A 109,966-nucleotide genomic window follows, 5' to 3' on the forward strand; every position below is an offset into this window, starting at 1 on the left:
GACCCTTTTACAGGTCTGCTCCTCCCCTAAAAGGTGCTTTCAGGAGGAATCTCCCCGGAGACATTTTTGGTCTCTGACCCAGACAGGTACTTTCCAACCCTTTCGCGTCAATTCCTGACCCTTTTGGGTCTATTCCCGCCCCTTTTACAGGTCTATTCATGACCCTTTTGGACCTAGACCACCAGGGAAATACTTAAAAGCCCAGTTTTCTTACCTTGGTCTGTGCATGGAGTAACCCGGTCAGTGTTGTACCTGCCTCTTTGTTTACCATACTCAGTGCAGTCTTAGTCAGTTCATCCAAGGTGCCAAGCTCACAAAGTACCAAGACAGTTCAAAACTGGAACAGGACGCGTCTTCTTGATACCCTATTAGCCATGACCCTTGGGAGATGACAGGATCCCGCATGAACCCCCAAATTGTGAGAAAAACACCTCACTGATTAAATAATTTCTCAGAGTCAATCGGTGAAGTAATATAACTTTTTATTCAACGTTCTTGCAAGACCGGGTCTCCTTCAGAGAAGGCACACTCACTGATATTCAACAACCTTTTTTAATACATTTCTTTGTTAATTTAATTGGTTAGTTAACTGAATAATTGATATGTTAGTTTAACCTATCAAAAACTGTTCCTCTCCTCGTCTTAAAGCCCGCCCTTGTTTACTTCTCCCATTCCCCTGATATTTGCGACCCCAACTCTTATTTATTCTTATCCTTATTTGGTATGATGCTTTGTCACATGTTACCGTTCTTTCGCAGTTTCTTAAAAATATATCAAGTTGGCCTTGCCTGCAATCTCTTGCAGGAAGTGTCCTTCCTTTGTATTCTAGCAGATCCCCCTCCCCCTTCTCTCACGTCTTGTCTTCTACAGCCATTGTTAACACTGGTTATTACATTTTGCTGAAACAGCTCTTTGGATAATTCTCACAATAGACACATTACATACATGTGCACTTCGAATTAGAAGGGGGTTAATTTATTAGTAATAAGTTAAAGTTTGATCTTGTTTTATGTTGAAAGAAAATTAAAAACAACTTCACTTGTTTTAATCAGGCCCACCCAGTCTTGCCGATGACGTGATTGCAAAGTCACCCGGCAACAGGGAGAGCATCTGTGTGATGGTATCGTCTGGTAGGGATGGCTGCTATGTGCACATGTGTTCATACAAATATATCAAAATAATTCATGACATTGACTACCATGAGAACGGATAATCATGTTCGACCGATTCCATTACTGCGCCCATAATAGTGGAAAAATATGAAAGATTTTCTGATTATGCTGATCTCCCCACCCCCTCAACAAATCTCCATATATGGACGAGCTGCTGCCGTGATGTCACAATAGGCAGGGTGCCCCTGAGGGTCAGCTGAGGGCCAGCTTGTCAATGCCGTGACATCACAATAGGCTGGGTACCCCTGAGGGCCAGCTGAGGGATGCTTGTCAGTGTCATTAGTTTTCCTGTGGATAACTAGTCGGCTATTTTTTTGTCAACTGTTGGCAGATTTTCGGCCTATTTTTAGTCAGTAACCACCTTTTCTTTAGGATTTTTCAAAATCTATAGTTCGGCCACACGCATCTGGACTCCTCGTGTGTGCCGTAACGGCGCAGGATTGGGCCATCGGTCCCGCCTGCCGCCATGTTCGCGCACATGGTCCAGACCTTGGGCCTACAGCAGTCTGAGCCCAACCATCGCTCCGCCTGGTGGCCCTTTCATCCGCCGCCCAAAACAGAGTACGAGATTCTCCGTGATGTTTGCCATGATCTCATGTCATTCCTCTGGACGATAAATCTGTCGATTGCTTCGGTGAGCACGGTGGCTGCTGCTTGCCTCTTCTCAGTCATCGCCCTGTATGCGATCCGGGTGAGGAGGAAGCGGCCGATGGCGCCACCAAGCCCAGACCTATCGATTGGGAAGTCAGTGTGTCACAAGGTGCGTGCCTGTAGATGAGCGTAGTCATGCACTTGGTGTTAATGAGAGCGATGAGTGGAGAAAGCAAGACACTGTGTTTCCGATTCTTTCCGGGAGTTAAGAGTGCATATGTTAGCAAATATCATCACGTTGAGTAGAGTTAGAGGTGTTATCAATGAAGGTCGAAATTAATGTGGAATCATACATTATGAAATTGTGAGAATCTGGAATAGTGTGTGACAATGAAATGGTTGACACAGTGGAACCAAATGACTGAGTTGGAGCCTCAGTTGTGCGTATAGCAAGTCTCCAAAACAAATTACAAAACAAAAACTGATGGATATAGAGGGGCAATTAGCTGCTGACAGAAATAATGGTAATGATTAAGTAATGACCATGTTCTTTTCCAGATTGGGGGAGAATGTTCAGTTAAAATGTATTGGGTTTGATGTCTGAACAGGACACAGTTTCACAATTCATAATTAATACAAATGAAAAATGCCGAGGATGAGACAAATGAGAAATGCAAAAGAGGATAATAACTGCCCTCAAAAGGGCATAGATTGTACCAGGTGGATCAGAAAATACTTTTCAATTCAAGAGTTACCATTGCATTTACCGTTTTCTAATCCATTGAGGTAAACCTAAAAAAAAATTAGACATTTCTGCCCACGAGTTGGTGCTGCACAATGTATACCCCATTAACACATACCTGGCATATTTTTAATGGTGGGATGAAACCAGAGCCCCCAGAGAAAACCCACACAGACATGAGAACATACAAACTCCTTAAAGTGTGGGATTTGAATCCTGATCCAGTCCCGATTGCTGGCACTGTAAAGGTGTTGTGCTAACTGCTATGCCAACTGTGCCTGGTTGTAAGGAAACTGGTGAAACCTTATTGAGGAAGAGACGTATTTTCCAATCTGGTTGATCTTATTGAAGGCCTGATAATCCTTAGCGGACTGGATCTGATACAAACGAAGAGAAAGAAAAAGAAGAGAGCAAAAGGGATGAAGGAAACTGTCGATGTTTTCCTACAAAGATTTAAGTAGTAGGAAGATGTGTGGGCAATTGGGCAGGAGAAGTCAGGGAAAGGATCAGATCATGTCCAAATCCTTCTCTCAACAACCAGCTTTGTTCTTATTTCAGACCCTTGTCCATACTAAACAATTATACACAGTCTGTTTCACTTTACATTACTGCTTCAAAAGTTAAAATCATGAAATTACCGCTTATTGCTCCTGGATTATCACTACTGTTTGTATATTTATATTTTTTAGTTGGATCGGTATATCCAACATAGCCTGATGTCACTTTTCATATACTTGATAGAATGCTATTGTGTTCATATTTTCAGTCCACTTTTAGGAAATGGGTGAAAAGCATGTTGTAAACATTCTTCTCATTGGTAACCTAATGTTATGCAATAGAACCAGTGATCTACAAAAGGGGATATTTTTTAGCTCCTTCTATCACCATAGAAAGTCTTGCTTCTGTCAAAACTGCTATTTTAAAAAACTGTCGTATGTTGCTCACATAATTAATCCCATTAGTTTTTCTGGACTCAGCTGAAGAATCTGAATTCGTGACCCATTCTGGTTCCTTGCCAGCTGTGGTGCATACAAGCCAATAGCACTCATCAAATTAAAATTAGTTTAAGGTTAATGGTTTAAAATTAATCTCATTAAGTTTCAAAATGGTTCCATTTGATGCTGTTCAATGTCATACCCACTATCTACGCTTATTTCTTTGGAAATTGTCCGTGTCATTGGTGTAATTGTGGAATCTTTCAGACAGGAACTTGTATTTGTGGACTTGAAAAGTAATTCAAGCTTGTTTTTGATACTTCACTTATTTGAGTCCTTGTAAATAAGGAATCATGAATTTACAATATTTGCATAAAGCTAGTTTGGATAAAGGGCAAATGATGGGACCTGAAAAGAAAAGGAGAGGAAGTTTGAGAAAGAACTGATGGAAGAAAGAGACAGAAAAGAGAAAGGGGGAAAAAAAGAAGAGAAATTGGCCTTGGGAACAAAGGGAGTGATGATGTTGGAATGGAAAAATGTAAAGTGTGGCAGCCCTTTGCTTCAGCGATTGAGACAGCACTCCAGGCGGCGAGCGCAACCAAAGCCCAGCAGCCCACGCAGCGGCACTGGCCCCAACAAGCAATCTGGCAGTGAACGACAAGGGCAGCTTAAAGGACAGCGACCCCAAAATGGCACTGGCCTTGCTGAAAGAGATTGGTCCACGCTAAGACTTTTCAAACCTTCCCCCTCAAAGATGCCAGGCTCCCAGGACTCCACCTGGACTCCATACAGAGACTGGAAAATGAGTACACTAGGGTCCTCGCTGAGTTCCCTGCAGTACTCACACCCCAATTCACCATGGTAATACCCTGACATGGAGTACAGCACCACATCCTGATACAGGGCCCGTTGCTCCATGCAAGGGCAAAACGCCTTTCTCCGTAGAAGCTTCAGCTGCCGAAAGAAGAATTCAGGAAGCTGGAGGAGTTTGGCATTGTATGGCAGTTGGACAGCCCATGGGCTTCTCCCCTGCACATGGTACCCAAAGCAAGTGGGGGCTGGAGACCATGCAGTGACTACTGCCGCCTCAATGAGGCCACAGCACCTGATCGGTACCCTATGCTGCACATCCAGGCCCATGGCTAATCTGCACGGGGCAAGGATCTTCTCCAAGGTGGACCTCCTGCAGGGATATCATCATATCTCAGTACACCCGATGGTATCCCCAAGTGCCATCATCACCTCGTTTGGCCACTTCAAATTCCTCCGAATGCCATTGGAGCTAAAGAATGCCGCCCAGATCTTCCAGCGACTTATGGATGCAGTGTGCCAAGACCTGGACGGCACCTTCATGTACCTGGATGACATCCTGGTGGCGAGCAGAAGCCAACAGGTGCATATGGTGCACTTCTGCAACCTCTACACCCCGACTGACTGAGTTTTGCCTGACAATCAACCCAGCCAAATGCCATTTCAGATTGGAGGCCATCAACTTGCTGGGCCACAGGATAACCAGAGAAGGAGCCAAATCACTACCCAGCAAAGTGGAGGGATCTGGAAGTTTGCTAGGCCCAGCAGGACCAAAGGACTACAGGTGTTTGTGGGGATGATCAATTTTTATCAGGTTCATCCGCTCAGCTACCCGGATCATGCGGCCCATGTTCGCCCAGATGGCAGGCAAGGCAAAGGACATCACCTGGAACGAGGAGTCAGCGGAAGCCTTCATGAAGGCCAAAGAAGCTCTGGCACATCCAGGTCAGACACTCCAACAGCCCTGATGGTGGATGCCTCAGGAATGGTGATCGGCAGAATTCTGGAGCAGCAAATTGAAGGAAATTGGTGGCCGCTGACTTTTTTCAGCAACATCTGCAGCCTCCAGAACTGAATTACAGTGCTTTCTACAGAGAGCTACTAGCGCTGTACTTAGCCATCCACCACTTCAGGTTCTTCCGAAATGGCAGATCCTTCATGGCTTTCACAGATCACAAGCCCCTGACTTTCGCCTTGGCTAAGATCTCAGACCTCTGGTTGGCCCACCAGCAACCACACCTTTCTTGCATCTCGGAGTACACCACAGATGTAAGGCTCATCTCTGGCAAGTACAACATGGTGGCTGGCACACTGTCCAGGCAAAGTATCCATATGCAATCAAGGGGAGTGGACTTTGTGGAACTAGCGGAGTTGCAGCAGAAAGAGGAGGAAATACCCCAATACAGGACAGCCATATCGGGACTGCACAGTCAACACAGGTAAAACCACGCTCCTGTGCAACGGTTAGGTCAAACCCATTGTCCCGATAGCTTGGAGTCTGCAGGTTTTCGACTCCATCCATGGACTAGCTCACCCATCCATCAGGACCATGGTCCAGCTGGTGGACAGCGAATACATATGGCATGGAAACAAGTCAGTGGGTGGGTGAAGGCATGTACGTGGAGCCAAACAACCAGGGTACAGTAGCAAACCAAGACCCCACCTCAGCACTTTGAGCCTGCAGAACAAATGTTCAACTGCATCCACGTGGACATAGTAGGACCCTTGCAGGTATCCCAGGGTTTCCTTTATCTGTTCACGATGGTCAACTGCTTCACTGGGTGGCCAGAAGCAATCTCGTTGGCAGACAAGTCCACAACTTCATGTGCCAGGGCCCTCATCTCATTTTGGGTGGCACAGTTCGGGTTACCGTCCCACCTCACATCCGATAGAGGGGCTCAGTTCACCTCCAGTCTGTGGTCTGACCTCATCAGCCTGTGAGGTGTCCAGCTGCATCTCACAACACCTTACCACCCACAATCCAATGGGTTGGAGGAGCACTTGCACAGGCAACTCATGACCAAACTCCAAGGACCTAAATGGATAGACAAGCTATCATGGGCGTTGTTGGGCATCTGCATGGCATCCAAGGAGGACCTTAAAACCAGCTGAACTCATCAACGGTACTCCACTGGTGATCCTGGGAGAATTTGTAGAATCCCCAGGCGGACAGCAGGATGACTCAGCAGCTTTCTTCAGCAGGCTAAGGGAAGGAGTTGGCAACCTGGCACTGATTCCACCTTCCAGGTATGGACACGTGAGAACCAACATACTCAAAAACCTGCAAGACTGTGCGTATGTTTTCATTCGCAGGGGAGCAGGTCATCCACCGCTTCAGAGGCCATATGGAGGTCAGAATCTTCACCACAGACAGGCTGAAGCTGGCACACCTGGATGGGATGCACCCAGTCAAGACACCAGCCAGCACCACACCGAAGAGGCAGGCCTCCGGGCACCAAAGAGAATAACGACAATATCTGCAGTTTATTTTTGGGGGGGTCATGTGGCGGCCCGCTGCGGCAGCCAGTGCAAAGAAGCCCAGCAGTCCACAGAGCAACACTGGCCCCAACAAATGAACCACTGGTTGAATGGCAAGTGCAGCTTAAAGGCCAGTGACCCCAAAATGGCACTGGCCTTGCTGCACAGCCAACAAAGATCAGCGCAAAGGGAAGAAGGGCATTGTTATGCAGGAAACTACCCGCAGACGGGAAACCCACGTTGGTTGTGCATGTTGTGACGACAGCCAAGGGGGGCCACGGTGGGAGCAGTGCAACTATAAAAGTCAAGCCTGGGCCCTAATAAAACTCAGAGATTAATCTGACGACACTAAGTGTGTGTGTCTTCTTTCGAGTAACACGTAGCTTCAAAAGGATCACTTTAGGGTTCTTCTTCCCTTCCAAACCATTGATTATTATTTGTTAAGGGGAGATGCATCGCTTGACCATAGCTTCCATTTCCTTTTGAGGGAGTCTTGTTTCCTCAGTTAGCACAGATGGATTGTTAGCAGAGATGGATTGGTACTTCTTTTCACAGGTTGAGAAAAAACATTTTTCTCACAAAAGTGAAAAATTTGAAGCCTTTCTTAACTACAAAATAAAATCTGACAGAGCAATGCAGACAAAATCCAATTTCAGAGGAATGAGCTATTTAAAAAATCGGGTGAATTTATTGCATATGAGATTTCATTTGGAGCTTAATTGTCATGTGGAATAAGTACATTTTTTTAAGAAAGGCATGAATTCAGATTCTGATCAGATACTACTTCATACATCTTGTACCTGGTCTAGAATGTCAAGTTCTTCAATGGGTCACCAAGAGACAATTTTGTATTTATTACACAGTAGCTCAGGGTAAAACTAAAGATGAATAGCTACAGAATGAAAACATCAAAGTGCATCCACAACTAATTTCTTGGATAATGTCACAGGGTATTTTTGGACAATATTGCTCAAGTTCAGATGTTACTAGCATTAAAAGATTTTTGACATTTACAGAATTGTCTTTTGTCAATAGACCCGCCTACTGTAGAAATATTCAGTGCATCTTGAAATAGAATATTGTGATTTGGTGATTTTGTTCTTTAAAATGGGGTGAGAGACAACAAAGTGTGTGATTTGTATGTACACATCACATTATCATTTAAAGAGTATGACGATGCTTTCCCTTGAAAGCACACACAGTTGCTGAATTACGGATTGTTTAAAACCAAATATTTGTTTATTCTTAGTGCGGTTTGTGTCAAGGAAAGAAGTCAAAGAAGACTCAAAGTCATTGGAAACTGAATGGTAATCTTGGAATTAATAAAACATCTGACCAACATGATGTTCAACAAAATTTAATGTATAGAAATATATCTAATACATTTCTAACTGATATTTCTCTCTGTACTTTGCTTAAGAATTAACAAATACAAATGAAGAAGGGGAAGAAATGGAAAATCGTTGTGCGCCTCTACACAAAAGTCAAGAGGCTTTTTATTGCACAAAGTGAGTGTTCATTTTTTTTAATTGGAAAAATATCAGTAACAAATTGTCCTACATATGGTAAAATTAGGCATCGTACTCAAATTATATTCGTTATAAATTTTGGTAGCTTCACCAAATATTATGGCCGAGTTAAAACTGGACTTAATTGGTCAGCCATGTCTGAGTAGTACTTTTGTTGTACGCTGAGTAATCCAAGAAATGTTAGATTGTAAAAGTGCTACAAATAACCATCCTGGCATGGTTGCCATTTATTTGTCATTTTTAACGTGCTTAAGAAGGTCAAGCAGAATCTGTTGAGGGAAATGGAGAGCTGGCATTTTGAGTTGAGACTGTCCTTCATTATGATTGAATGTTGAGAATGAACTTATTTAAAAAAAAAAGAGAACAGATGAGACATGGGCCAATAAGTTTTTGATGAATGGGGAAAATGGAGCCAGGAAAGTGAGCAGTTTGGAGTAAGTTAACAGAGGCAAGTGAGTAATTGGTGGCAGAGAAACAGAGAACGAAAAAGGGAATCAGAAAAAAAAGAGATAGGTGGAGAGAGGAGCAGGTTCTCCAACTTCACATCTCACTTCCAATCACCTGGTCACACCTGCCATTTTTATCCCATCTGTTTCTACCTATCTGCTTGCTTCTATTGCCAAGACCCCCTGTCGTATCCTCATCACTCTTTAAACTAGCTATCATCTACTAGCCCTTGATTCATCTTTCTTCTCTCCTCTTAATACTAGCTATTATCACTTCACTGTCAGACTTGATGCAGGTTCACAACTTGATCTGTTTCTTTCTTCTCACAAATGCTGCTCAAACATTGAGTTCCTCCAGCATTTTGTTTTCTATTGTGAAAAAGCAAAACCCACCTGATCATCTTATTGGAGTTCTTCCAAGTAACAGAAATTGCAGAGAAAGGAGCCAATAAATGTACTCCATTTTGATTTCCACATCCAAAGTATATTGACAAGAATAGAAGTGTGTCTAACTAACAGGAACAGACACGGGGCATAAATACATCCTTTCATGGTTGTTAAAATGCATAAAGTGCTGTACCATGGGATCACTACTAGTCTCTCAACCCTCCACATGCAAATAAGTCGACTGAAGGGGCTAAAACGTATGGATGCTAAATTTGGTGATATAATTTTGATGGTAGGAAAGTAAGTAATGAAGCCACAAAAGGATAAGACACAGGTTAAGTAGATGGGCAAAGATCTGGCTCTTCCATTCCACATTATCTGATGTGTCCTCTTTCTTCAAAATATGTGGCTTTCCCTCTACCACTATCAATTCAGCACTTATCTGCATATCCTCGATTTCACGAACGTCTGCCCTGGCCCTCTCCACCCCTAGGTGCACCAAGGGCAGAATTCCCCTTTCTTTGTCTGTCACCCCACCTGTCTCCATATTCAACATATTATCCTCCCCAATTACTGCCATCAACAACGTGATCCTACCACCTAGACATATCTTCCCCTTCCTGCATTCGTCAGCGACTGCTCCATCCATGACTCCCTTGTCCACTCATCTGTTCCTACTGATTTCCCTTTGGTATCTACCCGTGTAACTGCAGAAAATGATACACATGCCCACACCTCCATCGAGACAATTCAGGGCAAAAAATAGTCCTTGCGAGTGAAGCAACCCTTCACATGTGAATCTGCAGGTGCTATCTATGATCAACGCTCCTGCTGTGGCCTCCTCTTCTGGACTGGATGCAAACTGAAAGACCATTCTGTTGTTCTCATTCGCTCTGTCAGCTGCAATATCTGCGACCTCCCAGTGGCCAGCAATTTCAATTCCATGCCCCACCCCCACGCTGACATCAAATTAAGAATAATTTACCGGTAGGTCGCTGTCATACCTTGTTGGATTCCTGTGATGGTGCTTGAAATAATTGTCCCTCCTCACTATTCTTTCCATTAGTGTAGCAGCTTGCCCATACACATGTCTTGTATGTTTTCAAGTGTTCAGTTTTCACAGTGCAGGTCTGATGTCTGAGAATTAGCATGTCGTGCATCAGGCACTAACCTGTCCAGTTTCATATTGCAGCAACTGGGCACTCTTTTCAAAATTAATTTTATGAAATCAAAATTAAATTTGAATATCAGACTCCTGATCAGTGAAAAGATAAGCTAGCAGTATGCTTGTATATGCTGGAGCCACATGATTTCTGAGCCGCTAAATATGCAGTTGTATACCAACAATGGAAATGCCCAGGTAGATTGCTAATTTAAATGAAGTGCAGCATCAGTCTGGTTTGACTCATGCTCGTGATATTGAGCAGACACTGATTAGTAGTTCACCCACCAGAAGACTGCCAGTTACTAAATGACGATCTGAACATTTATGGTATGGAAGTAAGTATGTTGTTTTAATGTGTATTGAAAGGAGCAGAATTAATTCTTGTGTATTGATTTCTCTGTGTGGCAAATAGAAAACTCCATGATGCAACCCAAACTTCTAACGAATTAATATTAGAAGCAGCAAAAGATGATCTGAACGAAAAGAAAGCAATCACTGAAACGTCCTTTGAAGTAACTTTTGAGGATTATCTAGGTTGCGATTGCTGCGAAAAAAAAGTCACATATGAAAAATTAAGTGATGAAAAGTTCAGATCAACTTCTTCTCACACTTCCCAAGATAATACTTTTGAAAGAAGTTGGAGACTCAGTATTGCCTCTGAACAATCATTCTCAAGGCAGTATTCGCTCAGTAAGTACACTTTAGTTGGAACAAATACATCTCAACAATTTTCTTCTGATGAAATATGGGGATCTTCTAGTGTTTCACAGACAGCTCCCGATGAAATGTGTTTTGTTATTAAGTCCTTGGACAAAAATACAGCTTCATCAGGAAGAGGTTCCACACGGAAACCAACTAGATATGTTAGCCATAATTCTGAGAAATATTCAGTGCCAACTTCATATTTCAAGACAAATGAAACCATTCAGTTATCGGATTCAGAAATAGCATTTTCTACTGAACTTCCTCCAGGTGATATCTACAACTTGGAGGAAGAATGTGCAAAGGTGAAAAATATCAATTCTTCCTCAGATCAACTTGTTCAGAAATGTGCCTTATTGACACAAGAAAATCTTAAAACATTTGACGAACTGCAATGCAGAAAAATGTTTCAAAATTTTATGCCAATGGTTGCAAAGAAGTTTAAAACTGCCAAAAAATATCTGTTTAAAACTGACAAAGATGTGGTTTATCAACCTACCCCATGTTTTCCAATGTTACATGAAAGCCAGATGATGAAACTTGGGCTGAATGTTGCTAAGAAGGCATCAAATATTCAGTGGATAATGTCACCTCCTCTACCGTCAGAAATGTTGGAAAGAAATGAGGTAGCTCTTCCTATCAATACACCTTTACAATCAAAACTGCCATCAAAACCAAAAATACAAAGTATTGGACTCCCAAAACCTGAATATGTGGGAAAGGGGGATCTTCCTGCTGAACACCAGCAGGCAGAATGGAAGGATTTAATAAAACAGATGGCCTATTCTTCAAATTCAGAAATATCACTTCAAAAAATACCATTTCTGAAGCCAATTGTACCAGGCAAAGGATTTAAAAGACTAAGATCATCATACATACCTTTTATTGATCAGGTGGTTGCTACTAGCCTGGAGCTGAACTTGAAGCACAAATACATCACTCACCTTTGGGGAACAACAACGCCTTTCCAAGAATCAGTTGCATTAATGATTCCTATACCACCACCTGTCTCTCCATCAATCAAAACAAATGGAGTTAAAATAGAAAATATACCTATGGAAATAAGTTTTATTGACAGTGAAATTAAAAAGAGACCGGATTTTCACATTTTACAGAAAAAATTTGAGCATATCTGCAGACATGTACGATCAAGAAAATTAATTGCATCCCAGCTAAAACCTTGTTTTGGCGTACATGTTCCCCACGAAAAGCTGTCCTTCATTACTATAGAACAACAATTACTGAATCAGAATGTGAAGGAAAGGGGTATAAATTGCAAAGAATGTCTTCTTCCAAAGGCAGTACAGTATTCAATACAGCATTTTATACCTGATGCTCTTCAAATGAAAGACGACTCACAAAGCAACCCAACACCTATGTACACCATGCCTCGTTCTGTGGGCAAAAGTATCAACGCAAAAGAGGACCATGAGGTGTATACCCCTTGCTCCATCAATAGTTTTGCATCCCCTGCTCCATCAAGGAAAAAAAACATGCAACTCCCAAGGATTGGTGAAAGACCTACATTATGCAATATTGACATAATTGAAGCTGCTGACCACAAATCAAGGACCAACGTAAGTTGCAGAGATTTTGGTGAAAGCAGCAATGTTAATTGCATGCAACAACCTTCTGCCTGTCCTAAAGAAGGAGCTAAAGGCAAGAAGGATTTAAACGTGGAAAAACATGTCCAGGCTGCAGGAATTCATCACGTCTTTCACCATCCAGGGCAGGTAAAGATACGTGACCAACATTGTGGGCCTGAGCCCTCTTCGAGGTTTGAAAAATAAGCAGGTAAGGCAAGGGAGAAGGAAAGAAGGAGCAGGGGGAGGTTCACAGCCCAATCGACAAACGACGATAACTGGATATAGATAAAACATGAAAGGTGGGAATTGATTTGGGGAAGAGGTGGCTCTGTGAATGGACAACTAAAGGAAAGGAAAACTACGGATAAAAGTAAGGAGGAGGGGTTAACGGAAACTAGAGAAGTCAGTGTAAATGCCATCCAGTTGGAGGGTGCGCAGGTGGAATAGGAAGTATTCCTCCATTTTTGCGGGTGGTTTCAGTCTGGCATGCAGGAGACCGCAGACATGTTGGCATGCGAATGGGGTGGGGTGTTGAAATGAGTTGTATCTGGGAAATCCTTGCTATTGTGGCAGACAGAGCCAAGGTGCTCCATGAAGCAAGTTCCCAACTTGGAAGGATTGTTTGGGACCCCAAATGGTGAAGAGGGAGGAGGTATATACTCTGCAGTCACAGAGGTGTTTGGTGGGAAGGGAGCAGTGATGGGGTGGTCATGGAAGGAGTGGTCCCAGTGGAAAGCGGAGAGGGAAGAAGATGTGTCTAGTAGTGAGATCGCATTATATGTTACAGAATAGCTGAGGACGATACATTGGATGCAGTGACAGGTAGGGTAGAAGGTTAGGAGAAGGGGAATTCCGGCCTTTGTTGCGTGTGAGGATGGAGGGAGCCAGTGCAGATGTGCGGGTAAAAGAGGATAGGCAGGAGAAGGCTGAGTTGATGTCAGTAGAGAGGGAGCCATATTTTTGAAGGAGGAGGACATCACGGATAATGTGGCTGAATAGCTATAGATTTAAGACATCAAACTGCATCCACAACTAAATTCTTGGATAATGTCACAGGGCATTTCTAGACAATATTGCTGAAGTTCAGATGTTACTAGCATTACAAAGATTTTTGACATTTACAGAATTGTCTTTTGTCAATACACCCGCCTACTGTAGAAATATCCAGTGCATCTTGAAATAGAATATTGTGATTTGGTGATTTTTGTTATTTAAAATGGGGTGAGTAGCAACAAAGTGTGTGATTTGAATGTACACAACACTTTATCATTTAAAGAGTATGACGATGCTTTCCCTTGAAAGCACACACAGTTGCTGAATTACGGTTTGTTTAAAACCAAATATTTGTTTATTCCTAGTGCGGTTTGTGTCAAGGAAAGAAGTCAAAGAAGACTCAAAGTCATTGGAAACTGAATGGTAATCTTGGAATTAATAAAACATCTGACCAACATGATGTTCAACAAAATTTAATGTATAGAAATATATCTAATACATTTCTAACTGATATTTCTCTGTGTACTTTGCTTAAGAATTAACAGATACGAATGAAGAAGGGAAAGAAATGGAAAATGGTTGTGTGCCTCTACACAAAGGTCAAGAAGGTTTTTATTGCACAAAGTGAGTGTTCATTTTTTTTATTTGGAACAATATCAGTAACAAATTGTCATACATATGGTAAAATTAGGCATCGTAATGAAATTATGATTGTTATAAGTTTTGGTAGCTTTCATCAAATATTATGGCCGAGTTAAAACTGGACTTAATTGGTCAGCCGTGTCTGAGTAGTACTTTTGTTGTACGCTGTGTAGTCCAAGAAATGTTTGATTGTAAAAGTGCTACAAATAACCTTCCTGGTATGGTTGCCATTTATTTGTCATATTTAACGTGCTTAAGATGGTCAAGCAGAATCTGTTGAGGGAAATGGAGAGCTGGCATTTTGAGTTGAGACTGTCCTTCATTATGATTGAATGTTGAGAGGGAACTTATTAAATAAAAAAGAGAACGGATGAGACATGGGCCAATAAGTTTTTGATGAATGGGGAAAAATGGAGCAGGGAAAGTGAGCAGTTTGGAGTAAGTTAACAGAGGCAGCTGAGTAATTGGTGGCAGAGAAACAGAGAATGAAAAAGGGAAACAGAAAAAAAGAGATAGGTGGAGAGAGGAGTAAGTTCTACAACTTCACACCTCACTTCCAATCATCTGGTCACACCTGCCCTTTTTACCCCATCTGTTTCTACCTATCTGCTTGCTTCTAATGCCAAGACCCCCTATCCTGTCCTCATCACTCTTTAGGCTACCTATCACCTACTTGCCCTTGATTCGTCTTTCTTCTCTCCTCTTAATACTAGCTATTATCACTTCACTGTCAGTCTTGATGCAGGTTCACAACCTGATCTGTTTCTCTCTTCTCACAAATGCTGCTCAAACATTGAGTTCCTCCAGCATTTTGTTTTCTATTGTGAAAAAGCAAAACCCATCTGATCATCTTATTGGAGTTCTTCCAAGTAACAGAAATTGCAGAGAAAGGAGCCAATAAATGTACTCCATTTTGATTTCCAAATCTAAAGTATATTGACAAGAATAGAAGTGTGTCTAACTAACAGGAACAGACACAGGGCATAAATACATCCTTTCATGGTTGTTAAAATGCATAAAATGCTGTACCATGGGATCAGTACTAGTCTCTCAACCCTCCACATGCAAATAAGTCGACTGAGGGGCTAAAAGGTATGCTTGCTATATTTGGTGATATCATTCTGATGGTAGGGAAGTAAGTGAAAAAGCCACAAAAGGATAAGAGACAGGTTATCTGGCTCTTCCATTCCACATTACCTGATGTGTCCTCCTTCTACAAAATATGTGGCTTTCCCTCTACCACTATCAATTCAGCACTTATCCGTATATCCTCGATTTCACGAACGTCTGCCTGGCCCCCTCCACCCCTAGGTGCACCAAGGGCAGAATTCCCATTTCCTTGCCTGTCACCCCACTTGTCTCCATATTCAACATATTATCCTCCCCAATTTCTACCATCAAGAACGTGATCCACCTAGACACATCTTCCCCTTCCTGCCTTCCCCAGGGACTGCTCCATCTATGACTCCCTTATCCACTCGTCTGTTCGTACTGATTGCTTCTTGGCATCTACCCGTATGACTGCACAAAATGCTACACTCGCCCACACCACCGTCAAGACAATTCAGGGCCACAAATAGTCCTTGCGAGTGAAGCAACCCTTCAATTGTGAATCTGCAGGGGCTTTCTATGACCAACGCTCTTGCTGTGGCCTCCTCTTCTGGACTGGACGCAAACTGAAACACCATTCTGTTGTGCTCATTCACTCTGTCAGCTGCAATATCTGCGACCTCCCAGTGTCCAACAATTTCCATTCCATGCCCCACCCCCACGCTGACATCAAATTAAGAATAATTTACCGGTAGGTTGCTGTCATACCTTGTTGGTTTCCTGTGATGGTGCTAGAAATAATTGTCCCTTCTCACTATTCTTTCCATTAGTGTAGCAGCTTGCGCATACACATGTCTTGTATGTTTTCAAGTGTTCAGTTTTCACAGTGCAGGTCTGATGTCTGAGAATTAGCATTTCGTGCAACAGGCACTAACCTGTCCAGTTTCATATTGCAGCAACTGGGCACTCTTTTCAAAATTAATTTTATGAAATCAAAATTAAACTTGAATATCAGATTCCTGATCAGTGAAAAGATAAGCTAGCAGTATGCTTGTATATGCTGGAGCCACATGATTTCTGAGCCGCTAAATATGCAGTTTTATACCAACAATGGAAATGCCCAGGAAGATTGCTAATTTAAATGAAGTGCAGCATCAGTCTGGTTTGACTCATGCTCGTGATATTGAGCAGACACTGATTAGTAGTTCACCCACCAGAAGACTGCCAGTTACTAAATGACGATCTGAACATTTATGGTATGGAAGTAAGTATGTTGTTTTAATGTGTATTGAAAGGAGCAGAATTAATTCTTGTGTATTTGTTTCTCAGTGTTGCAAATAGAAAACTCCTTGATTCAACCCAAACATCTAATGAATTAACATTAGAAGCAGGGAAAGATGATCTGAATGAAAACAAAGCAATCAAAGAAACTTCCTTTCAAGTAACATTTGAGGATTATCTAGGTTGCGATTGCTGTGAGAAAACAGTCACATCTGAAAAATTAAGTGATGAAAAGTCCAGATCAACTTCTTCTCACACTTCCCAAGATAATACTTTTGAAAGTAGTTGGTCACTCAGTATTGCTTTTGAACATTCATTCTCAAGGCAGTATTCGCTCAGTAAGTACACTTTAGTTGGAACAAATACATCTCAACAATTTTCTTCTGATGAAATTTGGGGATCTTCTAGTGTTTCACAGACAGGTCCCGATGAAATGTGTTTTGTTAATAATAAGTCCTTGGACAAAAATACAGATTCATCAGGAAGAGGTTCCACATGGAAACCAACTAGATATGGTAGCCATAATTCTGAGAAATATTCAGTACCATCTTCATATTTCAAGAGAAATGAAACCATTCAGTTATCAGATTCAGAAATAGCATTTTCTACTGAACTTCCTCCAGGTGATATCTACAACTTGGAGGAAGAATGTGCAAAGGTGAAAAATACCAATTCTTGCTCAGATCCACTTATTCAGAAATGTGCCTTATTGACACAAGAAAATCTTAAAACATTTGACGAACTGCAATGCATAAAAATGTTACAAAATGTTATGCCAATGGCTGCTAAGAAGTTTAAAACTGGCAAAAAATATCAGGTTAAAACTGACAAAGATGTGGTTTATCAACCTACTCCATGTTGTCCAATGTTACATGAAAGCCAGATGATGAAACTTGGGCTGAATGTTGCTAAGAAGGCATCAATTATTCAGTGGATAATGTCACTTCCTCTACCGTCAGAAATGTTGGAAAGAAATGAGGTAGCTCTTCCTATCAATACACCTTTACAATCAAAACTGCCATCAAAACCAAAAAAACAATGTATTGGACTCCCAAAACCTGAATATGTGGGAAAGGGGGATCTTCCTGCTGAACACCAGCAGGCAGAATGGAAGGATAGGCTTGAATTCGGTTTAATAAAACAGATGGCCTATTCTTCAAATTCAGAAATATCACTTCAAAAAATACCATTTCGGAAGCCAATTGCACCAGGCAAAGGATTTAAAAGACCAAGAACATCATACATACATTTTATTGATCAGGAGGTTGTTGCTAGCCTGGAGCTGAACTTAAAGCACAAATACATTACTCACCTTTGGGGAACAACAACGCCTTTCCAAGAATCAGTTGCATTAATGATTCCTATAGCACCACCTGTCTCTCCAGCAATCAAAACAAATGGAGTTAAAATAGAAAATATACCTATGGAAATAAGTTTTAGTGACAGTGAAATTAAAAAGAGACCGGAATTTCACATTTTACAGAAAAAATTTGAGCATATCTGCAGAGATGTACGATCAAGAAAATTAATTGCATCCCAGCTAAAACCTTATTTTGGCGTACATGTTCCCCACGAAAAGCTGTCCTTCATTACTATCGAACAACAATTACTGAATCAGAATGTGAAGGAAAGGGGTATAAATTGCAAAGAATGTCTTCTTCCAAAGGCAGTACAGTATTCAATACAGCATTTTATACCTGATGCTCCTCAAATGAAAGACGACTCACAAAGCAACCCAACACCTATGTACACCATGCCTCGTTCTGTGGGCAAAAGTATCAACGCAAAAGAGGACCATGAGGTGTATACCCCTTGCTCCATCAATAGTTTTGCATCCCCTGCTCCATCAAGGAAAAAAAACATGCAACTCCCAAGGATTGGTGAAAGACCTACATTATGCAATATTGACATAATTGAAGCTGCTGACCACAAATCAAGGACCAACGTAAGTTGCAGAAATTTTGGTGAAAGCAGCAATGTTAATTGCATGCAACAACCTACTGCCTGTCCTAAAGAAGGAGCTAAAGGCAAGAAGGATTTAAACGTGGAAAAACATGTCCATGCTGCAGGAATTCATCACGTCTCTCACCATCCAGGGCAGGTAAAGATACGTGACCAATATTGTGGGCCTGAGCCCTCTTCGAGGTTTGAATAATAAGTAGGTAAGGCAAGGGAGAAGGAAAGAAGGAGCAGGGGGAGCTGCACAGCCCAATCGACAAACGACGATAACTGGATATAGATAGAACATGAAAGGTGGGAATTGATTTGGGGAAGAGGTGGCTCTGTGAATGGACAACTAAAGGAAAGGAAAAATACGGATAAAAGTAAGGAGGAGGGGTTAACGGAAACTAGAGAAGTCAGTGTAAATGCCATCCAGTTGGAGGGTGCACAGGTGGAATAGGAAGTATTCCTCCATTTTTGCGGGTGGTTTCAGTCTGGCATGCAGGAGACCGCAGACATGTTGGCATGCGAATGGGGTGGGGTGTTGAAATGAGTTGTATCTGGGAAATACTTGCTATTGTGGCAGACAGAGCCAAGGTGCTCCATGAAGCAAGCTCCCAATGTTACTTCACTTGGAAGGATTGCTTTAGGGCCCCAAATGGTGTTGAAGGAGGTGTGTATTCTGCAGTCACAGAGGTGATTGGTGGGAAGGGAAGGAGTGGTCCCAGTGGAAAGGGGAGAGGGAAGAAGATGTGTCTGGTAGTGAGATCGCATTGTATGTTACAGAATGGCTGAGCACGATACATGGGATGCAGTGACAGGTAGGGTAGTAGGTTAGGAGAAGGGGAATTCCTCCCCTTGTTGCACGTGAGGATGGAGGGAGCCAGTGCAGACGTGTGGGTAAAAGAGAATAGGCAGGAGAGGGCTGAGTTGATGGTAGTAGAGAAGGAGCCACATTTTTGAAGGAGGAGGACATCACGGACAATGTGGCTGAATAGCTATAGAATTAAGCCATCAAACTGCATCCACAACTAAATTCTTGGATAATGTCACAGGGCATTTCTAGACAATATTGCTTAAGTTCAGATGTTACTAGCATTTCAAAGATTTTTGACATTTATAGAATAGTCTCTTGTCAATAGACCCGCCTACTGTAGAAATATTCAGTGCATCTTGAAATAGAATATTGTGATTGGGTGATTTTGTTATTTAAAATTGGGTGAGTAGCAACAAAGTGTGAGATTTGTATATACACAACACATTATCATTTAAAGAGTATGACGATGCTTTCCCTTGAAAGCACACACAGTTGCTGAATTACGGATTGTTTAAAACCAAATATTTGTTTGTTCCAAGTGCGGTTTGTGTCAAGTAAAGAAGTCAAAGAAGATTCAAAGTCATTGGAAACTGAATGGTAATCTTGGAATTAATAAAATATCTGACCAACATGATGTTCAGCCAAATTTAGTGTATAAAAATATATCTGACACATTTCTAACTGATATTTCTCTCTGTACTTTGCTTAAGAATTAACAAATACAAATGAAGAAGGGGAAGAAATGGAAAATCGTTGTGCGCCTCTACACAAAAGTCAAGAAGGTTTTTATTGCACAAAGTGAGTGTTCATTTTTTTTATTTGGAACAATATCAGTAACAAATTGTCATACATATGGTAAAATTAGGCATCGTACTGAAATTATATTTGTTATAAGTTTTGATAGCTTTCATCAAATATTATGGCCGAGTTAAAACTGGACTTAGTTGGTCAGCCGTGTCTGAGTAGTACTTTTGTTGTACGCTGAGAAGTCCAAGAAATGTTTGATTGTAAAAGTGCTACAAATAAACTTCCTGGCATGGTTGCCATTTATTTGTCATTTTTAAGGTGCTTACGAAAGTCAAGCAGAATCTGTTGAGGGAAATGGAGAGCTGGCATTTTGAGTTGAGACTGTCCTCCATTATGATTGAATGTTGAGAGGGAACTTATTAAAAAAAAAGAGAATGGATGAGACAGGGGCAGTAAGTTTTTGATGAATGGGGAAAAATGGAGCCAGGAAAGTGAGCAGTTTGGAGTAAGTTAACAGAGGCAGGTGAGTAATTGGTGGCAGAGAAACAGAAAACGAAAAAGGGAAACAGAAAAAAAGAGATAGGTGGAGAGAGGAGCAGGTTCTCCAACTTCACACCTCACTTCCAAACATCTGGTCACACCTGCCCTTTTTATCCCATCTGTTTCTACCTATCTGCTTGCTTCTAATGCTAAGACCCCCTGTCCTATCCTCATCACTCTTTAGGCTACCTATCATCTACTTGCCCTTGATTCATCTTTCTTCTCTCCTCTTAATACTAGCTATTATCAATTCACTGTCAGTCTTGATGCAGGTTCACAACCTGATCTGTTTCTCTTTTCTCAAAAATGATGCTCAAACATTGAGTTCCTCCAGCATTTTGTTTTCTATTGTGAAAAAGCAAAACCCATCTGATCATCTTATTGGAGTTCTTCCAAGTAACATATATTGCAGAGAAAGGAGCCAATAAATGTACTCCATTTTGATTTCCACATCCAAAGTATATTGACAAGAATAGAAGTGTGTCTAACTAACAGGAACAGACACAGGGCATAAATATATCCTTTCATGGTTGTTAAAATGCATAAAGTGCTGTACCATGGGATCAGTACAAGTCTCACAACCCTCCACATGCAAATAAGTCGATTGATGGGGCTAAAAGGTATCGATGCTAAATTTGGTGATATAATTTTGATGGTAAGAAAGTAAGCGATGAAGCCACAAAAGGATAAGAGACAGGATAAGTCGCTGGACAATGATATGGCTCTTCCATTCAACATCATCTGATGTGTCCGCCTTCTTCAAAATATGTGGCTTTCCCTCTACCACTATCAATTCAGCACTTATCAGCATATCCTCGATTTCACGAATGTCTGCCCTGGCCCTCTCCACCCCTAGGTGCACCAAGGGCAGAATTCCCCTTTTATTGTCTATCACCCCACCAGCCTCCATATTTCAACATATTATCCTCCACAATTTCTGCCATCAACAACGTGATCCTACCACCAAGACACATCTTCCCCTTCCAGCCTTCCACAGGGACTGCTCCATCCATGACTCCCTTGTCCACTCTTCTGTTCCAACTGATTGCCCCTTGGTATCTACCCGTATGACCGCAGAAAATGCTACACTCGCCCACACCTCCGTCACGACAATTCAGGGCCACAAATAGTCCTTGCAAGTGAAGCAACCCTTCACTTGTTAATCTGCAGGGGCTATCTATGATCAACACTCCTGCTGTGGCCTCCTCTTCTGGACTGTACGCAAACTGAAAGACCATTGTGTTGTGCTCATTCACTCTGTCAGCTGCAATATCTGCGACCTCCCAGTGGCTAACAATTTCAATTCCATGCCCCACACCCATGCTGACATCAAATTAAGAATAATTTACCGGTAGGTTACTGTCATACCTTGTTGGTTTCCTGTGATGGTGCTTGAAATAATTGTCCCTTCTCATAGTCTTTCCATTAGTTTAGCAGCTTGCCCATACACATGTCTTGTATGTTTTCAAGTGTTCAGTTTTCACAGTGCAGGTCTGATGTCTGAGAATTAGCATGTCGTGCATCAGGCACTAACCTGTCCAGTTTCATATTGCAGCAACTGGGCACTCTTTTCAAAATTAATTTTACGAAATCAAAATTAAACTTGAATATCAGATTCCTGATTAGTGAAAAGATAAGCTAGCATTAAGCTAGCATCAAGCTTGTGTATGCTGGAGCCACATGATTTCTGAGCCGCTAAATATGCAGTTGTATACCAACAGTGGAAATGCCTAGCTACATTGTCAATTTAAATGAAGTGCAGCATCAGTCTGGTTTGACTCATGCTCGTGATATTGAGCAGGCACTGATTGGTTCACCCACCAGAAGATTGCCAGTTACTAAATGACGATCTGAACATTTATGGTATGGAAGTAAGTATGTTGTTTTAATGTGTATTGAAAGGAGCAGAATTAATTCTTGTGTATTGATTTCTCTGTGTTGCAAATAGAAAACACCTTAATGCAACCCAGACACCTAATGAATTAAAGTTTGAAGAAGCCAAAGATGATCTGAATGAAAACAAAGCAATCAAAGAAACTTCCTTTCAAGTAACTTTTGAGGATTATCTAGGTTGCGATTGCTGTGAGAAAACTGTCACATCAGAAAAAATAAGTGATGAAAAGTCCAGATCAACTTCTTTTCACACTTCCCAAGATAATACTTTTGAAAGTAGTTGGACACTCAGTATTGCATCAGAACAATCATTCTCAAGGCAGGATTCGCTCAGTAGGTACACGTCAGTTGGAACAAATACATCTCAACAATTTTCTTCTGACGAAATATGGGGAACTTCTAGTGTTTCACAGACAGCTCCTGATGAAATGTGCTTTGTTAATAATAAGTCCTTGGACAGAAATACAGATTCATCAGGAAGAGGTTCCACACGGAAACCAACTAGATATGGTAGGCATAATTCTGAGAAATATTCATTGCCATCTTCATAATTCAATACAAATGAAACCATTCAGTTATCGGATTCAGAAATAGCATTTTCTACTGAACTTCCTCCAGGTGATATCTACAGCTTGGAGGAAGAATGTGCAAAGGTTAAAAATACCAATTCTTCCTCAGATCCACTTGTTCAGAAATGTGCCTTATTGACACAAGAAAATCTTAAAACATTTGACGAACTGCAATGCAGAAAAATGTTTCAAAATGTTATGCCAATGGCTGCTTAGTTTAAAACTGCCTAAAAAAATCAAGGTAAAACTGACAAAGATGTGGTTTATCAACCTACCCCATGTTTTCCAATGTTACATGAAACCAGGTGATGAAACCTGCACTAAGAAAGCAATAATTATTCAATGGATAATGTCACTTTCCCTACCGTCAAAATGATGAAAAGAAATGAGATAGCTATTCCTATCAATACACCTTTACAATCAAAACCAAAAAAACAATGTATTGGTCTCCCAAAACCTGAATATGTATGAGAGGGGAATAACACCTCTGGGGAATAACAACGCCTTTCCAAGAATCAGTTGCATTAACGATTCCTATAGCACCACCTGTCTCTCCAGCAATCAAAACAAATGGAGTTAAAATAGAAAATATAGCTGTGGAAATATGTTGAGCACAGCCCAACCGACGAAGAACGATCGGAGGAGGTATTGTGAATGGTACCAACAGGAGGAGGTATTGTGAATGATATTCACTCCGGATAACTGAAGATATAGTCACCCGACAAGACTCTGATGAAGCAGTTTCTTTAATTCCTGCTGATGTGAGATGGTTACATTTCTTTAACTATTTAAATTCTTAAAATAAACATAATTATAGCAAAGTTAATAATCTTTGATGACTGTGTAATTAAATGCATACTCATTTGGAAAGAGGTCAGTGGGCAATTTTTAAGTTCAGCAATAGAACATTTGCTAATTTAAATAGATAACTAATTTCAGATTCAGATTTACTGTCAGTATTTTTAAAAAAATTAAATTGAGATATCCAGCATGGTAACAGGCCATTTCAGCCCCACAAGTCTGAGCAGCCCAACTTACACATAATTAACCTACACCCAGTACGTTTCAAATGGAGGGAGGATACCGGAGCCCCAGGGAAAACACAGAAACATGGGGAGAACATACAAGCTCCTTACAGACAGTGCAGGACTCCAACCCTGGTCCGTGCTGATCAATGGTGCTGTAAAGGTGTTGCACTAACCGCTACGCCATTGTGCCACCTCAATAGTTTGCTACACTAACTGTGTTGCCTCATAAGGTATTGACCTTTATCATGATCTGAAGTACAAAAGGTAGAAATTAAAATTACCATACATTTCAGTGTATAAGTCAAGTCGTTAAATCCTGAAAAATCACTAAAACAATGGGGGACAATTTATATGCCAGATATACTTTTGAGACCTTAAATTCAGGTCAAAATCTGTTGACATTGGGGGGGGGGGGGTGGGGTGGCATGAACATGCGAAGGACTTAGACATGTTAAAATATTAAAATTAAGAATTTTTTTACTAAAAAATGGACCAAATAAGTACTAAGAGACCAAGGCAGGATTGACAAATTTTTACTCAACCAGAAAAATCGAGCGAAAGCCCAAAAAGGGCTTAAGAGTGGCCTCGGGACCAGTGGACTCCTGCAGAGCTGGGGAGTCGGGACAAAAACTAAACATATATATATCCTGGAAAAACTGAAAAACTTGAGCAATTGATTTGCAGGCATCGAAAATGACGACTGAAAGGATGACTGAAATTGAAGAAAATGTTGAAGACTTAATGGAAAGAATCAACCAAGCAGAAGTAGACTTGGTAAAGACACAAGATAAGCTGAAAGCTTTTGAAAAAGATGTGAAGAAATGGGAGTCAGACAGAAAAAGTCTGCTGGACAAGATCAAACACATGGAGAATTTTAGCAGACAAAATAATGTTCAAATTATTGGATTGAAAGAAGGAATCGAGAAAGAGAGCCAGTGAACTTCTTTGAAACATAGATCCCATGAGTGGTGGGAGATCACAAATTCAGAGAAAAATTACATATTTAAAGGGCTCACCGGATGCTCAGACTTAGAAAAACTGGAAATCAGTGACCATGACCAGTCCTGGTAAGACTTTTGAGTTACCGGGAATGGGAGACAATTCTGGGAACAGAATATGAATACTCTCAGCAAAATAATGGCCCGCCCAAGTCTGACCATGAAAAAGTGTTATTTTTTTCAAGATTTTAATGCTACTTTGATTAAGCAAAGGAAGGAGTTTGCTGATGTAAAAAGATAATTACATTCCAAAATTTTGATGATATACCCCGCCACTCTAAGGGTTGAAATAGCAGAAGGTAATCAGCAATTTTTCAAGACTAAGAACGAGGTGGAAGACTTCCTGTGGGTTTATAAAAATACTAAGGTTGCCAAAGGTGAAGTGTTTAAAATGGGACTAAGTAAACATTTTATTTTTTAAAACTGTCTTTTATTTATTGTTGAAAAGGAAATTTTATTGAAATGTTCATGGAGAGCTCAGAAAAGAGTGAAAAGGGTGGAGACTCCGGCCTGGAGAGGAGTATCTATAAAAGATGGTTCTAAAGGGAGCATTTTTTCTTTCTTGAATGATTCCAGGGCTTTTATTGCAGGCTTTCGGGATTTCCTCTTCACGTCACCGTGCGCAGGGTCACTGTATAATAGAAATATACCAGTAATAATAGAAGAGAAACTGACAAAGCTGGAAAATTTGTAATGGCACATTGTAAAATTTATGCAGATTCATGGACTTTAATATATATGCACCAAATTATGTCGATGAAGCCTTTATGAAAGATATCTTCATAAAAACAGCAGAAGGAAGACAAAATATACTGGTCAGAGGAGATTGCAATTTATTTCTAGATCCAATATTGGATAACTCAATCAGAACAGTAACAAAGGCAAAAGCTGCAAAATCGACATTATCATTTATGAAGTTTGATCATCATTTGAATGAAGTTTGCAGGCAGCTTAACCCTGTAGAAAGTGACTCAAGGGTACATGATTCACATCAAGGACTGATATGTTTTTAATGTCTTCCCAGTTAAAAAGTAGAGTGTAAAAATTGAATATTTGGCAAGACTTTTATCAGATCATTCACCATTAACTTTAGGAGAATGGGTGCATAAAATTTTATCTTGGCAAGTAAAGGAAGAAGAGTCATCTAGAATGATAAATGCAATAAAAACAGGCTGACATTATAACATATAATCTAAAAGAAATAAATAATATTTTAAACAATACTTTAAAAAAACTATAAATCAGAATTATTAAGAGATAAAAATGAAATGGAAGAATTTTTAACATATGTTTAACTCCAAAATTAGAAGATAAACAACGTTGATTTAGAAGCCCCTTTCACAAGAGAAGAAATCGAGAAAGCTTTGGGTACATTGCAAGCTATCAAATCTCCAGGGGAAGGATGGGCTTATGGGTTTCCTCCTGAACTCTATAGACAATTTAAAGATTTATTGATGTCTCTTATGATGGATATATTGGACTGACTGGTGGAGACCCAGACCGTCTGGAATCTGTCACAACTGCTATAATTACAGTGCTACTGAAGAAAGGTAGAGACCCATTAAAAACTTCATCATGTAGATGTAGTAGATCAAGTAGACAGGGGTGACCTCTGTCTCTGGCATTTTTTTAAAATCCTAGCTATCGAGCCACTGGCAGAGATTATAAGGAGAGAGCCAGATATTAAGGGCTTTAAAGTTGGACCGGAAGGACATGAAATTAGCTTATTTGCCGATGATGCGCTATTACATAATGTTATGGGCCCAGAGGACCCCAAAACACAGCAGCAATAGAAATTCACCAAGACAAATGGTTACCTCAACAAAAGTTGCTTTTAGTTATCTTTAAAATCAAAACAGGATCAAACTTCAACTTATTGCTATTAACTTACTTAACCCCCTTCTAATTCTAAGTGCACATGTATGTAAGGTGTATGTATATAAGTTCAGCAAAGTTCTTTGATTCACAGTCCAATCTCACTTCTCACTCCTCCAAGTTCACTGGTATCAGGCAATTTTTATACTGTGCACAGAATTTAACATGAACTTCACCAGGCTTTGGTGCTTGAAAGATAAATGGTTACCATTCAGTAAAGTTTTTGTCAGTTTTCAGAGAGAGACTTGTTGCTCATTGGACACCCACAACTGATTCCTCCTGTTCAGTCATTTAAGTGTCTTGCCGAAGAAACTTGCCCCATCAGGGTTTTCCAGATGATAACCTCTTTCTTTCAGGTCACCAGAGTTCCTTTCCTGTTTCCCTTATTTCAAGTGAAACATTATATAGCCAGCCATCTCCTCTTGTATGGACCACAAGGGCTTTGACCAGACTGAAAAAACTCAAAATCCGACTTCAAAATGGCATTTTTCCTCAAGTTTGCCAGCTTGTCATGTTCCAGTCCCAGTTGTTACTGCTGAGGGTAAAACTGCAGAACTGTTCTCTCTCTCTCTCTCGCCCTCTAAGAACAGCAAACTGCACTCAAATTGCGGAATAGGACCCAATCTTCTGAGTCCGTTAATCTGTTGCTTTCCTTTTGAGAATTTTATATACAATAATAAATCATTCATTCAAAATACAATCAAATGCATAGTTTTTTTATCCCATTAAACTCCCCACCACAACCCTATCCCTCCCACCCCACCCAAAACCCCTCTAAACTACCCCAAAAGACAAAAAGAAAGAAAGAAATGAGATCTACTAAAACAATACATTCAATTATATGCCATGAATTGGGACCATACCACCAATGTTTTAATAATTTAATCACATCCATTCTACGTACGGGCTCCAAGTTTTAATAAAGAAAGAATAATTATATTGTAGATTATATGTTATTTTCTCTAAAGGAATACATGATCTCATCTCCACATGCCATCGTTGAATATTCAATTTAGTCTCATTTTTCCATGTAACTGCAAGACATTTCCTAGCCACTACTAAAGCTAGCCTTAAAAAAGCAATTTGAAATTTATCTAATTTTAACTCCAAACTCAATGTTTTAATATGACCCAATAAAAATATCATAGGATCAAGTGGAATTTTAAATTTAAACATAACCTCCAAAAATTCCTTGATTTTATTCCAAAAAGGTTTAACCGTCTCACATCACCAAACCGAAAGTTAAAAAAAAGTACCCACTTCCTTATGACATCTAAAACATAAATCTGAAGAAACATATTTAAATTACTTTAATTTCTCCAGAGTCAAATATAATTGATGAATAAAATTATAATCAACCAAACTATACCTTACTTTTTCAATTTTAGTCACCACGTCCCTCACATATCGACATCCAATCATCTGGAGAAATAGATATTTCCAAATCTTTTTCCCATTTCACTCTCGTTTTATCAGCAACTGGTTTAGGCATTTTAGTCTGCAATAAGGTGTACATATCAGTATAAAACCTTTCTTACCACCATTGGTAAGTAAAATTTCAAATTTAGACCTTCTCAGAAGCCTCAAAGTGTGTCCAAAATTATCTAACAATGAAGCTTTAACTTGGTAATGAGAATAAAGGGTACTCAAAGAAATTTCCTATTTCTCTTTCATTCTTTGAAATGAAATAAAATAACCCACTTCATAATAATCTTATACCAATTTAATTCCTTTTTGTTCCCATAACTTTAGAAGTTGATTATTAACTGTAAAGGGAAAAAGCTTATTTTGAAACAAGGGTGTTTTAGCTGAGATTTCCTCTTGAGCACTAACCTATAGCTTCATTCTTATTTTTTTTAAGTAATAAGAAAAAAGCAATAACCACAGTTATTGAAATATAACAATTTCTCAAAATTTTAACATGGTTCCAGAAATACAACTAAAAAATAACTACAGAAAATCTGACAAAAAATGCCCTAGCCCCCCCAACCCTAACACTATCCCCTCCCACTAAAGCCCCTACCCCCTTAACAAAGAAAAGAATAGTGAAAGAGAAGGAAAAAATAGATGAGAACGCCCAGCATCTTTCATTTACTATATGATAAGGAGTCGCAGCGGCACTCAAGACCAGTCTTAAATTTTCAAATTAAAATAATCCAGATATGGGCTCCAAATCCTTTTAAATACATAACATTTATCCCTTAAATCATGTTATCTTCTCCAATGGAATACACAATCTTATTTCCAAATGCCATCTTTGTAAATTAAGCTCCATTTGATCTTTCCATGAAATGGCTATGCATTTCTTTGCCACTGCTAAAGCTAAATGCCATTTGAAATTTATCGAATTTATGTATCAAGCCCACTTCACTAACATCTCCAAGTAAAAAGATCTTTGGGTCTAAAGGGAATTTTATTTTTAACATGTTTTGTAAACAATCTCTTAATCTATACCAAAAACCCCCAACTCCTAATAAGACCATATTGATCATTGCACCAAAAACACCGATCTGAAGCACTCAGCTTATATTTTATCAAACGTTTTGGGGTCAAATATATGTGTATAAAATTATGCCACCAGTCTGTACCTAACATTTACTAACTTTGTCATAGTATCTCTACAAATGTTCCTCCAACGATCATTTTCAAACTGAACTCCCAAGTCCTTCTCCCATTTAAGTCGTGATTTATGCAGCTCAATCTTAGACATTTTCTGCTGCAGTAATTTATACATTTCTGAAATAAAACCCTTCTTCCCTCCATCTTGGTCCAACATTTCAAGTTTAGATTCTTTAGGTAAATGCAATTGTCTCCCAAAATAATCATACAACATTGATTTAAGTTGATAATAACAGAAAAGTGTGTGATTAGGGATTTGATATTTTTCCTTCACCTTTTAAATGATAAAAAAAAGGTTCAATTCAAAGCAGTCATAGGGGAGAGACGTGTTTGAACATCTCATCCAGCAGATTTGAATAAATGCCTGTTTTGTAGCACCCTTTAAATATATGAAGTTCTCTAACTTTGTTTTTACAAATAATTAAATACAAGCATGAAGAAAACCAGAGCACAAACAATGAAGATACCAATTTTAAAGCAATCCGTAAGTTTAGAAGTTTGGACTACCATGGAGTCGGAACAAGCGATGTCGAAATTTGCTACATTTAATATGAGTGGGCCCAATAATCCGAATAAATGTAAGAAAGTGTTAAATTATATTAAGAAGTTTAAGGTTGATATTGCGTTTTTTCAAGAAACACATTTAACAAACAGTGAACTTCAAAAATTAATAAGAGATTGGGTAGGACAGGTTAATTTGAAAACTACAGGGGTAGTGATTTTAATTCATAAGAGCTTATCTTTCACTTTGGAGTCAGTATATGAGGCAATTGGAAGGGTTTTAAAAGTTAATTGTAAGATTTCTTCAGAATCTTGGACATTGGTTAATATTTATGGACCAAATGTAGATGATGAGATTATTTTTCAAGATGTTTTGCTTAATCTGATAGATGCTAAGGATCAAATTAAGATGGGAGGTGATTTTAATTGTTGTTTGGACCCATTGATGGAAAAGTCAGACAATGTAAAGCTTCATAAAAATATGGCTAAGTAGTTATTGTTTTTGATGAACGAGTTTAATTTAATTGACATATGGAGGAAGATTATTCATATTATTCAGCTCAATATGATACTTACTCCAGAATTGTCTTTTTTCTGATGTTGAATCAATTACTGCATAATAGAGTGTCGATTGAATACAATTCTAGGATTTTGTCTAACCAGAGGACTTGGGGAAGTGAGAATTGAATGATTGGACTGTGAAGCAAAGACTTTCCTGAACATAGACATATTACATACATGTGCACTTAGAATTAGAAGGAGGTTAAGTTAATAGTAATAAGTTAAAGTTTGATCTTGTTTTATGTTGAAAGAAAATTAAAAACAACTTCACTTGTTTTAATCAGGCCCACTCAGTCTTGCCGATGACGTGATTGCAAAGTCACCCGGCAACAGGGCGAGCATCTGTGTGATGGTATCGTCTGGTAGGGATGGCTGCTATGTGCACATGTGTTCATACAAATATATCAAAATAATTCATGACATTGACTACCATGAGAACGGATAATCATGTTCGACCGATTCCATTACTGCACCCATAATAGTGGAAAAATATGAAAGATTTTCTGATTATGCTGATCTCCCCACCCCCTCAACAAATCTCCATATATGGACGAGCTGCTGCCGTGATGTCACAATAGGCAGGGTGCCCCTGAGGGTCAGCTGAGGGCCAGCTTGTCAATGCCGTGACATCACAATAGGCTGGGTACCCCTAAGGGCCAGCTGAGGGATGCTTGTCAGTGTCATTAGTTTTCCTGTGGATAACTAGTCGGCTATTTTTTTGTCAACTGTTGGCAGATTTTCAGCCAATTTTTAGTCATTAACCACCTTTTCTTTAGGATTTTTCAAAATCTATAGTTCGGCCACACGCATCGGGGATCCTCGTGTGTGCCGTGACGGCACAGGGTTGGGCCGTCGGTCCTGCCTGCCTCCATGTTCGGGCACATGGTCCAGACCTTGGGCCTACAGCAGTCTGAGCCCAACCATCGCTCTGCCTGGTGGCCCTTTCATCCGCCGCCCAAAACAGAGTACGAGATTCTCCGTGATGTTTGCCATGATCTCATGTCATTCCTCTGGACGATAAATCTGTCGATTGCTTCGGTGAGCACGGTGGCTGCTGCTTGCCTCTTCTCAGTCATCGCCCTGTATGCGATCCGGGTGAGGAGGAAGCGGCCGATGGCGCCACCAAGCCCAGACCTATCGATTGGGAAGTCAGTGTGTCACAAGGTGCGTGCCTGTAGATGAGCGTAGTCATGCACTTGGTGTTAATGAGAGCGATGAGTGGAGAAAGCAAGACACTGTGTTTCCGATTCTTTCCGGGAGTTAAGAGTGCATATGTTAGCAAATATCATCACGTTGAGTAGAGTTAGAGGTGTTATCAATGAAGGTCGAAATTAATGTGGAATCATACATTATGAAATTGTGAGAATCTGGAATAGTGTGTGACAATGAAATGGTTGACACAGTGGAACCAAATGACTGAGTTGGAGCCTCAGTTGTGCGTATAGCAAGTCTCCAAAACAAATTACAAAACAAAAACTGATGGATATAGAGGGGCAATTAGCTGCTGACAGAAATAATGGTAATGATTAAGTAATGACCATGTTCTTTTCCAGATTGGGGGAGAATGTTCAGTTAAAATGTATTGGGTTTGATGTCTGAACAGGACACAGTTTCACAATTCATAATTAATACAAATGATAAATGCCGAGGATGAGACAAATGAGAAATGCAAACGAGGATAATAACTGCCTTCAAAAGGGCAAAGATTGTACCATGTGGATCAGAAATTACTTTTCAATTCGAGAGTTACCAATGCATTGCCATTTTCTAATTCATTGAGGTCAACATTAAAAAATTTAAATTGAGATATTAAATACAGCATGGTAACAGGCCATTTCTGCCCAGGAGTCCGTGCTGCACAGTTTACACCCCATTAACATACACACCCGGTATTTTTTAATGGTGGGACGAAACTAGAGCCCCCAGAGAAAACCCACGCAGACATGAGGAGAATGTCCTTAAAGACAGCGTGGGCTTTGAATCCTGATCCAGTCCCGATTGCTGGCACTGTAAAGGTGTTGTGCTAACTGCTATGCCAACTGTGCCTGGTTGTAAGGAAACTGGTGAAACTTTATTGAGGAAGAGACGTATTTTCCAATCTGGTTGATCTCATTGAAGGCCTGATAATCCTTAGCGGACTGGATCTGATACAAACGAAGAGAAAGAAAAAGAAGAGAGCAAAAGGGATGAAGGAAACTGTCGATGTTTTCCTACAAAGATTTAAGTAGTAGGAAGATGTGTGGGCAATTGGGCAGGAGAGGTCAGGGAAAGGATCAGATCATGTCCAAATCCTTCTCTCAACAACCAGCTTTGTCCTTATTTCAGACCCTTGTCCATACTAAACAATTATACACAGTCTGTTTCACTTTACATTACTGCTTCAAAAGTTAAAATCATGAAATTACCGCTTATTGCTCCTGGATTATCACTACTGTTTGTATATTTATATTTTTTAGTTGGATCGGTATATCCAACATAGCCTGATGTCACTTTTCATATACTTGATAGAATGCTATTGTGTTCATATTTTCAGTCCACTTTTAGGAAATGGGTGAAAAGCATGTTGTAAACATTCTTCTCATTGGTAAGCTAATGTTATGCAATAGAACCAGTGATCTACAAAAGGGGATATTTTTTAGCTCCTTCTATCACCATAGAAAGTCTTGCTTCTGTCAAAACTGCTATTTTAAAAAACTGTCGTATGTTGCTCACATAATTAATCCCATTAGCTTTTCTGGACTCAGCTGAAGAATCTGAATTCGTGACCCATTCTGGTTCCTTGCCAGCTGTGGTGCATACAAGCCAATAGCACTCATCAAATTAAAATTAGATTAAGGTTAATGGTTTAAAATTAATCTCATTAAGTTTCAAAATGGTTCCATTAGATGCTGTTCAATGTCATACCCACTATCTACGCTTATTTCTTTGGAAATTGTCCATGTCATTGGTGTAATTGTGGAATCTTTCAGACAGGAACTTGTATTTGTGGACTTGAAAAGTAATTCAAGCTTGTTTTTGATACTTCACTTATTTGAGTCCTTGTAAATAAGGAATCATGAATTTACAATATTTGCATAAAGCTAGTTTGGATAAAGGGCAAATGATGGGACCTGAAAAGAAAAGGAGAGGAAGTTTGAGAAAGAACTGATGGAAGAAAGAGATAGAAAAGAGAAAGGGGGAAAAAAAGAAGAGAAATTGGTCTTGGGAACAAAGGGAGTGATGATGTTGGAATGGAAAAATGTAAAGTGTGGCAGCCCTTTGCTTCAGCGATTGAGCAAGCACTCCAGGCGGCGAGCGCAACCAAAGCCCAGCAGCCCACGCAGCGGCACTGGCCCCAACAAGCAAACTGGCAGTGAACGACAAGGGCAGCTTAAAGGCCAGCGACCCCAAAATGGCACTGGCCTTGCTGAAAGAGATTGGTCCACGCTAAGACTTTTCAAACCTTCCCCCTCAAAGATGCCAGGCTCCCAGGACTCCATACAGAGACTGGAAAATGAGTACGCTAGGGTCCTGGCTGAGTTCCCTGCAGTACTCACACCCCAATTCACCATGGTAATACCCTGACATGGTGTACAGCACCACATTCTGATACAGGGTCCGTTGCTCCATGCAAGGGCAAAACACCTTTCTCCGTAGAAGCTCCAGCTGCCGAAAGAAGAATTCAGGAAGCTGGTGGAGTTTGGCATTGTATGGCAGTCGGACAGCCCATGGGCTTCTCCCCTGCACATGGTACCCAAAGCAATTGGGGGCTGGAGACCATGCAGTGACTAAGGCCGGCTCAATGAGGCCACAGCATCTGATCGGTACCCTATGCTGCACATCCAGGACCGTGGCTAATCTGCACGGGGCAAGGATCTTCTCCAAGGTGGACTCCTGCAGGGATATCATCAGATCTCAGTAAACCCGATGGTATCCCCAAGTGCCATCATCACCTCGTTTGGCCACTTCTAATTCCTCCGAATGCCATTGGAGCTAAAGAATGCCGCGCAGATGTTCCAGTGACTTATGGATACAGTGTGCCGAGACCTGGACGGCACCTTCATGTACCTGGATGACATCCTGGTGGCGAACAGAAGCCAGCAGGTACATATGGTGCACTTCTGCAACCTCTACACCCGAATGACTGAGTTCTGCCTGACAATCAACCCAGCCAAATGCCATTTCAGATTGGAGGCCATCAACTTCCTGGGCCACAGCATAACCAGAGAAGGAGCCACACCACTACCCAGCAAGGTGGAGGCCATCTGAAAGTTTGCTAGGCCCAGCAGGACCAAGGGGGGATGATCAATTTTTATCAGGTTCATCCGCTCAGCTACCCGGATCATGCGGCCCATGTTCGCCCAGATGGCAGGCAAGGCAAAGGACATCACCTGGAACGAGGAGTCAGCGGAAGCCTTCATGAAGGCCAAAGAAGCTCTGGCGGACGCGCTCTCCTGGCACATCCAGGTCAGACACTCCAACGGCCCTGATGGTGGATGCCTCAGGAATGGTGATCGGCTGAGTTCGGGAGCAACAAATTGAAGGAAATTGGTGGCCGCTGACTTTTTTCAGCAACATCTGCAGCCTCCAGAACTGAAATACAGTGCTTTCTACAGAGAGCTATTAGCGCTGTACTTAGACATCCACCACTTCAGGTTCTTCCTAAATGGCAGATCCTTTATAGCTTTCACAGATCCCAAGCCCCTGACTTTCGCCTTGGCTAAGATCTCAGACCTCTGGTTGGCCCACCAGCAACCACACCTTTCTTGCATCTCGGAGTACACCACAGATGTAAGGCTCATCTCTGGCAAGTAGAACATGGTGGCTGGCACACTGTCCAGGCAAAGTATCCATATGCTATCAAGGGGAGTGGACTTTGTGGAAATAGCGGAGATGCAGCAGAAAGATGAGGAAATGCCCCAATACAGGCCTGCCATATCGGGACTGCAGCTCCAAGACATCCCAGTCAACACAGGTAAAACCACGCTCCTGTGCAATGGTTAGGTCAAACCCATTGTCCCGGTAGCTTGGAGTCTGCAGGTTTTCGACTCCATGCATGGACTAGCTCACCCATCCATCAGGATCATGGTCCAGCTGGTGGACAGCGAATACATATGGCATGGATTGAGGAAACAAGTCAGCGGGTGGGTGAAGGCATGTACGTGGAGCCAAACAACCAGGGTACAATAGCACACCAAGACCACACCTCTGCACTTTGAGCCTGCAGAACAAATGTTCAACCACATCCACGTGGACATAGGACCCTTGGTGGTATCCCAGGGTTTCCTTTATCTGTTCACGATGGTCAACTGCTTCACTGGGTGGCCAGAAGCAATCTCATTGGCAGACATGTCCACAACTTCATGTGCCGGGCCCTCATCTTATTTTGGGTGGCACAGTTCGGGTTACCGTCCCACCTCACATCCGATAGAGGGGCTCAGTTCACCTCCAGTCTGTGGTCTGACCTCATCAGCCTGTGAGGTGCCCAGCTGCATCTCGCTATACCTTACCACCCACAATCCAATGGGTTGGAGGAGTGCTTGCACAGGCAACTCATGACCAAACTCCAAGGACCTAAATGGGTAGACAAGCTATCATGGGCATTGTTGGGCATCTGCATGGCATCCAAGGAGGACCTCAAAATCAGCCGAACTCATCCATGGAACACCACTGGTGATCCTGGGAGAATTCGTAGAATCCCCAGGCGGACAGCAGGATGACTCGGCAGCTTTCTTCAGCAGGCTAGGGGAAGGAGTTGGCAACCTGGCCCTGATTCCACCTTCCAGGTATGGACACGTGAGGACCAACATCCTCAAAAACCTGCAGGACTGTGCGCACGTTTTCATTCGCAGGGGGCCAGGTCATCCACCGCTTCAGAGGCCATATGAAGGTCAGAGTCTTCACCACAGACAATCTGAAGCTGGCACACCTGGATTGGATGCACCCAGTCAAGACACCAGCCAGCACCACACCGAAGAGGCAGGCCTCCGGGCACCAAAGAGAATAACAAGGACAATATCTGCAGTTTATTTTTGGGGGGGTCATGTGGCGGCCTGCTGCGGCAGCCAGTGCAACCAAAGCCCAGCAGCCCACACAGCAACACTGGCCCCAACAAATGAACCACTGGTTGAACGGCAAGTGCAGCTTAAAGGCCAGTGACCCCAAAATGGCACTGACCTTGCTGCACAGCCAACAAAGGCCAGCGCAAAGGGAAGAAGGGCATTGATATGCAGGAAACTACCCGCAGACGGAAAACCCACACTGATTGTGCATGTTGTGACGACAGCCAAGCGGGGCCACGGTGGGAGCAGTGCAACTATAAAAGTCAAGCCTGGGCCCTAATAAAACTCAGAGCTTAATCTGACGACACTAAGTATGTGTGTCTTCTTTCGAGTAACACGTAGCTTTGAAGGATCACTTTAGGGTTCTTCTTCCCTTCCAAACCATTGATTATTATTTGTTAAGGGGAGATGCATCGCTTGACCATAGCTTCCATTTCCTTTTGAGGGAGTCTTGTTTCCTCAGTTAGCACAGATGAATTGTTAGCAGAGATGGATTGGTACTTCTTTTCACAGGTTGAGAAAAAACATTTTTCTCACAAAAGTGGAAAATTTGAAGCCTTTCTTAACTACAAAATAAAATCTGACAGAGCAAAGCAGACAAAATCTAATTTCAGAGGAATGAGTTATTTAAATGATCAGGTGAATTTATTACATATGAAATTTCATTTGGAGCTTAATTGTCATGTGGAATAAGTACATTTTTTTAAGAAAGGCATGAATTCGGATTCTGATCAGATACTACTTCATACATCTTGTACCTGGTCTAGAATTTCAAGTTCTTCAAGGGCTCACCAGGAGACAATTTTTGTATTTTATTATTACACAATAGCTCAGAGTAAAACTAAAGATGAATAGCTACAGAATGAAAACATCAAAGTGCATCCACAACTAATTTCTTGGATAATGTCACAGGGTATTTTTGGACAATATTGCTCAAGTTCAGATGTTACTAGCATCACAAAGATTTTTGACATTTACAGAATTGTCTTTTGTCAATAGACCCGCCTACTGTAGAAATATTCAGTGCATCTTGAAATAGAATATTGTGATTTGGTGATTTTGTTCTTTAAAATGGGGTGAGAGGCAACAAAGTGTGTGATTTGTATGTACACATCACATTATCATTTAAAGAGTATGACGATGCTTTCCCTTGAAAACACACACATTTGCTGAATTACGGATTGTTTAAAACCAAATATTTGTTTATTCCTAGTTCGGTTTGTGTCAAGGAAAGAAGTCAAAGAAGACTCAAAGTCATTGGAAACTGAATGGTAATCTTGGAATTAATAAAATATCTGACCAACATGATGTTCAGCCAAATTTAGTGTATAGAAATATATCTGACACATTTCTAACCGATATTTCTCTCTGTACTTTCCTTAAGAATTAACAAATTCAGTGACATCTTCATACTTCAAGACAAATGAAACCATTCAGTTATCGGATTCAGAATTAGCATTTTCTACTGAACTTCCTCCAGGTGATATCTACAATTTGGAGGAAGAATGTGCAAAGGTGAAAAATACCAATTCTTCCTCAGATCCACTTGTTCAGAAATGTGCCTTATTGACACAAGAAAATCTTAAAACATTTGACGAACTGCAATGCAGAAAAATGTTTCAAAATGTTATGCCAATGGCTGCTAAGAAGTTTAAAACTGCCAAAAAATATCAGGGTAAAACTGACAAAGATGTGGTTTATCAACCTACTGCATGTTTTCCAATGTTACATAAAAGCCAGATGATGAAACTTGGGCTGAATGTTGCTAAGAAGGCATCAATTATTCAGTGGATAATGTCACTTCCTCTACCGTCAGAAATGTTGGAAAGAAATGAGGTAGCTCTTCCTATCAATACACCTTTACAATCAAAACTGCCATCAAAACCAAAAAATCAATGTTTTGGACTCCCAAAACCTGAATATGTGGGAAAGGGGGATCTTCCTGCTGAACACCAGCAGGCAGAATGGAAGGATAGGCTTGAATTCGGTTTAATAAAACAGATGGCCTATTCTTCAAATTCAGAAATATCACTTCAAAAAATACCATTTCTGAAGCCAATTGTACCAGGCAAAGGATTTAAAAGACTAAGATCATCATACATACCTTTTATTGATCAGGTGGTTGCTACTAGCCTGGAGCTGAACTTGAAGCACAAATACATCACTCACCTTTGGGGAACAACAACGCCTTTCCAAGAATCACTTGCATTAATGATTCCTATAGCACCACCTGTCTCTCCAGCAATCAAAACAAATGGAGTTAAAATAGAAAATATACCTATGGAAACAAGTTTTAGTGACAGTGAAATTAAAAAGAGACCGGAATTTCACATTTTACAGAAAAGATTTGAGCATATCTGCAGAGATGTACGATCAAGAAAATTAATTGCATCCCAGGTAAAACCTTGTTTTGGCGTACATGTTCCCCATGAAAAGCTATCCATTACTACAGAACAACAATTACTGAATCAGAATGTGAAGGAAAGGGGTATAAATTGCAAAGAATGTCTTCCAAAAGCAGTACAGTATTCAATACAGCATTTTATACCTGATGCTCCTCAAATGAAAGACGACTCACAAAGCAACCCAACACCTATGTACACCATGCCTCCTTCTGCGGGCAAAAGTATCAACGCAAAAGAGGACCATGAGGTGCATACCCCTTGCTCCATCAATAGTTTTGCATCCCCTGCTCCATCAAGGATAAAAAACATGCAACTCCCAAGGACTGGCGAAAGACATACATTAAGCAATATTGATATAATTGAAGCTGCTGACCACAAATCAAGGACCAACGCAAGTTGCAGAGATTTTGGTGAAAGCAGCAATGTTAATTGCATGCAACAACCTTCTGCCTGTCCTAAAGAAGGAGCTAAAGGCAAGAAGGATTTAAACGTGGCAAAACATGTCCATGCTGCAGGAATACATCACGTCTCTCACCATCCAGGGCAGCTAAAGATACGTGACCAATATTGTGGGCCTGAGCCCTCTTCGAGGTTTGAATAATAAGCAGGTAAGGCAAGGGAGAAGGAAAGAAGGAGCAGGGGGAGGTTCACAGCCCAACCGACAAACGACGATAACTGGATATAGATAGGAGAACATGAAAGTTTTTGGGGAAGAGGTAGCTCTGTGAATGGAGAACCAAAGGAAAGTAAAAATAGGGATAAACGTAAGGAGGAGGGGTTAACGGAAACTAGAGAAGTCAATGTAAATGCCATCCAGTTGGAGGGTGCCCAGGTGGAATAGGAAGTATTCCTCCATTTTTGTGGGTGGTTTCAGTCTGGCATGCAGGAGACCGCAGACATACATGTTGGCATGCAAATGGGGAAGGGTATTGAAATGAGTTGTATCTGGGAAATCCTTGCTATTGTGGCAGATAGAGCCAAGGTGCTCCACGAAGCAAGCTCCCAACTTGGAATGATTTTTTGGGGACCCAAAAGGTGGTGAGGGAGGAGGTGTGTACTCTGCAGTCACAGAGGTGATTGGTGGGAAGGGAGCAGTGATGGGGTGATCATGGAAGGAGTGGTCCCAGTGGAAAGGGGAGAGGGAAGAAGATGTGTCTGGTGGTAAGATTGAATGTTACAGAATGGCTGAGGACGATACATTGGATGCAGTGACAGGTAGGGTAGTAGGTTAGGAGAAGGGGAATTCCGGCCTTTTTTGCGTGTGAGGATGGAGGGAGCCAGTGCAGATGTGCGGGTAAAATAGGAGAGGTGGGAGAGGGCTGAGTTGATGGTAATAGAGGGGGAGCCACATTTTTGAAGGAGGAGGACATCTCGGATATTGTGGCTGAATAGCTACAGAATGAAGACATTAAACTGCATCCACAACTAAATTCTTGGATAATGTCACAGGGCATTTCTAGACAATATTGCTCAAGTTCAGATGTTATTAGCATTACACAGATTTTTCACATTTACAAAATTGGTTTTTTGTCAATAGACCCACCTACTGTAGAAATGTTCAGTGTATCTTGAAATAGAAGATTTTGATTTGGTGATTTTGTTATTTAAAAAGTTGTGAGAAGCAACAAAGTGTGTGATTTGTATGCCCACAACACATTATCATTTAAAGAGTATGACAATGCTTTTCCTTGAAAGCACACACAGTTGCTGAATTACGGATTGTTTAAAACCAAATATTTGTTTATTCCTAGTGCGGTTTGTGTCAAGGAAAGAAGTCAAAGAAGACTCAAAATCATTGGAAACTGAATGGTAATCTTGGAATCAATAAAATATCTGACCAACATGATGTTCAACCAAATTTAGTGTAGAGAAATATGTCTAATACATTTCTAACTGATATTTCTCTGTGTACTTTGCTTAAGAATTAACAGATACGAATGAAGAAGGGGAAGAAATGGAAAATGGTTGTGTGCCTCTACACAAAGGTCAAGAGGGTTTTTATTGCACAAAGTGAGTGTTCATTTTTTTAAAATTGGAACAATATCAGTAAGAAAATTGTCATACATATGGTAAAATTAGGCATCGTAATGAAATTATGTTTGTTATAAGTTTTGGTAGCTTTCATCAAATATTATGGCCGAGTTAAAACTGGACTTAATTGGTCAGCCGTGTCTGAGTAGTACTTTTGTTGTACGCTGAGTAGTCCAAGAAATGTTTGATTGTAAAAGTGCTACAAATAACCTACCTAGCATGGTTCCCATTTATTTGTCATTTTTAACGTACTTAAGAATGTCAAGCAGAATCTGTTGAGGGAAATGGAGAGCTGGCATTTTCAGTTGAGACAGTCCTTCATTATGATTGAATGTTGAGAGGGAACTCATTAAAAAAAAGAGAACGGATGAGACATGGGCCAATAAGTTTTTGATGAATGGGGAAAAATGGAGCCAGGAAAGTGAGCAGTTTGGAGTAAGTTAACAGAGGCAGGGGAGTAATTGGTGGCAGAGAAACAGAGAACGAAAAAGGGAAACAGAAAAAAAGAGATAGGTGGAAAGAAGATCAGGTTCTCCAACATCACACCTCACTTTTAATCACCTGGTCACACCCGCCCTTTTTACCCCATCTGTTTCTACCTATCTGCTTGCTTCTAATGCCAAGACCCCCTGTCCTGTCCTCATCACTCTTTAGGCTACCTATCACCTACTAGCCTTTGATTCATCTTTCCCTCTCCTCTTAATACTAGCTATTATCACTTCACTGTCAGTCTTGATGCAGGTTCACAACCTGATCTGTTTCTTTCTTCTCACAAATGCTGCTCAAACATTGAGTTCCTCCAGCATTTTGTTTTCTATTGTGAAAAAGCTAAACCCATCTGAACATCTTATTGGAGTTCTTCTAAGTAACATATATTGCAGAGAAAGGAGACAATAAATGTACTCCATTTTGATTTCCACATCCAAAGTATATTGACAAGAATAGAAGTGTATCTAACAGGAACAGACACAGGGCATAAATACATCTTTTCATGGTTGTTAAAATGCATAAATTGCTATACCATGGGATCAGTACTAGTCTCTCAACCTTCCACATGCAAATAAGTCGACTGAAGGGTCTAAAAGGTATGGTTGCTAAATTTGGTGATATCATTCTGATGGTAGGGAAGTAAGTGATGAAGCCACATTTTACATATCCTCGATTTCACGAACGTCTGCCCTGGTCCCTTCCACCCCTAGGTGCACCAAGGGCAGAATTCCCCTTTTATTGTCTATCACCCCACCTGTCTCCATATTCAACATATTATCCTCTGCAATTTCTGCCATCAACAACATGATCCTACCACCTAGACACATCTTCCCCTTCCTGTCTTCCGCAGGGACTGCTCCGTCTATGACTCCCTTGTCGACTCATTGTTTCTACTGATTGCCCCTTGGTATCTACCCGTATCACCGCAGAAAATGCTACACTCGCCCACACCTCCGTCAAGACAATTCAGGGCCACAAATAGTCCTTGCGAGTGAAGCAACCCTTCACTTGTGAATCTGCAGGGGCTATCTATGATCAACGCTCCTGCTGTGGCCTCCTCTTCTGGACTGTACGCAAACTGAAAGACCATTCTGTTGTGCTCATTTACTCTGTCAGCTGCAATATCTGCGACCTCCCAGTGGCCAACAATTTCAATTCCATGCCCCATCCCCACGCTGACATCAAATTAAGAATAATTTACCGGTAGGTTGCTGTCATACCTTGTTGGGTTCCTGTCATGGTGCTTGAAATAATTGTCCCTCCTCACTATTCTTCACATTAATCTAGCAGCTTGCCCATACACATGTCTTGTATGTTTTCAAGAGTTCAGTTTTCACAGTGCAGGACTGATGTCTGAGAATTAGCATGTCGTGCAACAGGCACTAACCTGTCCAGTTTCATATTGCAGCAACTGGGCACTCTTTTAAATTTTAATTTTATGAAATTAAAATTAAACTTGAATATCAGACTACTGATCAGTGAAAAGATAAGCTAGCATTAAGCTAGCAGTAAGCTTGTATATGCTGGAACCACATGATTTCTGAGCCGCAAAATATGCAGTTGTATACCAACAGTGGAAATGCCTAGCTAGATTGTCAAATTAAATGAAGTGCAGCATCAGTCTGGTTTGACTCATGCTCGTGATATTGAGCAGGCACTGTTTATTAGTTCACCCACTTGAAGACTGCCAGTTACTAAATGGCGATCTGAACATTTATGGTATGGAAGTAAGTATGTTGTTTTAATGTGTATTAAAAGGAGCAGAATTAATTCTTGTGTATTTGTTTCTCAGCGTTGCAAATAGAAAACTCCTTGATTCAACCCAAACATCTAATGAATTAACGTTTGAAGCAGCGAAAGATGATCTGACTGAAAACAAAGCAATCGTTGAAACGTCCTTTGAAGTAACATTTGAGGATTATCTAGGTTGCGATTGCTGTGAGAAAACAGTCACATCTGAAAAATTAAGTGATGAAAAGTCCAGATCAACTTCTTCTCACACTTCCCAAGATAATACTTTTGAAAGTAGTTGGTCACTCAGTATTGCTTCTGAACAATCATTCTCAAGGCAGTATTCGCTCAGTAAGTACACTTTAGTTGGAACAAATACATCTCAACAATTTTGTTCTGACGAAATTTGGGGATCTTCTAGTGTTTCACAGACAGCTCCCGATGAAATGTGTTTTGTTAATAATAAGTCCTTGGACAAAAATACAGATTCATCAGGAAGAGGTTCCACATGGAAACCAACTAGATATGGTAGCCATAATTCTGAGAAATATTCAGTACCATCTTCAAATTTCAAGAGAAATGAAACCATTCAGTTATCAGATTCAGAAATAGCATTTTCTACTGAACTTCCTCCAGATGATATCTATAACTTGGAGGAAGAATGTGCAAAGGTGAAAAATACCAATTCTTGCTCAGATCCACTTGTTCAGAAATGTGCCTTATTGACACAAGAAAATCTTAAAACATTTGACGAACTGCAATGCAGAAAAATGTTTCAAAATGTTATGCCAATGGCTGCTAAGAAGTTTAAAACTGCCAAAAAATATCAGGGTAAAACTGACAAAGATGTGGTTTATCAACCTACTCCATGTTTTCCAATGTTACATGAAAGCCAGATGATGAAACTTGGGCTGAATGTTGCTAAGAAGGCATCAATTATTCAGTGGATAATGTCACTTCCTCTTCCGTCAGAAATGTTGGAAAGAAATGAGGTAGCTCTTCCTATCAATACACCTTTACAATCAAAACCAAAAAAACAATGTATTGGACTCCCAAAACCTGAATATGTGGGAAAGGTGGATCTTCCTGCTGAACACCAGCAGGCAGAATGGAAGGATAGGCTTGAATTCGGTTTAATAAAACAGATGGCCTATTTTCCAAATTCAGAAATATCACTTCAACAAATACCATTTCTGAAGCCAATTCCACCAGGCAAAGGATTTAAAAGACCAAAATCATCATACATATCTTTTATTGATCAGGTGGTTGTTGCGAGCCTGGAGCTGAACTTAAAGCACAAATACATTACTCACCTCTGGGGAATAACAACGCCTTTCCAAGAATCAGTTGCATTAATGATTCCTATAGCACCACCTGTCTCTCCAGCAATCAAAACAAATGGAGTTAAAATAGAAAATATACCTATGGAAATAAGTTTTAGTGACAGTGAAATTAAAAAGAGACCGGAATTTCACATTTTACAGAAAAAATTTGAGCATATCTGCAGAGATGTACAATCAAGAAAATTAATTGCATCCCAGCTAAACTCTCGTTTTGGCATACATGTTCCCCACGAAAAGCTGTCCTTCATTACTATAGAACAACAATTACTGAATCAGAATGTGAAGGAAAGGGGTATAAATTGCAAAGAATGTCTTCCAAAGGAGATACAGTATTCAATACATAATTTTATACCTGATGCTCCTCAAATGAAAGATGACTCACAAAGCAACCCAACACCTATGTACACCATGCCTCGTTCTGTGGGCAAAAGTATCAACGCAAAAGAGGACCATGAGGTGTATACCCCTTGCTCCATCAATAGTTTTGCATCCCCTGCTCCATCAAGGAAAAAAAACATGCAACTCCCAAGGACTGGCGAAGGACGTACATTAAGCAATATTGATATAATTGAAGCTGCTGACCACAAATCAAGGACCAACGCAATTTGCAGAGATTTTGGTGAAAGCAGCAATGTTAATTGCATGCAACAACCTTCTGCCTGTCCTAAAGAAGGAGCTAAAGGCAAGAAGGATTTAAACGTGGCAAAACATGTCCAGGCTGCAGGAATTCATCACGTCTCTCACCATCCAGGGCAGGTAAAGATACGTGACCAATATTGTGGGCCTGAGCCCTCTTCGAGGTTTGAATAATAAGCAGGTAAGGCAAGGGAGAAGGAAAGAAGGAGTAGGGGGAGGTGCACAGCCCAACCGACAAACGACGATAACTGGATATAGATAGGAGAACATAAAAGGTGGGAATTGATTTGGGGAAGAGGTGGCTCTGTGAATGGACAACTAAAGGAAAGGAAAAATACAGATAAAAGTAAGGAGGAGGGGTTAACGGAAACTAGAGGAGTCAATGTAAATGCCATCCAGTTGGAGGGTACACAGGTGGAATAGGAAGTATTCCTCCATTTTTCCGGGTGGTTTCAGTCTGGCATGCAGGAGACCGCAGACAGACATGTTGGCATGCGAATGGGGTGGGGTAGTGAAATGAGTTGTATCTGGGAAATCCTTGCTATTGTGGCAGACAGAGCCAAGGTGCTCCATGAAGCACGCTCCCAATGTTACTTCACTTGGAAGGTATGCTTTAGGGCCCCAAATGGTGTTGAAGGAGGTGTGTACTCTACAGTCACAGAGGTGATTGGTGGGAAGGGAAGGAGTGGTCCCAGTGGAAAGGGGAGAGGGAAGAAGATGTGTCTGGTAGTGAGATCGCATTGTATGTTACAGAATGGCTGAGGACAATACATGGGATGCAGTGACAGGTAGGGTAGTAGGTTAGGAGAAGGGGAATTCCTCCCCTTGTTGCACGTGAGGATGGAGGGAGCCAGTGCAGATGTGTGGGTAAAAGAGGATAGGCAGGAGAGGGCTAAGTTGATGGTAGTAGAGAGGGAGCCACATTTTTGAAGGAGGTGGACATCACGGATAATGTGTCTGAATAGCTATAGAATTAAGACATCAAACTGCATACACAACTAAATTCTTGGATAATGTTTCAGGGGATTTCTAGACAATATTGCTTAAGTTCAGATGTTACTAGCATTACAAAGATTTTTGACATTTATAGAATTGTCTTTTGTCAATAGACCTGCCTACTGTAGAAATATTCAGTGCATCTTGAAATAGAATATTGTGATTGGGTGATTTTGTTATTTAAAATGGGGTGAGTAGCAACAAAGTGTGTGATTTGTATTTAAAGAGTATGATGATGCTTTCCCTTGAAAGCACACACAGTTGCTGAATTACGGATTGTTTAAAACCAAATATTTGTTTATTCCTAGTGCGGTTTGTGTCAAGGAAAGAAGTCAAAGAAGACTCAAAGTCATTGGAAACTGAATGGTAATCTTGGAATTAATAAAATATATGACCAACATGATGTTCAGCCAAATTTAGTGTATAAAAACATATCTGACACATTTCCAACTGATATTTCTCTATGTACTTTGCTTAAGAATTAACAAATACAAATGAAGAAGGGGAAGAAATGGAAAATCGTTGTGTGCCTCTACACAAAAGTCAAGAGGGTTTTTATTGCACAAAGTGAGTGTTCATTTTTTTTAATTAGAAAAATATCAGTAACAAATTGTCATACATATGGTAAAATTAGGCATCGTACTGAAATTATATTTGTTATAAGTTTTGATAGCTTTCATCAAATATTATGGCCGAGTTAAAACTGGACTTAATTGGTCAGCCGTGTCTGAGTAGTACTTTTGTTGTACGCTGAGTAGTCCAAGAAATGTTTGATTGTAAAAGTGCTACAAATAAACTTCCTGGCATGGTTGCCATTTATTTGTCATTTTTAAGGTGCTTAAGAAAGTCAAGCAGAATCTGTTGAGGGAAATGGAGAGCTGGCATTTTGAGCTGAGACTGTCCTCCATTATGATTGAATGTTGAGAGGGAACTTATTAAAAAAAAAGAGAATGGATGAGACATGGGCAGTAAGTTTTTGATGAATGGGAAAAATGGAGGCAGGAAAGTGAGCAGTTTGGAGTAAGTTAACAGAGGCAGGTGAGTAATTGGTGGCAGAGAAACGGAGAATGAAAAAGGGAAAGAGAAAAAAAGAGATGGGTGGAGAGAGGAGCAGGTTCTCCAACTTCATACCTCACTTCTAATCATCTGGTCACACCTGCCCTTTTTATCCCATCTGTTTCTACCTACCTGCTTGCTTCTAATGCTAAGACCCCCTGTCCTATCCTCATCACTCTTAGGCTACCTCCCCTACTAGCCCTTGATTCATCTTTCTTCACTCCTCTTAATACTAGCTATTATCACTTCACTGTCAGTCTTGATGCAGGTTCACAACCTGATCTGTTTCTCTCTTCTCACAAATGCTGCTCAAACATTGAGTTCCTCCAGCATTTTGTTTTCTATTGTGAAAAAGGAAAACCCATCTGATCATCTTATTGGAGTTCTTCCAAGTAACATATATTGCAGAGAAAGGAGCCAATAAATGTACTCCATTTTGATTTCCACATCCAAAGTATATTGACAAGAATAGAAGTGTGTCTAACTAACAGGAACAGACACAGGGCATAAATACATCCTTTCATGGTTGTTAAAATGCATAAAGTGCTGTACCATGGGATCAGTACTAGTCTCTCAACCCTCCACAAGCAAATAAGTCAACTGAAGGGGCTAAAAGGTATGGATGCTAAATTTGGTGATATAATTCTGATGGTAGGAAAGTAAATGATGAAGCCACAAAAGGATAAGAGACAGGATACGTAACTGGACAATGATCTGGCTCTTCCATTCCACATCATCTGATGTGTCCGCCTTCTTCAAAATATGTGGCTTTTCCTCTACCACTATCAATTCAGCACATCCACATATCCACAATTTCACAAACGTCTGCCCTGGCCCCCTCCACCCCCAGGTGCACCAAGGGCAGAATTCCCCTTTTATTGTCTATCACCCCACCTGTCTCCATATTCAACATATTATCCTCCGCAATTTCTGCCATCAACAACGTGATCCTACCACCTAGACACATCTTCCCCTTCCTGCCTTCCACAGGGACTGCTCCATCTATGACTCCCTTGTCCACTCTTCTGTTCCTACTGATTGCCCCTTGCTATCTACCCGTGTGACTGCAGAAAATGCTACACACACCACATCTCCGTCAAGACCATTCAGTGCCACAAATAGTCCTTGTGAGTGAAGCAACCCTTCACTTGTGAATCTGCAGGGGCTATCTATGATCAACGCTCCTGCAGTGGCTTCCACCTGGACTGTACGCAAACTGAAAGACCATTCTGTTGTGCTCATTCGCTCTATCAGCTGCAATATCTGGGACTTCCCAGTGGCCAACAATTTCAATTCCATGCCCAACACCCATGCAGACATCAAATTAAGAATAATTTACCAGTAGGTTGCTGTCATGCCTTGTTGGTTTCCTGTGATGGTGCTTGAAATAATTGTCCCTTCTCACTATTCTTTCCATTAGTGTAGCAGCTTGCCCATACACATGTCTTGTATGTTTTCAAGTGTTCAGTTTTCACAGTGCAGGTCTGATGTCTGAGAATTAGCATGTCGTGCAACAGGCACTAACCTGTCCAGTTTCATATTGCAGCAACTGGGCACTCTTTTCAAATTTAATTTTATGAAATCAAAATTAAACTTGAATATCAGATTCCTGATTAGTGAAAAGATAAGCTAGCATTAAGCTAGCAGTAAGCTTGTATATACTGGCGCAACATGATTTCTGAGCCGCTAAATATGCAGTTGTATGTACTTTGGCTTGGCTTCGCGGACGAAGATTTATGGAGGGGGTAAAAAGTCCACGTCAGCTGCAGGCTCGTTTGTGGCTGACCAGTCCGATGCGGGACAGGCAGACACGATGGCAGCGGTTGCAAGGGAAAATTGGTTGGTTGGGGTTGGGTGTTGGGTTTTTCCTCCTTTGCCTTTTGTCAGTGAGGTGGGCTCTGCGGTCTTCTTCAAAGGAGGCTGCTGCCCGCCAAACTGTGAGGCGCCAAGATGCACGGTTTGAGGCGTTATCAGCCCACTGGCGGTGGTCAATGTGGCAGGCACCAAGAGATTTCTTTAGGCAGTCCTTGTACCTTTTCTTTGGTGCACCTCTGTCACGGTGGCCAGTGGAGAGCTCGCCATATAATACGATCTTGGGAAGGCGATGGTCCTCCATTCTGGAGACGTGACCCATCCAGCGCAGCTGGATCTTCAGCAGCGTGGACTCGATGCTGTCGACCTCTGCCATCTCGAGTACCTCGACGTTAGGGGTGTGAGCGCTCCAATGGATGTTGAGGATGGAGCGGAGACAACGCTGATGGAAGCGTTCTAGGAGCCGTAGGTGGTGCCGGTAGAGGACCCATGATTCGGAGCCGAACAGGAGTGTGGGTATGACAACGGCTCTGTATACGCTTATCTTTGTGAGGTTTTTCAGTTGGTTGTTTTTCCAGACTCTTTTGTGTAGTCTTCCAAAGGCGCTATTTGCCTTGGCGAGTCTGTTGTCTATCTCATTGTCGATCCTTGCATCTGATGAAATGGTGCAGCCGAGATAGGTAAACTGGTTGACCGTTTTGAGTTTTGTGTGCCCGATGGAGATGTGGGGGGGCTGGTAGTCATGGTGGGGAGCTGGCTGATGGAGGACCTCAGTTTTCTTCAGGCTGACTTCCAGGCCAAACATTTTGGCAGTTTCCGCAAAGCAGGACGTCAAGCGCTGAAGAGCTGGCTCTGAATGGGCAACTAAAGCGGCATCATCTGCAAAGAGTAGTTCACGGACAAGTTTCTCTTGTGTCTTGGTGTGAGCTTGCAGGCGCCTCAGATTGAAGAGACTGCCATCCGTGCGGTACCGGATGTAAACAGCGTCTTCATTGTTGGGGTCTTTCATGGCTTGGTTCAGCATCATGCTGAAGAAGATTGAAAAGAGGGTTGGTGCGAGAACACAGCCTTGCTTCACGCCATTGTTAATGGAGAAGGGTTCAGAGAGCTCATTGCTGTATCTGACCCGACCTTGTTGGTTTTCGTGCAGTTGGATAATCATGTTGAGGAACTTTGGGGGACATCCGATGCGCTCTAGTATTTGCCAAAGCGCAGTTGTATACCAACAGTGGAAATGCCTAGCTAGATTGTCAAGTTTAATGAAGTGCAGCATCAGTCTGGTTTGACTCATGCTCGTGATATTGAGCAGGCACTGATAGGTTCACCCACCAGTAGACTGCCAGTTACAAAATGACAATTTAAAAATTTATGGTATGGAAGTAAGTATGTTGTTTTAATGTGTATTGAAAGGAGCAGAATTAATTCTTGTGTATTGATTTCTCTATGTTGCAAATAGAAAACACCTTGATGCAACCCAGACATCTACTGAATTAAAGTTTGAAGAAGCCAAAGATGATCTGAATGAAAACGAAGCAATCAAAGAAACTTCCTTTCAAATAAACTTTGAGGATTATGCAGGTTGCGATTGCTGTGAGAAAACAGTCACATCTGAAAAATTAAGTGATGAAAAGTCCAGATCAACTTCTTCTCACACTTCCCAAGATAATACTTTTGAAAGTAGTTGGACACTCAGTATTGCTTCTGAACAATCATTCTCAAGGCAGGATTCACTCAGTAGGTACACGTCAGTTGGAACAAATACATCTCAACAATTTTCTTCTGACGAAATTTGGGGAACTTCTAGTGTTTCACAGACAGCTCCTGATGAAATGTGCTTTGTTAATAATAAGTCCTTGGACAAAAATAAAGATTCATCAGGAAGAGGTTCCACATGGAAACCAACTAGATATGGTAGCCATAATTCTGAGAAATATTCAGTGCCATCTTCATACTTCAAGACAAATGAAACCATTCAGTTATCAGATTCAGAAATAGTATTTTCTACTGAACTTCCTCCAGGTGATATCTACAACTTGGAGGAAGAATGTGCAAGGGTGAAAAATACCAATTCTTCCTCAGATCCACTTGTTTAGAAATGTGCCTTATTGACACAAGAAAATCTTAAAACATTTGACGAACTGCAATGCAGAAAAATGTTTCAAAATGTTATGCCAATGGCTGCTAAGAAGTTTAAAACTGCCAAAAAAAATCAAGGTAAAACTGATAAAGATGTGGTTTGTCAACCTACCCCATGTTTTCCAATGTTACTTGAAAGCCAGGTGATGAAACCTGCACTAAGATGGCATTAATTATTCAATGGATAATGTCACTTTCCCTACCGTCAAAATGATGAAAAGAAATGAGATAGCTATTCCTATCAATACACCTTTACAATCAAAACCAAAAAAACAATGTATTGGTCTCCCAAAACCTGAATATGTGTGAGAGAGGGATCTTCCTGCTGAACACCAGGCAGAATGGAAGGATAGGCTTGAATTCGGTTTAATAAAACAGATGGCCTATTTTCCAAATTCAGAAATATCACTTCAAAAAATACCATTTCTGAAGCCAATTGCACCAGGCAAAGGATTTAAAAGACCAAGATCATCATACATACCTTTAATTGATCAGGAGGTTGTTGCTAGTCTGGAGCTGAACTTAAACCACAAATACATTACTCACCTCTGGGGAATAACAACGCCTTTCCAAGAATCAGTTGCATTAACGATTCCTATAGCACCACCTGTCTCTCCAGCAATCAAAACAAATGGAGTTAAAATAGAAAATATACCTATGGAAATATGTTGAGCACAGCCCTACCGACGGAGGAGGTATTGTGAATGGTACGAACAGGAGGAGGTATTCTGAATGATATTCACTCCGGATAACTGAAGACATAGTCACCCGACAAGACTCTGATGAAGCAGTTTCTTTTATTCCTGCTGATGTGAGATGGTTACATTTCTTTAACTATTTAAATTCTTAAAATAAACATCATTATAGCAAAGTTAATAATCTTTGATGACTGTAATTAATTGCATACTCATTTGGAAAGAGGTCAGTGCGCAATTTTTAAGTTCAGCAATAGAACATTTGCTAATTTAAATAGATAACTAATTTCAGATTCAGATTTACTGTCAGTATTTTTTTTTTAAATTAAATTGAGATATCCAGCATGGTAACAGGCCATTTCAGCCCCACAAGTCTGAGCAGCCCAACTTACACATAATTAACCTACACCCAGTACGTTTCGAATGGAGGGAGGATACTGGAGCCCCAGGGAAAACACAGAAACATGGGGAGAACATACAAGCTCCTTACAGACAGTGCAGGACTCCAACCCTGGTCCGTGCTGATCGATGGTGCTGTAAAGGTGTTGCACTAACTGCAACATTGTGCCACATCAACAGTTTGCTACGCTAACTGTGTTGCCTCATAAGGTATTGACCTTTATCATGATCTGAAGTACAAAAGGTAGAAATTAAAATTACCATACATTTCAGTGTATAAGTCAAGTCGTTAAACCCTGAAAAATCACTAAAAAAATGGGGGACAATTTATATGCCAGATATACTTTTGAGACCTTAAATTCAGGTCAAAATCTGTTGACATTGGGGGGGGGGGGTGGGGTGGCATGAACATGCGAAGGACTTAGACATGTTAAAATATTAAAATTAAGAATTTTTTTACTAAAAAATGGACCAAATAAGTACTAAGAGACCAAGGCAGGATTGACAAATTTTTACTCAACCAGGAAAATCGAGCGAAAGCCCAAAAAGGGCTTAAGAGTGGCCTCGGGACCAGTGGACTCCTGCAGAGCTGGGGAGTCGGGACAAGAACTAAACATATATATATCCTGGAAAAACTGAAAAACTTGAGCAATTGATTTGCAGGCATCGAAAATGACGACTGAAAGGATGACTGAAATTGAAGAAAATGTTGAAGACTTAATGGAAAGAATCAACCAAGCAGAAGTAGACTTGGTAAAGACACAAGATAAGCTGAAAGCTTTTGAAAAAGATGTGAAGAAATGGGAGTCAGACAGAAAAAGTCTGCTGGACAAGATCAAACACATGGACAATTTTAGCAGACAAAATAATGTTTAAATTATTGGATTGAAAGAAGGAATCGAGAAAGAGAGCCAGTGAACTTCTTTGAAACATAGATCCCATGAGTGCTGGGAGATCACAAATTCAGAGAAAAATTACATATTTAAAGGGCTCACCGGATGCTCAGACTTAGAAAAACTGGAAATCAGTGACCATGACCAGTCCTGGTAAGACTTTTGAGTTACCGGGAATGGGAGACAATTCTGGGAACAGAATATGAATACTTTCAGCAAAATAATGGCCCGCCCAAGTCTGACCATGAAAAAGTGTTATTTTTTTTTCAAGATTTTAATGCTACTTTGATTAAGCAAAGGAAGGAGTTTGCTGATGTAAAAAGATAATTGCATTCCAAAAATTTGATGATATACCCCGCCACTCTAAGGGTTGAAATAGCAGAAGGTAATCAGCAATTTTTCAAGACTAAGAACAAGGTGGAAGACTTCCTGTGGGTTTATAAAAATACTAAGGTTGCCAAAGGTGAAGAGTGTTTAAAATGGGACCAAGTAAACATTTTATTTTTTAAAACTGTCTTTTATTTATTGTTGAAAAGGAAATTTTATTGAAATGTTCATGGAGAGCTCAGAAAAGAGTGAAAAGGGTGGAGACTCCGGCCTGGAGAGGAGTATCTATAAAAGATGGTTCTAAAGGGAGCATTTTTTCTTTCTTGAATGATTCCAGGGCTTTTATTGCAGGCTTTCGGGATTTCCTCTTCACGTCACTGTGGGCAGGGTCACTGTATAATAGAAATATACCAGTAATAATAGAAGAGAAACTAACTGACAAAGCTGGAAAATTTGTAATGGCACATTGTAAAATTTATGCAGATTCATGGACTTTAATATATATGCACCAAATTATGTCGATGAAGCCTTTATGAAAGATATCTTCATAAAAACAGCAGAAGGAAGACAAAATATACTGGTCAGAGGAGATTGCAACTTATCTCTAGATCCAATATTGGATAACTCAATCAGAACAGTAACAAAGGCAAAAGCTGCAAAATCGACATTATCATTTATGAAGTTTGATTATCATTTGAATGAAGTTTGCAGGCAGCTTAACCCTGTAGAAAGAGACTCAAGGGTACATGATTCACATCAAGGACTGATATGTTTTTAATGTCTTCCCAGTTAAAAAGTAGAGTGTAAAAATTGAATATTTGGCAAGACTTTTATCAGATCATTCACCATTAACTTTAGGAGAATGGGTGCATAAAATTTTATCTTGGCAAGTAAAGGAAGAAGAGTCATCTAGAATGATAAATGCAATAAAAACAGGCTGACATTATAACATATAATCTAAAAGAAATAAATAATACTTTAAACAATACTTTAATAAAACTATAAACCAGAATTATTAAGAGATAAAAATGAAATGGAAGAATTTTTAACAAATGTTTAACTCCAAAATTAGAAGATAAACAACGTTGATTTAGATGCCCCTTTCACAAGAGAAGAAATCGAGAAAGCTTTGGGTACATTGCAAGCTATCAAATCTCCAGGGGAAGGATGGGCTTATGGGTTTCCTCCTGAACTCTATAGACAATTTAAAGATTTATTGATGTCTCTTATGATGGATATATTGGACTGACTGGTGGAGACCCAGACCGTCTGGAATCTGTCACAACTGCTATAATTACAGTGCTACTGAAGAAAGGTAGAGACCCATTAAAAACTTCATCATGTAGATGTAGTAGATCAAGTAGACAGGGGTGTCCTCTGTCTCTGGCATTTTTTTAAAATCCTAGCTATTGAGGCACTGGCAGAGATTATAAGGAGAGAGCCAGATATTAAGGGCTTTAAAGTTGGACCGGAAGGACATCAAATTAGCTTATTTGCCGATGATGCGCTATTACATAATGTTATGGGCCCAGAGGACCCCAAAACACAGCAGCAATAGAAATTCACCAAGACAAATGGTTACCTCAACAAAAGTTGCTTTTAGTTATCTTTAAAATTAAAACAGGATCAAACTTCAACTTATTGCTATTAACTTACTTAACCCCCTTCTAATTCTAAGTGCACATGTATGTAAGGTGTATGTATATAAGTTCAGCAAAGTTCTTTGCTTCACAGTCCAATCTCACTTCTCACTCCTCCAAGTTCACTGGTATCAGGCAATTTTTATACTGTGCACAGAATTTAACATGAACTTCACCAGGCTTTGGTGCTTGAAAGATAAATGGTTACCATTCAGTAAAGTTTTTGTCAGTTTTCAGAGAGAGACTTGTTGCTCATTGGACACCCACAACTGATTCCTCCTGTTCAGTCATTTAAGTGTCTTGCCGAAGAAACTTGCCCCATCAGGGTTTTCCAGATGATAACCTCTTTCTTTCAGGTCACCAGAGTTCCTTTTCTGTTTCCCTTATTTCAAGTGAAACATTATATAGCCAGCCATCTCCTCTTGTATGGACCACAAGGGCTTTGACCAGACTGAAAAAACTCAAAATCTGACTTCAAAATGGCATTTTTCCTCAAGTTTGCCAGCTTGTCATGTTCCAGTCCCAGTTGTTACTGCTGAGGGTAAAACTGCAGAACTGTTCTCTCTCTCTCTCTCGCCCTCTAAGAACAGCAAACTGCACTCAAATTGCGGAACAGGACCCAATCTTCTGAGTCCGTTAATCTGTTGCTTTCCTTTTGAGAATTTTATACACAATAATAAATCATTCATTCAAAATACAATCAAATGCATATTTTTTTTTATCCCATTAAACTCCCCATCCCAACCCTATCCCTCCCACCCCACCCAAACCCCCTCTAAACTACCCCAAAAGACAAAAAGAAAGAAAGAAATGAGATCTACTAAAACAATACATTCAATTATATGCCATGAATTGGGACCATACCACCAATGTTTTAATAATTTAATCACATCCATTCTACGTACGGGCTCCAAGTTTTAATAAAGAAAGAATAATTATTTTGTAGATTATATGTTATTTTCTCTAAAGGAATACATGATCTCATCTCCACATGCCATCGTTGAATATTCAATTTAGTCTCATTTTTCCATGTAACTGCAAGACATTTCCTAGCCACTACTAAAGCTAGCCTTAAAAAAGCAATTTGAAATTTATCTAATTTTAACTCCAAACTCAATGTTTTAATATGACCCAATAAAAATATCATATGATCAAGTGGAATTTTAAATTTAAACATAACCTCCAAAAATTCCTTGATTTTATTCAAAAAAGGTTTAACCGTCTCACTTCACCAAACCGAAAGTTAAAAAAAAGTACCCACTTCCTTATGACATCTAAAACATAAATCTGAAGAAACATATTTAAATTACTTTAATTTCTCCAGAGTCAAATATAATTGATGAATAAAATTATAATCAACCAAACTATACCTTACTTTTTCAATTTTAGTCACCACGTCCCTCACATATCGACATCCAATCATCTGGAGAAATAGATATTTCCAAATCTTTTTCCCATTTCACTCTCGTTTTATCAGCAACTGGTTTAGGCATTTTAGTCTGCAATAAGGTGTACATATCAGTATAAAATCTTTCTTACCACCATTGGTAAGTAAAATTTCAAATTTAGACCTTCTCAGAAGGTCCAAAATTATCTAACAACAAAGCTTTAACTTGGTAATAAGAATAAAGAGTACTCAAAGAAATTTCCTATTTCTCTTTCATTCTTTGAAAAGAAATAAAATAACCCACTTCATAATAATCTTATACCAATTTAATTCCTTTTTGTTCCCTTAACTTTAGAAGTTGATTATTAACTGTAAAGGGAAAAAGCTTATTTTGAAACAAGGGTGTTTTAGCTGAGATTTCCTCTTGAGCACTAACCTATAGCTTCATTCTTATTTTTTGTTAAGTAATAAGAAAAAATCAATAACCACAGTTATTGAAATTTAACAATTTCTCAAAATTTTAACATGGTTCCAGAAATACAACTAAAAAATAACTACAGAAAATCTGACAAAAAATGCCCTAGCCCCCCCAACCCTAACACTATCCCCTCCCACTAAAACGACTACCCCCTTAACAAAGAAAAGAATAGTGAAAGAGAAGGAAAAAATAGATGAGAACACCCAGCATCTTTCATTTACTATATGATAAGGAGTCGCAGCGGCACTCAAGACCAGTCTTAAATTTTCAAATTAAAATAATCCAGATATGGGCTCCAAATCCTTTTAAATACATAACATTTATCCCTTATATCATGTTATCTTCTCCAATGGAATACACAATCTTATTTCCAAATGCCATCTTTGTAAATTAAGCTCCATTTGATCTTTCCATGAAATGGCTATGCATTTCTTTGCCACTGCTAAAGCTAAATGCCATTTGAAATTTATCGAATTTATGTATCAAGCCCACTTCACTAACATCTCTAAGTAAAAAGATCTTTGGGTCTAAAGGGAATTTTATTTTTAACATGTTTTGTAAACAATCTCTTAATCTATACCAAAAACCCCCAACTCCTAATAAAACCATATTGATCATTGCACCAAAAACACTGATTTGAAGCACTCAGCTTATATTTTATCAAATGTTTTGGGGTCAAATATATGTGTATAAAATTATGCCACCAGTCTGTACCTAACATTTACTAACTTTCTCATAGGATCTCTACAAATGTTCCTCCAACGATCATTTTCAAACTGAACTCCCAAGTCCTTCTCCCATTTAAGACACGATTTATGCAGCTCAATCTTACACATTTTCTGCTGAGTAATTGATACATTTCTGAAATAAAACCCTTCTTCCCTCCATCTTGGACCAACATTTCAAGTTTAGATTCTTTAGGTAAATCCAATTGTCTCCCAAAATAATCATACAACATTGATTTAATTTGATAATAACAGAAAAGTGTGTGATTAGGGATTTGATATTTTTCCTTCACCTTTCAAATGATAAAAAAATGTTCAATTCAAAGCAGTCATAGGGGAGAGACGTGTTTGAACATCTCTCCTAGCAGATTTGAATAAATGCCTGTTTTGTAGCACCCTTTAAATATATGAAGTTCTCAAACTTTGTTTTTACAAGTAATTAAATTTTTTCTTTCTTTGGCTTGGCTTCGCGGACGAAGATTTATGGAGGGGGTAAAAAGTCCACGTCAGCTGCAGGCTCGTTTGTGGCTGACCAGTCCGATGCGGGACAGGCAGACACGATTGCAGCGGTTGCAAGGGAAAATTGGTTGGTTGGGGTTGGGTGTTGGGTTTTTCCTCCTTTGCCTTTTGTCAGTGAGGTGGGCTCTGCGGTCTTCTTCAAAGGAGGCTGCTGCCCGCCAAACTGTGAGGCGCCAAGATGCACGGTTTGAGGCGTTATCAGCCCACTGGCGGTGGTCAATGTGGCAGGCACCAAGAGATTTCTTTAGGCAGTCCTTGTACCTTTTCTTTGGTGCACCTCTGTCACGGTGGCCAGTGGAGAGCTCGCCATATAATACGATCTTGGGAAGGCGATGGTCCTCCATTCTGGAGACGTGACCCATCCAGCGCAGCTGGATCTTCAGCAGCGTGGACTCGATGCTGTCGACCTCTGCCATCTCGAGTACCTCGACGTTAGGGGTGTGAGCGCTCCAATGGATGTTGAGGATGGAGCGGAGACAACGCTGGTGGAAGCGTTCTAGGAGCCGTAGGTGGTGCCGGTAGAGGACCCATGATTCGGAGCCGAACAGGAGTGTGGGTATGACAACGGCTCTGTATACGCTTATCTTTGTGAGGTTTTTCAGTTGGTTGTTTTTCCAGACTCTTTTGTGTAGTCTTCCAAAGGCGCTATTTGCCTTGGCGAGTCTGTTGTCTATCTCACTGTCGATCCTTGCATCTGATGAAATGGTGCAGCCGAGATAGGTAAACTGGTTGACCGTTTTGAGTTTTGTGTGCCCGATGGAGATGTGGGGGGGCTGGTAGTCATGGTGGGGAGCTGGCTGATGGAGGACCTCAGTTTTCTTCAGGCTGACTTCCAGGCCAAACATTTTGGCAGTTTCCGCAAAGCAGGACGTCAAGCGCTGAAGAGCTGGCTCTGAATGGGCATGAAGAAAACCAGAGCACAAACAATGAAGATACCAATTTTAAAGCAATTCATAAATTTAGAAGAAGTTTGGACTACCATGGAGTCGGAACAAGCGATGTCGAAATTTGCTACATTTAATATGAATGGGCCCAATAATCCGAATAAATGTAAGAAAGTGTTAAATTATATTAAGAAGTTTAAGGTTGATATTGCGTTTTTTTAAGAAACACATTTAACAAACAGTGAACAAACAGACATGTTGGCATGGGAATGGGGTGGTGTATTAAAATGAGTTGTATCTGGGAAATCCTTGCTATTGTGGCAGACAGAGCTAAGATTCTCCATGAAGCAAGTTCCTAATGTTACTTCACTTGGAAGGATTGTTTTAGGGCCCCAAATGGTGTTGAAGGAGGTGTGTACTCTGCAGTCACAGAGGTGATTGGTGGGAAGGGAGCAGTGATGGGGTGGCCATGGAAGGAGTGGTCCCAGTGGAAAGGGGAGAGGGAAGAAGATGTGTCTGGTGGTGAGATCGCATTATATGTTACAGAGTGGCTGAGGACGATACATTGGACGCAGTGACAGGTAGGGTAGTAGGTTAGGAGAAGGGGAATTCCGGCCTCTGTTGCGTGTGAGGATGGAGGGAGCCAGTGCAGATGTGCGGGTAAAAGAGCATAGGCGGGAGTGGGCTGAGTTGATGGTAATAGAGGGGGAGCCACATTTTTGAAGGAGGAGGACATCTCGGATATTGTGGCTGAATAGCTACAGAATGAAGACATCAAACTGCATCCACAACTAATTTCTTGGATAATGTCACAGGGTATTTTTGGTCAATATTGCACAAGTTCAGATGTTACTAGCATTACAAAGATTTTTGACATTTACAGAATTGGTTTTTTGTCAATACACGCCTACTGTAGAAATATTCAGTGCATCTTGAAACAGAATATTGTGATTTGGTAATTTTGTTATTTAAAAAGTTGTGAGCAGCAACAATGTGTGTGATTTGTATGCCCACAACACATTATCATTTAAAGAGTATGATGATGCTTTCCCTTGAAAGCACACACAGTTGCTGAATTACGGATTGTTTAAAACCAAATATTTGTTTATTCCTAGTGCGGTTTGTGTCAAGGAAAGAAGTCAAAGAAGACTCAAAGTCATTGGAAACTGAATGGTAATCTTGGAATTAATAAAACATCTGTGATAGTACAGATCTATCACCAATGTACATAGTATATTTCGTTACTGTATCAAGACTGTGCTTACAGTGATTGGCTGAGAGCTAAGCCACGCCTACTGTCTGGGCCTTAAAGGGTTGTGTTCCTAGCCAGGTCGGATCATTCCGGACTGGTCGGCCACCTGTGAAGGGCTCATGTCTTTTGCTAATAAAAGCCTTGGTTTGGATCAACAAGTCTTTGGTTCTTTCGACGAGCTCTACAATTTTATTAGCAAAAAGAATTTTTTTTTGAAAGGGATGGAGCGTTTAACTTGGCCAGAAAAACTTGATATCGACCCACAGTCAGCTACAGCCTTCAAAGCCTTTAACTTCTGGCTGCTGAACTTTGAAAACTTCCTGAGATTCATTGAGGTGGAGGAGGATAACCAGCATCTAACAGCATTGCTGTCTATGATGTCCTTGAGAGTCTACGAGAACATCCAGGATGAGACCACTTACACCGGAGCCATAAAGGTACTGAAAGAACTGTATGATCAACCGGTGAACAGAGTTTATGCCCGGTTCATGCTTGTGTCGAGGAAGCAACAGCCCGGCTAGTCCAGCAAGGCATATTTACAAGTATTAAAGGCATTGGGCAAGGACTGTAACTGTGTGGACAAAACTGCTGCCGAGATCACAAACGATCTCATCCGGGATGCCTATGTGGCCGGGCTCCGATCGAACGAAGTGAGGCTGCGCTTGCTCGAGCAAGGGGTAGAAAAAGTAGAGGGCGTGGCCCGGATTGCAATCACAATGGAGGATGCAGCCTTAAAGTCAAATGAGTTCTCTAGGGACTGGACCCCACGTTCTGATGTGAGTAGAGTGCCCTTCTACCCTACCACTGACGGCCTGTCGGCTGCTGCTACCTTGCCCCCTGCGAACCCAAAATGTTATTTCTGCAGGAGGGACAAGCACAGCAGGTCCCAGTGCCCAGCAAGAAAAACCAGGTGCCAGAAGTGCCTTAAAAAGGGCCACTTTGCTGCAGCCTGTAGGTCTAAAATGACCACCAGCAAACACAGTGCCTCGTGTGAAGCCCAATCGCCACTATCCCATTCAAACTCTTCTTCCCCAGAGCTCTCGTCCAATGAGATTGAGGGCTCCCCTGCATGGCAACGCCTGATGTCACGGAGACGCCGAATCCGGAAGGGGGAGCCCACCCTCGCAACCGTGGTGTTGGCCCGCCTCTCGCCCCCGACTGTGGCAACCGCTGCTGCTGCCGCCGCCACAGCCACCCCCGCGGCCGACGCTACCGCTGCTGCTGCCGCCGCCGCGGCCACCCCCGGGGCCGACGCTACCGCTGCTGCTCCCGCCGCCACAGACACCCCCGGGGCCGACGCTACCGCTGCTGCTGCTGCCGCCGCCGCGGCCACCCCCGGGGCCGACGCAACCGCTGGCACAGCCACCCCCGAGGCCGCCGCTACCGCTGCTGCTGCCGCCGCCGCGGCCACCCCCGGGGCCGACGCTACCGCTGCTGCTGCCGCCGCCGCGGCCATCCCCGGGGCCGACGCTACCGCTGCTGCTGCCGCCGCCGCGGCCACCCCCGGGGCCGACGCAACCGCTGGCACAGCCACCCCCGAGGCCGCCGCTACCGCTGCTGCTGCCGCCGCCACAGACACCCCCGGGGCCGACGCTATCGCTGCTGCTGCTGCTGCCGCCGCCGCAGCCACCCCCGGGGCCGACGCTACCGCTACTGCTGCCGCCGCCACAGCCACCCCCGGGGCCGACGTTACCGCTGCTGCCGCCGCCGCCGTGGCCAACGCTACCGCTCCCCGTCTGCCGCTGCCTACGCCGCCGCCGATACGGCCACCACGACCGACTGAGGACCTCCCCGCGGCCACCCAAGCGTCCATCGCTGACGACCGCCGGGGCCCGACCACCGCGTCCGACGACCTACCCACCGCCAACCGCGAGCAACTACAAACCCCACTACTTACCTTTCACCTGCCGACGCCACCACAACAGCACTTCCGGGAGATTCTCCAACCTGCTCCTCCAGCGTTGACTATGTCCATTACGTCGTCCGTTGCGTGACATCATCCCGTTGCGTGACGTCATCGCGCAGATCCGCTGTCAACTGCTTCAATAACACTAAACCAGCAATGCTCTCATCCCCTCACCAGAGCAATGGAACTGATTGAAGTGCATGGACACTACACCAATTGCTTATTTGACTCTGGGTCAACGGACAGTTTTATCCAGCCAGATCTGGCCCTCTGTTGGGGACTTGACATTATCCCCACTACCCAGAGGATCTCATTAGCGACGAGGTCGCACTCGACTGGGAGAAAGGGGTAACGGTCACCCACTTCAAATTATTCGTCCTTCCCCAACTGTGCGCCCTAGTGTTGCTGGGATTAGACTTCCAGTGTCAGTTCCAAACGGTGTCCCTACACTTTGGGGGACCCCACGCCCCCCTCTCGATCTGCCATCGCCCCACCCCCGAAGCACCCGAGCAACCATCCCCCGTGCCCCGGGGCCAATCCTGCGGCCTTTCCACACTCCAGATTGCCCCGCCAGCACTCTTCGCAAACTTCACCCCTGGCTGGAAGCCTGTGGCCACCAAAAGTCGGCAATATAGTTACGAAAACAGGCAATTCATTAGGAGTGAGGTGCGTAGATTGCTGGACGAAGGTTAAAGTCCCTGGAGAGCCCAGGTGGTGGTTGTCAAGAACGGGGAAAAACTACAGATGGTGGTCGACTATAGCCAGACCATTAACCGCTTCACGCTCCTGGATGCGTACCCCCTGCCACGCATCACAGATGTGGTGAACCAGATCGCCCAATACCGCATATTCTCCACCATTGACCTACGTTCGGCCTACCACCAGCTCCCGATCACCTGTGAGGACCGACCATTCACGGCCTTTGAAGTGAATGGGCGGCTATATCAATTTCTCAGGGTACCATTCGGGGTCACGAATGGTGTCGCGGTCTTCCTGCGGGAAATGGACCGGATGGTGGACCAGAACGGGCTAACCACTACCTTCCCGTATCTGGACAATATCACCATCTGCGGCCACGACACGCAGGGCCACGACGCCAACCTAGACAAATTTCTTCAAACTGCCCGTCGGCTGAACCTGACTTACAATTTGGACAACTGTGTCTTCCGGACCACACGACTCGCTATTCTAGGTTGCGTGGTGGAGAACGGGATAGTCATGCCAGATCCTGACCGCATGCGTCCCCTAATGGACTTGCCTTCCCCCCCATACCCAGAAAGTGCTCAAACGCTGCCTGGGCCTTTTCTCGTATTACGCCCAATGGGTTCCACACTACGCCGACAAGGTGCGTCTTCTTATCAAAACCACCTCCTTTCCCCTCTCAACCGAAGCTAGAGCGGCTTTCGATCGAATCAAATCCGACATCGACGCTGCACGCGATCGATGAGTCTGTCCCGTTTCAAGTCGAGAGCGATGCATCCGACTTCGCCCTGGCAGCCACCTTGAACCAGGCCGGTCGGCCTGTAGCCTTCTTCTCCAGACCCTCCAGGGTCTAGAGAGTAGACATTCTTCGATCAAGAAGGAGGCCCAGGCCATAGTTGAAGCGGTGCATCGTTGGAGACATTACCTCGCTGGGAGGCGCTTTACACTGTTGACTGATCAACGCGTGGTCTCCTTCATGTTCAGCAATACCCAGCGTGGTAAGATAAAAAACGACAAAATCGCCAGATGGAGAATCGAACTCTCCACCTTTAACTATGACATCCTGTACCGGCCTGGTAAGCTCAATGACCCGCCTGATGCGCTCTCCAGGGGGACGTGCGCCAGCATACAGATGGACAGACTACAAAAACTCCATGAGACTCTCTGTCATCCGGGGGTCACGAGGTTTGCCCACTTTGTGAAGGCGCGCAACCTACCCTACACGGTCGAGGAGATCCGCTCCATGACCCGAGCCTGTTCGGTGTGCGCTGAATGCAAGCCCCACTTCTTCCGTCTGGATAACTCCCACGTTATCAAAGCCACCCGCCCCTTCGAGCGTCTTAGCGTAGACTTTAAGGGGCCTCTACCGTTGACCAAATGTAATAACTACATCCTTACGGCCATCGACGAGTACTCCCGCTTCCCGTTCGCTGTGCCCTGCCCAGACACCACTGCCACCTCAGTGATATAGGCCCTTCACAGTATTTTCGCCATTTTTGGGTACCCCAATTCCATCCACAGTGATAGGGGGTCCTCATTCATGAGCGCAGAGCTGCAACAGTACCTTCTGGAGTGTGGTATCGCTTCAAGCAGGACCACGAGCTATAACCCACGCGGTAATGACCAGGTCGAGAGGGAGAATGCCACCATATGGAGAGCGGTTACACTGGCTCTCGGTCTAAAGGTCTCCCCACCTCTCACTGGCAGGAGGTTCTCACTAGTACCTTACACTCCATCCGCTCCCTCCTATGTGCTGCAACAAATGCTACCCCCGCACGAAAGGATGTTCCTTTTCCCGAGGAAATCTGAATCAGGAAACACTGTACCGGCATGGCTTACCGTCCTTTTGCGACGCCACGTCTGGCACTCAAAGAACGACCCCTTGGTCAACCGAGTGACTCTACTCCACGCGAACCCACATTACGCCTACGTTGAGTTCCCAAACGGGCGGGAGGACACTGTTTCGGTGCGGGACCTAGGTCAGGATGCGGTAGACCCAGCAAACCCCCCAACCCAACCTTCCCCAACTCTTTATTCCCCAGGCCCCATGCGCAACAGAGGGACCAACAGCACCCCAACGACCCGGGCCACCCTGCCGAAAACACGACTGGGGATCTGAGCGAAGGAGCGGTCGCACCCGACGAGCCTGCTGGCGACACCACTCCAGCGACCCCAATCCCGGCACCACGGCTGACACGCCGGATGGTCAGACCCCCTGACCACTACAGTCCTTAACCTACCCCTTCCCTTCATTCTCTCGTTTTTTTTTCCAGGGTCAGTTCTCCAAGAAGGGGTGAATGTGATAGTACAGATCTATCACCAACATATAGGGTATATAGTTACTGTATCTAGACTGTGCTTACAGCAATTGGCTGAGAGCTAAGCCACACCTACTGTCTGGGCCTTAAAGGGTTGTGTCCCTAGCCAGGTCGGATCATTCCGGACTGGTCGGCCACCTGTGAAGAGCTCCTGTCTTTTGCTAATAAAAGCCTTGGTTTGGATCAAGAAGTCTTTGATTCTTTCGACGAGCTCTACACTGACCAACATGATGTTCAACCAGATTTAGTGTATAAAAATATATCTGACACATTTGTAACTGATATTTCTCTGTCTACTTTGCTTAAGGATTAAAAGATACTAATGAAGAAGGGGAAGAAATGGAAAATCGTTGTGTGCCTCTACACAAAAGTCAAGAGGGTTTTTATTGCACAAAGTGAGTGTTCACTTTTTTTAATTGGAACAATATCAGTAACAAATTGTCATACATATGGTAAAATTAGGCATCGTATTGAAATTATGTTTGTTATAAATTTTGGAAGCTTTCATCAAATATTATGGCCGAGTTAAAACTGGACTTAATTGGTCAGCGGTGTCTGAGTAGTACTTTTGATGTACGCTGTGTAGTCCAAGAAATGTTTGATTGTAAAAGTGCTACAAATAACCTTCCTGGTATGGTTGCCAGTTATTTGCCATATTTCACGTGCTTAAGAAGGTCAAGCAGAATCTGTTGAGGGAAATGGAGAGCTGGCATTTTGAGTTGAGACTGTCCTTCATTATGATTGAATGTTGAGAGGGAACTTATTTAAAAAAAAAGAGAACGGATGAGACATGGGCCAATAAGTTTTTGATGAATGGGAAAAATGGAGCCAGGAAAGTGAGCAGTTTGGAGTAAGTTAACAGAGGCAGGTGAGTAATTGGTGGCAGAGAAACAGAGAACGAAAAAGGGAAACAGAAAATAAGAGATAGGTGGAGAGAGGAGCAGGTTCTCCAACTTCACACCTCACTTCCAATCACCTGGTCACACCTGCCCTTTTTATCCCATCTGTTTCTACATATTTGTTTGCTTCTAATGCCAAGACCCCCTGTCCTGTCCTCATCACTCTTTAGGATACCTATCATCTACTGTCCCTTGATTTGTCTTTCTTCTCTCCTCTTAATACTAGCTATTATCACTTCACTGTCAGTCTTGATGCAGGTTCACAACCTGATCTGTTTCTCTTTTCTCACAAATACTGCTCAAACATTGAGTTCCTCCAACATTTTGTTTCCTATTGTGAAAAAGGAAAACCTGTCTGATCATCTTATTGGAGTTCTTCCAAGTAACATATATTACAGAGAAAGGAACCAATAAATGTACTCCATTTTGATTTCCACATCCAAAGTATATTGACAAGAATATATTGTCTAAATAACAGGAACAGACACAGGGCATAAATACATCCTTTCCTGGTTGTTAAAATGCACAAAGTATTGTAACATGGGATCAGTGCTAGAGTCTCAATCCTCCACATGCAAATAAGTCGACTGAAGGGTCTTAAAGGTATGGTTGCTAAATTTGATGTAATTTTGATGGTAGGAAAGTAAGTGATGAAGCCACAAAAGGATAAGAGACAGGCTAAGTAGCTGGGCAAAGATCTGGCTCTTCTATTCCACATTATCTGATGTGTCCTCCTTCAAAATATTCCCTCGACCACTATCAATTCAGCACTTATCTGCATATCCTCGATTTCACGAACGTCTGCCCTGCCTCCCTCCACCCCTAGGTGCACCAAGGGCAGAATTCCCCTTTCCTTGTCTGTCACCCCACCTGTCTCCATATTAAACATATTATCCTCCGCAATTTCTGCAATCATCAACGTGATCCTACGACCTAGACACATCTTCCCCTTCCTGCCTTCCGCAGGGACTGCTCCATCTATGACTCCCTTGTCCACTCATCTGTTCCTACTGATTGCCCCTTGGTATCTACGCGTGTGACCACAGAAAATGCTACACACACCCACACCTCCGTCAAGACAATTCAGGGCCACAAATAGTCCTTGCAAGTGAAGCAACCCTTCACTTGTGAATCTGCAGGGGCTATCTATTATCAATGCTCCTGCTGTGGCCTCCTCTTCTGGTCTGGACGCAAACTGAAAGACCATTCTTTTGTGCTCATTCGCTCTGTCAGCTGCAATATCTGGAACCTCCCAGTGGCCAACAATTTCAATTCCATGCCCCATCCATGCTGACATCAAATTAAGAATAATTTACTGGTTGGTTGCTGTCATACTTCTTGGTTTCCTGTGATGGTGCTTGAAATAATTGTCCCTCCTCACTATTCTTTCCATTAGTCTAGCAGCTTGCCCATACACATGCCTTGTATGTTTTCAAGTGTTCAGTTTTCACAGTGCAGGACTGATGTCTGAGAATTAGCATGTCGTGCAACAGGCACTAACCTGTCCAGTTTCATATTGCAGCAACTGGGCACTCTTTTCAAAATTAATTTTATGAAATCAAAATTAAACTTGAATATCAGACTACTGATTAGTGAAAAGATAAGCTAGCATTAAGTTAGCAGTAAGCTTGTATATGCTGCAGCCACATGATTTCTGAGCCACTAAATATGCAGTTGTATACCAACAATGGAAATGCCCAGGTAGATTGCCATTTTAAATGAAGTGCAGCATCAGTCTGGTTTGACTCATGCTCGTGATATTGAGCAGCCAATGATTAGTAGTTCACCCACCAGTAGACTGCCAGTTACTAAATGACGATCTGAACATTTATGGTATGGAAGTAAGTATGTTGTTTTAATGTGTATTGAAAGGAGCCAAATTAATTCTTGTGTATTGATTTCTCTGTGTGGTAAATAGAAAACTCCATGATGCAACCCAAACATCTAACGAATTAACGTTTGAAGAAGCCAAAGATGATCTGAATGATAAGAAAGCAATCACTGAAACGTCCTTTGAAGTAACTTTTGAGGATTATTTAGGTTGCGATTGCTGCGAGAAAAAAGTCACATATGAAAAATTAAGTGACGAAAAGTTCAGATCAACTTCTTCTCACACTTCCCAAGATAATCCTTTTGATAGAAGTTGGAGATTCAGTATTGCCTCTGAACAATCATTCTCAAGGCAGTATTCGCTCAGTAGGTACACGTCAGTTGGAACAAATACATCACAACAATTTTCTTCTGACGAAATATGGGGATCTTCTAGTGTTTCACAGACAGCTCCCGATGAAATGTATTTTGTTAATAATAAGTCCTTGGACAAAAATACAGATTCATCAGGAAGAGGTGCCACACAAAAACCAACTAGATATGTTAGCCATAATTTTGAGAAATATTCAGTGCCATCTTCATACTTCAAGACAAATGAATCCATTCAGTTATCAGATTCAGAAATAGCATTTTCTACTGAACTTCCTCCAGGTGATATCTACAACTTGGAGGAAGAATGTGCAAAGGCGAAAAATACCAATTCTTCCTCAGATCCACTTATTCAGAAATGTGCCTTATTGACACAAGAAAATCATAAAACATTTGACCAACTGCAATGCAGAAAAATGTTTCAAAATGTTATACCAATGGCTGCTAAGAAGTTTAAAACTGCCAAAAAATATCAGGGTAAAACTGACAAAGGTGTGGTTTATCAACCTACCCCATGTTTTCCAATGTTACATGAAAGCCAGATGATGAAACTTGGGCTGAATGTTGCTAAGAAGGCATCAATTATTCAGAGGATAATGTCACTTCCTCTACCGTCAGAAATGTTGGAAAGAAATGAGGTAGCTCTTCCTATCAATACACCTTTACAATCAAAACCAAAATCACAATGTATTGGACTCCCAAAACCTGAATATGTGGGAAAGGGGGATCTTCCTGCTGAACACCAACAGGCAGAATGGAAGGATAGGCTTGAATTCGGTTTAATAAAACAGATGGCCTATTCTCCAAATTCAGAAATATCACTTCAAAAAATACCATTTCTGAAGCCAATTGCACCAGGCAAAGGATTTAAAAGACCAAGATCATCATACATACCTTTTATTGATCAGGAGGTTGTTGCTAACCTGGAGCTGAACTTAAAGCACAAATACATTACTCACCTCTGTTGAAAAACAATGCCTTTCCAAGAATCAGTTGCATTAATGATTCCTATAGCACCACCTGTCTCTCCAGCAATCAAAACAAATGGAGTTAAAATAGAAAATATAGCTATGGAAATATGTTTTATTGACAGTGAAATTAAAAAGACTGGAATGAAACCTTATACAGAAAAAAATTTGAGCATATATGCGGAGATCCACGATCAAGAAAATTAATTGCATCCCAGCCAAAACCTTGTTTTGGCGTACCTGTTCCCCACGAAAAGCTGTCCTTCATTACTATAGAACAACAATTACTGAATCAGAATGTGAAGGAAAGGGGTATAAATTGCAAAGAATGTCTTCCAAAGGCAGTACAGTATTCAATACAGCATTTTATCCCTGATGCTCCTCAAATGAAAGACGACTCACAAAGCAACCCAACACCTATGTACACCATGCCTCATTCTGCGGGCAAAAGATTCAACGCAAAAGAGGACCATGAGGTGTATACCCCTTGCTCCATCAATAGTTTTGCATCCCCTGCTCCATCAAGGAAAAAAAACATGCAACTCCCAAGGACTGGTGAAAGACATACATTAAGCAATATTGATAAAATTGAAGCTGCTGACCACAAATCAAGGACCAACGCAAGTTGCAGAGATTTTGGTGAAAGCAGCAATGTTAATTGCATGCAACAACCTTCTGCCTGTCCTAAAGAAGGAGCTAAAGGCAAGAAGGATATAAACGTGGCAAAACATGTCCATGCTGCAGGAGTTCATCACATCTCTCAGCATCCAGGGCAGGTAAAGATACGTGACCAATATTGTGGGCCTGAGCCCTCTTCGAGGTTTGAATAAAAAGCAGGTAAGGCAAGGGAGAAGGAAAGAAGGAGTAGGGGAGGTGGACAGCTCAACCGACAAAGGACAATAACTGGATAGAGATAGGAGAACGTGAAAACTGGGAATTGATTTGGGGAAGAGGTGGCTCTGTGAATGGAGAACTAAAGGAAAGGAAAAATAGGGATAAAAGGAAGGAGGAGGGGTTAACGGAAACTAGAGAAGTCAATGTAAATGCCATCCAGTTTGAGGGTGCCCAGGCGGAATAGGAAGTGTTTTTCCATTTTTGCGGGTGGTTTCAGTCTGGCATGCAAGAGACCAGAGACAGACATGTTGGCAGGAGAATGAGTTGTATCTGGGAAATCCTTGCTAATACGGCAGACAGAGCCAAAGTGCTCCATGAAGCAAGCTCCCAATGTTACTTCACTTGGAAGGATTGTTTTAGGCCCCCAAATGGTGTTGAAGGAGGTGTGTACTCTGCAGTCACAGAGGTGATTTCTGGGAAGGGAGCAGTGATGGGGTTGGCCATGGAAGGAGTGATCCCAGTGGAAAGGGGAGAGGGAAGATGTGTCTGGTGGTGAGATCGCATTGTATGTTACAGAATGTCTAAGGACGATACATGGGATGCAGTGACAGGTAGGGTAGTAGGTTAGGAGAAGGGAAATTCCTGTCCTTGTTGCACGTGAGGATGGAGGGAGCCAGTGCAGATGTGCGAGTAAAAGAGGATAGGCAGGAGATGGCTGAGTTGATGGTAGTAGAGAGGGAGCCACATTTTTGAAGGAAGAGGACATCACAGATATTGTGGCTGAATAGCTATAGAATTAAGACATCAAACTGCATCCACAACTAAATTCTTGGATAATGTCACAGGGCATTTCTAGACAATATTGCTCAAGTTCAGATGTTACTAGCATTACAAAGATTTTTGACATTTACAGAATTGTTTTTTTGTCAATAGATGCCTACTGTAGAAATATTCAGTGCATCTTGAAATAGAATATTGTGATTTGGTGATTTTGTTATTTAAAAAGTTGTGAGTATCAACAATGTGTGTGATTTGAATGTACACAACACATTATCATTTAAAGAGTATGACGATGCTTTCCCTTGAAAGCACACACAGTTGCTGAATTACGGATTGTTTAAAACCAAATATTTGTTTATTCCTAGTGCAGTTTGTGTCAAGGAAAGAAGTCAAAGAAGACTCAAAGTCATTGGAAACTGAATGGTAATCTTGGAATTAATAAAACATCTGACCAACATGATGTTCAACCAAATTTAATGTATAGAAATATATCTAATACATTTCTAACTGATATTTCTCTGTGTACTTTGCTTAAGAATTAACAGATATGAATGAAGAAGGGGAAGAAATGGGAAATGGTTGTGTGCCTCTACACAAAGGTCAAGAGGGTTTTTATTGCACAAAGTGAGTGTTCATTTTTTTTATTTGGAACAATATCAGTAACAAATTGTCATACATATGGTAAAATTAGGCATCGTAATGAAATTATGTTTGTTATAAGTTTTGGTAGCTTTCATCAAATATTATGGCCGAGTTAAAACTGGACTTAATTGGTCAGCGGTGTCTGAGTAGTACTTTTGTTCTACACTGAGTAGTCCAAGAAATGTTTGATTGTAAAAGTGCTACAAATAACCTTCCTGGTATGGTTGCCAGTTATTTGCCATATTTCACGTGCTTAAGAAGGTCAAGCAGAATCTGTTGAGGGAAATGGAGAGCTGGCATTTTGAGTTGAGACTGTCCTTCATTATGATTGAATGTTGAGAGGGAACTTATTAAAAAAAAGAGAACAGATGAGACATGCGCCAATAAGTTTTTGATGAATGGGGAAAAATGGAGCCAGGAAAGTGAGCAGTTTGGAGTAAGTTAACAGAGGCAGGTGAGTAATTGGTGGCAGAGAAACAGAGAATGAAAAAGGGAAACAGAAAAAAAAGAGATAGGTGGAGAGAGGAGCAGGTTCTCCAACTTCACACCTCACTTCCAATCATCTGGTCACACCCGCCCTTTTTACCCCATCTGTTTCTACCTATCTGCTTGCTTCTAATGCCAAGACCCCCTGTCCTGTCCTCATCACTCTTTAGGCTACCTATCACCTACTTGCCCTTGATTCGTCTTTCTTCACTCCTCTTAATACTAGCTATTATCACTTCACTGTCAGTCTTGATGCAGGTTCACAACCTGATCTGTTTCTCTCTTCTCACAAATGCTGCTCAAACATTGAGTTCCTCCAGCATTTTGTTTTATATTGTGAAAAAGCAAAACCCATCTGATCATCTTATTGGAGTTCTTCCAAGTAACATATATTGCAGAGAAAGGAGCCAATAAATGTATTCCATTTTGATTTCCACATCCAAAGTGTATTGACAAGAATGGAAGTGTGTCTAACCTACAGGAACAGACACAGGGCATAAATACATCCTTTCATGGTTGTTAAAATGCATAAAGGGCTGTACCATGGGATCAGTACAAGTCTCTCAACCCTCCACATGCAAATAAGTCAACTGAAGGGGCTAAAAGGTATGGATGCTAAATTTGGTGATATAATTTTGATGGTAGGAAAGTAAGTGATGAAGCCACAAAAGGATAAGAGACAGGTTAAGTAGCTGGACAATGATCTGGCTCTTCAATTCCACATCATCTGATGTGTCCGCCTTCTTCAAAATATGTGGCTTTCCCTCTACCACTATCAATTCAGCACTTATCCGCATATCCTCGATTTCACGAACGTCAGCCCTGGCCCTCTCCACCCCTAGGTGCACCAAGGGCAGAATTCCCCTTTTATTGTCTATCGCCCCACCTGTCTCCATATTTCAACATATTATCCTCCGCAATTTCTGCCATCAACACCGTGATCCTACCATCTAGACACATCTTCCCCTTCCTGCCTTCCACAGAGCCTGCTCCATCCATGACTCCCTTCTCCACTCTTCTGTTCCTACTGATTGCCCCTTGGTATCTACCCGTGTGATTGCAGAAAATGCTACACACATCCACATCTCCGTCAAGACAATTCATGGCCACAAATAGTCCTTGCGTGTGAAGCAACCCTTCACTTGTGAATCTGCAGGGGCTATCTATGATCAACGTTCCTGCTGTGGCGTCCACCTGGACTGTACGCAAACTGAAAGACCATTCTGTTGTGCTCATTTGCTCTATCAGCTGCAATATCTGGGACCTCCCAGTGGCCAACAATTTCAATTCCATGCCCCACACCCATGCTGACATCAAATTAAGAATAATTTACCGGTAGGTTGCTGTCATACCTTGTTGTTTTCCTGTGATGGTGCTTGAAATAATTGTCCCTTCTTACTATTCTTTCCATTAGTGTAGCAGCGTGCCCATACACATGTCTTGTATGTTTTCAAGTGTTCAGTTTTCACAGTGAGGTCTGATGTCTGAGAATTAGCATGTCGTGCAACAGGCACTAACCTGTCCATTTTCATATTGCAGCAACTGGGCACTCTTTTCAAAATTAATTTTATGAAATCAAAATTAAACTTGAATATCAGATTCCTGATTAGTGAAAACATAAGCTAGCATTAAGCTAGCAGCAAGTTTGTATATGCTGGAGCCACATGATTTCTGAACCGCTAAATATGCAGTTGTATACCAACAGTGGAAATGCCTAGCTAGATTGTCAATTTAAATGAAGTGCAGCATCATTCTGGTTTGACTCATGCTTGTGATATTGAGCAGGCACTGATTGGTTCACCCTCCAGAAGACTGCCAGTTATTAAATGACGATCTGAACATTTATGGTATGGAAGTATGTTGTTTTAATATGTATTGAAAGGAGCAGAATTAATTCTTGTGTATAGATTTCTCTGTGTTGCAAATAGAAAACACCTTGATGCAACCCAGACATCTAATGAATTAACGTTTGAAGAAGCCAAAGATGATCTGAATGAAAACAAAGCAATCAAAGAAACTTCCTTTGAAGTAATATTTGAGGATTATCTAGGTTGCGATTGCTGTTAGAAAACAGTCACATCTGAAAAATTAAGTGATGAAAAGTCCAGATCAACTTCTCACACTTCCCAAGATAATACTTTTGAAAGTAGTTGGACACTCAGTATTGCTTCTGAACAATCATTCTCAAGGCAGGATTTGCTCAGTAGGTACACGTCAGTTGGAACAAATACATCTCAACAATTTTCTTCTGACGTAATATGGGGAACTTCTAGTGTTTCACAGACAGCTCCTGATGAAATGTGCTTTGTTAATAATAAGTCCTTGGACAAAAATACAGATTCATCAGGAAGAGGTTCCACACGTAAACCCACTAGATATGGTAGCCATAATTCTGAGAAATATTCAGTGCCATCTTCACAATTCAAGACAAATGAAACCATTCAGTTATCGAATTCAGAAGTAGCATTTTCTTCTCATCTTCCTCCAGGTGATATCTACAAGTTGGAGGAAGAATGTGCAAAGGTGAAAAATACCAATTCTTGCTCAGATCCACTTGTTCAGAAATGTGTCTTATTGACACAAGAAAATCTTAAAATATTTGACGAACTGCAATGCAGAAAAATGTTTCAAAATATTATGCCAATGGCTGCTAAGAAGTTTAAAACTGCCAAAAAAAATCAAGGTAAAACTGACAAAGATGTGGTTTGTCAACCTACCCCATGTTTTACAATCAAAACCAAAAAAACAATGTATTGGACTCCCAAAACCTGAATATGTGGGAAAGGGGGATCTTCCTGCTGAACACCAGCAGGCAGAATGGAAGGATAGGCTTGAATTTGGTTTAATAAAACAGATGGCCTATTCTCCAAATTCAGAAATATCACTTCAAAAAATACCATTTCTGAAGCCAATTGCACCAGGCAAAGGATTTAAAAGACCAAGATCATCATACATACCTTTTATTGATCAGGTGGTTGTTGCTAGTCTGGAGCTGAACTTAAAGCACAAATACATTACTCACCTCTGTTGAAAAACAATGCCTTTCCAAGAATCAGTTGCATTAATGATTCCTATAGCACCACCCGTCTCTCCAGCAATCAAAACAAATGGAGTTAAAATAGAAAATATACCTATGGAAATAAGTTTTATTGACAGTGAAATTAAAAAGAGACCGGAATTTCACATTTTACAGAAAAAAATTTGAGCATATCTGCGGAGATCCACGATCAAGAAAATTAATTGCATCCCAGCTAAAATCTTGTTTTAGCATACATGTTCCCCACAAAAAGCTGTCCTTCATTACTATAGAACAACAATTACTGAATCAGAATGTGAAGGAAAGGGGTATAAATTGCAAAGAATGTCTTCCAAAGGCAGTACAGTATTCAATACAGCATTTTATACCTGATGCTCCTCAAATGAAAGACGACTCACAAAGCAACCCAACACCTATGTACACCATGCCTCGTTCTGCGGGCAAAAGTATCAATACAAAAGAGGACCATGAGGCATATACACCTTGCTCCTTCATTAGTTTTGCATCCCCTGCTCCATCAAGGAAAAAAAACATGCAACTCCCAAGGACTAGTGAAAGACATAAATTAAGCAATATTGATATAATTGAAGCTGCTGACCACAAATAAAGGACCAACGCAAGTTGCAGAGATTTTGGTGAAAGCAGCAATGTTAATTGCATACAACAACCTTTTTCCTGTCCTAAAGAAGGAGCTAAAGCAAGAAGGATTTAAACGTGCCAAAACATGTCCATGCTGCAGGAATTCATCACATCTTTCAGCATCCAGGGCAAGATATGATACGTGACCAATATTGTGGGGCTGAGCCCTCTTCGAGGTTTGAATAATAAGCAGGTAATGCTAGGGAGAAGGAATGAAAGAGCAAGAGGAGAAGCACAGCCAAACCGACAAAGGATGATCGGAGGAGGTATTGTGAATGGTACCAACAGGAGAAGGTATTGTGAATGATGTTCACTGCGGATAACTGAAGACATAGTCACCCGACAAGACTCTGATGAAGCAGTTTCTTTAATTCCTGCAGATGTGAGATGGTTACATTTCTTTAACTATTTAAATTCTTAATGTAAACATCATTATAGCAAAGTTAATAATCTTTGATGACTGTAATTAAATGCATACTCATTTGGAAAGAGGTCAGTGGGCAATTTTTAAATTCAGTAATAGAACATTTGCTAATTTAAATTGATAACTGATTTCAGATTCAGATTTACTGTCAGTAATTTAAAAAAAAAATTAAATTGAGATATCCAGCATGGTAACAGGCCATTTCAGTCCCACAAGTCTGAGCAGCCCAACTTACACATAATTAACCTACACCCAGTACGTTTCAAATGGAGGGAGGATACCGGAGACAAAGGGAAAATACAAAAACATGGGGAGAACATACAAACTCCTTACAGACAGTGCAGGACTCCAACCCTGGTCCGTCCCGATCAATAGTGCTGTAAAGGTGTTGCACTAACCGCTACGCCATTGTGCCACCTCAATAGTTTGCTACACTAACTGTGTTGCCTCATAAGGTATTGACCTTTATCATGATCTGAAGTACAAAAGGTAGAAATTAAAATTACCATACATTTCAGTGTATAAGTCAAGTCGTTAAACCCTGAAAAATCACTAAAAAAATGGGGGACAATTTATATGCCAGATATACTTTTGAGACCTTAAATTCAGGTCAAAATCTGTTGACATTGGGGGGGGGGGGTGGGGTGGCATGAACATGCGAAGGACTTAGACATGTTAAAATATTAAAATTAAGAATTTTTTTACTAAAAAATGGACCAAATAAGTACTAAGAGACCAAGGCAGGATTGACAAATTTTTACTCAACCAGGAAAATCGAGCGAAAGCCCAAAAAGGGCTTAAGAGTGGCCTCGGGACCAGTGGACTCCTGCAGAGCTGGGGAGTCGGGACAAGAACTAAACATATATATATCCTGGAAAAACTGAAAAACTTGAGCAATTGATTTGCAGGCATCGAAAATGACGACTGAAAGGATGACTGAAATTGAAGAAAATGTTGAAGACTTAATGGAAAGAATCAACCAAGCAGAAGTAGACTTGGTAAAGACACAAGATAAGCTGAAAGCTTTTGAAAAAGATGTGAAGAAATGGGAGTCAGACAGAAAAAGTCTGCTGGACAAGATCAAACACATGGAGAATTTTAGCAGACAAAATAATGTTCAAATTATTGGATTGAAAGAAGGAATCGAGAAAGAGAGCCAGTGAACTTTTTTGAAACATAGATCCCATGAGTGCTGGGAGATCACAAATTCAGAGAAAAATTACATATTTAAAGGGCTCACCAGATGCTCAGACTTAGAAAAACTGGAAATCAGTGACCATGACCAGTCCTGGTAAGACTTTTGAGTTACCGGGAATGGGAGACAATTCTGGGAACAGAATATGAATACTTTCAGCAAAATAATGGTCCGCCCAAGTCTGACCATGAAAAAGTGTTATTTTTTTCAAGATTTTAATGCTACTTTGATTAAGCAAAGGAAGGAGTTTGCTGATGTAAAAAGATAATTGCATTCCAAAAATTTGATGATATACCCCGCCACTCTAAGGGTTGAAATAGCAGAAGGTAATCAGCAATTTTTCAAGACTAAGAACGAGGTGGAAGACTTCCTGTGGGTTTATAAAAATACTAAGGTTGCCTAAGGTGAAGAGTGTTTAAAATGGGACTAAGTAAACATTTTATTTTTTAAAACTGTCTTTTATTTATTGTTGAAAAGGAAATTTTATTGAAATGTTCATGGAGAGCTCAGAAAAGAGTGAAAAGGGTGGAGACTCCGGCCTGGAGAGGAGTATCTATAAAAGATGGTTCTAAAGGGAGCATTTTTTCTTTCTTGAATGATTCTAGGGCTTTTATTGCAGGCTTTCGGGATTTCCTCTTCACGTCACCGTGGGCAGGGTCACTGTATAATAGAAATATACCAGTAATAATAGAAGAGAAACTAACTGACAAAGCTGGAAAATTTGTAATGGCACATTGTAAAATTTATGCAGATTCATGGACTTTAATATATATGCACCAAATTATGTCGATGAAGCCTTTATGAAAGATATCTTCATAAAAACAGCAGAAGGAAGACAAAATATACTGGTCAGAGGAGATTGCAATTTATCTCTAGATCCAATATTGGATAACTCAATCAGAACAGTAACAAAGGCAAAAGCTGCAAAATCGACATTATCATTTATGAAGTTTGATTATCATTTGAATGAAGTTTGCAGGCAGCTTAACCCTGTAGAAAGAGACTCAAGGGTACATGATTCACATCAAGGACTGATATGTTTTTAATGTCTTCCCAGTTAAAAAGTAGAGTGTAAAAATTGAATATTTGGCAAGACTTTTATCAGATCATTCACCATTAACTTTAGGAGAATGGGTGCATAAAATTTTATCTTGGCAAGTAAAGGAAGAAGAGTCATCTAGAATGATAAATGCAATAAAAACAGGCTGACATTATAACATATAATCTAAAAGAAATAAATAATATTTTAAACAATACTTTAAAAAAACTATAAATCAGAATTATTAAGAGATAAAAATGAAATGGAAGAATTTTTAACAAATGTTTAACTCCAAAATTAGAAGATAAACAACAAGTTGATTTAGATTCCCCTTTCACAAGAGAAGAAATCGAGAAAGCTTTGGGTACATTGCAGGCTATCAAATCTCTAGGGGAAGGATGGGCTTATGGGTTTCCTCCTGAACTCTATAGACAATTTAAAGATTTATTGATGTCTCTTATGATGGATATATTGGACTGACTGGTGGAGACCCAGACCGTCTGGAATCAGTCACAACTGCTATAATTACAGTGCTACCGAAGAAAGGTAGAGACCCATTAAAAACTTCATCATGTAGACCTATATCACTCCTGAATGCTGATTATAAAATATTGTAATGACTTGGACAATATCGATCAAAATCAATACATACAGACCAGGTGGGATTTGTCAAATGAAGACATCCTTCAAATTGTCTACGTAATCTATTTTATATAATACTGAAGTTGAATCCAAGTATAACTATCTCCTAAGATGCAGAAAAAGTATTTGATCAATTAGAATGGTCTTTCTTATTCAAAACATTGGAAAAATTTAGTATAGGCAGAAAATTTATAAATTGGATAAGAAATCTATCAAAAACAACAAGCCACAATTATAACTAATAATCAGATGTCAGTGTTTTTTTTTTACCTTGAGTAGATCAAGTAGACAGGGGTGTCCTCTGTCTCTGGCATTTTTTTAAAATCCTAGCTATCGAGCCACTGGCAGAGATTATAAGGAGAGAGCCAGATATTGAGGGCTTTAAGGTTGGACCGGAAGGACATCAAATTAGCTTATTTGCCGATGATGCGCTATTACATAATGTTATGGGCCCACAGGACCCCAAAACCCAGCAGCAATAGAAATTCACTAAGACAAATGGTTACCTCAACAAAAGTTGCTTTTAGTTATCTTTAAACATGAAAACAGGATCAAACATCAATTTATTGCTATTAACTTACTTAACCCCCTTCTAATTCTAAGTGCACATGTATGTAAGGTGTATGTATATAAGTTCAGCAAAGTTCTTTGATTCACAGTCCAATCTCACTTCTCACTCCTCCAAGTTCACTGGTATCAGGCAATTTTTATACTGTGCACAGAATTTAACATGAACTTCACCAGGCTTTGGTGCTTGAAAGATAAATGGTTACCATTCAGTAAAGTTTTTGTCAGTTTTCAGAGAGAGACTTGTTGCTCATTGGACACCCACAACTGATTCCTCCTGTTCAGTCATTTAAGTGTCTTGCCGAAGAAACTTGCCCCATCAGGGTTTTCCAGATGATAACCTCTTTCTTTCAGGTCACCAGAGTTCCTTTTCTGTTTCCCTTATTTCAAGTGTAACATTATATAGCCAGCCATCTCCTCTTGTATGGACCACAAGGGCTTTGACCAGACTGAAAAAACTCAAAATCCGACTTCAAAATGGCATTTTTCCTCAAGTTTGCCAGCTTGTCATGTTCCAGTCCCAGTTGTTACTGCTGAGGGTAAAACTGCAGAACTGTTCTCTCTCTCTCTCTCGCCCTCTAAGAACAGCAAACTGCACTCAAATTGCGGAATAGGACCCAATCTTCTGAGTCCGTTAATCTGTTGCTTTCCTTTTGAGAATTTTATATACAATAATAAATCATTCATTCAAAATACAATCAAATGCATAGTTTTTTTATCCCATTAAACTCCCCACCCCAACCCTATCCCTCCCACCCCACTTTAAACTTCCCCAAAAGACAAAAAGAAAGAAAGAAATGAGATCTACTAAAACAATACATTCAATTATATGCCATGAATTGGGACCATACCACCAATGTTTTAATAATTTAATCACATCCATTCTACGTACGGGCTCCAAGTTTTAATAAAGAAAGAATAATTATTTTGTAGATTATATGTTATTTTCTCTAAAGGAATACATGATCTCATCTCCACATGCCATCGTTGAATATTCAATTTAGTCTCATTTTTCCATGTAACTGCAAGACATTTCCTAGCCACTACAAAGCTAGCCTTAAAAAAGCAATTTGAAATTTATCTAATTTTAACTCCAAACTCAATGTTTTAATATGACCCAATAAAAATATCATAGGATCAAGTGGAATTTTAAATTTAAACATAACCTCAAAAAAATTTCTTGATTTTATTCTAAAAAGGTTTAACCGTCTCACATCACCAAACCAAAAGTTAAAAAAAAGTACCCACTTCCTTATGACATCTAAAACATAAATCTGAAGAAACATATTTAAATGACTTTAATTTCTCCAGAGTCAAATATAATTGATGAATAAAATTATAATGAACCAAACTATACCTTATACATTTATCCCTTAAATCATGTTATCTTCTCCATTGGAATACACAATCTTATTTCCAAATGCCATCTTTGTAAATTAAGCTCCATTTAATCTTTCCATGAAATAGCTATGCATTTCTTTGCCACTGCTAAAGCTAAATCCCATTTGAAATTTATCGAATTTATGTATCAAGCCCACTTCACTAACATCTCCAATTAAAAAGATCTTTGGGTCTAAAGGGAATTTTATTTTTAAAATGTTTTGTAAACAATCTCTTAATCTATACCAAAAACCCCTAACTCCTAATAAGACCATATTGATCATTGCACCAAAAACACCGATCTGAAGCACTCAGCTTATATTTTATCAAACGTTTTGGGGTCAAATATATGTGTATAAAATTATGCCACCAGTCTGTACCTAACATTTACTAACTTTCTCATAGGATCTCTACAAATGTTCCTCCAACGATCATTTTCAAACTGAACTCCCAAGTCCTTCTCCCATTTAAGACACGATTTATGCAGCTCAATCTTACACATTTTCTGCTGAGTAATTGATACATTTCTGAAATAAAACCCTTCTTCCCTCCATCTTGGACCAACATTTCAAGTTTAGATTCTTTAGGTAAATGCAATTGTCTCCCAAAATAATCATACAACATTGATTTAAGTTGATAATAACAGAAAAGTGTGTGATTAGGGATTTGATATTTTTCCTTCACCTTTCAAATGATAAAAAAAAGGTTCAATTCAAAGCAGTCATAGGGGAGAGACGTGTTTGAACATCTCTCCCAGCAGATTTGAATAAATGCCTGTTTTGTAGCACCCTTTAAATATATGAAGTTCTCAAACTTTGTTTTTACAAGTAATTAAATACAAGCATGAAGAAAACCAGAGCACAAACAATGAAGATACCAATTTTAAAGCAATCCGTAAATTTAGAAGAAGTTTGGACTACCATGGAATCGGAACAAGCGATGTCGAAATTTGCTACATTTAATATGAATGGGCCCAATAATCCGAATAAATGTAAGAAAGTGTTAAATTATATTAAGAAGTTTAAGGTTGATATTGTGTTTTTTCAAGAAACACATTTAACAAACAGTGAACTTCAAAAATTAATAAGAGATTGGGTAGGACAGGTTAATTTGAAAACTACAGGGGTAGTGATTTTAATTCATAGGAGCTTTGGAGTCAGTATATGAGGCAATTGGAAGGGTTTTAAAAGTTAATTGTAAGATTTCTTCAGAATCTTGGACATTGGTTAATATTTATGGACCAAATGTAGATGATGAGATTATTTTTCAAGATGTTTTGCTCAATCTGATAGATGCTAAGGATCAAATTATGATGGGAGGTGATTTTAATTGTTGTTTGGACCCATTGATGGAAAAGTCAGACAATGTAAAGCTTCATAAAAATATGGCTAAGAAGTTATTGTTTTTGATGAAGGAGTTTAATTTAATTGACATATGGAGGAAGATTATTCATATTATTCAGCTCAATATGACACTTACTCCAGAATTGTCTTTTTTCTGATGTTGAATCAGTTACTGCATAATATAGTGTCGATTGAATATAATTCTAGGATTTTGTCTCACCATTCTTTAGTCTCGATGACAAATGTGGGAACAGATGAGATGGTCCTTATCATTGGAGATTTAATTCTTTATTCTCAAAAAAAGAGGAATTTTGTAAATTTATTACTGAACAAATTCATCAGTTTTTTAATATAAATAGGGATTCGGTGAGCAGCAAGTTTATACTGTTGGACATGTTTAAAGCATTTTTAAGGGGGCAGATGATTAGTTTTACAGTTAAATTGAAAAAGCAGTATTTAGCTGAAAAATTTGAACAAGATATTAGTGCTGTGGAAAAAAGAGTTATAGAAGGTAAAATTAATAAAGAGAAGAAAATTACTTTGGATTCTATGAAATTGAAATATAATACATTACAAACTTATACAGTTGATCGATTATTACAAAGATCTAATCAGAAATATTAGTTAGGGGAAAAAACACAAAGTATTGGCATGGCAATTGATATTTGAGCAAATGTCTAAAATGATAAAAGCAGTTAAGAAAATTTCAGAAGTGTCTTATAGGCCACAAGATATTAATAAACAGTTTAAGAAGTGAAATGCCAATTGATGAAGTAGACAAAGACGATGTGGCTTTTATTGGCAGAAACTCATGGTACAACTCATGGTACAATAATGAAAGGCAATAGGTGCATATACAGTTATATCCAAAGGGAGTGTCCTTAACGGTAGAGATAATGCACAGCCAATGTTAGTACAGCAAGGCTCGCCAGAGGGGAGACAGGCAGCTTGGCAGACATTCACCACAGTCTCTCCCTGGCAGAAGAAGGGTTAAAATCAAAAGGACAGCTGCTAGGAAAGACTGAAGCAAGCGATACATGTTTGGCCTTGAGATAATCTAACAGCCAAAATACACCAGTATCTAGCAAGCAACTGAAATATAATGAGATGTTTTAAGAATATGTCAGCCTATCAGGTTGTTTACGAATTCTGGTGCTTTGTCTCAAAATAGGTGGCTCCTTTGCAACCTTGGGAAGTGTTACAGGTCCTGGGTCTGTAGTGTGGGAAGAAATGGCTTCTGGACCCGCTCCAGAATCACCAGCATGAGGCATCGCCATCAGAAAGTTTACTAGGGGTTTCAGGCTGGGGGAGTGAGTCCAAACTATCAGGCTCCCTCTGAGTAGGGGTGCTAGGAAGGCGAGAACCAGACGAGGCCAGATCTCTTAGGAGTACAGTGTCAGTACTCCCGTCCGGGATTAGGGTTATCATGAGCGTAGTTGGGGTTAGTATGCAGTAGCTGAACTGGTTGGACTAGGGGGGTCTGTATTATGCACCCAAGTGTGGCTCTTCAGCAGCATGGTTCCAGGCTCAGATAAACAGGCTGGCCAGTCCATCACAGTTCCTTATTTCCTAGGAAAGGCAAACATACGTTCATGAGGTGTTTGATTTGTTGCAGTACACAATAATGACCGAATAGAACATAATGCCTCAAGCAGCACCTCCTGCCACTGGGTAACAGGGTAACCATGTGTTTTTAAAGCAAGATTAAGAGACTTTGAGACTGTAGCATTAGCCCTTTCGACCTGTTCATTGCCCTGAGAGTTGTAGCTTGTGGTATGGCTGGTGGCAATCCCTTCCATAGCAGGGCTTGCCGCAGTTCAGTGCTCATGAATGCTGAGCCTCTATTGGTATGAATGTAATTGGGAAAACCAAAAATGCTGAAAATTCTGTCAAGTGACTTAATGACAGATGCTAACAAGATGTCAGGGCAGGGTATCGCAAAGGGAAACCTGAAATATTCCTCAATTACATTAAGGAAATGTACATTTTTGTTATTGGAAGGTAACGGCCCTTTAAAATCTCAGCTAATCCTCTCAAAAGATTGGGTTGCCTTGATGAGAGTGGCCTCTGGAGCTTTGAAGTATTGTGGTTTGCATTCTGCGCAAACAAGACAGCTTTTAATCAATTTCCTGAATTCTTCCAGAGAGTAAGGAAGGTTGTTAGCCTTTATGTAGTAAAAGAATCTCATGACTCCAGGGTGGCACAGTCTGCTATGGATCTCTTTTAGCCCCTCCAGCTGAGCACCAGCAGCAGATCGTGACAATGCGTCAGAGGGATCATTTATCCTGCCCAGTCTGTACTGGATCTCATAATTATAAGTTGAGAGTTCTATTCGCCAGCGTGCCATCTTAAAATTCTTGATTTTACTTTTGTGTTTAGTACTGAACATGTAAGCTACAGATTTCTAATCAGTGACAAGAGTAAATGTTGTGCCGGCTAGGAAGTGTCTCCAGTAGCGAACAGCTTCAATAATAGCCTGGGCTTCTTTTTCAATGGCAGAATGTTTAAGTTCTGGTCCGCATAACATGCGGGAGAAGAATGCCACAGGTCTGCCCTTTTGATTAAGGGTTCCTGCCAAGGCATAATCTGAGGCATCATTTTCCACTTGGAATGGGACATCCTCGTCAATGGACGAGAGTGCAGCTTTGGCAATACCAGCTTTAATTCTCTCAAAAGCCTTCAAGGCCATTGGAGAGAGGAAAAGATAAGAGGGTGTGCTTTCATGACATAGTCCCAAACCCATTTGCAGTAGTAGGAAAGATAGCCCAGAATGGGTAGCTCTGTCGCGTTGAACACACATTTGCCCTCGTTAAATGTAAGGTTGAGTTCTTTAGCTGTTGCTAAAAATTTCTTTAAGTTGTTGTCGTGCTCAGCTTGTGTTTTCCCACAGATAGTGACATTATCCAGATAGGGAAACATACCCTGTAACTCATACGTCCTAACAATCTTATCCATTTCCCTCTGAAACACAGACACACCATTAGTGACTCCAAAAGGTACCCTTTTAAACTGGTATAATCCCCCATCAGCCTCAAAGGCTGTATAAGGTCGTTCCTTTTTTTTAATGGGGATTTGGTGTTAAGCTGCTTTGAGGTCGATAGCAGAGTACAATTTGTATTGCGCTATCTGATTAATCATTTCATTGATGCGTGGCAGGGGTAGGCATCCAGGTTAGTGTAATGGTTGATTGTCTGGCTGTAGTCAATAGCCAGTCATTTCTTAATGTGATTTTTCACAGCTACCACCTAGGCTTGCCATGGACTCTTACTGGGTGGGTTCAATTACTCACTCTTCAAGCAATCTCTGGGTCTCAGCTTTGATAAACTCACGATCATCTTTGCTGTAAGAATGGATCTTAGTGGCAATTGGCTGACACTCGGGGGATAAATCACTGAAAAGGGAGGGAGCTTTGATCTTTAATGTGGACAGACCGCAGTAACTAGCGCGGGGGATGGTAAGTGTGGGTCGTGACCCAATGAAATTTAACTCTATACTGTTCATCTGAGATTGAACATCTAACCCCAGTACCTCCGGGGTGCAGAGCTCCAGCATAATAAAGAGCCACTAATCAGCCAAGCAATGTCCCTGCAAATTTAAAGTAACTTTATACTTGTCCCGTACAGTTTTTGTAAGTTCACTACAAGCCATCGGTATCTTTCGGTCCGCAAATTTAAGGCTCTGGCAATTCTCTCGTGGATGTAGCTGTCAGCACTCCCTGAGTCTATTAGACAATTGAGAGTCTCACCATTCACTTCCCCGTTCATAGTCGATCATTCCAGTCCGTAACATCCCCCAAGCTTTGGAGTCAATTGAGCTATCTCGGGTGATCTCACCTTGCTGTCACTTGAAGTCGATTCAGCCTGCTCGTCTGAAGATTCACCCTTTTCATAGTTGTCTTCCATTCCTGCAGCTCCAGGACACATTTTCTTGGTGCTTCTCTTCTTCATCTTATCAGTGGGAGTACTTTTTGCCTTAAACCCTTTAGCAAAGTGGCCGAGTTTCCCACAATAGCTGCAGGTAGCAAATCGAGCCAGGCACTTCTGTCTAGGGTGCCAGCTCTTATCACAAAAGTAGCATTTTTCAGGTGTTCCCCTTTTTCTTTCCTTCGGGGTTCCAGAACTCCTGGATGTTTTCTTTTTGGTTTCTAGCATTTCACTGGACTGCAAGGCACTTCTCAGTGCTTTGGCTAGAGTGACTGCCCGGTCGTAGGTTAAGGGTTCCGTCTCCAGCAGCCTGTGTCAGGTGTAATTCGAGTCAATCCCGTTGACTAAAGCATTCAGCTTCAAGGCATTACGGTGTTGTTGCAGATTGACTGCCCTGACATCACATTCATTTGCCAGTGATTTGAGAGCCAGTGCATAGGTAGCATCACTTTCCCTGGGTTTCTGGGGTCTAGTCAGCAACTGGTGTCAAGCAAGCACCACATTCTGTGGCACTGCATAGTAAGCAGTTGGACGTTCCCAGACTATAGTCCAAGTGGTAGTTCCTTGCATTATGGCAAAAGAGACCTCACCCAGCAGGGAGTTCAGGTGGCCCCACTGTATCGCCTCATCGACCACGTTGTTTTAAGCCATGTAGTTATTGTAACAAGCAATCCAGTGGTTGAAAATTTCTCTGGCCCTCGGGGCAGACTGGTCGGTTATCAGCCGCTCTGGCTTGAGTGCTGCATCCATTTCTGCTAATAAAATTGAAGTGCCAGTTGATGAAGTAGGCAAAGACGATGTGGTCAAACAATAATCATGGCTTTTATTAGCAGAATCTCATGGTACAATAATGAAAGACAATAGATGCATATACAGTTATATCCAAGGGGAGTGTCCTTAACAGTAGAGATAATGCACAGCCAATGTTAGTACAGCAAGGCTCTCCAGAGGGGAGACAGGCAGCTTGGCAGACATTCAGCACAAGGAGTTTTATATAAAAAAAATTATACACTTACGAAGTAAGACAGGACGAGAATAAAATATTGGAGTTTTTAAGTAGATTGTAGTTACCAATGTTGAATGGTTGGATTAGGGACCAATTGGAGAAACCAATTCTTTTGAGAGTGTAATGGAATGTTTTGGAGATAAATTGGTAAAATTAGAGTAGATTACATACATACACACACTTTAAAATTGATGTTTTTTGAAATACTGAAGAATTCATATTCAGTGATTTTACAGAAACTATGGCGAATGCTGTGCACAGTTCTGAAGTAGATGCTAATTGAAATAATGTCATGAAATGAATTGACCATTGACTTGGACTGGCGTCAGGTCGGCTGTGTTGAACATTTTTATGAGACTTCTGACCTTTCTGCAAAGTGCTCACTCAAAAGTCATCCCTGGGTTTTGTTTACCTAAAAACAACAGCTTGACTAAGAAGACTAACTCCTATTGTTTGTTGGAGATGGTCAGGAGAGAGAGAGAGAGAGAGAGAGAAAGAGAGAGAGAGAGAAAGAGAGACGCAAGACATTGAGGTGACTAATGGTGGTACCTCAGTTGTGGAAGTCCTGAAACAACAAATCTCTCTCTGGAATCCCTACGAGAAATTTCCTGAGTGGTAAACATTTACCTTTCTATTGCTGCTGGGTTTTGGGGTCCTTTGGGCTCGTAAGAAGAAAAATTAGTTGGTTTTGAATTCAATGCTGAAGGGTAAATCTACGGGAGAAGATGGGTTTACTGTGGAAATTTATAACAAGTTTCAACATTTAGTACTTCCAGTACTTCCAGTGTTTGAGGAAGTTTTCCAAAAAGTTTCGGATACACCATCTGTTCTGGGATTGTTTTAACAAGTAATTATTTCAATGATGCTTAAAAAAGATAAAAACCCTTAAAATCCGGGCTCTTATAGGCCAATTTCGTTATTGAATATTGACTATAAAATTCTGACTAAGATCTTGGAAAATAGAGTGGCACAGTATTTGCCAAAGTTGATTCAAATTGATCACACCAATTTTATTAAAGGCAGATATTCTGTGGATAATGTGGTTAAATTAATTAGTTTAATAAATAAATATCCAACTTTCCAGTGGTCTTATCATTGGATGCCAAAAAAGCTTTTGATAGGGTGGAGTGGGATTTTTTTTTAATTTAAAGTATTGGAGAAATTTCAGTTTGAGTCAATGTTTATAAGTTGGATCAAGGCAATATATAAACAGCCTAAAGCTAAAGTTGTGATGAATGGAATCTTATCTGAATCTTTTAATTTGGAGAGATCTACCAGACAGGGTTGCCTTTTATCACCTGCATTGTTTGTATTGGTGATTGAACCTTTAGCACAATTAATAAGACAGGAAAGGAATATAAAGGGGATTAAATCAGGTTTGATGGAAAATAAGATGAGTTTATTTGCAGATTATGTTTAGTATATTTGACTGATCCAAAAGAATCTTTGAAGGTCTTACAGGAGAAATTGTTGCAATATGGGAGTTATCTGGTTATAAAGTGAATTGGGTTAAGAGTGAACTTATGCCATTGTCGGAAGCTGATTACTCTGGTTGTAAGGAAGGGATAGGTTTAAATGGTCCAACTATATTAAGTATTTAGGTATTAAAGTGAATAAAGGTATAAGTCAATTATTTGATTTAAATTATCGACCATTAGTGTCTATAATAAAAGAAAATTTGAATAAATGGGAAGATTTACCGTTAACTTTAGTAGGCAGAGTGAATTGTATAAAAATGAATATATTTCCTAGACTTCAGTATTTTTTTTCAAGATATTCCTTGTAATGTACTGGAGGTTTTTTAAAGATTTTAATGCAATGGTTAGGAATTTTTTATGAAAGGGAAAATTGTCGAAGATTTCTATGCATAAATTAACTTGGAAATATGAGTTAGATGGTTTGCAACTTCCAAATTTAAAAAATAATTATAATGCCACTCAAATGAAAATTATAAATAGAATATTTGATTTACATAGTCCTGTGACCTGTCTAGATATAGAATTGAAGAGAATTGGAGAGGATAGAAGAGATTATTTTATTTAGAAATGGAATAGTAAATTAATTAATGGCTATAAATCTCCTATTTTATCTTATTTGATAAGGATTTGGGAAGAGGGAAGTAAAAGTATTGGGATTCAAGGTGATTTATCTAGATATACACCTTTGTTTCAGAATAAATGTTTATCTTTTAAGGTTGATAATAATCTTTCTAAGATTTAGCTTCATTCTTATTAATCCATAACTCCATCAAGTGTTTTAGCACTAGTTAATTATAATTACTTAATAATTGAGAATTCTATCGATAGATAAATTGATCCATCCTCTTCACCAATCTGAGATAATTCAATATTAGCCCATATGAAGGGACTGTCCACTTGAAACATCCTACTAATGAATTTTAACTGAACTGATTCATATTAATTTTGGAAATTAGGAAGTTGTAAATCTCCTAATGCTTATTTCCAATTTAACTTCTGCAATGATATTCTCGCAATTTTATCTTTGCACAGAATTGTATCAAAATGAATATCTTCCCCGAATTCAATATTTGTTTCAGTCTATTCCATGTAAGATTCCTCATAAATTTTTGAAAGATTTGAATACTTTAGTGAGAAAATTTCTGTGGGAACATCTGTTGCTTTCCAAAACAACAATCCATTACTCCACAACATGACGAATTAACACCTACTTGTGAAGTCTTTATAGGCATTCTTCAAAGTTTTTGTAAAGGCACCCAGAGCCTGAACTGTCTGGCTTGAGCAGAGGTCTGGCATTTAAAAGTTGAAGTTGTAGCAGCTGTGTAAAACTACAATATGGACAGCTGGGTACTCACCCTTTTAATGGACGGCACATGAGTGGTGCTGCGTGCCGAGGAATGACATCTTGATCTGTTGAGTCTCCTGCCGGAAGGTACGGGACATTCACAGAGCTTAATTTAAACCTGCCGGTGCCATGGATCAGCAGCAAACTCATAATGGTCCCACCTTGTCCTATGGAACCCAGGACATGCAGTATATAAAAGAAGCTTGTAAACTCTGAATAAAGCAGTCTTGTGTTGACTAACCTGGTCTGTGCATTGCTTTAGTAGCTCTACCAAAGCAGCCACTGCAATTGGTGACCCTGACTGAAAGATTCAGTTGAAACTTGAATCTACAGTTATCATGGACACAACTACAGTAGCAGCAGCTGCCATCACGATGCAGTTAATGCGGTAGGACTACACTTGCCTCCTTTCTGGACCCAGCAACCTCGGGTATGACGTAATCAGGCTGAAACCCAGTTTCATCTTCATGGCATAACGGCAGAGGACACAAAATTCTGGCACATAGTAGGTGCATTGGACGCTGCTACAACATTTTGAGTAAGTGAATTTGTTCCTCATCCCCCAGCGGAGAACCAGTACACCAGGTTCCTCCAATTTCTCCTGGACATGCTAGAATTCACTAGACATGAGCGCGGCATGCAGCTTTTAAATATGAAGGGACTGGGTGACAGGAATCCATCTGATCTAATGAATAAGATGCTTGCATTAGCGGATGGTCATTCTCATTGTTTACTTTTTGAGACACTATTCCTGTCCAAACACCTGGGTAATGTGGCCATACCAATCGCTAACATGGATTTCTGTTAAACCCATGACATAGTGCGGGAGGCTGACAGCTCATACTCCAATGCAAGAGTCTGCTCACATACAGCCTGTTTCCTCAACAGATCCATCCTCCGTGCATCCGCAGTTCAGTCAAAGAAGGAGAAACGTGCTGACGGGTGGCGAGAATGGTGTTTTTATCATTGCTGTTGGGGAAATTATGCCCATAAATATGTCCCTCCATGTACATATTACAGAGAAAAAGGCAGGAAATGAAAAAGCCAGTTGCCAGTAGTGACCTCGGCATCTGGCATAAATACTGGCCTATTATCTCTTCAAGACAATGGTGTTAAGCGCAAGTTTCTTGTAGACACAGGTGCTGAGGTCAGTTTGCTCCCCCCTACCTATTTTTAAAAAACAAACAAACACCTAGCTCTTCAAGCAGCAAATGGAACTACCATTCCCAGCTTTGGCACACAACGGGTCACGATTGGGATAGGAGGTTGGACATTCCATTGGAATTGCGTATTGGCTTCTGTTGCACAGCCCATTTTGGGTGCAGATTTTTTAAGATCCCATGACTTGCTAGTAGGTGTGAAGCAGAGGAAATTGGTTCATTCCACGACTTTTCAAACATACCTACTGGTATGCAGCAAAGTGAGAATTTTGCAACTCAGTCCTGCACAAAGATGCCTAGGCTACCCTGCTCAACAAATTTCCCAGTATCCTCTCTTCTAATTTCAATACCTCCAAAAAGGCCCATGGTGTGTCCCATTCCATTGACACTTCAGGGCCACCAATTTTCACCACAGCTCTTCATCTTCCATTGGATAAGTTGCTGCAGACAAGGGCAGAGTTTACTGCAATGGAGGAATTAGGTATTATTCAGCACTGCAACAGTCCTTGGGCATTACCATTACACATGGTACCCAAGAAAACAGATGGATGGAGACCCTGCGGCAATTACTGTAGGTGCAATTATATAACTACACATGACAGATACCTTATCCCTCATGAAGAAGGTTTCGCTGCCCATTTGCACAATTGCCATGTTTTCTCCAAAGTTGATCTTGTCAAGGGATACCATCAGATCCTGGTTCATACGGATGCCATTCCTAAAATGGTAATTATTACTCCTTTCGGACTTTTTGAATTTCTAAGAATGCTATTTTGGGTGGAAGAATGCAGCTCAAACCTTCCAGCGGCTTATGGATGCTTTGGGCAGGGATTTAGAGTTCACTTACATCTACTTGGATGATACCCTCACAGCCAGTCAGACTGAACAGGATCACCACCTACATTTACACTGCCTGTTCCAATGGCTGGAGGAATTCAGTATGACCATCAACTGTAGCAAATGTATATTTGTTACATCCACCATCGACTTTCTGAGACATGAGATCACAGCCAATGATGTTTTTCCATTATCCAGCAAGGTACCCCTACAGCCGACAAGGTTGTCATCCTTGCCGACTTCAATGCTCGCGTCGGCAAAGACTCAGAAACCTGGCCTGGAATCCTGGGCAAGCATGGTGTCGGCAAGTGCAACGACAGCGGGCGCCTCCTGTTGGAGCTCTGCGCAGAACAGCGGCTTGTCATTACAAATACCCTTTTCCAGCAGAAGGACAACCTGAAGACTAGCTGGATGCAACCCCGATCCAAACACTGGCACCTCCTGGACTACGACCTGGTGCGAGAAGAGACAAACGAGATGTGCTCCACACCAGGGTCATGCCCAGCACGGAATGCCACACTGACCACCGACTGGTTCACTGCAAGCTCAACCTTCACTTCAAGCCAAAGTCCAGGAACAGTAAAGCCCCAGGAAAGAGGTTCAATGTTGGAAAGCTGCAGTCAGACAAAGTGAGAGGAAACTTCCAGGCAAACCTCAAAGCAAAGCTCGAGGATGCAATCCGCCTCACTCCCCTGAAACCCTCTGGGACCAGCTGAAGACTACCATACTGCAATCTACTGAAGAGGTGCTGGGCTTCTCCTCCAGGAAAAACAAGGACTGGTTCGACGAAAACAACCAGGAAATCCAGGAGCTGCTGGCAAAGAAGCGAGCTGCCCACCAGGCTCATCTTACAAAACTGTCCTGGCCAGAGAAGAAACAAGCCTTCCGTCACGCATGCAGCCATCTGTAGCGCAAACTCCGGGAGATCCAAAATGAGTGGTGGATTAGCCTCGCCAAACGAACCCAGCTCAGCGCAGACATTGGCGACTTCAGGAGTTTTTAACGAGGCTCTAAAGGCTGTGTATGGCCCCTCACCCCAAGTCCAAAGCCCTCTGCGCAGCTCAGACGGCAAAGTCCTCCTCAGCAACAAGATCTCCATCCTCAACTGATGGTCAGAACACTTCCAATCTCTTTTCAGTGCCAACCGCTCAGTCCAAGAATCTGCCCTGCTCCAGCTCCTTCAACAGCCCCTAAGGCTAGAGCTGGATGAGGTCCTCACCTGGGAAGAGACATATAAGGCAATTGAACAACTGAAAAGTGGCAAAGCAGCAGGTATGGATGGAATCCCACCAGAGGTCTGGAAGGCTGGCGGCAAAACTCTGCATGCCAAACTGCATGAGTTTTTCAAGCTCTGCTGGGACCAAGGAAAGCTGCCTCAGGACCTTCGTGATGCCATCATCATCACCCTGTACAAAAACAAAGGCGAGAAATCAGACTGCTCAAATTACAGGGGATTCACGCTGCTCTCCATTGCAGGCAAAATCTTCGCTAGGATTCTCCTAAATAGAATAATACCTAGTGTCACCGAAAATGTTCTCCCAGAATCACAGTGCGGCTTTCGCGCAAACAGAGGGTCTACTGACATGGTCTTTGCCCTCAGACAGCTCCAAGAAAAGTGCAGAGAACAAAACAAAGGACTCTACATCATTTTTGTTGACCTCACCAAAGCCTTCAACACCGTGAGCAGGAAAGGGCTTTGGCAAATACTAGAGCGCATCGGATGCCCCCCAAAGTTCCTCAACATGGTTATCCAACTGCACGAAAACCAACAAGATCGGGTCAGATACAGCAATGAGCTTTCTGAACCCTTCTCCATTAACAATGGTGTGAAGCAAGGCTGTGTTCTCGCACCAACCCTCTTTTCAATCTTCTTCAGCATGATGCTGAAACAAGCCATGAAAGACCTCAACAATGAAGACGCTGTTTACATCCAGTACCGCACGGATAGCAGTCTCTTCAATCTGAGGTGCCTGCAAGCTCACACCAAGACACAAGAGAAACTTGTCCGTGATCTACTCTTTGCAGATGATGCCGCTTTAGTTGCCCATTCAGAGCCAGCTCTTCAGCGCTTGACGTCCTGTTTTGCGGAAACTGCCAAAATGTTTGGCCTGGAAGTCAGCCTAAAGAAAACTGAGGTCCTCCATCAGCCAGCTCCCCACCATGAATACCAGCCCCCCCACATCTCCATCGGGCACACAAAACTCAAAACGGTCAACCAGTTTACCTATCTCGGCTGCACAATTTCATCGGATGCAAGGATCGACAACGAGATAGACAACAGACTTGCCAAAGCAAATAGCACCTTTGGAAGACTACACAAAAGAGTCTGGAAAAACAACCAACTGAAAAACCGCACAAAGATAAGCGTATACAGAGCTGTTGTCATACGCACACTCCTGTTTGGCTCTACCAGCATCACCTACGGCTCCTAGAACGCTTCCACCAGCGTTGTCTCCGCTCCATCCTCAACATTCATTGGAGCGATTTCATCTCTCACATCGAAGTACTCGAGATGGCAGAGGCCGACAGCATCGAATCCACGCTGCTGAAGATCCAACTGCGCTGGGTAGGTCACATCTCCAGAATGGAGGACCATCGCCTTCCCAAGATCGTGTTATATGGCGAGCTCTCCACTGGCCACCGTGACAGAGGTGGACCAAAGAAGAGGTACAAGGACTGCCTAAAGAAATCTCTTGGTGCCTGCCACATTGACCACCGCCAGTGGGCTGATATTGCCTCAAACCATGCATCTTGGCGCATCACAGTTCGGCGGGCATCAACCTCCTTTGAAGAAGACCGCAGAGCCCACCTCACTGACAAAAGACAAAGGAGGAAAAACCCAACACCCAATCCCAACCAACCAATTTTCCCCTGCAACCGCTGCAACCGTGTCTGCCTGTCCCGCATTGGACTTGTCAGCGACAAACGAGCCTGCAACTGACGAGGACATTCTACCCCTCCATAAATCTTTGTCTGCGAAGCCAAGCCAAAGAAGAAGAAGATGCAGTCCGTGCTTTTCCAATACCTACCATGTTAAGGGACTGCAGAAATTCTTGGGCATGATAAACTATCACCGGTTAATTCCAGTAGCTGCTGACATTCTTTGACCACAAAGCACAGGGACGTTACCTGGACAATAGAGGCAGAGGTTGTCTTTACAACTGCCAAAGTCGCTTTGGCCAACGCATCAATGCTCACCCATCCTAACCCTGATGCTTCCTTGACACTTATCACTCGTGCCTCAAGTACGGTCGTGGGAAAATTCTTGAAAAGTACGTCGAATGTCATTACCAACCCCTCGCTTTCTTCAGCTGACATCTACAGATATCGAAGATGAAATATAGTGCATTTGATCAGGAACTGTTGGCATTGTATCTGGACACAGCACTTCCGATATGTTTTAGAGGGTAGGAATTTCATCGTTTACAGACCACAGCAACTCATTTTTGCCTTCAGCAAAATAACCAATCCATGGTCTGTAAGACAGCAATGTCACTTATCAAACATTTCAGAATTCACGACGGATGTGCGCCATGTTTCGGGTAAAGACATTCTCATTGCGGATATGCTGTCTGGACCGAATGTATATCATATTGAAGCTGGCATTGATATTCCTGAATTATCCAGTGCACAGGCCATGGACCCCTATGTTCAGGCATATAGTACGGCCATTGCTAACCTGGACATACAACAGGTGGCACCACAACTGGGCAGCCCAACCCTACTTTATGACATATCTTTGGGCTACCCTACACCAGTGATTCCGACATCTTGGAGGTGACACCTTTTTAACTAGCTACACATCCATCCATCAGAACATCCGTCAAACTTATGTCAAATAAATACGTATGGCATGGACTGAAAAAAGACATTGCGCAATGGACCTGCATATGTACCTCCTGACAGACTGCCAAAATTCAGCGGCATACTTAGGCACCTCTTCAGCCTTTCCTGGCAATACGCAGGTGGTTGGAACACGTGCATGAGGACCTGGTCAGACCATTGCCCATATCTCAAAACATGAGATACATTTTAACAGGCATAGACCATTTCATGTGCTGGCCTGAGGCCATCCCATTGCTGTCCAGTGACAATGAGACATGAGGCAAAGCATTCATCTTCAATTAGATTGCTAGATTTGGTGTGCCAATGCACATAACTTCAGACCACAGAGCACTGTTCACCTCTGTGTGCTTTTGTGGTACACACTTGTACCACACCACAGCGTACCATCCACAGTCCAATGGCTTTGTGAAACATTTCCACCAGCAACTAAAGTCCGCACTTAAGGCCGGACTCACCGGTCCCAATAGGGTCAATGAGTTGGCACGGATTCTATTGGGAGTGCGCACAGCTCCAAAGGAAGATTTGTCTGCATCATCCGCAGAGATGGTTTATGTTATGGTCCTTACAGTTCCAGGGGACATTCATTTCACAATCAACTCTGAACTGGGCATCCTTCAGCAGCTTTGATGTGGAATAGCAAACCTATTCCTACCACCTGGCATGGAACCCCTAAACACGTGCCCCACCACTCCTGGATGCTGATTTTGTTTTTGTACGCAGGTCCCAGGAGCGCCGTTACAACAACCATATGAGGGCCCTTTCCGCATGATTAGGAAGGAAGGGGTTGTGTATACTTTGGACATTGGTGGGCATTTGCAGCTGTAGTGGAGAGACTCAAGCCTGCCCATGTTGATCCCACCTCACCCATTCAGTGCCCCTAGCCAAGACAGCAAGGGCGTCAACCTAAGGTGCATGCAGCTAATGTTTTAGTTTCTAGCAATGGTTCTGGGGGGAGGTGGTGTAGCAGGCCAAGTGGATGCACAGCGCAGTATTGTGAACCATCACTGGCGCGGTTCTTCGGCAGGCATGCCGTACCATAATACAGACAGTTGAGTACTCATCCATTTAATGGACTGCACGTGAGCAGTGCTGCATGCTGAGAAATGGCACGTTGATCTGCTGAGTCTTCTGCTGGAAGGCGCAGGACACTCACAGGGCTTAATTTAAACCTCCCGGTCCTTTGGATTGGCAGCAAATGCATCATCATGTCCCACCTTGTTCCGGGACAGGTAGTATGTAAAAGAAGCCTGTAAAGTCTGAACAAAGCAGTCTTGTGTTCTAACCTGGTGTGGATGTTGCTTTAGTGGCTCTACCAAAGTAGCTGCTACAGAGTGTTTGTATGTGAGCTAGACTAAAAAACCTGCCACTATTTATCTCCTTTAAAACATATCTATACAAAATATAACACAATCTGTCACAGTATGTCTGACCCAGCTAATTCCTTGATAAAATTACAAACAATATCAAAAAATATGAAAGTGTATCAGGTTATGGAAAAGATATGGACGAGTGAGATAATGCCATTGAAGAATTTTGATTATGAAAGATATGAAAAAGGTAGTAGATTTAAATGGAAGAAGATGGAATCAAATATTGAGGAATAATGTTCAATAATAATAGCATAATGCTGAAATATTAACAAGAATAATAGGGGTGGACTTCATGGGTGACCCGGAGCTTTATCTTTTGGGCAACTTCACTGAAATAAGCAATAAACTAACTGAACTCCAAATTTCTTTTAAGAAATATTTTATTTTAAATTCCATACATGTAGTAGCTATAATTGTTATTAAAATAGATGTCAAAAATCAAATTGAATACATATATGGTTTTCACCCCACCACCAAGAAGCCCCTCCCTCCCACCCAACCACTGCCTCAAAGAAACAATGTACAAAATGAAAAAAAAACTTTATAGGTATAAAGGAAAGAAGAAGAGAAAGAAAAGAAATCTTTGGATTGCACAAAAAGATGTTGTCCAGTACAAATCACCAGATCTAACATAAACATACAATCTTCAACATTAACAATTCCTTACGAAACCATATATATTCAAGAACTACCTATCTCTTGAAAAAGCTAAAAGAGAATTTTGGATCAAAGGCATTTTAGGTGATATGTACCCTCCACTGATATCATCATTTCTTTTATTCCAAACATTAAGCAAATTTTTCAATAGTGGTGTTACTTTATCAGCAACCAACAAATTAGATTCCCACATATGTAAATTCTTCCTCTTGTAAGGTAAAACATCATGAGATGGGAATGTGTAAGGAGTTACCCTGTGCAGGGCTGTAACAAGATGTGAATGCATCCTTGTACTTACAAGATAAGAGAGACATTGATGGATTGAGAGGCAGGAAGCTAGCAGGGAAAGGATAGCAACAGTTTTAGTCATTGGACAAGTAATGATATGATGATGTTCTAAGCACGTATCCAAGGGTATAAAAAATCACCATTTTGCTGATAACGGCAGAATGCATTCTCCGACTAACATTGTTAGTTGCAAGTGTTACAATCCGGTAATAAAGAACAAAGAACCCTGATTTCGACTCAGTCTGGTGTTTGTCTCACTCATTCATGAACAAAGCAGACCTAACACTCTTTCTTCTCTCCTATTTTGTTCAATTGTATATTAACCCATGCCAATTTTTTATTTTTAAAAAAATGCAAGAAATCTCATCTGTGTAACTCGGTAATAATTTATAAAATCAGGAAGCTGTAAAGCTCCCAATTTGTGTTTCCATGTTATCTTCTTGATAGAAACTCTTGTTATTTTACCTTTCCAAAGAAATTTCCTTACCTGTTTATTTAAGTCTTGAAAACATTTTTAAGGTATTAAAATTGGTAATGTCAGGGAAAGATATTGTATCCTTGGAAATATATTCATCTTTATACAATTCACCCTTCCAACTAAAATTATAGGTAAATTCATCCATGTTTTCAAATCTTCCTCAATCTTTTAAAGTAAAAATAATTCAATTTATATAAATTCTTCAGATTACTGTCCATATGTAACCTAAATATTTACAGGTACACGATCCTTTATCCAGACATCTAAAATCTGGAAAGCCCCAAAATCCTGTAAGTGGGGAGAGAGGTGGCTGGGCGGCCAGCACTTAGAGGAGATGGCCAGGGCTTAGGGGAGGCAGCTGAGAGACCGGTGCTTGGGGGAGCGGCTGGGTGGCTGGCGCTTGGGGAGGTGGCCAAGGGATCGGCGCTTGGGAGAGCTGGCTGGCGCCCAGCACTTGGGAAAGGCAGCCAGCGCTAGGAGGAGGCAGCCAAGGGATCGGCACTTGGGGGAGATGACCAGGTGACTGGAAGAGGGTGGGGATGGATACGGCAGCACAATTCAGATGGGCTTTCCAAAATCCGGAAAAATCTGAAATTTGGAACACATTGTCCCTCAAGGGTTCCAGATAAAGGATTGTGTACCTATAATACTTTCTTTTCGCCATTTAAACTGCATATCCCTTTAACATAGAGTATAATCACCTACTGTTAATGGCATATTTTAACTTTTATCCCAATTTATTTTATAACCCAAAACTTTTCTATATTCTTCTAATTGGGCATATAATCTTTGCAAGGATGACTCAGAGTCATAAATTACAAATTTCATTTGTTAAAATAGCCTTAGCAGTGGCTAAGAAATGAATTGTGATTACTTGGAAATCCAACTTCCCTCTACATAGATGGGCTGCTAAAGTGAATAGTTGCATACCTATGGAAATAATTAGATAAAACAAAGAAAAAAATTGACATATTTATCAAGTTATGGCAGCCATATTTTCTGTTCCCCATGGTGTAGCTGCCATAACTGGAATAATCATAATTAAAAAGAAAAATAAATATTAATCTGATACTGCACAAATCTTGTAATCAATTGGAACAACATACCTTTTAATGTGAATGGTGAAATGTATATGCCATGTACAAATATTTACCAATTTTTTAAATAAAAGTGTATTTTTTTATTTTATTAAGCAGATGTTAGGGAGAGAGCCATTTATGGTTTTTTGACTGCGGATGTAGAACCAATCAATCATTTTATTAATTTATACAGACCAGATACTATAGCAACATTTCATATATTGAAGGTAGAATTTGATTATTAACTCAATTTATTATTATTTTTTGTTCCTCATTGGGAACTGCAAAAGCAGATCTCGAAATGAGAAGATAAGCATTTAAAAAGCAAAATGGAATTGTGAGAGCAGAACATGGAATAATTTGTCAAATGTGTTTGGGATTGATTTCTAAATCAATATATTGAGGTACCAACTAGAAAGTATGCAATACTAGATCTCCTGTTTGGGAATAAGACAGTAAAGATGTCAGAAGTATATGTAGGGGAACACTTGGGGTCCAGTGATCATAATTCCATTAGTTTTAAGATAATTATGGATAAGGATATAGGTTTGGTCCTTGGGTTGAGATTCTAATTTGGAGAAAGGCCTATTCTCAGGAAATGTGCAAGGAGTTTGTATGTTGCTGTAAGGATTAAAGGCAAGTTAACATGCACAAGGAACTTTGGTTTTCAAGGGATATGGGGATCTAGCTAAGAAGAAGAAAGGTGTATAGTAGGTATTGGCACAAGGAGCAAATGAGGTACTTGAGAACAAAAGGATAATCAAGTATAACATTGCTCATCTTAGAGATCATCATGATTGACTAAGTATGGAGCAATAGGGATGGAGATATCTTAAATGGGATTTTGCATCTGTATTTACTCAGAAAACTGGTACAGAGTCAAAGGAAGTGAGGCAAACAAGCAGTAAGGTCACGGAACCAAGACAGATTAAAGAGGAGTTGCTTGCTGACTGAAGGCAAATAAAGGTGAATAAATCCCATGGCCTGACAAAGTCTACCCTCAGGCCTTTGAGGCGGCTAGTGAAAAAATTGCAGGGGTGCTGGCAGATATATTTAAAACATCCTCCACCACAGGTGAAGTGCTGGATAGCTCGTACTGTTCAGTTGACAATTACATAATTTCATGAACTATGATTCAGTTATGAGACATTTTATGATTGTTGATTTACATTTCCTTTCCTCAATTCCTCACCAAATATATTATTTACAATTTAAGATTATAGTCTTCTATGATCAAGGTCAAAATTTCTTTATTGTCATATGTATAAATAAAATTTATTTACTTTCCTTTGCCCATAAAGGCACACAAAGAGGCGCTACCAGTACAGCATCCCGACCAAAAGAAAGAGAAGCAAATGAGTCTCTTTGGAGACATCAAGTGTGCGTTGATCCTGCCCCTCCTGCGATGCCACCGCCTCCAGCACTTCTACAACCTCTGTAGCTGCATGAGATACTGATGGTTTCAGCATTATACCTGAGCTCCAGGCAGCCAAGTCACCCTTGGCCCCCACATTACATTTTTGGCAATGTCCATTTTCAACTCTGATTTCACCAGGCTACCATTTTTAAAATGTATTGAGTATTTGCAGGTTTGACTAAAATATTCAATAAAGGAAAACTCAAACTGGTACTAATGCACCTAACTTGTGGCTAGACTAGAATCTCATTGTAACCTGTGGTTGGTGATTTTTTTTTGTGGGTTCAAATACCCTATAATTATTTTGTTTTGCAGTTCACATCTTAATTGAAATAAACCTGTAAAACATGTGTATGATATCTATTCATTTAAGAGCAGTAATTTATTTGTCTAAAAACTCTTTATAATACAGTACGTTTCTGATTATCCAAAATGCTTGAGAGCAGATGTTTTTCGGGAAACTGCATTTTTCGGATAACTGAATATTGGTTTTAAGCAGTCCAGTAGTATCAGCAGAATACTTGTATCGGCTGTTGCCAATCCCCGACGTCTCCCCACTGCCATTGCTGATCCTGCCCGGGAGGCCGAGGTCCCCACTCCTTCCGCTGTCACTGATCCCCAACTCCTCCCCACTGTTATCGCTGCATGGAAGCTGGAGGTTCGTGCTCTTGCCGCCACCGCTGATCCCCAACACCTCCACACTGCCGTTGCTGATCCTGCCCGGGAACCCAAGGTCTCTGCTTCTGCCTGGGAGGCCACTCTCCTTGATGATGCCAGGACAGTGGATGACCAAGTACAGAGGAGGGTAAACAAGAAATGGAAAGAGAGAGGGGAGGGAGTTACGTGAAACAAGGACAATCTCTCCATGTGCTGCCTGACTTGCCGACTACCTCCAGTCGCTCAATATTGGCTCACTATTCCAGCCTACTTCACTGAACTGACATCCACCCATTCAGCATCTGTCTTCCCAACTGGTTCTGAGCTCTGTTGATACCAAACTGGTGGTAAAAGTGCGTCAGAGCCCTACATAAGCATGTTAGGTGGAAAAAAAAGTTCAACTTGTGATGTCACATTGCCGCTGTGACATAGTATTTAGAGGTGGTTTGGGAGGAATTGTTAGAGCAGGTTGCACACAAGCATATTAAAATACGAATTTTTCTAGGACTTTTGCAGAATGCTATTTTGCAGAAAGCAACAAAGTAGCAACATTCAGCAGCATTTTTTTTTAATTGCAGGCAGAGGATATCAGCTTTGCTCTCAGAGAGGGAAGGAGCTGAGAGAGGAGACAGAGAAATTGGTTCCTGAGAGACAAGCTGGCAAATTTTGGAAGACTGACTGGTAAAAGGAGAAGACTTGCTGTCTGAAACTAACCTGAAAGAAAGAGGGTCATCTGGAGAACCCTGAAGGGGGCAAGTTTCGTCAGCAAGACTGATTGGAAAGGAATCAGGTGCAGATATCCTGGAACAAAAAGAATCTCAGAAAACCATCCAGAACCCTCCTAAGTGGTAACTTTTTGTCTGTTAAGCACCAAAGCCTGGTGAACTTTATTAATGCTAACTTCTGTGCACAGAACAAGAATTGCCTGCAACCAGTGAGATTGGACTGTGATCCAAAGAACTTCTAAGCCATATACACATTACACACATTAGAGGGGGCATGAAGTAGGTTAAGTAAGTTGATAGTTATAAGTTAAAGTTTGAATCTGTTTTCATGTTCAAATATAATTAAAAGCAACTTTTATTTAATTACCCCCTTGTGTTGTGGGCCATACCTATTACTGCTGGTTTTTAGGGTCCTCTGGACTCTGTAACATTTTATGAGGGCTCATCCTTTAGGATTTGAACATTGCAGTTTTATGATTTATTACTTGATTGGGTTTTGTTTTGCAAGCAATTGTGTCTAGAATTTTTGCAAGTTTATTTGCAAGTTAACTTAAAGCTTGTACCTGGAAAAACAGCAGCAATGGATGTTGATACAACCATCACCTGCAGAGGTGCAGAACATGAGATAAGAGGAACTGATGGCTATTTCTAAGGCATTAAAAATTAATTAAGTTAAGCATTGGATGAGAAAAGTACAAATAGAGAGGATTATAGTGAAATATTATCTAAGTGAGGGAAAATTTGTTGAGGAAAACTTAGAAAACTTTCCAGGGAATAGATCTCTTGAATTGGAATTGGAGAAATTGAGGGTGGAAGAAGAAAGAGAGAAATGGAGGGTGCAAGAAGAAAGAGAAAAAGGATATATATTTGAGGCAGAGGAAGCTGAAAATTGGAGGAAATATGAGGTAGCTGAAAGTTGGAACAAGTAAATTGAAAGGGACAGAGTTTCAAATAGAGGTTAAGAATGGAGATGGAGAGAATAAGGGGATTGAGGCTGTAACTCCTGTGGAGATGTTTTTTGGCTAGTAGAAAGGTAAATCTAGTGCCTCCTTTTGATGAGGGAGATCTAGATACATATTTTCATCTTTTTGTAAAAGTTGCTGAGAGCTCAAGATGGCCAAAAGTAGCCACTCATGCTTCAAAGTGTATTGAAAGGAAAAACACAAATTGCATACTGTAACTTGACTGCAGAGTAAATGGTAATTTATGATACTGTCAAGCAAGCAGTATTGAAAGCTTATGAGTTGGTTCCTGAAGCATATCGACAAAAATTTAGTCTTTTGGTGAAAACATGGAATCAGTCTTATATGGATTTTGCTCTGAAGAAATTTGTATGTTTTGACCATTGGTGTGGCTCAAAAGGAATGATTTTGACAGATTGAGAGAATTAATAGTAATAGAGGAAATTAAAAGGTGTATCTCAAAGGAGATTAAGTTATACCTGGATGAGAGAGACATGGGGACGTGGCAACAGGTGGCTAGATTAGCGGACAAATTTGCTATGATTCACAAAAATACATTCCAGAATAATAGGCATTTTCAGAGAGTTAATGTGGAACGGATTAATAAACCTGTTCATAAGGTTAATATGGAGCAGGATAGTAGGACTGAAATAAAGTCTGGAGAAAATGTTAAAAGAAAAAATGAAGAAAAGGTAGGAAAGGACAGAACCTCTTCATTTATATGTCATTTTTGTAAGAAACCTGGTCATGTGATTGTGAATTGTCTAGTCTTGAAAAAGAAATGAGAAAAGGAGGTTTTACCAGAAGCATGTATTCAAACAGTGGAATTTAAGAAGAGCAGATGTGCCAAACCTGGTAAGGAGGTCATAGATGTTTTCAAAACTTTTGTGTCAAAGGACTTTGTTTCAGTAAAAGAGGGAGAACCACAGGTTCCAGTTAAAATTCTTAGAGATACTGGGGCTGCTCAGTCATTGTTGTGGTAAAGTATTTTAACTCTGGATCATAGGACACAGGGGAGACTTTGATTAAAGGTGTTGGAGGTGAGGTAGAGTCAATATTGCTTCGCAATGTTGTGCTAAATTCAGAATTAGTTAAAGGACCCGTTGTAGTAGGAGTAATTTCAAAGTTACCCATGCAGGGTGTCTTATTTTTATTGGGAAATGATTTGGCAGAGGATAAAGTTGTGTTAGTTTTAAGACTGACAAATCGACCAAGTAAGGATGTGGCTAGAGAGGATTGTGAGATATATCCTGTATGTGCAGTAACTAGATCTATGACTAAAAAGATGATGACAGCTGACGAAGATCCAGTTGATAGAGATTTGCCCAGTACTTCTGAAGTATTTTGAAAAGAGCAGGGTCAGTGTGAGAGTAAGGATTTATTTGTCAAGGAAAGAGTTAATTCATCAACAGAAAATAGATTCAGATCTTGTTACCTTAAGGGAGAAAGTATTAACTGAACAGGAGATTAAAGAAATGGCTTGTGGATATGACTTGGAGGGTGAATTGTTGTTGAACCCTTATTATGAGAATAAAGGTAGTGGAGAACAATCTGTATCTGAGGTATTAGTTGTTGTCAGGTTTGAGGAAGTTATGCATCATAGGATTATGGAAACAGATTCTTGTGAGGGTAACCTTAAAGAAACCATGGTTCCTGTGTGCCTGTCTAACTCAGCAATTTTGGAAAATTTGGAAGAAAAGTTAGGCCATCTTAAGTTACAAAAGCAGATGCAGTTGAAATAATTACTTTTGAAATACACAAATTTGTTCCCTGACATCAGTGATTTACCATGATGTAGATGTTGGATGAGCAAATCCCATAAAACAGCATCCATATAGAATAACCATTCAGAAGAGTAAAATCATGGATCAGGAGGTGGAATATATGTTGAGGAATGATATTATTAGACCTTCGAACTCAGATTGGAGTTCTCCTTGTATTCTGGTACCAAAACCAGATGGAACTGTTAGGTTTTGTACAGATTATAGGAAAATTAATTCAGTAACTAAAACAGATGCTTATCCTATTCCGAGAATAGATGACTGTATTGTTAAAATTGGCAAAGCTAAATTTTTTACTAAGTTGGATTTGTTGATGAGTTCCTGGTGTGTACCTTTAACTGAGAGAGGAAAGAATATTTCAGCTTTTATAACTCCATCCAATTTATACCTTTTGGCATGAAAAATGCCCCTGCAACATTCCAGAGGAATGTTAACACATACAGATGCTTATATTGATGACTTGGTCAAAATAAGTGACACATGGGAAGAACAATTGGACAAATTGTTTGCAAGATACCAAAATGGTGTTAACAGTGCATCAAAGCCCTACATGAGCATGTCAGGTGGAAAAAATGTTCAACTTGTGACATCATGTTACTGCTGTGACAGAATATTTAGAGATGGTTTGCAAGGAATTGTTAGAGCAGGTTGCACATAAACATTTTAAAACACAGAATTTTTGCAGAAAGCAACAAAGTAGCAACATTCAGCGTGTGCCTGGGAAAGCATGTGATCTTTGCAGGCAGAGGAGAACAGTTTTGCTCTCAGAGAGGGAGGGAGCTGAGAGAGGAGACAGAGAAATCGGTTCCAGAGGGACAAGCTGGCAAATTTTGGAAGACTGACTGGTCAAAGAAGACTGGCTCTCTGTGGTGACCTGAAAGAAAGAGGGTCATCTGGAGAACCCTGAAGGGGGCAAGTTTTGTCAGCAAGACTGATTGGAAAGGAACCAGGTGCGGATGTCCTGGAACAAAAGGAATCTCTCTCAGAAAACCAACCAGAACCCTCCTGAGGGTTAACCATTTGCCTGTTAAGCACCAAAGCCTGGTGAACCTTATTAATGCTAACATCTGTGCACAGTACAAGAATTCTCTGCAACCAGTGAGATTGGACTGCCTATATACACATTACACACACCTGCGCTTAGTATTAGAGGGGTGGGGAATTAAGTAGGTTAAAAAGGTTAAGTAAGTTGATAGTTATAAGTTAAAGTTTGAATCTGTTTTCATGTTCAAATATAATTAAAAGCAACTTTTGTTTAAGAACCCTTTGTGTCGTGGGCCATACCTATTACTGCTGGGTTTTGGGGTCCCCTAGACTCTGTAACACCGCTGAAAAAAAAAGATCAGATCACTGAGATTTTCAGTTAACTGATTTTCGGATAATCGGAAACATACTATTGAGTTTTCGTTTACAGATTATTTCTGACAAATCAGTAATTCTGGTGTTCATATTTGTTTTCCTGATTTATCTGCCCAATTTTTTCTATTTTGCTTTTGATTTTTAATTTCCCAGCCTTGCACACATACATTGAAATTTAAATTTTACATTTATTTGAAATTTAGACCAGTGGTTCTCAACATTTTCTGCCCAAGGCCCCATTTTAATTTTTCAAAAAAATGTATGCCATGTAGTGCTGGACACGGCCAAGAAAGACTCCGCCACCACATTGAAAGACGTTAATGACTGATTTTATTCAAATTCAGCACGCGCCCTTTTAAGGGCAGCATGAGCTCAGTCACCTTGTGCATTGTGACATCATAATCGTGCCCCAGGCACGCGCTGGGCAGGAGACTTGAGGCAGGGACAAAACCCTGACAGTGCCATCTTCACATGTCTGCCACGCCACATGGCGTTACACGTGGGGCCAGTTCACCATGAGAGAGTGCGCCACCACACAACCCTCCCACCCCAGAGCCGGTTACGCATCTTGCCGCTTGGGCGAGTGGCCCCAGTGTTTGGGTATGGCCATCTGCACCAACTGTGATAGGTCCACGTGCTCCGCCTTCAAATGGTCCACTGTGAAAAGTTCGTCTTTACCCCCTATATGTCCAAAGTGAAAGTCTTGCCGGACCACTGGAGGACCTTGTATGGACCTTCGTACGGGCATTGTAAAGGTGCCGTATGTGAGTCGTGCCAAACAAATATGAATTCCACCGAGTCCAGCTCTTTGGGAAGATGTGTTGGCCAGACGCCATGATGCGAGGGAGGCAGGGCAAGGGGGTGCTAGTGAGGATAGTTTCTTATGGAGATATGCCAAAAGGTTCGTGTGCTTGAATGTGACATTGGGCTCCGGGCCAATGAACTCACCGGGCAGCGAGGGCAGCGCGCCGTAGACCAGTTCTGCAGAAGTCACCTGTAGGTCCTCCTTGGGTGCTGTTCTGATTCCGAAGAGGACCCAGGGCAGTTCATCTGCCCAGCCTAGGCCAGTGTGCTTGAATGTGACATTGGGCTCCGGGCCAATGAACTCACCGGGCAGCGAGGGCAGCGTGCCGTAGACCCGTTCTGCAGAAGTCACCTGTAGGTCCTCCTTGGGTGCTGTTCTGATTCCGAAGAGGACCCAGGGCAGTTCATCTGCCCAGCCTAGGCCAGTGAGTTGAGCCATGACAGTGGATTTCATATGACGATTAAACCTCTCCACCAAACCATTTGCTTGTGGGTGGTAGGCTATGGTGTGGTAAAGTTTAATTCCCAGGAGGTTCACCAGCTGAACCCAGAGCGCAGAGGTGAACTGGGTGCCCCATCATTGGTGATGTGCACCGGGACTCCGAACTTAGCAATCCAATGACTGACTAGGTTCTTGGCGCACGTCTCTGCGGAAGCATCTTTGATGGGAACGACCTCCGGCCATCTTGTGGTCCGATCGACTATTGTGAGGAGGTAGCATGCTTTGCTGGACACCGGCAGGGGGCCTATGATGTCAACATGGATATGCTGAAATCTCCACACTGCTGGGTTGAATTGCTGGATTGGGGCCTGCGTATGCCGCTGCATCTGGTGCAGTTCCTCGCCATCTCAGCTGCCACTTTTTTGAGCCCGTGCCACACAAACCGCTCTTCCACCATTCGCACCAAAGTCTTTACCGAGTCTTTACTGACAGTGCCCGACCCTGACCACACAGCAGCAGAAGAACCCGGAGCTGGAAGAAAAAAAACGCCCCCGCACAATGCAAAACAAACCATGGAAACAAAAACCAAAATGCCAGAAGAACTCGGCCAACCAGGCAGAAATGACACCCTGATGAAGAGCCCAAGCCTGAAACATTACCCGTGCATCTCCATCCCTGCCATACAATGTACACAATTCAACTCTCTGAGCCTTTCCAGCACCATGCCTCCACAACACTCTCAGCTGGCTGTCCCACCAACCCCAAGCACAAAAAATTCACGTCAACCTTGAAGCATGACCTCCCATGCCTCCCCATGAAGCCGGAGCCAGACATGCATGCCCAACCCCAAAATTGCAGTGACGGCGCCATCGCCAGAGGACCCCCATGCCCCCCACACAGATGCATGTGCATCACCCCCAACCAATGAGAATTCGAATTCCCACTGGCAGAGGAGCTGGCCACACTCTACCAATATTCCACATGTGCAACACCATGAACCAAAAAAAGAAGCCAAAAGAATGGTAAGTTTATTTACTTTCTTACTATACTTTGTTATATACTAGGTATTTTTCCAAGTGCTCTCCAAAAGGGTTCCATGAGCTAAAAAGTTTAGGAAATCCTGCTCCATACAGTCAAGCTTAGCTGAGAGATAGGATCTCCAAATGGTGGCCTAGAGCCAGGACAAGATTGTAAGGTTGCCTTCTGCAGAGTGCTGTGAGAAGGACTCTGGTGGTGTAACTTTCGGGAAAGCACAATTAAATCCTCGGTGCATGAAAATTAGCTCCAATACTGCACAGAATGTTGGAAGGAATTTGGGCAGGCATTAATATGAAAGGAGTGGCAGTTATGGGCCTAATGTGGTCAATGGCATGAATGGACAAGCATTAGGGTCAGTGTAAATGGTCTTGTGTGCATTTACCAAAGGTTTTTATTTGTTTTGTGTTTATGGCAATAAATGAAGATGTAGAGGCGGCTACACTGCTCTTGCAATAACACACACAACCAGACGGGTTGAGCTCAGTGAGCAGACTAGTTTATTGCAGACTGCTGGGCTGCACTCATACTCCCAGCCCGGACCTGACTGAGAACCGCGCTGGAGGGCGCTGACGTCACCCAGGTATAACATGGTCCCCCAAGTTCGGGTTCCTGAGCCCCGAGCTGGAGGGAGGGAAACCCCCGACAGCGCCATTTTGGCTGGCTGCCCCACCGCGTGGTTTACAAGCGGGACCAGTTCACCTGCCTTGTGGTGAGCCGCCACAGAACCCCACCAGAACCGGCACCAATGTCCTTTTTTGCTGGGTGGCCTCACTTCTTGGGCTGGGCAATGACCACGGGCTCGGTGGGATTGAGGTGTGCTGGCTTCAGCCTGTTCATGGTA

General features: G+C 41.2%; 3 protein-coding genes and 1 long non-coding RNA gene across 11 annotated transcripts; 3 read left to right on the plus strand and 1 right to left on the minus strand.

The window, feature by feature from the left end:
• The first annotated feature begins 1,402 nt into the window (after nt 1-1,402).
• Nucleotides 1,403-23,845, plus strand: LOC138739149 (uncharacterized). Its single transcript, XM_069890664.1, has 10 exons — nt 1,403-1,932; nt 7,978-8,035; nt 8,149-8,236; nt 10,668-12,690; nt 13,902-13,959; nt 14,073-14,160; nt 16,558-18,610; nt 19,807-19,864; nt 19,978-20,065; nt 22,503-23,845. The coding sequence occupies exons 1-10, from the start codon at nt 1,639-1,641 to the stop codon at nt 22,996-22,998; spliced, it is 5,304 nt and encodes a 1,767-aa protein (XP_069746765.1). The 5' UTR covers nt 1,403-1,638; the 3' UTR covers nt 22,999-23,845.
• Nucleotides 23,846-25,450: 1,605 nt separating this feature from the next.
• On the minus strand, nt 25,451-31,134 carry LOC138739155 (uncharacterized). Its single transcript, XR_011342049.1, has 3 exons — nt 31,029-31,134; nt 28,292-28,415; nt 25,451-25,673 (listed from the first exon to the last, which is right to left on the minus strand). It is a non-coding gene; the product is annotated as an uncharacterized lncRNA (long non-coding RNA).
• A 118-nt stretch (nt 31,135-31,252) lies between these two features.
• LOC138739153 (uncharacterized) lies at nt 31,253-52,153 on the plus strand. The gene is made up of 7 exons (XM_069890671.1): nt 31,253-31,762; nt 40,796-40,853; nt 40,967-41,054; nt 43,357-45,394; nt 46,579-46,636; nt 46,750-46,837; nt 50,595-52,153. Exons 1-7 carry the CDS (start codon nt 31,469-31,471, stop codon nt 51,229-51,231), a joined length of 3,261 nt encoding a protein of 1,086 aa, XP_069746772.1. The 5' UTR covers nt 31,253-31,468; the 3' UTR covers nt 51,232-52,153.
• Nucleotides 52,154-62,721: 10,568 nt separating this feature from the next.
• Nucleotides 62,722-106,744, plus strand: LOC138739154 (uncharacterized). Of its 8 annotated transcripts, none has more exons than XM_069890676.1 (7): nt 62,722-63,724; nt 65,707-65,794; nt 68,217-70,241; nt 71,445-71,502; nt 71,616-71,703; nt 81,959-82,121; nt 102,593-106,744. In XM_069890676.1, the coding sequence occupies exons 1-3, from the start codon at nt 63,124-63,126 to the stop codon at nt 69,463-69,465; spliced, it is 1,938 nt and encodes a 645-aa protein (XP_069746777.1). In that variant the 5' UTR covers nt 62,722-63,123; the 3' UTR covers nt 69,466-70,241; nt 71,445-71,502; nt 71,616-71,703; nt 81,959-82,121; nt 102,593-106,744. The 8 variants fall into 8 exon arrangements, with proteins under 8 accessions (XP_069746777.1, XP_069746776.1, XP_069746778.1 ...); XM_069890675.1 differs by lacking the exons at nt 81,959-82,121; nt 102,593-106,744 and adding exons at nt 77,077-77,598; nt 101,242-101,709; XM_069890677.1 differs by lacking the exons at nt 81,959-82,121; nt 102,593-106,744 and adding exons at nt 77,216-77,598; nt 101,242-101,709.
• The last annotated feature ends 3,222 nt before the right edge of the window (nt 106,745-109,966 follow it).

The sequence above is a fragment of the Narcine bancroftii genome, chromosome 7 (genome assembly GCF_036971445.1).
Source record: "Narcine bancroftii isolate sNarBan1 chromosome 7, sNarBan1.hap1, whole genome shotgun sequence".
In the NCBI taxonomy this organism is placed as follows: domain Eukaryota; kingdom Metazoa; phylum Chordata; class Chondrichthyes; order Torpediniformes; family Narcinidae; genus Narcine; species Narcine bancroftii.

Coding starts and splice junctions, on each gene's coding strand:
- LOC138739153 (XM_069890671.1), top strand. CDS start 31,469: ATGTTCGGGCACATGGTCCAGACCTTGGGCCTACAGCAGTCTGAGCCC. Junction 31,763..40,795: donor GGAAGTCAGTGTGTCACAAG/GTGCGTGCCTGT, acceptor GTTTATTCCTAG/TGCGGTTTGTGTCAAGGAAA. Junction 46,838..50,594: donor GAGGGTTTTTATTGCACAAA/GTGAGTGTTCAT, acceptor TGTTGCAAATAG/AAAACACCTTGATGCAACCC.
- LOC138739154 (XM_069890676.1), top strand. CDS start 63,124: ATGGTGGTCGACTATAGCCAGACCATTAACCGCTTCACGCTCCTGGAT. Junction 63,725..65,706: donor TTCCACACTACGCCGACAAG/GTGCGTCTTCTT, acceptor ACTTTGCTTAAG/GATTAAAAGATACTAATGAA. Junction 65,795..68,216: donor GAGGGTTTTTATTGCACAAA/GTGAGTGTTCAC, acceptor TGTGGTAAATAG/AAAACTCCATGATGCAACCC.
- LOC138739149 (XM_069890664.1), top strand. CDS start 1,639: ATGTTCGCGCACATGGTCCAGACCTTGGGCCTACAGCAGTCTGAGCCC. Junction 1,933..7,977: donor GGAAGTCAGTGTGTCACAAG/GTGCGTGCCTGT, acceptor GTTTATTCTTAG/TGCGGTTTGTGTCAAGGAAA. Junction 12,691..13,901: donor TCTTTCACCATCCAGGGCAG/GTAAAGATACGT, acceptor GTTTATTCCTAG/TGCGGTTTGTGTCAAGGAAA.